This window comes from Carassius auratus, chromosome 40 (assembly GCF_003368295.1).
Source record: "Carassius auratus strain Wakin chromosome 40, ASM336829v1, whole genome shotgun sequence".
Classification (NCBI taxonomy): Eukaryota; Metazoa; Chordata; class Actinopteri; order Cypriniformes; family Cyprinidae; genus Carassius; species Carassius auratus.
In genome coordinates this window covers 9,798,347-9,916,968 of record NC_039282.1, presented here as the reverse complement: position 1 = coordinate 9,916,968, position 118,622 = coordinate 9,798,347, and the positions used below count along the sequence as shown (strand labels likewise).

At 37.7% G+C, this 118,622-nt stretch overlaps 2 protein-coding genes across 5 annotated transcripts; both read left to right on the top strand.

Moving 5' to 3' along the window:
* The first annotated feature begins 3,402 nt into the window (after positions 1-3,402).
* cryba1a (crystallin, beta A1a) lies at positions 3,403-5,675 on the top strand. 2 transcript variants are annotated; one of them, XM_026227239.1, is made up of 6 exons: positions 3,403-3,499; positions 4,252-4,318; positions 4,408-4,526; positions 4,684-4,825; positions 4,917-5,059; positions 5,215-5,675. In XM_026227239.1, the coding sequence occupies exons 2-6, from the start codon at positions 4,280-4,282 to the stop codon at positions 5,360-5,362; spliced, it is 591 nt and encodes a 196-aa protein (XP_026083024.1). In that variant the 5' UTR covers positions 3,403-3,499; positions 4,252-4,279; the 3' UTR covers positions 5,363-5,675. The 2 variants fall into 2 exon arrangements, with proteins under 2 accessions (XP_026083024.1, XP_026083022.1); XM_026227237.1 differs by having other exon boundaries at positions 3,420-3,508.
* Positions 5,676-6,742: 1,067 nt separating this feature from the next.
* dhrs13a.3 (dehydrogenase/reductase (SDR family) member 13a, duplicate 3) lies at positions 6,743-73,814 on the top strand. Of its 3 annotated transcripts, none has more exons than XR_003278001.1 (7): positions 6,743-7,023; positions 7,263-7,381; positions 7,470-7,593; positions 8,239-8,565; positions 8,644-8,918; positions 72,338-72,561; positions 72,946-73,814. XR_003278001.1 is itself a non-coding variant. In XM_026226482.1 (5 exons), exons 1-5 carry the CDS (start codon positions 6,897-6,899, stop codon positions 8,898-8,900), a joined length of 954 nt encoding a protein of 317 aa, XP_026082267.1. In that variant the 5' UTR covers positions 6,744-6,896; the 3' UTR covers positions 8,901-10,029. The 3 variants fall into 3 exon arrangements, 1 of the variants encoding a protein (XP_026082267.1); XR_003278000.1 differs by lacking the exons at positions 72,338-72,561; positions 72,946-73,814 and adding exons at positions 19,540-19,634; positions 19,730-19,963; XM_026226482.1 differs by lacking the exons at positions 72,338-72,561; positions 72,946-73,814 and having other exon boundaries at positions 6,744-7,023; positions 8,644-10,029.
* The last annotated feature ends 44,808 nt before the right edge of the window (positions 73,815-118,622 follow it).

Sequence of the window (118,622 nt, the reverse complement as noted above, 5' to 3'; positions counted from 1 at the left end):
ATAAATTAGAAATTGATACTGATTAGCTCTATAGGTCATTTGTGGATGGTAGATTTTCAATTGCTCGCAAAATTCTAGGAGGTTTGGGTAAAGCAAGAAACATGCAATGATGCAAAACTATCAAACAAAACTGATGAAGGCTTCAACCAGCATTACAGTTGGGACATAAAATAGTTTTATTCATTTGCTATACTTTAAACTAGTTGGTTGGACGTACAATGCTGTACTACCAGTCATGACAGACAAGAACACAAGATAGTTCATCCCTATTAGTAATGTCTATTTACGTTCCTTATGCCATCTCGAAGCAGCCTCTGCATGCCCCTAACTCTCCGCACAGACTGGATCTGATTGGCACCCCATTCATTCCAGTGTTTGTAGGCAGTGTTTGTCTCCCATTTACGGGAATGCTGACAACTCTGTCCTGGAAGCCATAGCACCACAAACTTGGGATGTCCTCATTAGAAACCTCCATCTTACGACCATCACAGTTCATGCACTCATACAGACAGATTCTATGGTCATGTGGGTCCTACATGTAGAAAGACCACAGAGTTAAGATGGTTGCTATCTGCACTCTTTTCTAATTGGTTGTGGTTTGTGATAAAATGGGAAATGGAGTGATGCAATAGTTAGCCATCATTCTAACAGGCCGGACAGACATGAGACAATCACAACGGTGGTTGCTGGTAAGTGTCCCAGCGAGGGTATTCGCCCCTCTCAAGCATGAACATCTCACTGGTCATATCCTGCTGCTCAAAACCTACACATCTGAAAGACGGTAAAAGCACACGTACTGTAAATGCTCTGTTTACATTTACTGCATTTACAATATAGAAATTGTGTATTTAAAATTCAGATTTTATGATCAACAGTGCCAGGTAACAGTGGTTTTGTGTGATTGATTAGTTGTGAAAACAAAAAAAACCTCTTTATATATTTTTTACATTTAGATTTTTTGATCCACAAAAATATTAATTCAGGACGTGTATCTTTTTAAATGGACTTCTTCCTATTGAAATGGCCCATTTATCATATCCAGTAGTTTTACAGTTATATTACGTTATCATGCAAAAGTATGGGGTCGTATGGTTTTTTAAAAATGTATTTCTCTTATGCTTAGTGAGGATGCATTTATTTGAAAGATAGAAAGAAGGGAAATAAGGACGTATATAAATAAATAAACAAATAAAGCAGTAACAAAAGCAATATTGTGAAATATATTAAAATTTGCTTTCTATTTTAATATATTTTAAAATGACAAGATAACTGATCAGATTAAAAATGAATAGCCATTACTATTATAACAGTTCAAAATTGTATATATATATATATAAATAATTTATTTGTCATTATTTTCTTTGTTATATGATCCTTCAGAAATCATTCTAATATGAAAGTGAAAGTCATGACATTTGCCAAATATGATAACCCATACTCTGAATTGGTGCTTTGCATTTAACCCATCCAAGTGCACACACACACACAGCAGGGAGAGGTGAACGCACACCAAGAGCAGCAGACAGCTATAGATCCAGCTGCCCAGGGAGCAACTGGGGGTTCAGTACCTTGCTCAAGGGCACTTCAGCCATGGGCAATGAGAGTGGAAGAGAGCACTGTTCATTCACTCCCTCTCACCCTACCAGCACCAACACTCAAACCTGCAACCTTTAGGTTATAAATCCAACTCTCTAACCAATAGGCCACAGCTACATTTTGAATTTGATTCCTCTGGAACACACGATAGGTAAAAATTGATAGCCTGAATGCACTGTAAGTCGCTTTGGATAAAAGCATCTGCTAAATGCATAAAATACATTTTTAATTTAATTTACATTTACATGATCCTTGATAAATTATTATAATATATAATAATCTTTGTGCTCAAATCAGTCATATCAATCAAAAACATCCAAATCTCTATACATCCTTCAATCACAACAAGTTTATATAAAGGGCAGCTACTCTGAAATGACCATCTCCACAATCTCACCAAAATTCTGCAGTCAGGCACAGAGCAATGGAATGTAATAGGAGTGCTGGCGAAGAAAGGATGCCAAGGCCTGAATACAAGGGCTTCAGGCTTTGAGTGGGTTCTGTATACATACATACATACATACATACATACATATGCCAGCAGTACTTCTAGAGCAGAATGAGACCAGGTTATTGGATAAAAGTGAGGGGCGTTTGGAGGGGTTTGGAGTGCAGGCTTATCTCTGTGACCCTGCTGACTCTGCTCATTGCTTTGTTCCAGGCCTCGGCTGGATGTCTGATGTCTACCTCAATCAGCAGAAAGCATGGCCCTCCACGGCCTCTATCTCTTCAACTCTCTCTCTCTCTCTCTCTCTCTCTCTCTCTCATGCACTCATTCACTCTACAGCACAGCTACTGTAGCAATGTGCTGACCTGAGTAGACTGGCCACACACCTCTCCATTGAGAGAACGAGAACTTGTTGCTGTGGTGTGAAGCTTCAGCAGTTTTATTTGGTGATAACACTTAAATTTTAAGTTGTCAAGGATTTGGAGCTTAAGTTAAGAGTGAAAGACAGATGCACAACATTTATATTCTACATTGCCAGACTATTAAATATTTAACAAACACAAAAAGTGATGCATTTAATTATTCACACAGTCATTCGCATTTAATTATCAACAGATTAAAATGTCTAATTGAAGAACCGTATTGATATTTACCTAAATACCTGAAAAATTGTTAATCTTCTTCATATTTGCTTGAATGCCATCATTCACACGCTTCATTTTACTTAGTCATGCACCTCCTAGTGCAACACTGGGCCCCATCCATGCAGACTGCTTTGCATAAAGTCAAAGGAGTGGGCAGGACATGGATGTTGAATGGATTTGCTTGTAAGGGCCTATTGTGTATGTATGCATATGTGTGCGAGTATGTAAAGGCAGGTGGAAGTTGGTCACTGAAACACTCTGTGGCTGTAACTGTGGGGAGAGGAGAGCAGACAGTCTCAGTTCAGGATAAAAATAAGATAAATAATGATATATAAAACTTAAAAATCACATTTTTTTAATATTTAAGGATACATTTAAGGTTTTTGGTTGCAATGCAATGCTTAACCAACCATTTTTTTGTTGGGAAGAAACCTGGAAGTGAACCTGGAAGTGTTGTCTTTGCTGGAATGATCTCAGGTTGAAACACCTTACTTGTGTTTATGCAAGCATGCTCGTTTTGCCGTACACTCAGGTCATATGTAAACACGTGCATGGAATCACTTTGCCTGGCATCCACTCCTGTAGCAGATGCCAGTAGGCATGATGCCTCCCTGGCTACGGCAGATGGCATTGTGAGCTAGGTAAAGCCAAAGGCTCAGTACTAAACAATGAGGCTTCGGGCAAAGTGCTGACTGCTGCCTGCCCTGTTGCCAATCTCCCCTTTCTGTCATGCTACATATAAATAGAGCCCTTAGTCGGTGGTCTGGAGACCGTTGTGTGGAACTCCTGAGCGCTTGCAGCTATTTGTTGGGTAGGTCAGGTAAGCCCTTCGTGGAAGCCCTTTCAGCCACTGTGGTCAACTTTTAGCATGATTTGCAAACTCTAGGGGAGGGGGTGCACTATGATTTATACACAATTAAAAACTGAAAACAATTATAGCAAGCAAATATGTGGGTGTTTTAAAAAAATTATTAAATTAATATGGATATAAATGAATTTTGATTAAAAAAAATCGAATGTAAAACACAAGACTAAATAAGAATAAAAATGATTTTAATTGGCATTTCAGAAATGTTTTAATGATTTTAATTGGCATTTCATATGAGTAAATGTAAAACAAAAGACTATTTTAAATTTAAATACATATTTATATTAAAATGTATTTAAAATAAAAAAGATTAGGCATTCTATGCTTTGCATAACAAAACATTCTTGACATCATTATTATTATTATTATTACTAATGCTTCTGGCCAAGTCTGATATAATCTGTGCAATTTGTATATTTTTATATACTTTTTGATTAAGTCCTCATGTTTTGGTCATAACCCTGTCTCTTCTATTTCAGTAAGCTGTGGTTTTATTCTGTTGTGATTGAATTTTATTGTCTAAATCAACAGATTGAATAAGTGTGATTGTATTGTCAGGTCTAACTTGTTGGAGCAAAAAAAGCTGCCATATCTTTCTTGTTCTTTATCCACAGACTATTAGCACACTTTTCATAAATGATATAAAACCCATACAATATTTCTTTTTTTCTTTTTTGCATATCTCTGTTCTTCAGGTCTATCAGCACTGAGATATCTTCGAGGATGGCTTTGACTAATCCCATGCCACTGGGGCCATGGAAGGCAAGTAAACGCTTGATGGCTATGAAATATGCAAAATACATATAATGCTTTGAATCTCATCTCTGTTGTGTCTGTGTATATGTATATAGCTCACAGTGTATGACCAAGAGAGCTTCCAAGGCAAGCGCGTGGAGTTCACTTCAGCCTGTCAGAACATCATGGAATGCGGCATGGACAATGTCCGTTCTCTGAAGGTGGAGTGTGGCGCGTAAGTCATTGAGTATTATATTCAAATTAATGTAATATTATTATATTCAAATTAATGTAGTCTAAAAGATTTAGCTCAATTCTTGGGACAAATTTGCCCCCCCAAAAAGTCCACCTTTTGCAGTTATCAACAATATTTTTTGTGTCCATTTGAACAGCTGGGTGGGCTACGAACACTCCAGCTTCTGTGGGCAGCAGTTCATCCTGGAAAGAGGCGACTACCCTCGCTGGGAGTCTTGGAGCGGCAGCAATGCCTACCACATTGAGAGGCTAATGTCCTTCCGGCCAATCTGCTCTGCTGTGAGTCTGAAAGTCTGTCAGCGGATCAGTGGTGAAATGATTTACCAGTCTTTCTAAATAACAATCTCTCCCAATGTTATGATCTGCGTAGAACCACAAGGAGTCAAAGATTACCATCTTTGAGCGGGAGAACTTTATTGGACACCAGTGGGAGATAACCGATGACTACCCCTCTCTCCAGGCCATGGGTTGGCCCTCCAATGAGATCGGATCAATGCAGGTGCAAAGTGGGGCGTGAGTACCATACCTGTCTCTACTCTCTACACCAGGGGTGTCCAAACTGCAGAATTAAGCCCCAACCCTAATTAAACACAAAATAACCAGATAATCAGGTAATTCAATTAGGGATCTCAGTTTGCATTTGTCATGTGTTTTCTCACTGCATGTAGCTGGGTCTGTTACCAGTACCCCGGGTACCGTGGTTATCAGTACATCATGGAGTGTGACAACCATGGAGGCGAGTACAAACACTACAGGGAGTGGGGCTCCCACGCTCAGACCTTCCAGGTGCAGTCCCTCCGCCGGGTTCAGCAGTGAGGGCAGCTCGCCCAGCTCGCCCATCTCTCTTCCTCCCTCCCCCACCTCCTCTTCCTCCACCTCTTCCAAACCCCCACCCCTTCATTCCGATACCGGCAAGCCCAGCACAGGCTGAATATCCGGAGCATTCGGCAAATGTTCGTGCTTTCATCTTTCTGCATGCCATCGATTTGAAAGAATAAAGTGAAAGGAAGAATTCAAGCTAACTGATTCTGTAAGCGGCACAGTGGTGTTACTAAAGCTTTGCTCCTCATCGCTGTCATGATGCAGCCTGTGCAAAAGAGTTCAATAAAGGGTACACTTATGAAAACGACCTATTGTGAGAGTTTGTTTGATGCATGTAGTGTAGTTTCAAGTTTTGTGAAATGGCCCAAATTGTAATCTCACAAAAGTGGACCATTATTAACACCAAAATATCATATAAATGTTGTTATAAAGACTTAATGGCCAATGGTTTTTGAGTACTGGAACAAAATAAGTTGGAAATGAATAAATAAAAGTTTATGTATCAAGGAATTATTGATTTCCCTGCTTGGTTGCAAATGCAATGTCGAGTTTCCTTACTTGATTACACGGAAAAGGTGCCAAATATTACAATTACAAATCTAGCATCAACTAAGAAATTAATATATTTAAACTCCAGGTTGAATTCAAATATTTTTTAGATCCAGCTACTGAAACATCACAATCAGAATCATATATATATCTTTTTTTTTTTTTTTTTTTTTAACAAAACAATTATATTCTGTATAACATGTATTAAAAGCCAGTTTGTTTTTCTGTTTTTGCTACAAATAAGTTTACAAAATAAAAAAATGGTCAAAATCATTTTTTATAAAATATGGAAATAATATATGTACCTCTATATTAAAAGTATAATTTTCAATCAAATATATATATATATATATATATATATATATATATATATATATATATATATATATATATATATATATATATATATATATATATATATATATATATATATATTTATTTATTTGTATATTTTGAATTTACATGTTAATTGTTTTATTTATATTTGTTCAATTGTAACTATATATTTAAGTATACATATTTCTATACGCTACATATATGTATATTTTTTATAATATATATTTATAAAGGCATAAGGTGTTGAATTCTGGTCATAGGAACTGAAGTGCACCAGCAGTATTCGTGGTGTAGCGAGGGGAAATATAATGTCATAGTTTTGGTAAAAAAATGAAATGTTTGATTTTTGTTAAGAGGTTTACAGTTTTGTTTTACAGTAGAAATGGTGCTTTTTAATAAAACAGATGGTATGTAATGCTATGGGATATTTTTTGTGATATTATCTGACGTAGAGAAATCGCGCCACCTTGCGTTTGTCAGAAGTTAAAGCCCGGAAGCTACTGCTGGCAGTTACGAAAAAATAAACACGAGAAAGGAGAAAGTGGCGGAGCAAAGCACCCGATAAGTCTGCCATCCGCCGTAAAATAAGAAGAAGGAGAGAAAGGAAGCAAAGATCCCTTAATTGACGCGCTCTAAGGAACTAATGTCTGTGTTGTTGTCAGTGCTGGTCGGTGTGCTCGCTGCATACCTTCTGATTTATTACTGCCTGTTTAAAGGAGCTAGATTTAAGAGCAACGTGACCTTAAAAGGGAAAACAGCAATTGTTACAGGTTAGTATCATTTAAACGCTTTACATATTAAACAACCCAGTCTAACTTAATACCATTCAAGTAACTTTAAATAAAAACTGAAATTCTTACTAAGACTGTCATTTAATAGTAGTTATACTAGTTGTTATACAGTTGTATTTGAGTACCACTGTCCTCAATACACTTATTCGATTTGTTGTAATTTTTAGTTAGTCTGCTGTACATCAGAAAACACTTAACTGTTGAAAATTTGAATGCAGGGAGTAATACAGGCATTGGCAAAACCACAGCCTTGGATCTGGCCAAGAGAGGGGCCCGAGTGATCCTCGCCTGCAGAAACAAAGAGAAAGCTGAAGCTGCTGTTTTTGACATAAGAAAGGTGAACTCCTCTACTTACCTCAATTCCTCCTGGTTCTTATCATTTTATGACTCGGGTCTCAAAGACTTTTTGTTGTATATTCCTTTAGGAAAGTGGGAACCCAGAGGTACTGTACATGCATCTGGACCTGGCCAGTTTGAAGTCTGTGCGTGCTTTTGCAGAGACTTTTCTGAAGAGTGAACCGAGACTCGACTTGCTCATTAACAATGCAGGTAAACTGAAGGGAATGTGACCGTATGCAAACTCTACAAATGTTGTTTCAGGATAGTTTGGTTCTCTTTGGTTCTCGGGACCACAAAATAATTATATAATTATTAATTATAATCACACACGTGTACATTTTTTATTATTGATCAATATGTGAATCCGTTCGTCGGACTACGCATGACACGAGTTGGCACCAATTAAAAACATTTTTAAACCATCCTCTGCTCTGCGATGTTTTGTTAGATTTGGTGGAGAAACTAAGTCTGACCACCAGATGTCGCTAATGCGCACTGTGTTAAAAGCTTTGAGTAATGAACCGTTTATCGCGATGCAGTCTGTTTTTTTTTTTTGCACAATTTCATGAAAGCCTCAAATGTTCAGAAAGCCTCGGTTTCCCATCCCAAGTTATCCGCATTATATTTCATCTGCAGCAGCATTGTGAACTTTTATAAAGATACGTTTGGTCATTAACTTAGAAATGCATCGTTATGCAAACACATGAGCAGAGTTGGGACGCAAATCAAGGATGGCAGTGTTCACACTTATTTAAATTAACTGCACTAACAAAGCAATCGCACCCGAGTTTCTTGTAATCTAACTTAACCAGCCAACTGTAAACACACCCTAAGTGTTTGTGGCTTTCTCTCTAGGTCTTATCGCGTCAGGCAGAACTGAAGATGGCTTTGGCATGGCGTTCGGTGTCAACCACCTCGGCCACTTTTTGCTGACGCTGTTGCTGTTGGATCGTCTAAAGCAGGCAGAGCACAGCCGCGTCGTCAATGTGTCCGCCCTGCTGCATCGACTGGGGTCTGTGGATTTCAACCTCCTCAACACTCACAAGGATCTGGTCACAGGTCAGTCATCCTGGCACGCATTCAGAGCCTACTGCCACAGCAAACTGTGTAATGTGCTCTTTACCCGAGAGCTCGCAAACCGACTGGAGGGGACGAGTGTCACTTGCTATTGTCTGCATCCAGGTTAGTGGGGCATTTTTTTGTCTGCTATTATGCATTACTTTTTTCCCTATTTTTTTTTTTAAACTGTCTCGTCTTTAGGTGTAATAACCACTGAGATCGGTCGGAATATGGGTGTGCTGCATAAGCTGCTTTTCCTGCCCATGTCCAAGCTGTTTTTTCTGGACCCAGAGGGAGGTGCGCAGACCACGCTCTACTGTGCTTTGCAGGAGGGGCTTGAGCCTCTGAGTGGACGGTATTTCTCTTCCTGTGCCTTGCAGAATGTTAGTGCTCAAGGACGGGATGATGCCTTGGCCAGGAAGCTTTGGGAAGTGAGCGAGAGGCTGTGTGGCCTGTGAGTGAGTGAGCTCACACAGGTTTGTAGAACAATAGAACTCTAACACAGAAAAAGAGATATTACTAACAGCGTTATGAGCATCAGCTTCTGAAGGTTTTTGGGTGTTACAGGTTTGCATTTTCAACAGGTGTATACTTTTGTATTTGGTATGTAATACTTTATAATATTTTGTTGCTTTAAATGAACACAACTTAATAAAATTAGGGGTGGATTGATAAATAATTTTTTTTGATACAATGAGCTGTTAATTATTTTTGTTGTAATGGCCCTATAAATGGAATGAATTAAAAATTCTATGCTATTTTATCTTAAAAAACAAAAAACAAAAAACAAACACTAAACCTACAATCAGTTGTTCCAAATGCTACAAGTTAATAATGCACAGTTTATATCTACCTAATTATTATTATTCTTAAATGTAGTAATGTTTTTTTTTTTTAAATGAACTTAGACTGTTAAATTATGGCAAAAGTCAAATAAATTTAAAAATAAGATAAATAATAAAATTAGATTAATAAAATCAGAATAATTGAAATATTGGTAAATAACTAATATGGTGCTTATATATTGTGCCTCTCTATGTTAAATAAAGCAACCACATATGCAAATCTTGGGGAACAGTAGCCATAATAAATAACCTGAGTAATGCCTATTTTTTCATGTATTTTTGTAGAAAATATGAAGAAGTGAAGTTGCAAATTTGTATTCACTCACTGGACACAATGGAGTTAGCATTCCTTTGTATTAAGGTTTAATGTGGTGTATTTTTTCATCTATCTATCTATCTATCTATCTATCTATCTATCTATCTATCTATCTATCTATCTATCTATCATATATTTAATATATTTCATATCTTTTTATTTCATGTTTCATATCTTTCTTTTCCTCTTTCTTTCAAATATATTATTCTTTATCGATCTATATCGCATTGCTACACAAAATGCATAAATGCTACACATAATGCATAAATGGTACTATTTTATTTTTATATAATCGGTGCTTTTAACCTGAACGCATCCACTTTCTTCTTTAAACTTGTGACCAATTCAAATACCTAGTGTATTTGAAAACCAAAATCATTTGAAGAAATAATCAAATAAAAAATAAAACTGTTTATGAACATTTAATTTCTTTCAAGCATTTGGTCTCTTTTTGCCCTGCATGATAGGGTGTTGTACTTTTTTGGTTCACTGGGTGGCAGTAGCGTGTCACATTTGTCAGCCTCCAACCCAGGGCGACACAACCTGAAGAGTCTACAGAGACCTCTGTCAAGATGACAATCATTAGAATAAAGTAGGTTAGATTACACTGAGAATTTCAGAAGTAATTTCATGTAATATTAGAGTTTGCTTTTCTACTGAATGAAAGTGGGCATCAGGGGCTACAGCCATTCAGTGTGATGATGGGATAACCAAAATGAGGACTTGCTATAGACCCTTACCCATATCCATGCATCTTCAACAGACCCCCTGTTGCTAATAGATCTTTTACCTTGAACTGGGATTGTCACATTTTTGACACTGCGTAGACTAAAAATCCTGTATATATACATATATGCTGGCACCTCGAGAGTGTACACTGTCCAGGTGGATGAATCAGTCTCTTCTGTGCACTATTGTTTTCTAGCCTGAAGTATCATATCCATTGAATGTCACTCAAGCCATATTTATCTGATCATGCCAGTCATATCACAGCGCCCTCCGTGTGTTGGTTCTCATGCACGGTAAGTGTATAACTACACCGTCTCCTTCGATTCGTTTTGTAGAAGCAAAACACATTGATGAGTGACGGCAGGTGTTTACTTTGGATGCACTCCAGAGCTCTTTGGCACAGTACTTAACGACTGGATTAGTGCATCAATTAGCAATCACTGCATGGGAGGAGCCTGATTGATCGAGACTACTGCTGTTGCTACTGCTAAGGCTGGGCGTGGGGCATGCTGGGGCATGCGAGTGTGTGTATGTGTGTGAGACTGTGTAGTGACCAGCTGCTTGAGAATTAGTTCAAAGGACTAATTTCACTGCATGATTGGCAGAATAAAACCGTATGACCCTCTGTGACCTTGTAAGGATATCACATGCAAACCTGGAGCTGCCACATGATTGTGATTTGCTAAATTAATGTGTAATGTGTCAATGCAGAATTGACTATAACATACCATATTTGTTGTTTATTATTTTATATTACAGTATATTATAATACAAAGAATATTGTATTATTAATCGTAGTAAGACACCTATTGTTATAATAGTTGTCTCATATTTGTCTTGTTTATATATAAAAATACAATGCAAGATAACATTTGATAATAATTGTTATTATAACACAATTATGTTTAATTGTCATCATAATAGAGTGTGATAGAATAATTATGAGACAACATTTATATTATAATAGTGTATTATGTATCATCACGAGACATTGAGATAGTTTCATGTTATTGTTATAATAAAATAATAATAGTTATAATATTTGTTGTCATATATATAAATCACAAGATAAAATTATTGTAGTATTGAGAATTATTAAATTATTTTGGCTCAAAATATAATACAGTTCTATTTAATGAACTGTCTACATTTTTTAAAGTCCAATACACTAGTAGTTTTCTCATTATAATTACTAATATAATGCAGTCTTTTTGATCTCCTTACATAATAATTTATATGTAATGTAATTTATATTTACATAATAGCTTCATGAACTGAGAAATCAAAATTTCCTTGATCTTTTGACATACAGTATAGGAGGTCTTTGTACTATAAAAATGTTCAGTTTCAAAACTCAAAACTTTCTTGTTAGTCTAAAAATAGCTTATATTGAAGCCAGTCTGCCAAAAGACAAGTTGTGGAATATGCCACTTCATGAAGTAATAGTGTGGCTAAGCACCACCTCCACAGCTTTGACATCACTGCCTGTTTAGCCCCACCGATTCACGCACATAGTGAATAACGAGAGGCAAATGCAGGTCTACGCTTAAATCAAACAATAAAAAGGGCTCTGAAGACAGTGCCAAGTTGAGGATAAAACAATCTATGCTTTGTCTTCCTTCTGATCCTAACATTAGGAAAGAGTGGATGAACTTTATTTTTAATGAAGATCCAGACTGTATCAGTAAGAACTTGGCCCTTTGATCACTTAATTTTACCGTGGATCCCTTAATAAACAAGACACAATTCAACGCGTTTTCAGAAAGACTGAAAAGAAATACAGAGCTGTGCTGACTTTATTGAATCTGACAGGAATGTCGCAAAAAAACAAGTGGGAATAACTGCTTTTATTATGTGGTCACTATTGCTTCGTTATAATACATAATAATAATAATAATGAATAACAATACATAAATATTCAACAATGACAAACTTTACAGTTTTCAGAGATACAGACCGAAAATATTGATGACTCATCCTGCACTACACAGGCTCACATCCAATCAGATACTTTGTATGGCAATATCCCACCCCTAATACCACCTGCAATTGATGATAAGTAGCCATTTGCATCGAAGATATCTGGTTGGCCATTTATAAAAGGCAAAAGCTCTTCGTATTTCCCACTCTTTTCCCACTTTTTTTTTTTTGTAAATAGGCAATGTCAAGCAGTTTCATGAGGTTTTAAGTTGTAATTTTAATAGCACATCTCTAATTGGCTGTGGCCAGTGAGCTCATTTCATTGGCTCAGTCTGTGCAGTGGCTGGTTTTCAGTGCAGCGGGTAGCAGGTGGTCAGGGGAACAGCACTGTCCTATCTCAGTCTGAGGGGAGGGAGAACGGCAAAGTGATGCTGGGTCTCACTTTAGAGTAACACGTGAGGTGTGAGAACGGGTTCGATTGTGAGACTGGGTGACAACATTTTGAGAGTCATTCAAATACAGGCTGCCTGTGTCACAAGCAAAGCCTTTCTATTTTTCCTTACACCCGGCCCGTAAGGAAATGCCATCTGAAGGCGGTAAATAGAAAGCATCCTTTGGGTCATGTTATTTCCACAGGTGCAATTAACACTCCCATCTGCTAATCTGTGATTAACGATGTTTACAAATATGCTGCACATGCCGGAGAGTGTCTGAATAGCAGGTCACACCTTCCCCTTACTCCTTCCCTCTCTCGTCTGTCTTCTTCCCTGTTATTGTGTGCTGGATTAGTAATTAGGGTTTGGGTGGGAGGTGGCAGAAGGAAACCAGATCATTAAAGCAGTAGGCATCACAACATGGCATATTTGCAAAAAATAAATGCAAATAAATAAATAAAATACATTTTAATTTTATTTACATTTAGTTCTGTAGGGTCCAGAGGGCTAAGATCACAATTGACTTTTGTTTTTCTAATTTAATAAAAATGTAAATAAATTACAGTATTTGCATATGAACGTTGCTAATAATTGTAATTAATATTTTTTCAGAATTTCAGAATGTTCGATTTTTCCTTTTTTTGGCATGTTTTATCATGTTATCCATTTTAATCATGGAACTTCAATGGCCTCATCTGACCTTTTGTAAATAGGAATTCAAATAAGTATTTTTTTTAATATATATAATTAGAGATTTAGACATAGAATATTTATGTAGAGGAGTCTTTAAAGTATAATTATAAATATATTGTATGTATGTTTTCATAAAAGTTTTATAATTTAAATAGATGTATATTAATTATACTTGTGACAAATTATAGCCGTGCAGTAAAAACTCATTTATAACAGTGCTTGCAATGAATCTTTGCATTTTCAACAGTATTAATCTCAAACCACTTAATGTACACTTCAAATTCAGATTTTATACAGAAAGTATCAATCTCTATTTTAAAAAAAAAATATTTATCTATTTTTTAAGTTAAAGTATACATAATACATTTTTACAGTGCTTCCCATTAAAAATTATTATAATCACCATCATAACATTTTAAAGGTGCATTCAATATTTTTGCAGGAACCAAAGCTTCAAACCTTAATTTACCTGAAACTTTTAAACAGCGAAATAATGTTCCCCTTTTTAAGTTTGTTCTCTGCATCTTATAGCCATTTTTAAGGTTAATTGGAACTGAAATTGAAATTTGATGCGATGTGCTGGTTTAAATTAGCTTGTTGCTCTTTGACTGTACCTGGAGACAGGAGCGGATTAAAAAGTAGACAAGCAAGTTATTGCTGGTTTCGTAAAAGCTTCATAAACATGCATTCATTTACACCATTTAGGTAAATTAGCCAATTTCCTTGTTTTAGCAATTTGCTGTAATCTAATGAAGAAATGTAGCTTGCTGTGCACAGTTCTGAAAGCATGCTGCTGGGGAAGCCAGCTTTATAAACGCTATCAATTAGGCTGATGCTACAATGCTCCACAATTGTTTTAGTAATTGCCAATTAGCTACCTTGGGATAAAGCAGCGTTTTTTGTATTATTTTAGAGATTTACTAAGCAATCACTCATTTTCAAACGAGTAGTAAAGGATATTTGCAAAAAAAAACATTAACGCTGTCCCAAAGGAGGAAGGTGATATCTTGTGGTGTTTTCAACTCAGAGGGAAGAAAATTGTGCAACATCAATCCATCTCCGTTTTCATGCGTTTCTGTTTGTATGGAGGAGGAGGAAGGACAGAATCACTGTTAATCACAATTTACTGTTGAGACACACGACACGTGCAGTATTTACTCTCATTTTTATTCTGTCATACTCATGAGAATACATAATGTATTACCAAACTGCAGGCTGTTTAATAATTAGTCAGGGAGTCTTTGGTTAAACAAAGAGAACGAAAACTCTAGATCTTTAATAGCGGGGTTCAGTCAAGTTGTGACAGTCATTCATTAAGACGTGTTTTCTAAAAAAGCACAGCTTGTGCAACAGTCATGCTCCCGTGTTTTTGGAAGAGTGTTTTACAGTGAAGATGTGAGTCTCTTAATGGATAACAGCTTCTCTGGGGCTGCTTTTGTTGTGATGCATCACATGAACAACCGTTACATTTTTCTCGTCAAACGCCCAGTCAGGTGCAGATCGCCCGGTTACTCCGAGACAATGAAAGAATTCCAATTATGTGCAAACAACTTCGGTTGGAGAGTTTGGCGAAAATGTTAACGTTGTTGCGAAGGTAAACAAGAAGCTTTTATTGACAGTTCAAGGCTTCCTCTTTGTCTGAAATCCACTGAAAATTGCTAGAGAAATTTAGAGGAAGCATGATTATTGATTGGATACTAATTGCACACCTGAGAAAATAAACAGGCTTCTTTTGCTGGCCTCTCAAGGAAGGCCGGATCAAACGTACCTATCAGCTGCGCTATTAGCATCCCATTTACTGTGAGAAAGAGTAAGCAATGTTCACGACTTATTTTAGAGCATTTTAGAAGGAACGTTTACCCAAAAATGAAAATTGTTATTGTTCACTCACCCTCATGTTGTTCTAAAACTGTATGCACTTTCTCTGTTCTGTGGAATACAAAAAGAACATATAGAACATTATTAAAAAAAAAAAAAAAAAAATTGTCCCAGTGTTTTTTTGTCTCTATAAAGTCAATGGGACACAACGTCCAGAGGTTATTTTTTTCAACCCCTTTGATTTCCATTACATATGGACAAAAACAGTCAATACAGGTCTGGAATAATATGAGGGTGAGTAAAGGAGGACAGGAAAGTGTTTTCAAAGTACTAAGGAGAAATTAATTAAAGTAGAAATTAATACTTTTATTCAGCACTGATACATTAAATTGATCAAAAGTCACAGTAAATTAGATTTTTATTTCAAATAAGTGCTATTCTTCTCAATTTTGTACCAATGTATCCTGAAAAAAATATATCACGCTCTCCAGAAAATAAGCGCAAGTGTTTTCAACATTGGTAATTATAAGAAATGTTTCTTCAGCAGCAAATTAGCACATTAGAATGATTTCTGAACACAAGAATACATTACATTACATTTTAAATTATATTGAATATAACTGTATATATAATATATATAAAATAATTGCAGCCTTGTTTAGCATAAACAAAAACATTTAAAGCATCTTACTGCCCCCAAACTTTTGTAAGGTAGCGTACATTTGCTTATTCCTGTTTTTGATTGCTCTGCTAGCATGTGGTATTTAAATGGTCGAATATTATGATGGCTCATTCGCGAGGGTACTGGTGCTTTGACAGTGGTGCCTTTGAGCCATTTTCTCAGGGGGGCTAAATCTGTTAATTAATGAGCATGGTGAACTAACTCCTCTTGGCTCTGGCAACAGCGGGACCATGCCAAAGCAACAAACACAAACAGATGTGCGAGGCAATGGGACGGAAGAAGCAAAATCCACATCACCTCGCAACAGCGTGCAGCAAGTTATGTTGCACGTACTTCTCTAAATCTTATTTTTCCTTTTCTGTTAATGACGTCTAATTGCTGCAGCTGCTGTGGTCTCTGGGTCAGTGTGTCTTGGCAGGCCCGCGTAGCCAAGAGGGCTTTTTATTTATGGGTAGAAATGTAAACCGAGAGGACTACTTTTGATCGCTTGCATTTCATCTAATAAGGTGGAAAATCCTTAACCACATGTGGCCGAGGGTTTGGGGCACATGGCATAGAGGGGGCGGCATAGCTGTGCCACATGGGGAGCTTGTGATCCCTGTTCTGAATCAAGAGTGGAACTCAGGTAGAGTTTTAATTATGGTTCCCTACTTCCCCAGACTCTTCAGACACACAGACCTCACAGCTGGGACTCTCTCGGTCTCTAAACCCCCTACCTGATGCCATTGAACCTGAGAGGTGCTCTTGTATCCTTTTAGTACAGTATCACAAGCTCAATGGTGATCAGGTGGGGTGTGCTGATTGGATTCATGGGGTCTCATTGATCTTCCCTTTGCTGATGCACATGCATTTTTGCACCACCAGAACTGGGCAGATAAATCAACCCTGACTTTTGTGAAATGTGCCATTTCATGTCCAAAATGGGTACTGTGCTTAGGCCACAGAAACAAAAAATATAATAAGTAAATACATAAGAAATATATAAAATTATTAAAATATATAATAAACAATTGTACTAACACTACGTCTTTACAGCATTTATTAATCTTAATGTTTATTTGTATGTTCAGTAATAGTAATAAAAATAAATGTATTATGAAAGAACATGAACATATTTATAATATATTTTGCATATTATATATTAAACTAATGTAAAAAAATTCTAATTGTTAGAAAAATTATTTTATTTATTTTCATAGATTGAAAAAAAACAATGCAATTTTGTATGAGTAATCATTTAGTATAATTATATATAAATGCAATTATAATAATTTATAATAATGAACAGCAGAAAATGTATACATTCATTTTTAATCTAGATTTTTTTTTATTGCTTTTAAATATTTTACTGATGTTAAGTTGAACCCTTTAGCAAAGTGTTACCAACATTATTTAAATTATTTAAATTTATTGATTGGTTGATTGATTTGAAAATAAAAGCAATGCATTATTTATTAATATTAATTATTACTTAAATGCTAACATTTTGCAGTCACACATTTAATGCTTGTGCCATCATTGGCATAATTTTGTAAAAAAAAAATATTTACATTTGATTGACCGTGATGCTTTGAGGTTGGCGGTAGGGAATTTCAGCTCCACTCTTTCCACAGATTTTGTCCGGAGAACAGCATTATTTAGTCATCAGTTCCAACAATGGATGACAGTGATCAACAAGTGTAGGGACACAGAGGCCCACTGGCCTCTTGGCAAGTTTCTGTGGAGCAAGCAGCAGACGGGACATAGTCATCAATATCGGCCGCTGGCCATTGATCGGCTGTATTGATCAGGATGGGCAGTGGGGCCAGGGGAACGAAAGGCCTGCTGGATCTCATCTGAGCAATTGTTTAGGGTCACTGACAAATTCAATTGCCTATCAGGCAGCGATCATGGAAACAAACGGCTGCTGTCGATGCAAGGGCTGTACCCTTTGGTAGTTGTCACTCAGTATTATTCCCGGTTTGGGAGAGTGTCAGGGGTTGTTTGCACGCATACACAGGTCAGCTGGGTTACTGGGGCACTGGAAGCCAAACTCGTGCCCCTGACTGCCCACTGTGTCCTGTTTGTGGCCAACAAACTCTCAAATTCTCTGCACTGTACTGCTGTCCTGTTCATAGTCTGAATTAAAGATGTATTGCCTCGGACAGCTTCCTAAAACCACAAACCTGCCCTTTTGTGACATTTGCTGAGTGTGTTCAAGTTGGCTGCCATTATTGACAGATAATGTCATTCATAGATTGCCCACAGTGACAAGCATTTTATCTTTGTAGGGTACTTTCAAGTTGATATTGGGCTTTCTTATTAGTTTGATATCTTTTTCTTTGAGTTACTAGGTTGAGTGTAGGAAGGCATACAGTATATTCTGTGTGAAATTAATTTTTCTGTGTAAATAATTTTTAATTAACTGTTAATATCAATATACCACTCTTGCTTTTTGTTTGTTTACAAGACAAAATGACCTAACATAAATATTTATTACTGGTCGTGATTTTGTGGTGTTATTATTTTTTGAAATCAGACTTTATTCATATTTTTTAAAAAGGACATAATAAAGACACCTAATGTAAAGTGGGACCCAAAAATAGTATTGCATTAATAAGAAATGTTTATTATTGCTTGCATATTTTTATGACTTTTTTGTTGTTGTTGTAATTTTTTTTTAAATATTTTAAAAATAATGCAAAATACAATTTCAAGCAGTGCAGGCTGTTTTTCACTCACAGCACCATATGCAAAATTACCTTCCTCTCTCAGTTAAACTTATGTTACTTTTTTAAATTTTTTTTATTGGAATTGGTGAGTGTTCTTTTGCATATATTGCAACAAAAATCCAATTTTCTCTTATATTCAACAGTAAAATACCTCAAAAGCTGAAAGCAATTCATTCAGTGTTCTGTTTACCCTGTATAACCGGAGTGGGGCTTCTGCACGGTCATGTGATCTACTATTAAGGCTGACTGCTTCTTCTGTTTAGGGTGTTAGACGAAACTCCTAACTGGCTTGAGGGGCCCTCAATCGAAAGAGTGGCTCGGGGCTCTTCGTTAACTAATTACGGAAAACAAGGGCGCCCTTCCTCATCCCCCTTTTACACTGCAAGGTTTTTTTTAAGGGGGGTGTTTTTGATAAGGTTTGCACTCTTGTCAACAAGCTCGTATTTAATTAGTGTTGATCGTTGTTAGCGTGTTCAATAGTTATTAATTAGAGCTGGGAGGGGCCCGCCACTTGATTGCATGCCCAGAGCAGTGACATCTTGTGTTGTTTCACACACAGTCATGACATAGTGTAGAAATGAGGGGGGGAAAAAAAGAGAAAGATGCGAGAATGGTTATTTCCAAGAATGAACAGAAATGTGAACTCAAATGTTTTGAACATGTGTATTTGTGGTTGCATTAGTAATTAGGCCAGCAACGGATGGAAAACACCCTAAAGATGCTTTGCTGTAATAATAAGTACAAGTCTAATATTTCAATGAATTAATATACATTTGCATAAAACTTTTTAATGGAAGCACTATTTTTTATAACAAAAATTACTTAAGAACCTTAATTACACCCTTTCAGTTTCAGTTCGCCAAATATTATTTTATTTATTTATTTTTGTAGCTAATCAAGATATTGGCGCTCTAGAACTGAATGTTTCTGCCTTTTTTTTCCTGCACAGCATATTAGATCCAAGTTCAGCTCGCAACAAAATCCATTGAAAGCTGCTGCTTAAATGCAGAAAATGTTGCATAAACCTGGAGACATTCGGATGAGGTCTGGTAGAAAACGATTTCTATATGTATGCATATTTCACTATATACGTGACAGAGATGGGCTAAAATATATCATTTTCTGTCTTTGTGCACCAGGAATTGTCTTGAGGTTCATTCTAAACTTCTGCTGTGGGGTGCATTTCCCGCTGTTCAGCTGAGCATATACCCTCATTCGAAGTCGACGCGAGCAGCTCTGCCTATTAAAATGTAAATTCCCTCTCGGTGCAGCAGGCCCAGACTGTGGAACTCAGCGGGTGAAGAGGGTGTGTGTGTGTGTGTGTGTGTGTGTGTGTGTGTGGTGAGCCTATTTTCCCAGCTTGGTCTGCTCTCTGGATTGGCAAGATTTGACAGTACAAAAAAATTAGATGTTCGTTTTCTGTTCATAAATGCATAAATACTGTTCACATACTTTTTCATTAAAGTTCAATTAAACTACTGTGCATAGCGCAGCTGTATATGCGCAAAATGAAAAGATAGCAAGAAAACAAATGCATCGCTAATTAAGTAAATTCTGAATGTCGATACAATGAAAACTTGAATTAATATGAACCAAAATAATGGACTGAAACATAATAATGTATAAGTACATTTATCTGCCATTTTGTTTATTTATTTTTTAGCCTTCAGTGTTGATTTGTATATCAAATGCAAAGATTTTGGTAGAGAATGTGATATACGTACTTTTTTCAGTAGTGCCTTGGTTTCCTTTCTTATTTGTCTATTTAATCCACAGATAGTTGTAGATAGATGTGTGTTTGTACTTTCTTGCAGTGGATGTTTGGTTTATTTTAAGTCCTCTAGAGAAAGTTCGGAATGTAATAGAGATCATTTTCACTAAACTGATTGTTTAGATATTTAAAAAAGATACTTTTGAAGGTTATAGAATAACTTTTAATGGAAATTTAATGTAAAGCATGTTGCAGAGATCATACTTGTGCTAGTTCAATTCGCTGCCATTTGTTTCTTGTAGATTGCACTAGGTGGAGCTGTGATCTTTTGGTAGAGGCCACTAAACCCTGCTTGTGAGAAGGAAGAGAGGGGGACTGAGTGGACAGGAGGGCTAGAATGGCTCTTTTTTTCTCCTTTTTTATATACCTGGTAGGCACTGTGCAATTGCAGAGGCATACTTCCGTGACCCATTGGGTAATTAGAAATAATAGAGCGTACTGTGAAAGACCCAACATTCAGAATTAATCGATTACTCTTGTAGTATTAATGTATGACTGTGATTTGTGGTGTGTCCAAACCGAGAGTTGCTGAAATGCATTGGAGACCCCAATGCAAAAGTACCCACCCAAGTTCAGAAATAAATGAATTTATAGTATTTAGGAACTAACTAAGTTATACAGCTGACAGAGCTTCCAAAGTGTTTGAGGCATATACAGTATATGCTTCATTTCTTGAATGCATGCTGTAGATGTTTTCAAAATCATGTATTCAAAGACAGCATGACTGGTTTACCTGGAGTGACTGATTGTGTAACCAGATGTGCTGTGTTTGGTTAATTGTATTTTTTGTGCACTCCATGCAGTGAAAATAAGTGTGAACACATACTTGATACATCCTGTTCCTTTAAATCATAGACAGGTCAATACAATTCACCAAAAACAAACATTTCAATGTTTTATATTTTCTTCTAGTCCTTGTTAAAGAGTGACAGAAATAATGTAAAGGCTCATTTCAGATGCATCGCTGTCAATTGTCTAACAATAATTGGCATTGATTTAGCATTTAGAACCTGATTTAGTAAAAGCTCTCCTCCGTAATGTTTCTTGGGCTTTAGGTGCCAGAGCTTTTTCTTAGACTTTTGTGGTAATAAATCCGAGAAAACGTACATAACGGAGAGACTGTGGGTGTCTTGTGTCTTAATATCGCAGTTTGAATATGAAATGATGTGTTGATGGTTTAGAAGATGGTATAGTGCAACAGTTCCACCACATCAGGGCGTTTTTTGTTTTTGTTTGAGAAAAGGAAATAAAGTTTGTAACCTACATAACCCAGTCTATCTCAGGAAGACATAACAGTGTGCTCAGCATGTTAATGCGAAACAGTGGATATCAGAATTAACGGAGCAACACTCTGCACCAATTGCAGAGCAACTTGGAAAGCCATTTCGGGTAGACTAAAGAGAACTCAAATTGTTCGCCAATTTTCTTTAGCCCCAAAAAAAAATCTTTAGTGGAGGCAAATGGCGAAGGCCTCATAATTTGAAAAGACTCAAAATATCTTTAATGTAATTAGAGGTCATTTTAAGGAATAGCCTTGCAGCCCATTTTGAAGAAGCCACCATTCAGTCTCAATTGTTGAATTCATTCAAAAGTGAAAAAGTGAGCCTGAATGATATTTTTCCAGGCCTTCTGAACCCAGAGTTCAAACATTATTGTTTGCAGCTCTTGCTGAATAGTGGGCGCCGAATACTGTTGTTATTGCTGATTGAAAAAGCGCAAGAGCCCTCATAAAAGCACTGAAGTACCCTGGGGAAAAAATGATATAAAATACTCCCTGTCTGTCTTGTCAAAATATCACCAAATGTTTGCCGTCCGACTTACAACACAATGGCTTAATGCACAGAAAAAGCAGAAGATTTTATTGGCGTAAGCATTTGATTTACTGAGCTGAGGTCATTTAGAATGGGCTATTGATTCGTTCTTTCCTGCTTACTATGAGGTGGTCATGATAACTAATAACGCCGGACCTCTGAAGGTGTCTGAACACAAGTATAGGTATGTAATTACTCTGTTTAATTACAGATCTTTTGAAGATCAGCGACTGGGATGTATGCGGCGAGTAAATGTTGTGATTGTACACATGATATCAAACTGATTGCATTGGCCTTTCACACCCCATTGTATGAACTGTGTCATTTGTTTTGCTGTCTTGTTTTCTTTATAGATCTGTTCAGGCAGGAGTTATCTGTAACCAACACTTCCATCAGACTGAGAATGTGTTACCGAAGTGTACTTGTTGGGTATGTTTCTTAGTTAACATTTCAGCATAATTTTTTTTTTTACTTGACAAGGTGAAAAAAATAAATGTCCAGACGGAAAATCCATTCTTTGGCTTAAGCGACACACACAATGAGCCGAATTTGCCCGACAACAATACAAGTGACAAAACCTCATTGTTTACCCAGAACCATTCACTATTATGATTTTATTTTCTCTGTAAGCCATTACACTTCTTTGGCACGCTTTATTTTCAAGAGAGCGTTAAAAGCAGTGTGAGGTGAATTGTCGAATGTGCCTCCTGATAATGACCTAAGATTTCACCAGACCTATTTTTCCGCCGCAACACACAGAGCTCGAGGCACTTCGGCTCCTTGAAACGCAAAACACACAGACGAGCACACACATAAAGTGATGAGACTCCGGCGGGCTTGGCGCAGCTAAACACATTGTGATTTATTGTGCTTTAATTTGGATGCTGCCTATTGTTTGTGGCTTGCGGAGGGTTGCCCGCTGACAGTAATTTCTACGGTTTGTGTGGATTCTGCCCGAGCTAATAGCACTTTCTTTAACTCTGTATTTGGCCCCAGTACGACAGAAGGAAGCAGGAAATAAACAGCGGTTCCTATTTACCCTGCCAATTTCACTTGACGGTGAGTTGCGTATTGAAATGAACTGGGCAGCCTTCTAATACTAAGGAAAGTATGGAGCCGGCAGTGGCAGAGATAGATTGTAGCAGGCAATTACTGCGGTCCGGCCTCTGATTAGAGAGCTGCCTGCTAGCCACTCAGCCTCACGGCTGCCTCTTATCATGATGAGGCCGGTATTGGTCCGGACATTGTTTGATTGCTTTCAGACACATTTACTAAGTCCAACGCACACAATGTTTCCTGTTTCTTCATGCGCTGCTGTGCTTGCAAACTGCTCAAATTGTTTAACGTTTAACAGTTTGCCTCTCACTTCTTCCGTTAAGCACGTTTTTCTTTTCCAGATCTGTTGGTCTGATTTATTTTGGGCTGTATACCATCCACCATTTTGTATGTGGAAGCTTCCTGTGATTCGAACCAGAAGCCTGTTGTTGTTTCACATTTCACATCACATTGCACATTGTCTCTGTTCTTTTCTTCCTAGATACTGAGCAATCAGTTAGTTAGTTATGCTGTGGAATAAAAATCTGCCCTTGGCCTGACAATGTTTATTAGCTGAAAGTTGTCTCTCATCAACAGGATGCGTTCGTATGGCTGCACATCAAATGCAAAGCTCATTTGAACATAATCTCTCCAAATGGGTTTAATGCAGTGTGCTTTCATGTTATTGCAGTGATAGTTCGCTGTGGAAGCATGACTGCCTAAGGGAGAACTAGTAGCTGACTGCTTAAGTATCCTTTTACAGCATAAATGGCCCTCTGGTTGAAAACGGTGCTAGATTTGGATTTCTTTGTGAAAATAGCTTTGAAATGTTTTATTTTCTTTCTTTCTTCCATTCATTCTCTTCCTAAGTCACATATTTCATTTACTTGGAGGAGTTCTGTTTTTGGACGTCATTATGGTGTGCATTGAACATACAAACTACATTCATGATGAGTTTGCTGGCGAGTCTATTATTAAGCTTTATTTTGGGTTGTAATGATTTTGTGCACATTATTGGTTATAAAGTTTTTAAAAGACATTAAGATGTTTTAATGATTAATTGTTTTAATCAGATTTCAACTTAAGGAGTATCATTTGTCCTTGTTCAGTTAGTGAAAACGGTGTGGGGAATTAAAAAAATATTTTCAGCTCGGAGATACTATGTGAAAAAGGTCATTCATTCATTCATTCATTCATTCATTCATTCATTCATTCATTCATTCATTCATTCATTCATTCTCCAAACAGTATAAACAATCACCAATTACTGTTTTATTTAATCACAAACCCAATCTTAATGTTATTTGTTTATTTGACTTTAATTTAATTACAAGAAGATCAACAGGGCCCCTAAAATAAATAAAATGCCTTACCAGAGGGGCATTAGGACCTGGGGGAGGCTGCTGCTGTGACTGCTGACTCACTGGCTGCGCATGCTGCCTTAGAAAGCAGCATAGATGTATTCTTCACTGCCTTTAATATCCCACAATCCTGTGCATTCCATTCCATGATGGTTGAGCTAAAATGTAAAGATGGCATCTGAAAGTTGTGTTTGAATTCATGCAAAAACACTGCCTGCAAAGTTGTTGCCTCATACGGCAGCAAGTCAGTCGCTTAAGTTTTCAGATGCACCCGATGGCACGAAGTACTTTGTCATCCTGTAGTTGCAATTCTCAGATTAAATGCATTGATCTAAAACAGGGAATCTAATCACCATTCAGGAAAAATCACTGCTGACATGATCTTATTGAGTTTTATTCGTATTATTGGCAAGACACGTCGGCATATTTTTTTTTCATATTTGGCTGATGCCGATATGTACAATTTCAGCAATTATCGGCCGATTCCAATACAATTCTAATAATATCATTTATCCCTAAATCAAATTATTAAATAAACATGCCTGCATGTAAAATAACCATATTAAATAAGTAAATAATATACTTTATTTTACTGTTTGGTTAAGAAAAATCAATTATATATCGCCCAGCCAGTCACAGTCTCCACTTAAAGTAACTGTGGATTTCACTAAAGGGAGACTACATTATGAGAAGCTACAGCTGATTTTATGATGCCGTTTCCTCCACAGTGGGCCCACCATCATTAGCTTTGAGATATGTATTAAATGTACGAACAGCCAACTGCAAACATTGCTCAAAGCCCACTGTCCACTCCTGCTGTAAAAGTGCCACAGTCAGGCCGAATGAAATGCAGCCATGCCTCAGAGTGCTGGTCCATTAACTACAGTACCCATCTACACCCCGCAGAAACAGTTTGGTATGACCGAGAAATAAAACATCCACAACATAGCATGCATTTACATTCACATCCCCAATAGGGTTGTATCATGGACCGGATGCTTGGATTCTTCACACACGGTCGTAATATGCTTGTTCCTTATTTACACACATGAAAACATGATCCTGCATGTTTTGAGATGATACAGCCAAGCTCTGCATTGGACATGGATAAAGAAGAGAGGAAACTGGCTGTTCTTAGGTGTGGCTACAAAGATGAGAGGGCCCAAAAAGGGTTAATTTCCTTATCGTATTGTACATGTATGTATTATTGGCTAAATGCCTTTTAAAGTTGCACCACTGACTCCAGCCCCCTAGTCTCAGCCCCTCAATGGGAGCAGAGTCACCGTTAATAAACAGACCATGCAACCCCAGCATATCGCGAGCATGGGTGGAGAAACTGCACACGCTGATCCCAGCTGTGTGTTCGCTGCCACCCAAATTAATCCCAAGCAATTCTTTCTGCACCACTTGTGCTCCTGATAAAAAAGCCCCTGCATTCAAATAGCAGGGTCCCTTGTGGCATTAAGTTCTTACAATATTGGGCTATAGATAGACCTGCAGTGCAAAAAAAAAAAGAGAGAATACCTCTTGCCTTAGACCTCTCAGCCTTTCGGGTTTCATTTCAATTCCAAATCAGTAGCATTTCTTCTTGCAGTTGTATGTGGATCTGTTTGGTGAAATAATCTCATTCAATTTAATTTATAATGTTTTATTTAAAGACATATGCAGTTCATTAGCTCAGGGTTTTCACTTACAGAACGAGGTTTTGACCATTTACCATTGAAGATTTATTCTAAGAGGTTGGGGGCAGAGTGAAAGGAGATAATAACAGTTGTATAAAACGAAATTAAACAGGTAAGCATATACAGATTTGTTGCATTGCCGTCACAAGATGAGAGTGTTTGCGAAGCATTGAGAGGCTTTTGTGCCATTGGCTGCGAGTAGAATGGTCAAGGCGAGGTGCCTTCTTATAATGAATATCACAGCTTCTTTAGATATAATGATTGGTGCTTGGATGGGAAGCTGCAATGTGCTGTATTAAGACAGAGCAAGTATAAAACCCACTTGAGTAAACCCCAGCACTATTATAGCCACTCTGCTGAAGGAAATATTCTAATGATGCCTCTCTTCCCCATTTCAAAGCTATGAAAGTCACCAATGAATGCCAAGACCACATGACTGCAACAACTGTTTGATAATTAATGAAAATTAATTTTAATAAATATTCGGTGCTGCGCACAGAAAGCCAATAAGTCACTTTACAGTAGCAAATAATGCATTTCTATAGATGGATGCACCTAAAAAAAGGTGAAGGAAACCGAGTGAGCTGTTGCATTACCCTAGTTGACTTAAAATTAGAATGCTTTATAAAAAGTGTTTCAACTGTTTTCCCATTGTATAACTTCCATTTTATGATTCTATCCTTATCTGTAAATATTAAATGAGAATTTCCATTTTGCCTGATCACTCATCGTAAAAGCAAGTCTTTGGTAAAGTTGCAATGAGTAGTGACATCTTTTTTTCTGTATTTTGACACACATCAGTGTAACAGATTATTGAAAAATTAAAATGTAGGCTGGGGAATTGGTTCTAGGCATTGGTGGTTGATTGAACTTTAAGATGTGAATGCAATTATTCACTAATATATTTTGGTTAAAAAAAATTAATTTTGATTCTGAAGTTATTTATGTAAAATCTAGATATGCAAAATAGGTAATAGGTTTTTACATTGTTCTCATGAGATTTTTTGAGCACTGCTTGTTTTCTTGGATTCACCTTTAAATCTACCTGGGCATTGCATTTCATATTTTTGTGGCATTCCTTGCTTCAATGATTTGCCTTGAATAATGCCCGAGTTTGATATTTGTTTACTAAATAGTGATTGAGATTATATAAATACTATTGCTTACTGATCTGTAGTGGAGACCATCAATTATTGAGGTTATAGGATCTGCTAAACAAGGATCCTCATGTAGGTAATGAACCACATCACCAAACATCACTTCATGCTTCGTTCCTCAATAAAACCTTAAGGGAAATGCTTCTGAAAGCATTCCAATTGCTTGTCCATTGTGTAACCGTCCACTCTGTGCAATGTCTCAGTCCTTGATGCTTTGACTCTATCCTAAAAAACCTTGGCATCATAGGTGGAAAGTGTTTGTCTCGAGCACATAGTGTCCTAGAGAAACCAGCAAGCTCTCGCAAGCAAGGCTGTAACAAGCTACGGCCTTGAAATGAATTCAGAGAGGGATGAAATGGAAACTTCGGCCAGGCCTTGAAATGTATGGGTTGGAGGCAACACTGATAGCCCACTTGAGGGAAAATGTGGCGACTCTTTTAAAGGATAATAGCGATAGTGCATCGATTGAGTCTGGAATGCTCTCTTGTGATTATTCAGATTGGAGGAACACATTCTGAAGCCAGGTTCTGGTAATCTCACAGGCACCCAATCATGTAGCCAGTGTCTGATCTTGTATCATTTCTGTCTAAACTGGCTACTGAAGCCAAATACTTACAATAGGCTATACGATTACACAGCACTACGTGGTTTTCCATAGCAATGCTTTTTTTTCAAACAGCAATTCTATTGGATGAAATATCTATATTACAGACGATACTATCACTGCTGAATTGAAACCTCATGAAACTGAATCTTTATTGTTTTTTTTTTTTCACGTTGATTAAAACCCGGTAGCTTAATATCATTGAAGATTTAAGAGCGGGCATGACATGTTTTTTTATTTTATTTATGTTTGAATTTTTAGGACATACAAGATTAATTTTCAGTAGTATAATTCATCTGGTTATTATTATTAATAATAATGATAATAAAAATTATTATACATTTAATTATAATTAAAAGTAAAACATAAAATGATTCCAAATGTATTATGATATTTAGAATTAATAAATAATAATAATACAAAATAAAATGTATACACTCTTTAAAATTTTGATAGTAGTCTTTTTTATTTATTATTTGTAGTCTTATTTATTTTATAATAATGGGAATGGGAATGAGTGTTTTACTTTACAGCAATGACAGTTGAGGGTGAAATGATTCTGTAGTAAATATTTAAAAATGCTAAGAATCTTAAGGTCCCTAGTAGTTGGCCATATTTTCTCTTTTAATTTTTTGAATTTAATGTTATTTGGAAAATTAAGAGACATTAATTAACCCCCCCCCAAAAAAAAACGTATGTAACATGGTTGTCAGTGTTTTTCATGAATGCAGTGAATGTTTTTTCAAACACATATTTTTGCTGATTACACCAGCAGTACTATACTACTATATAATACTGCCAAGGAGGTCAGCAGAATTAAGCAGCATTGGCAGCTCTGGTTCTAGAAATCTGCATGAGAAAGCCTGCTGCGGATACCGGGCTTTGACAGAGGAGCCCACCTGAATGACATTTACAAATTACCCCGCTGAAAGTGCTCTGTCCCCTGACCCCTGCTCCTGTGTTCGGCACCCTGTGAGATTTGCAGCATTTTGTCATATAATTATGGTAACTCCCCTGAAAATACAACCCCCTTCCAACACCTCCTCTCTCTTTCTCTCTCTCACACACACAAAGCTGTAGTGAATTGTAATGCGTGATGCAGTGCTGTCCGCACAGCCAGTCCTCTTGACAAGCTGGAGGGATTCAAAACCACAGCAGGGGCAGAAAATAAGTGCAGAAGGAGAGAAAGTGGGAGATGTTAGAATGAGAGATGGGCTGTGTGTGTGGGGGTGAATCAAAGAGCCAGGCTGGAAGAATAGGTACTTCTCCCCTCTCACCCCTTACAAAATGTACAGTGGTTGCACCAGGTACTCCAAGGTACAGTACCATAATATTACTAATGGTTCAAATAGAAGTGGTATTTTATTGGTACAATGTCCAAAAAACAAGGTAATACCATAGCAATTCTTTTTTGTAAGGGGCACCATGATGAAGCCTTTGCAACTCATTTCACGTCCATAACGTAACATGTTTCCGTGTGAGACAGGATATTTAATGAGAAAAAAATGTTTGACAGCTCCTGATGTTATGGAATATATTGGATCATTAATAGTGGCCCAACATGTCAGACTAAAATCAGGCAGTTGGAGAAAGGGGAAAATAAAATGGATTGCTGATGTCAGTCAAAAAGGAAAATTATTAGTAAAAAAAAAAAAAGAAAAAAAAGTAATTTATATAATTTGTTGCACAAGATCTTAACCTCTTCAGTATCAGTTTGTTTACTGCTTTTTACATTTAAAATTCTGTTTTCCACATTCACAGAACCAGTTTCTTAGCAATTATCCTACCTAGTGTTATAGCCTGTCTTTCATACACATCAGTCATCGACAAATTGCTAGACATGTCAAGAATAAGTTCACTTTGATGAAAGATGATGAAGACAACATTTTTTTCTTTGGAATATGAATCATGCATAACGAGATGTAATGGATTGAGAAAGTAAAACAGTAACTGTGTAAAGTAGGTGGCCTTAGTCTTCCTTTCCAGGTTGAATTTGCTTTAAGTCTTAGAATCAGGGCTGCAGATCACGTTCACGATGCTTAATTGTCAGTCTTATTTCTTTCTCACTCACTTCCTCTTACTCTTTTGCCCCATCTCTTCCTTTTCTGTCCAACTCTGTTATGAGTGTATGTGTGTGTTCCTTCACATGTGTATGTGAGGTTGTGTGTAAATTTTTTTTTTGCTTTATGTCTGCGTCTTGAATGCGATCAAGAAGAAAGAAATGAAAAGGATAATCTAATTGAATGACTTTAAAGCGCCGTGGCCGTTTCATGTAGTCCTTTGGAATGGGCGTAATTTGAACGTGGTTACCCACCCGAGCATGTCTGCAGTGAAGGTCAGCTGTCTGCCACCAGGAGCATGCAGAAAATGTAAAATTAGTCTTTCTCTCTTCTCCTCCTCTTCTTTCCGGTTTCCCCGCTCTGTCAGGAGATAAGCCAGAGCTACTCACACAAATAAACATTTACAGCTAAAGTAACCCTTAGATAGACGACTTCTACTTCTAGTAATGGAACATCCAGATTGTTCTAACTGTTTTTCTATAATCCACAAAAATGTGAGGATATGTTGGCTCCTGTCAGCTCATAAGACCTTTAGATAACTGATAGTTATGTGTAGAAAGATTGTGATAATTTCATACAAAAAAAGTATTGTGAAAAATGTTCTTGCAGCTCATTTACATACAACAACAGCCATACTATATAGCTGTGTTAGAAACAGACAGATTTATTAAGATACTTTTTTTGTTGTTGATTCTATTAAATATCAATAATTAATAAAACCATAAAGAAAATTATTTATTAATAATGAATTAAAACAGTTTCAAGTAATAAAAAATAATCTTATGAAAATATTCTGTGAAAATTGAATTATAATTGTTAATTGTTACTATAAACAGCAACTACATAAAAAATAGTAATAATGTTAATAATATTAATGATGTTTCCATTATTATTATTATTAATAATAATAATAATAGTAATAATTTTCACATAATATTTTCATAGGATTATTTTTTTATTATTTAAAAGAAATTACACCATTATTAACTAAATAACTAAATCTTTTGATTTTATTTAGAATATTACCTTTTATTATAATAATAATTATTTTTTTCTATTTCCTAGAAAAGATTGGCATTCTTTTGTTTTGTTCTATAGAAGAAAGTATGTTTGAAATGACATGAAGGTGAGTAATTAATGATAGAATTTTCATTTTTAAGTGAACCATCCTTTTAAGACCCTCCAGACAAAAATTGCATGCTAAATTAAGTAGCTAAGAAAAGCATTGATTTAACTCCACATGCTTTTATTAGCCTCTTGACGGCTAGTTCATCACGTGTATTAGTTCGGCTGACCCATTTGGCCACTGTCAGCCTGTGACACGTTGGTGACTCCTTTCTGTTGTTAGACTGGTTTAGATTTTCTGTCTGCTTGTCGAAGGCCAAGGAAAGTGATGAGAATGCATAGGTGTGTGGCTCCCTGCATGCCTTTAATATGCAGGCCAAGTCATTGGTGTTTATGTGTGCAATGCATCACTGTACTACTGTGGCCCTTTAAGTCCATTGAGTGCCACTTTGAATGAGGCCACTGCACTCACACAACAAACAAGATCTGCCTGAGAGACAGAAGCTTTAAAAGCTGCAATAGAATAATACAACTATCCCTTCTGTATTAAATCCCAGTCAAATTCAGAGATGGGTCCTGCATGGGGGTCCTGCTAAGGTCACCTCAGACTGAAGCTCTATGGTTCTCGTGGCTTACACATGTTGGCAATTTTTATGAGAAACATGGTTTCTGCTTCAAAAGTTTATTGTTCTTTTTAGAGTGTCAGCGCTTCTGAGTTTGATTTTCAAGCGAGAACATCTAATCATGTCTCGTCTGCTCTGAATGGTATCTCTGATTCACAGCCCAAAACCACAGAAGAACAAGAACTCTTGAGGAGTGAGCGTAAATCTCCTTTTATCTAGCAGTCGTTTAATTTTTTTCCACGATATTGTTTGAATGCTTTTCGTATTTCTCGCATGGATTTATTAGTAACTCTTTGATCTATTTCTGTCGTGCTAAAACAGTCATCTTTTTCTCTTTAGAGAAATACTTGAAAGCCATTCCGCAGACAAACTCCATTATTTGTTTTCACATCAAAAGTTTCATTAGTTATTCCATTAATCATAAGGGCTGGAGAGTGACGGAGCGGCGGGCTTTAGACAGCACAGCCCTGCTCTGGGGAGATCTGGGAAGGATAGGTGTGTGGATGGGCTAGTTAAAGCCCAGGAGGAGGAAAGGAGGAAAAATCAAATATGAAAATGAAAATGTAAATGCGGGGAAGCAGCGAGCGGTTTCTCCAGCTGGCCTAATCTCGCGTCCGCGGGGCTCAGATAGTGATCGCTAACAGGAGGGCTGGCGCTGGGCTTCTTTGAAATGCAGAACGGCTCCGTGTGTAAATTGGAGCCACCACGATGGTGCCACAAGATGACACATGGAGCCGCGACCCTCTCGCCTGAGCAGGGCCAATGCGGCAAAGGTAAATCTAGCACATCAGACAATTTCATTTTCAGCGCAGAGGGGATGAGCAAGTACAATGACTGGATCTTTTCAAATGACTGTACCCCCCTTAGAGACATATCATCATTTAGGATTTTTTTCTCTACTCAGGTAAACTCCCTCTGGTTGGAATGAAAGATATTAGTTAGTCTTTTCTCAGAATTGCATCTCTTGGCTGTTCATTTTGCCGTTAAATCAAATATTGCATCTGCCTCCCAGAGTTCTTTGCATTTCTGATCATGTTACAAGCTTGTGCGTCTCCTTAAGTTTCCCGCTTCTCGACTAGTCCATGAACACTCTCTGTAATCCATTTATCCAGTTTGTGTTGTGGCTTGTGTGATGTTTTTTTGCATATGCCACTTTGTAGCAGATCCCCTCTGAGCGACTCTATTTCATGGCTGCTCTAGCCATAACGTGTAGCCTGTGAGCATGGCACACATTGTATTTCACACCGGCTTACATACATCCACACACGTTGGCACATCTTTTAGCAATAGTGGTGGACCCCCCCGACTTGTCTACTAAGACAAACATAATCGACTGCTTCAGCATTTCAGAATGCAATGATGAAGTCTCTAAGCTTTTAGGTGCTACTGGACATTTTTAAAACCAGGGTCATGAATTGTCAAACTGTAGTGTGACCTCTTAGATGAGAGGATCATTTTGTTCTTGTCAAAAAGAAAGGATAACAATGCTGCACAATTTTAAATATATTATATATGTATATATCCCATAACCATTCAGTGTTAATAAACTTGTTTGAGACCATTTTGTTTATGTGTAATCCAGCAAACATTGTTTCATGTTACCTTTGATGTTTGCCTCACTCACAACCAAGTCTATTAGCACTTGACACACAAAGTGTAAGAATCATACCATGTCATCGCATTTTGATGTCAAGCCCGTGGTCCAGCCTGCGTTAATGATTCTTTTCTCATTGGCCACTCCGCCATGGCTTTAATAAGAGCCAGTGTGGAGAGAGATGGCCGTGGCATCCCGGCTAACCCCTCCTCTCCTCTCAGCCCACTCGGTGCTGTGATGGAAAGTGACACTGTGATTGTGTGTGGGTCTCTACCATGCTCAGATGAGGGTGTCACTTCTGCCTAGTCTGATTGCCACATTCGCAGTGCTACACGGAGGAGTTAAATTGAGGCAGAAAAGGTCAGAAGCCAGTGGTCATCTGCTCTCTTCTCTCCCAAATTACTTGTCCTCTTGGAGAGGAATGAAAACAGACAGGGCCGGCTTGGTTGCCAAGTGGAGATGATCCAGAAACGGGCAGAGAGGAATGCAAACGAGTGGAGAGGGGGGTTGAGAGAGGAGTGTTTGGGGGAGAGGTGCAAACTGAGAGAGATAGAATGACAGGATCAGAAAGAGAGAGAGAGTGAATGGAAGTAAAGGGGAGAGAGAGAGAAAGTAGGTAGCTGTACTGCGACGGAGCAGGAAAGGGCACCTGTGAAGGTCAGGCTGAACTGAGGTGTGGATGATTGTGACTGAAAAAGTGAAGAGAATCTGTCATAACCGCTTCTTGAAATGTCTGAATGCAGCATGATTGTGGCTTTTTTCAGCACCCTGGACAGCAGCGCATAAACACAAGCACATCAATTCTGCTGCTAATTAATTCTCAACTGTATAAATTTTACATGTGAACTCGTTTTAAGTTATATTGGTTGGGTATTTTCCTATTTGCCTTTCTGTCTATTGTTTTCAGTGTAAATGAACGCTTTTATCACATATCTTCCTCTGCATGCTGTACAGGCCTTGAAACACCAGTCCTAAAAAGTAAAAACATAAGTTCACAAGAACAGCATTTAAGAACAGAAATTTTAATTGAATTGAATTTATTGTTGCATTATACAGTAGAAGCATTAATTTATTGCCTAAAAAAATCTTGTTTTTTGTGGAAATTTAAATAATAAATATTGTACATCTTTTTTATTTTTTTTTATTAAGTTAAATCCGTCTTTGTAAAACTAAATAATTTTAAGTCATTTTGCCACCTCCTTGGACATTTATTAAGGCCCCCTAGTGGGCCCTGGCCACTGCTCAAGAGGCCCTCCATTCTTTGAGGTTACCCAGCAGCACGGTGCACAATTAGACTGGAGGTGACCCTCCTGTGATCCAACACATGCCAATTAACCTGCTAATGCACTGCACAGCCTCTCCACAGCCAGCCCTGGGACAGGGAAAAGCCAATGGATTTGACAAAAAGACAGTTTCACATATTGCGTCAACTCAGTGGCTGATAGAGAAAATAAGTGGATTTGTGTTTGTTTCCCAGAAAATGACCCAAATAACCTTTTTTGGAATATTTTATGAAACCCACAAAATCAATTACAATAAACCTTAAGCAACTCAGTTCTGGTGCCTGAGTTGTGATCAAGATAGCAGATAGACCAGCATGCCTCTGTGGTCTCTGCAGACCAGCCTGAATCTTCTGAAATCTCTAGGAGAAATAAAACACAGCGCAGAGTGAATTTGCTCCAAATCTCTCAGGACAATCTGTGACGTGTCTTTAGATCTTTAAATCATAGCATTAAATTGCATTCCTGGAAAACAAAAACATGTCATGCCCGTAAAATCACCACTTTGCACTTTGAAACAGACTAAATGCAGTCTCTAGCAGTAAATGGTCAAAATTTAATTCCGGTCACCATATATTTTATTAGACAGAACTGATTTTTCACGCTGACCTTGGATTCTTCACATAGAAATAAAAAAGGCACGGATCTGTTTGTGAATGTATGATCATGTTGTGTGTGTTTATGTGACAGACGAACAGGCCAAGCAAATGAGCACTACCACATTTGTGTGTGCGTGTTTCTGTATGCCCGTCTGTGTGTTAGTGTGGTCTCTAAAGCGACGAAATGGAGAATAAATATTTACCATCTGTGTCACTCCCCCCTCCTCCGCAGATTCCAGCGTGTTTTATCGGCTCTGGAGTTCAGCCATGGGCTTTTTTAATTTTCTGCTTTTGTGTTTTTAGCTGAGATTGACAGGCCGCTCGCTCCCCGGAGCATTGTTCTATTAATCTGTTTAATATGCTACAGAAACACTTGAGCGCTGGAACAGGCAGCCTGGTAATGGAATCGCAGCAGGTAAAGCAGACTTGCCCATCCGATGGTGGCGTAGAGCACCGTCCGTATTACGGCGCAGCTCTGTGCAGGCGTGGCACCGTTCCGGGCTTCGAAGTGGGTGTGCCACCCATCCCCCGCAGTGACCCTCTGCAGAGACAGACAGACGGACAGATGGAGGAACTGAGGGGGCCCTTCCCGGAAAACCACCACCTTCTGTGTGCTCTTGGGTTCTGAAAAGACCCCTTTTAATGCACCAGGTCTTGCCGCCTTTCGGCTCTGGGTCGAAGGGACTTTTTCTCTTTGTTCAGCAGTACCTAATGACCCACTTTTAGCTATGAGGAATACTGTGCATGTGGAATAGCATGGGCTTCTTTCCGGGACTGTTTAGCTTGTGTTGTATTGCAAATTAACCAAACTGCAAATTGGATTTGGGGTTATGTTTCTTGATTGCTGGATTGTACAAAATTTTCCCTAAAATTCACAGTTATCTATTATATAAAGTGGCCCTGGGGAAATAACTTACTGTCTGGAATGAAGATTTTGACAAGAAATAGGTGGTTTTATTGAAATTTACAAAGTTCTACACAACCCACAAACTTTGTTAAAAATGTTGGCTCATTTTAATGGTTTCTTTTAGTTACCAATAATGATAATAATGATGATGATGATGATGATGATGATGATGATGATGATTATTATTATTATTATTATTTTATTTATATAGCACCTTTCTAGAACCAAACATTTAATGATATAATAATAATAATTATTATTATTTTTTAAAATTTCGTTTAGATTTATTTTATTTTATTTTATTGTTTCTAGAACCCAAGGTCTGTGTTACAGAAAGAAAGAAAAACTTAAAACTTATCTTATTTGAATTTATTTATTTTGCAAATTTATGCATACAGTATTTATGCTTTGAACTGAAGTTTTATACTTTTCTTTTGGATGCTTTTTAACAATTGCAGTGCTTATTTATATAGAAATTTGTGTTTAGTTCTAACATATTTTACCATCTAAAAAACTCCCATCATAAAATGAGTGCTGAAAATGTCTGCTGATTCCATCTTGGCCTTCCTACTTCCTAGCACCATAACAAGCTAGGCTAGTCAGGTCTATCAGGGGCCAAGTATTGTAATGAGCTTTGTATTTTCATGTCACATTATATCGTAACAACGAAACCCTGACATCAAAAGCTATTACAGGACTTGATACGTCCCTCAAATCATTAACAGGAGGCCGCTGATATCAGAAAACCTCCTTTCAGTGCCAAACTCAGATTAATACCACTCATACCCAGTACTGCCTCTGCGAGCCCAGGCACTATGATTGATAAGAAGCTGATGAAATTAATTTTAATACTGCAGTCTTTAACCCAGCCTCCAAATTTTAATCAGGTAATCAGAACTCGGACTCATCTTTAATCCCGTCTTCCATCTCCTTAAATGCAGCAGACTTTGTTTTGAGCCCCGTCTCCGGGGAGCAGCCAGAAGTGCCGCTGTGTATTTTGACAGTATTTGTCAGTGCGCTCAGTTAATATGTCAAGCCGTATCTCTCCTCCTAACTGAATGTGTATCAGTGGAATAAGAAGTGAGCCAAGACGAAATGAACCTCTAATGACATGAGATCCCGGGGAAGCCGGAGCAGTGTGAAGTGCGGGTCTCAGATCAAAGAGAGCCACTGGTAATTAGAATACATGCTGAAGAGGAAGCCGGTGAGGAAAATCAGCATTTTGCTGGAAAATTACCTGTTGAGCTGTTAAATAAATTAGAACTGTCTGGGGAGTGCCGGCCTCGGCTTTACTAAGCCAGACATTGGGAGCCACTCTCATTTCCTTGAGGCCATGCTTTATTCGCAAATAACTATTGCTCTTCCTGGATCTAATCTGAAGTTTTGTCATTTCTGCCTGAAGCTGAAGTGTTATACTTTTCTTCTTGAAGCTTTTTAATAGTTGCAGTGCTTATTACTGCAGTAATGTTGAATAAGAATTTCAATTACACATCTGGCCCTTGAATCTGATTGGCTGAACGGCCTTTCAAGAGTGCTGATAAACAGTCCAGTTCAAATGCTGATTCATTCAGGAACAAGATGAGGCATTGTTATCATGAACGAGTCATTGAATCATTAATTCTTACTGATTAGTTCAAAAACACAGATTCATTCGGAAATGAACCCTTTAAATGAACAGTAAATTTTACTGTGGCTCAGCTGGTTCTAGATAAAGTAGTAACTAGATAAAGTAACTGGCAACTTATAAGCTTCTAAGTGTTAAATGTGTGTTCAAACAAACAAATGTTTTAATTAAAAATTACAATAAGTAAATTAATTTTTCTAAATGTCCTGCTTGTAACATTTTGCAACCTGGATATATTAGAAAAATGTATTTACATAGACAAATCTCGAAGATTTAACTTCTTGTTCACTAAATAGTTGTTTAAAAGCAGTGTCAAAAGCAATATTCATATTGTGCTCTTGTCATCCAGTTTAATTATTTGCCCACAAAGACAGTCATGACTGCAAGTGTGATATTGATTGTTTAATATACAGTATGCAAACACACACACACACACACACACACACACACACACACACACACAAAACACACACAGTGTGTGTATATATATATATATATATATATATATATATATATATATATATATATAAAGCATATATATATATAAAGAATCTAATGCATTAAAATCGAAATAATCATACATTTATACAAAAAATTCTTGTCTATAAAATCCTATGTTTTCCCAAGAGTATGATGTTGTGGTATTGGAGGAAAATGGCTGCTAGCGTGAATTGACTTGTGCTTGCCTCCTGGGCTCTGTGCTGTCTGCTGTAGTGGGCTGGGCGACACGGTAAATGTCACTGATCGTCAAGCGCTTGTGCAATGGCTGCCCTTGCCAGAGAAAGTGCCGAGGTGGCAGATCCCGCCTTTGATTTAGACACTAAAGGCAGCAGAACAGCAAAAGCACTGAAGCATGAAGGTAAATTCTCATAATTCACTGCTGAAAGGTTAGCCAGTGGCTGCCTCCTTCTTGGTGTCACCTAACAAATGTCACCTGATTGAAATAAGTACACCTGCCTATAGGGCTTTGGTGCCTTTACTTTGAAACTGATATTTATTTACAGCTTTTTTTTTGGTGAGGTGGATTAAATTTTGAATTAAGCCAGAGGGATGCTTGCTGTGAGACTTGAGCTGGAGTCCTTTATCTTTTTAGCGCACAAGCTAAGGGGTTTTGTCATTAGATACACTAAGGCGATGTTAATACAGTGCTTTGGCTATTACACACTGTTTTATTTATCACAGTTACTGGTTGACGAGTTCTTATGATGCATTTTTATATTGCCCTGTAGTAGGTGGGTAGTCAAGTAAATTCAGTTAACTTGATGTGCACACAGTTTGAAAGTTCGCATGAAACAGAAGTTGCGAACATCTTTTATATCTAAGTGAAGTGGCTTTTAATGGAAAAAAAGCTTGATTTTTTTTTCTTTTGGGAATTGATTGGATCTTATATTATGTAACATTTTCTAATTATTATTTTGATTATGTCATCTCATCTTAAAAATTGTATCTGGTTGACATAAAAAAAATAAAAAAATAAAAATAAAAAAATAAACTTTAGTCCTGGCTAGATCATGTATAGAAGGTCCTGCTGTAAGTAAAAATTTAATGTAGTCAATTTATATGACATTATGAATTACAATCTTTTTTTTATTATTATTATTATCAAATGCATGATAATTTAAACAGTATTACTGAAGTGTTGTTTTAATTTTTTTTTTTTTTTAGAAACTATGTCGCATCGCAGGAAATGTCAAAATGTTAGAAGTATTTAATGTCGACAAGCCATATGCCATTACTTCTTCTATCCAGCATCTAATTCGCTCCCTGCTGATAAATGATAGACCACCTAAAAACTGCCTTCATTTTACATAGAAGAGCTGTTCTCAGTATGGACCACGAGTTCATCTGATCATTTATTTAAATGTGCATATTTGAATGAACTGATGTGTCAATAACACCTAAGTGCTGGCTTTGTTTGATTCTGATGGAGGGGTCTGAGGCTAATTGCAGTTATTGAGGGAAAGACTGCTGTAGTTATACATCTATCATTGGTGCTCATTTTTCTTATTTGTGTTTGAGATTGTCTTATTTCCCAGGGCTGTATGACTTCTGATGATGTCCGTAGCGGTCTGACTGGGGCTTTGGAGAAGCCAGCTGTCAGTGGTGAGTGTTGGACTGCTGTTCTGACATGGCTGTTGGTATATTTACAGCAGTGCTGCTGGGGCCAAGGCTTCATCAATCTCAGAGCAGAGAGAAGGGGGCTCTTTTTTCCCACTACCTGCTCTCCAGCTTAGCTGCTGACCTGCAAACGCGCCTCTGAAAAGCAGCCTCCACAGACTCCAGGGCCCGCTAGCCAAACTGGATGAAAGGGGAGCATTTGAAGTATCAGACTGACCAGGTCTTTTCCAGACTGGCATGATGCTTTATGTTCTGTTTTGTGTTTCATTTCAAATTACGCACAATTGCTTGGCACTTGTTGTTAAGCAACTGTGTGCATGCTATGGTGCCTGTCTAGTAATGAATTTTCCATTGCATTTCCATTGCAACATAGTAGACACAACAATAATTTGCTCAGTACAAAACAGTTTGAAGTATACAGTACTACTTCTTTTGATACAAACAATAATGTTGTATTAGTTCAGGTTAGTTTTGAACTGTTACGTTTACTCGTGTGGAAGAAATCACTCATTGGCACTCAAAATTCCCAAAGTATATAAGCAATTTAACGCAATTTATCACATTTGAGAAATTTAAACTAAATATAGTATTATTATTATGTCTAATTATTGCTTGTATTATCATATGATAATTTATTCATGTATGTATAGGCCTATGTGATTATATTATTTATTTTTTCTGTTGTAAATAAATATATTTAACATTTAAATGATATTTTATGAATATATTGTGTAATACTATATATATATATATATATATATATATATATATATATATATATATATATATATATATATGTATGTGTATATATATATATATATATATATATATATGTATGTATGTGTATATATATATATACATATATATATATATATATATATATATATATATATGTATATGTATGTATGTATTATTATTAAATATTAATTACTTTTCTAACTATTAACTATTATTATTCTTATAATGCAGAAATATAAAAAAGTTTCCCCACACAGAATCTTTGCTAAATCTTTATAGCATTACACTGAGTTTCTATCAACTTTTTTGATCACTTGTTCCAATCTGATTTCAATCCCACAATCCACATCGAATTGGTCAGCTCCCATAGAGAATGAATTGGAAATAACTAAAACTACATAATTAACACTACATTAGTATAATACTATTGCCATTGGGCATGTACTATTAAGAATTTGTGAAATGTTAGTTTGTCAAAATGATGGATTAATTATTTGTAAGATGCACATAATATTTCTCATACATTGTCGTCACACACTTGCTCATGCCTACACTCCCAAACACACACGCATTAAGGATGAGAGGCAGTGTTGTGCACATGCAGGGCCAGTGAGGTGAGAGGTTCAATCCTTGATTGGTGGCATGCTCCACAGCCAGCCGCTGTTGCCCCAGGCGAGGTAAATCCTGCCAGGCTGACAGAAAATTACAGCAGGAACCTGGAACAACCCTGACTCCCCACAGGCCTCAGTGTGCTAGCCAGCTCTGCCTCTGCAGCCAGGGTGAACCAGTGCTCACACACACACACACACACATGCTCACTGCATAAATGTGTGTTACCCACAGCTTCATGCCTCATGGTATACAAACAAACAACGGCAGGTGAGAACAGTCTCCCACATCATGCAGTGAAACTACACGTTCAAACATCAGTGATACTGAAAGACTCTCGCTCTATCCTCTCAGGAGATGCCCACTGGAATAAAGATACTCAACACACTCTAATATTATTTTTTTATTTGAATTTTAGTCTTTAAAGTTACAGTGAATTGCCTCGATGAGAGCCATTTTCCTCAAATTATGTTGACCTACAGCATTTCCGGCACTGTGAAACGGCACTGTAAAAGATTTTCTTGTATTTTCTTCTATCAGCTACAGTTTTAATATATAATAAATTCTAATTATTAGATTTAAAATGAAACAATAACATCTGTAATAAATCCAGTTACTATGTAAAAAAAAAATAATGTGAAAAATCAATATGCAGATCAGACATATTGATGCCCCTGGTTTTCACATATAGTAACTAAATGTAATGATGAAAGTCACATTGATTTAGAATTCTTTAAATAATTAGTAAATAATTAATTTTCTTTTTACCTTAAAAATGACTTTAAAAAGCTTTCTGGCACTGTTTTCTTAGGGCTATTTTGGCACTTGTCAGATGTGGTCACTGTTATTTCTTGAAGAGTACCATTGGAATCTTCTTTAAATATATCTGCTGTCATTTTAAATGGAGAAAACTGCAGCCTTAGAGGTTGGAATGATGAGAGTCCGTTAAAATGGTGACCTACTCATTTTAACTTTTATTTAACCCAGAATATTCCTTTAATATTAATCTTATTTCTGATTTCTGGGGAAAAAATAAAAAAATAAAACCATATTATGAAAGTAAATGGGGTCCAGTTTTGTTTTGGACCTCACCGACCTTTACTGAATGGACAGAAACATTATTCAAATTATCTTGATTTTTGTGCTTCTTAGAAGAAAGTCAGTCATACGGGTTCGGAATGACATGAAGGTGAGTTAATAATAACAGAGTGGTTAACCGTCCCTTAAGCAAGCTAATAAAAGTAGAAGCAGCAGCATCCGAAAAAAGCCAATATAGATAAAGACCCTGGTCCTGTTAGCCTGTTCAATCCCCTTTTTATTTTTCCTCTCTCCACCCATTCCTCCCTCACTTGATTTTCCCTGTCCTCTGCTCTACATGCAGGGGACATTAATCCAGAAATCTGCATATGTGCTGCGCGCCTCGGGAGCCGGGGCTGTCCAGACACGCCAGCGTATGATTTCACATTGTTTTGAGCAAATTGCAGCTTCTGATGATGGGAATCTAATTCCCACCGAGCTCAAGAAAGAGAGGGGATGGAGGGGGGAAGCGTTACTGAGGCGGCAGCCGTCCTGTGGCATGGCAGCGTGGTGCCACTCATGCAGACACTTCCACACGCGCCCGCACACGTCCAGGGAGGGGGCATCCTAATACACCAAATTGCTGATGCACATGTAAGCAAATATCCTCTTAAATTACTTTTATCTCTCTTCAGGCCCAAGCTCACGATGAGGCTTGTTATTTAAGAAAGCAAGGGCGGTGATTTTGTTTTTCCTCCAAGAAGGGCTCTAATTTGCATTGCACGCTGAATTACATGAACAGGAGGCCCACCCCTGGCAGGGCTTGCACCGTCTCCATATGCCTGTATTTTTGTCACGTTTACATTTAGTTGATTTAAGGACAGATGTGGTGTGCAATCAGTGGCACACTCCATTTATTTCTCAAGAAATTGGACTTTGTACTAAGAATGTTTTAGTTTGCAGTAAATTACAGTGTTTATTGGGGTCTTGAGTGTGCCATCGTCTTCCATTTGCGATGGGCTTGTATACACGGGACCGGCATAAGAGATGCCTGATTTGCTTTAAACGACAGCTATCTTTAGAAAATGATGTCTGTTTGAGTGTATAGACACTGCACGGTATGCAGGCAATCCATCTAGACGATTAGCAGAGTGATTCAGACTGCGGCAGAACGGAAAAAGCCACCAGCTGTGTGCATCATACCAGTCATACGCAATACACATTGACGAAACAAGTTTGTCTCTCTTTATACACATCACTGCATGATATATATTACTTTACTAACAGTGTTCATGAACAACCTTTCAGTGCAAGTAGATTATTAGCAACATACTACAAATAAAATCATAGTTTTCCAGCTGCCTTTATGTTAATGTTATGGGTCGTAATTAGTGCCTTTGCTATATTTATTGGTAATATAAAGAAAGAAAGGGGTCGTTAAACTGCCGACTATATAGTCATTATTATTATGGCTTTTTATGTTGTGTTTTTTTGTGTGGTGTGCATGCAAATAAAGTATTAAGATATATTGTGTTTATTAAATTGTGTAGAAACAGTTTTCATATAGAAATGACTATAACATTTCTCAAAAAAATAAAAGTAACACACTGAATGAAATTTTGAATCAGGAAAACTGAAAAAGTATTTTCTTGTAAAATGTACTCCAGTTATCTTAGTTTTATTATGAGCTTCAAAAATTTAAATAAAAAATGAGTAGATTTTTTAAATGCAGTGTGTAGTGTCATGTGCTATAAGGCATTATTCACTTAAAGTGAAAAAGAAAGAAAGAAAGAAATGTGGTGTCTTTTACTTACTAACCTAACCTTAAAAAGAAGATATTTTGGGAAATCTCAATGGAAGTCAATGTGCTCCAATGTTGTCTGGTTCCCCAGATTAGCTCGAAAAAAAAAAAAAAAAAAATTCTGTAGATTTGTAATGACACAAGTAAATACTGACATCTCAGAATCTCTTTAAAATAAGACTGTAATGATTTTAGATGTTTTTTTTTCAAGAAACACAGGTTGAAACCAAGAGATATGATGCACTATGTGAAGATACTGTAGTAAACCTTTGACCATGGGCTGATAAAAGAAAGGGGAAAAATAGAGAAAATAGAGGTAGCCAGGAAGAAAGAAAGAAAGAGAGAGGGTGGGCGAAGTTGTCAGGCGGAGTGTGTGAGCTAGCCAGATGATAATGTGCCATGACACTTCTGAAATGAGACACTGGTTGCCATGGCAAAGAGGCAGGAGGGACAGTCTCTCAAGAGGCCCAAATAAAACAAGCTGTAAATGATGTTTGATTAGAATTTAGATCATGTAATCGTTCGGGACAGGCCTTTTGTCGGCGGCTTTAAAGCCCATGCTTTTGCAATTTTTCACAGAGCTGCTTCTGCCATGGAAACACTCTTCCCAATTCTTCCCATCTGTATCTCATCCTCTCATGCGTCTCTGCTTCTCATTATCTCACCTGTTTAACACATCGTAATCCTCCTCTTCAGTAAGACTTCAGCACGTGTTTAATTTCAGTGTGAATTGCAGGTAAAAATAATCTTGCAAGCAAATTGTCCAGCAGGTATATGGACAGTCTGACAGGATGAGGAATGTAAAAATGATTCTCTACATTATACCGCACCTGTCAAAGATCAAAATATTAAGTTTTTTGTTACTCTGAAATATTATAGTTTCAATAAATTGATTCTGTTTCTAGAAAAATATGTAAATACTTTCGGTTTAACCCTTTTCCAATGTGGTTGTTGTGTCTTGTAATTTTAATGAAAGAGAGATTTTATTAATTTTTTTGTTTTTGTTGTCATGATGAGAAATTTTGTTTCTTTCCACTGAAGTCATTTTGTATGGAATGGTTATTGAATATACTGTACAGTTTATTTGTTTCTTTTGATAAGTCTCAGCTTTTAATACTTGCTTAGACAAAACAAGCATATTCCTGTACTCCATGTTAGATAGCATTATGTTCAAAGACTGATGAATCATAATGAAAGCAAATATTTGTTCAATTCATTGCTGATGCTGTGTATGCAATAGCTGAACCTTTATATCAAGGCCACTCAGAATAGCATGACATGATGTGTAGTAGAATGAAACGCACAAATAAAATGTGCATAAAACACCGCTTAATATCATAGAAATCCTGCAAACTTGTGGACATGAGACGATGGTGTCAGTTGTCCTCACACTTTTTAGTCTTATTTCTTTATTATGCACTGAAAAACATATAAACAGCTAAATAGCACATAGCTTCTTTTCATGCAACTAAATAAATATTAAACTGAGCACTAAATAATAAAAAAAATATAAATAACTGTCATTTATTTTAAAGACAGTACAAGCACACTTTTCAAGTAAAATTATCCACCAAAATCAGATTTTACAGGTTAAAGCAATAGATATACTATTCAAAATTAAGATTAAAAATAATTACTATGTATGTGTTTGTGTGTATTTTAAATAATAGTATGATATTTCAAAATAATTTAGGGTGAACTGTCTCTTTAAGAGTTTAAATACTTGTGGCAGCAATAGTGGCAACTCTATGTACTACATACACTGTGCTTAGAGGTGGAAGGGTTAAACTTTTTCACAATTTCACAGTTTTAGAGTTCAGTATGGTTCGGTATGAGCTGTGTTTATGGAAATATGATACTTTAAAAAAAATTGAATAGTGTAATTAAATGTAAAACAACATTGTATATTGGACTGTATAAATGAAAGATGATTCTTTGTTAATGTTACAAAAGCTTTTCATCATGATGCACATAAGTTGTCCACATGTAAAAAAGAAAAATAAATAACATAAATAAATCAAATAAATAAACTGATTATACCTGAATCTGATGTAATCCTTAAAAGTATATAACAAACAAAAATAGGAGCCAGTCCATGAAATTTCCCCTGTTCATTGGAGGGTTCAACTACGTTGCCGCCCCACCCCCCAGTTCTCTGTGCCAGCCCGGGGAGTAATGAACTGCTTACCAAGCCTGAACTAATCAAGTCTGACTGCTCTCTGTCATTGTCAATTACACAGCAGCCTTCGTCTGCGTGAGGGCTAACGGAGACTTATACTATAGCTACAAATTGAAAAGTAATGTGTGGAATGGATGTGATCGGATACAAACTCCCAGTGCAAGGCTGCCTTTTGTTCTGCACTGTTTAAAACCTGTCCTCACATTTACCAACCTTACACACTTAGGATGCTTCTTGGAGGACTATGTTCCCTTTGTTTCATAAAGTTGTCTGAGTGGTTGCGATGCTGAGGCACTAGTAAATGTGACAGTATGTCCTGGAGAACTGAATGGTCTGTAGTGGACTCTGATGTGTAAATATATATACTCATGGAGTCCCATGTTGGTCCCAGCTGTGTGTCTACCTTTCCCACTGTGTTTGGCTAATCAATGGCAGACATCATCTGTAATCAGAGCTGCACAGCTCCGTGAAACTGCTGGCCAGGCTCTTGACACACACAGAAACACACCGTTTTCTGTGTTGGGGTCTGACCTTTGTGACTTGTGCAAGCAGAGAGTATATATTACTAGGCTTTCAAAACATTTAGCAGAGCACTAATCAGAATCAATTTAAGATTAGCAAGATTGGATAGCAGGCTAGGTTTATGACTGATCGAAGTGTGTTAACCCTGATATCATGTTGTTAAATGAAACAGATGATCAGAATACATTATTTATTAACCCTATTGTTGTTTCATACCTGTATGACTATTTTTCTTCAGTGTAAGTTTTGAATAATTTAATGTAACTTAAATTTGGAAATTTGGACCAATACTTGTGGATGCTTGTGTAAACTTGAAGGGGAACTGACACTTTACATCTACTGAAAATTGTTGTGAGGCAAATTGGGTAAAAGTCATTTTAAAATAGTAAAAAAATGTTCTGGGAGTTGTGAGAAAAGGCTTAGGCAATTTTATTCTTACAGTTCACAAAAGGGATCTAATCGATTTGTCCATAATCTGATTCTCGACTTGAATCGATTACAGCAGTTCACTTGAGAGGAAGATTATCAGAAAATATGATCTCAAAATTAGTCATGTTTCTCACACAAGGAAGTGACTTATTTCACTAAAATGATCTATCATAAATGTTTGTATTTAAAAATGGTATAATTATTTTTTTTTATATATTTTTTAATATTGAAAGTACACTCTTAAAATCAGGCAGTCAAGCATTACAATATGATAATCAAGTATTAATTAATAATTAAAATTAAAACTTGATAACCATGTTTGAATGCATATTAGTAATTTTAATTGAACATTTTAACTGGACTAGTAGTGGTGCTTTTTTGATCATTCAGTGCTTCTTTAAATAAATAAAAAATTGGCAAAAAAAAAAAAAACCTTACAAAAATATTGATACGATAATAATGATACAAATTCTACTAATAAGAACTATAAAATGCACTAAAGATTAATAAGCTGCTTGATTTATGAATATTAAGTTCACTCGAACTGATTTGCTGAAATAAAAACAATGATAATAGGTAAGCTCCAGTCAATGAGATTTCAGTTTGTGCATTAGTTCCGCCCACTTCCGGAAAACCCGACAGTTCTTAAAAGCTGAAGAATACCAAAGGAACGCTGTTATTTTGACAGGAAAATACATCAAATAATATTGTTTACATATAGTGCGTCAATTCTCTCTCTCTCTCTCTCTCTCTCTGCATGTGTGTGAGCCAAAGTGACGGCGATTCGTGTGCCTTCACACTAGAGTTTACGATGTGTCAAGGTGCGTTGCACGTCCATTGAGATGAACTGAAAAAATAGCACAGATCGCTTGATGGAGAGTGAAACTCTGAAGCGCTCAGTCAGTGTTCGTCGAGTGAAAATATATATGTGCTAAACTTATTCTTAGCCTCCAACTCACACACTGGTGAGTAAAATCGGAAAATTTATTAGACCGTAATATTAGACATTATTTAGTCGCCCAGAGTGAAGATTTAGTCGCATATGCGAGTGATGTACTCACAATGTAGAGGGATGACTTACTATTAAAATAACAATTATGCATAATTACATACAAGTAACCCTAAGCCAAACCCAAATCCTAACCCTAACTGTATAATAAGTACATGTAGTTCATTAATAATACACAATACTTATATGTATAATTACAATGTAACAAGGACAATAAAGTGTAACCAATATTTCTCCACGCAGATTTCACAACCGTTCAAGTTGGCCACATGGATTCACTGCATTGACCAATAGAGGGCTGCTTGGTTTAGAAATTAATTCTGTATGAGCTGCGCTTAATACATCACTATATTATCGAAAATTGACTTTTTATGCATTAAAAATCTTGCTAATGTGACCAACATAACACCTCAAAATTTGGACAGTTTTATTATGATTTTATTGTACTTTTGCATCCTTTTGGTACCGTGAAAGTGACAGCTTTCCAACACAACTCCATGGATTATGGTTAGCAATACAGTTCTTCAGGATTTTTTGTTGTGTTTTTCTACAGATCATGTTTGGTCATGTTTGGAACAACATAAGGGTGAGTAAACGAAGACAGAGTTAATTAGCCGGGTGCACTCTCCTTTTAAAATGAGCATGGACACATCACAATGCTGCATTGCTGCACTCAGATCTCCAGAAGAGCGAGGTTATTGTGGCCTCCTCCTTTATCTTGTTCTAGCCAATGGTGCTGTCACTCACCCATGTGTTCTGGGATTACTGAACAGGAGGTCAATGATCAGACACCTCGGCTAATAAAACGTGCTGCTGTATTGTTTGCAGTGGAGCTCATAGCTCCATATTCATTTACAGTGTGTGTGTATGTATGTGTCCTTGGCATAAGTAAGAGTGATTTCATGCATATCTAGTGGGTGCCCGTCTATGAAATCCGGCGAATACCTGTGCTATCCATTACAACTGTCCTGAGAATAAAGCACACTCTTTTCAGTCCGCTTCCAGCCACGCTATTTAAAGTAATTAACCTTAATTTGCCGAAAAGACAGAAATCCTTATTAGACCGTTGCCACTTAACCAGACCCCAAGCCCACCGAAGTCCATCTCCCTCAGCTCCAAATGGGGTCTGCATTTAATCAAAATTCATCCATCAGATTTCAGTGTTGAATCATCTTTTAATTGGAAGTTACAGTTCTGGTTAATAGTCTTATAATTCGCAGGCTCTAATAGCGGCACCGCTGGGAGCCGCTCTATTTCCACTGACTCTACACCTTCATGTGGAGCCCGGGAGAACTTTTTTTCCTGCCACTGTCTGCACACCTCCATCCTCCTGCCCATCTACCTGCTCAAGAGGTAGATAAAACATCACTATAATGGCTTGACAAAGTGGGCCATTTTTGAGCTGCTTACTTTCATATTAGATGGTAACTCAAACACAGAATGAGGAGACCATACCTGGCCATGCTGATTTAGCTGTCCGCTTGCATAGAGGAGATTGACACTTTCTTGGATTTTTAAATAATTGTCATCAAGGCTTTGATATAACGAAAATGTAAATATGGGAATTGAGCAGTGACCAAAATTGTTTAACAAAAATAAATTTAAATGTTTATAATGTCAAAGGGATTATAATAATTTAATTATTGTAAATTAAAAAATATGTATATTTGTATATTCTCAAAGTAATAACCATTCAGCATGAGTGTTTTTCAAATGTTTAGGTGATTTTGTAAAGAAATTCGAATTTCACACTGGTCTGCTACATATTTTTTCTTTGTATGGACAAAAAAAATGGGTTAACCATCCTTTTAAGGGAGCATTTGTTATTTATTTGTCCCTGTGAGTCAAAGGTTGTTCTGATTCCCAACACCTACTCTATTTCCTTTCAGAGTTATTGCAGTGTGCGGTTTTTGCTACAACACAAAATGTTTCAGCTATTAGGGAAGTTTGACAGTAGAAATGACAACCAAGTCCATACGTTCCATACATGTAAATTGACCTTAGACCTTTTGAGAGGTCCTGTGTGATAAGTTGAATTGTCACGCAGTACAAGCCGGATGTAAGAATGCAGCTACTCCACAAAGGACCATGGAGGTCAGAACAAGCTGTTTCTGCACTCACAGAAGAAGTCATGGGGTCTGTGCAGAGACTTTCATGGTGAAAGGTTGAAGAGAGGGCTCTTTCACAGGCCAGCAAAAAAGACTGCAAGCACAACATGTTAGCCGAGTGACAACATCCTGCTTTTATCTCTTTCTTGCCTCTTCTTTTGCTTCTTGTGTCTTGCTGATTCAATATCGATTGGTTGGGATTCGGTCGAAAAAGATGTGGCATTTTAGAGGCCAAGCGTTCAAGGATGGCACTAGCATTTTGTATATTTGTAATTTCATTCCTCGGCTGTTATTTACATTGTTGTGTAGTATTTGAAGGCCAGAGACTGAGGAGGCAGGTGACAATTCATCCTCTGCATTGTTCTCGGCTGTGGCTGGAGAAAAAGCCCTGCCAATACTGTTTTCTTTTGTGTTCTCTGCTAAAAAATCGATTTATGCAAAGGGTTTATAAGCTAAGGTAACCTGTAGGGGAAAAACTGATCAGAATTTTGTCTGTTTTGTGTTTCAGACTCCAAAATTTAGGCCAGTGCTTATTGACTTATTTTGCTTCAGTACTGTACTTAGAGTTTATGTTGGACAGTTTCAAACCTGTTACCTGTATTTAATGTAGACTGTATGTAAATTTTTTTTCTGAACATTTGATGAACACCTTTTTATGTGAATGATTTGCTGATGGTTGCACTTTATTTTACAGTATGTTTACTTACATGTACTTATAGTCTACTTACAGTGTATTTATCTAAGAAAGTTCTGGTAATACAAGGTAACTAAATGGGGTGGGGTTAGGTTTAGGGGTAGGTTCAGGGTTACCTAGTTATTACATAGTTATTGTTATAGTTAATTACTATAATAAGTACATAGTATGTACATGGGGAACAGGACTGTAAAATAAAGTGCCACCATATTTATTTTGTTATAGCTGATAACCAATAGATTTACATTACTAGGTTGGTTAGTTTTTCATTTAGAGTTTTTTATTATTGCAGTATTTATCAATATTTGGAATAACCTTTTATTTTCATGTTTTAAGTTTTCTTTTAATGTTAGTTTGTTTTAGTAATTTTGTTGCAGTATGAATATTTTATATATGTGTGTGTGTGTGTGTATATGTGTATATATTAGTGGTGGGCTGTTATCGGCGTTAATGTGCTGCGTTAATGGGAGACTCTTATCGGGCGATAAAAAAAATATCGCAGTTAATCTATTCTCAAAGTTCGGTTGAGAGCTGGGTCTATACTGTGTGAGCTATAATGACTTTCACCTTGATATTGTAGTGCGGATGTATGCCTAACCGAATTGCACTGTAGGGGGCGAGAATGAGTCTTCGAACCTGTGTGTATGCCTACTGTGAAATTACCACATCAAATGTGACGTGCTAACATGCATGCAGCTGAAGCCACCGGTTTTGCTTCAGGGAAATTATTATTGTTTTTTAAAGAAGCTTCCTAATGGAAACCTCAACAAGATGCACGCCTGTTTCACACATAATCCGTCTGCAGTGCGTATGCAGTCCATGTACGTTACGTATGTGGTGCAGAAGCAGCACGGACTCATACTCATTGTGCTTTCAAACAGGTCGCATTTGAAGTCCGCTACTCGGTACGTAAACGATCGCTGCACTGCTGCAGACGCACCGCTCCTGAAACTCACTGATGGACTGCAACCGTGTGAGCGCTAGAATCCATTAAAATGGGTGCGTAAAAAAAATATGCAATGCATACGAACTGCAGACAGAGTATGTGTGAGACAGGCATAAGGTTGTTTGCACCTTGTGCAAAGTGGAATTTGTTTACAGCTACAATTTGGAAACAGGAGATGAGTCCCTGGTCTAATGCACTACCTGGCTTGAGAAACCCGTTCTCAAAGATTTAACGTTACTTTTAGTCATTATTTTATTTGGGTAGCACACATATTCTGAATGCCTTTGGCAGAATTCAAATGAGCCATTTTAATCTAGATTAAAGGGGGGGGGGGGGGTGAAATGCTCGTTTTCACTCAATATCCTGTTAATCTTGAGTACCTATAGAGTAGTACTGCATCCTTCATAACTCCAAAAAGTCTTTAGTTTTATTATATTTATAAGAGAAAGATAGTCTGTACCCGAGCGACTGGAGGCATGACGTGTGGGCGGAGCTAAAGAATCACGAGCGCCAGTAGGCTTTTGCGTTGAGAGCATGTGGAAACTGTGACATTACCGTGAGGAAAAAAACATCATCCAAAACAAACCATGGCTAACAGTCAGATTCAGTCGTATATTTATGATCCAGAATCAGAATCCAGAGGCTGAAATTTAACAAGAGCAGCAGCATCAACAACTAAAGCAGGACGTCTCTAAGTAGTATGTATTGAAACTGTATATATTTGCTTAGCGGTTTTGGAAAATTATTAAGTTCCACTTTATGTCGTCTTTTTTTTTTAAGGTGTATATGCGGAAAGTGCAGTTTGATGACAACATCGCATGTTGTTTACTTGATGTGCTTACGCGCCGATAGCTAAGTTAACAACACAGAGATATTTGAAGCAGTTTTACTTACCGCCTTACGTTCCAGCACACGATCGTGACCCTTTTTCGTTGGGACTGCATTATCCTTAAGAAATAAACGATATGCAAATCCAGCGTCAAACTGGGCCTTGTTTGTAAAACAAGCATCTTCGAAATGCAGGGAATAAACAAAAACACTTGCACAACTCCGTTGATTCTCTGTAAAAACAAACTCCGTCCACTGGTCCCTTAATGCTGTTTTTTTTGCGGAAGTGCAGAAGTGCCCTAGGACCCATATAAGGAAATTCCGCTCCATCTAACGTCACACAGAGCCATACTCGAAAAAAACTTTCTGAAACTTGTGACAAACCGGAAGAGGTATTTTTGGAACAAAAATACTTCTTCAAACGTACAACTTAATTTTTGAAACTTTGTCCATGTTTAGCATGGGAATCCAACTCTTTAACAGTATAAAAAACTCAGTAAACATAAAATAGCATTTCACCCCCCCTTTAATCTAGATTAATTCCAAGATTACAGTGAGATTAATCTAGATTAAAAATAGGATAAAGGATACAGCTTTAATATTTTTTTATTTTGTACTTATTCAAGTTTTTTTTCTTCAGGTTTACACTTCCCATCTAATATTAATATTTTATTTGAGCTTTATTTCAGTTGCCAATTTTAAGGTTAATGAAGTAAATAAAAAGTGATTTTAATAGTTTTAGTTTTAGTTAACAATAACAAATCTCTCTCTCGCTCGCCCTCTCTCTCTACACTCTAGATAAATTGTAGTAAAATATATTTATTTTTATGAAATTATTTGTGTATATCCCTTCTACTCTAACTACACATGATTACTGCATTTGTTTTTATGGTTGTTTGTTTGTATTTAGTGATATTTTTTTGTGCTATCCCTACCAGAACAGACCCACCGGTTGAAAACAGATTTCTTCTTGCATTCTGACACATTGACTGCAGTAGGTCCCATGATGCTTGGATGTCTTAACAAAAGTGTTTGCAGGCAAATGCGTGAGTGTGAGCATATAGAAAGCAATGACAGAGTTTCACCGCAAGCTTGTCAGAATGTGTATGTGCACACATGTGTGGTAGTGTGTTTTCCTCCGCATCTGTGTCCCCCTCCTCAGTGTGTAGCTCTCCTCTATACTCTGCTGCTGTAGGGTAATCTTTTACACTAGGCAGAAGAAGGCAGTGGAGGGTGGAAATGAGCTTTTCAGTTTCACTCCCTCCTGTATTCCCCCCTCAGCCTCTCTTTTGTACTCAGTGCCCTCCTTGCCTTCCACATCTATTCTTTCAGCTCTCCCACCTCTGTTGTTTTGCTTCCTCTTTCCTTAGTCTACGTTCAGGGAACTACCTGTGACTGTGAAATCAGACCGTGTGGTGTCACATTCCACACAGCGCTCTTTATAGCAAATAACTTCTTGATCATCTGCTTGCTCGGTTTTCCTCTCATTTGTCTGTACTTTGGTAAAAAAAGTTTTTCTTTCTCTTTTCTTTTTCGGGTCTCCTTTCTCCCGTGACCTAGGCTTGCCCTCTAGGGGCTGAGGGAAATCACTGCAGCGGCACCGTTGCCCTCGTCGAAAGTGTGCTGAGGCGTTGGCTCCGGGAGCGGGGGCACAATGGGGCTGCCTCTTACTCCCTCCTCAGAAGCCTCATTCAGCTCTCCACATATTAGAATAGTTCACAGGGTGCCCCTGCTTTCCAGGTGATAATGAAAGGCGTTCCAAAGAATGCTTTCAACACAACGGTTCCTCTTCAGTGCCCCTCACAAAGTAGCGCACATTCGGAGTATGAATATACCTCAGTGTGAGCAGTACCTCTTGTTGAAATTCAATTTCCCTGGTATATTTCTTTAAGTGGACCGAAGGTCTACCAGGAAAACTATCAATGCTTTTACATCTCTCTGTTCCGCAAGTGTCACTGTTTTTGTGCTCTCAAAATAGGGGACTATTCAGTTATTCAAACAGGGTCTAATGAAAGAGAAACAGATGAATTGATGAATCTCAGATATGATGGAGAAAGTCATACAGCACTTAATCGGAGTTACTTTTTTGTCTTAGTTCAGGTGCTTTAGTTGTTTGGATTCATTGTCAAAATTGACATCAACGTCTGTATCGATAGTTAACATCATGGTATATAAACTAGAGATTGCATTGTTTATATAATTATTTAATATATAGTTTTTTTGGCAGATGATTTATCCGAAACAATGTACATTGTATTTACCGGGAACATTTTATAAATTCCCTGAGAACTGAACCACTGACCTTGGTATAATAACATTATTCTACACTGTTTAATATTTTATTTTATTTTACAGCATTGCTGTTCATTCGCTCTCAGTTGCTCTTAATTAGTAATATTCTTATTACTGATACTTAGTACAAGCAATGTTTACTTTGGGGACCATTCACTCAGAAAATGAAAATGTTATTATTAAATAATAACAGTATTGTTATTATTTGGAAGTTTTGTTATTGTGTAGAAGACCTTATTGTTAAGAAATGTCTCTGTGTTTGTCCATACAATGGAAATCAAATAACAAATTGGTGCCATTTCATTAAATTTCACTGGTATTGGAATCAATGACTAAAATTTGGTATTGTGAAACCCTAGTATAAAGTATTAAAGTATAGTTCAACATGTATTTTTAAGATACATAGCATCTCTACTCTCAGAAAACAACATCTTGACTGCTCAAAACCATGGTTTTACTTATGACACTGTGGGCAGCTTGTACTCTGAGCAGCTTCATTTCTCTTTCTGTCTTCTGTCAACAGGCCCTCTTCCATCTTTTCATTTGCTTTTATCAGTCGCTCTCTTGCTCTGTCCATCTCTCTCTCGGTCCATCCCTCTCGCACTCCGTCTCCAGTCTTAAAGCACTGACAGGGCTGGCAAAGACAGAGTGCGGACGTCCAGCTTAAAAAGTGACCGCCCTGTCCTGAAGCTGCACAGCTGGGGAGCTGCAAATCTATCATGCTCAACTGCAGCCTGCAAGCCAAATGCCCTTTCTGTTATGTGAGGAAGAAAGAAAGAGAGATGCATAAGGAGACAAAGAAATAGATGCAGAATATGGTGAAATCAAAAGCATGGCTGCTGGTGGAGGATGCCTGGTTTTAAGGGGCATGCAAAAGCCAAAAGCTAGAAGAACAGAGCTGGGTGAGGGAAAGGGGGGATGGGGGGCATTAATCATTATTGGCGCACACCTCCGTCCGTGCTGCACCCTGACGGCCCTTCCACCCCTGACATAAATCATAATTCCTCCACAATAGATCCCCTCTCCAGCATGCTGCGGAAAAGTCTGCCGCTCTTATTGATTTTTGCTTTTCTCCCTCTGCCTTCCCCATAAGCACCTGCACCCCTCCCCCCGTCCACCGTCACCTCTGCCAAGTCATTAGGAAACATAACTGATATGATATTCATAGAATACTAAATAAACTTTATGAGGACGCGACGTTGTACGTTCCAGTGCCCCCCGTCCCACCTTATTGATGCATGAGAAGCAAGTGTGGAAAAAAAAGCTAAACTAATGATATAAAAATTACAAAGCGTGCTCTGTGCTATTACACCTCTATTGATTTGTTTTTGAGGTGCACCTAGGCTTATAAAAGTTGCTGGAGGAGATTAAAGAGAGAGAGGGCCCACAAAGAGAGGCAGATAAAAAAAAGAAAGAATATGGAGTTGAATAGGCTTTGTTCGCAGACCTTGGGTCAGCATGACTGTAAGTGTGTTTTTGTGTGCTTTGAGTGATGCTAGAATAGCTTGTAGTGATTTCACTCAGAAAATAGCGCATTGATTTGTGAACCTTGACCTCAAAGTGACCCTTGTAGTGCATTGCATCATTGTAAAGATTTTACAAGTATTTGTACATCTCAAATACAGTATAACTTTTGGTAACACTTTAGTATGGGGACCCATTCTTCATATTTTATTAATGTGAAGTAGAATATATATACACAGTGGGTATGGAAAGTATTCAGACCCCCTTAAAATGTTCACTCTTTGTTATTTTGCAGTCATTTGCTAAAAACATTTAAGTTCATTTTTTTCCTTATTAATGTACACAAACCACCTCATATTGACAGAAAAACACAGAATTGTTTACTTTTTTGCACATTTATTAAAAAAGAAAAACTGAAATATCACATGGTCCTAAGTATTCAGACCATTTGCTCTATATTTAGTAGAAGCACCCCTTTTATCTAATACAGCCATGAATCTTTTTGGGAAAGATGCAAAACGTTTTTCACAGCTGGATTTGGGGATCCTCTGCAATTCCTCCTTGCAGATCCTCTCCAGTTCTGTCAGGTTGGATGGTAAACAATGGTGGATGCTCAATTGGGTTTAAGTTAGGGCTCTGGCTGGGAGTTGTTGTGAAGCCACTCCTTTGTTATTTTAACTGTGTGCTTAAGGTCATTGTCTTGCTGGAAGGTGAACCTTCGGCCCAGTCTGAGGTCCTGAGCACTCTGGAGAAGGTTTTCATCCAGGATATCCCTGTACTTAGCCACATTCATCTTTCCCTCGATTGCAACCAGTCGTCCTGTCCCTGCAGCTGAAGAACACTCCCACAGCATGATGCTGCCACCCCCATGCTTCACTGTTGGGACTGTATTGGACAAGTGATGGGCAGTGCCTGGTTTTCTCCACACATACCACAAAAATGTCTATCTTGGTCTCATCAGAACAGAGAATCCTACAGGTGTTTTTTTTTTTTTTTTTTTTCAAACTCCATGGGGGCTTTTGTGAGTCTTGTACTTAGGAGAGGCTTCCGTCGGACCACTCTGCCATAAAGCCTCGACTGGTGGAGGACTGCAGTGATGGTTGACTTTCTTCAACTTTCTCCCATCTCCCGACTGTATCTCTGGAGCTCAGCCACAGTGACCTTTGGGTTCTTCTTTACCTCTCTCACCAAGGCTCTTCTCCCCCGATAGCTCAGTTTGGCCAGACGGTCGGCTCTAGGAAGGGTTCTGGTCATCCCAAACGTCTTCCATTTAAGGATTATGGAGGCCACTGTGCTCTTAGGAATCTTAAGTGCAGCAGAATTATTTTGTAACCTTGGCCAGATCGGTGCTTTGCCACAATTCTGGCACATGAGATCAGATTCGAACCTGCATCTCGTATTTGAGCACCACATTTAAAAAATGCAGACCCCAGACTTCTATAATATCTAGAGAACTCTATCCTCGCATTTATCTTTGTTGCTTATCTTCAGTCCAGGCCTCCCATAATTAGGTAAACGATTGGTAAAACGTATTAAAATACAATTTAATACTTGAGACTCATATGTTTTTTTTTAATGGAAATATATATTTAGTACGAATACACTGTTATTTTTGAATAGCTCAAGGGGAGAAATATTTTTTTTGGCCCACATCATCATGCAGGTATGGTATCTACCAACAAGTGCTTACTGGCTAACCAGCTAAACCCTGACTCCTTGCTTTCGCTCTCCTTCTTAGGTTTGAACTTAAAGCACTAAACTCCCACTGCTGTAGAGCAGAAAGCATGTTCCAAATCAAAAGAAAACTTCAACATGTGACACTTTAAGATAAATCAATGGATACTGTATGTTCAGCACATCTCAATCATGGGTCCTTCTGCATCCCTCAGTACCTCCTTTCCTTGGTATTTTCCTTTTTGCGACCCTGATCTGTGTGGATGTTGCATGCATTTGACATGGGAGCAATTCAGGCAGTGTTAGCTGAGGCCTGGCCGGGATTAAAGCTTGGGTAGAGGGTTATTAATGTGAAGCGGAGGGGACAAGGGCGCTCCTGTCCAATTACTCTGTACCTAGTCACCGCCATCCGGCCGAAAAACAACAGAGGAGGAAAGGATTAATTGCCTTGGACTCTGCCCCCACTACAGGCCCAATTATGGAAACATATTGGCTCCCAGCGTTGCCACAGACACTGCTGTGCTGGGATATTGTGTGAAATTTCTAACCGTTTCCAGAGGTCAGGACGAGTGGACTGAAGCAGAGGCTGAGAAAAGAGTGGTTATGGGTACATGTGTGTGAGCGCTGCTGTTATCTCGGTTAGCACGTTGCTGATGTGAGCTGTTATGGGTGTCGAGGATGAGACTTCGTAGTAGGAAGCAAAACAAACAAACAAAACCACAAAACCACTTGACTGGTTAGGATTTATATTCAGTACATTATTATTTGAATAGAGATTTATTAGTCTATCTATCTATCTATCTATCTATCTATCTATCTATCTATCTATCTATCTATCTATCTATCTATCTATCTATCTATCTATTGGTCGGTCAGTGTGTCTATCTGTCTTTCATTTTTTCTCTCCGTTCGTCTATCTAACTGATTAAAAAATTGAATTCAATTTTTGTTTGCTCCAGTGATCTTTTATTTTTTCGTTTTATTGGCTACACATTAGCATCAATACAAGTTGCATAAAACAGTTGATACATTTTTACTTCTTCTTTGGCAGATCCTAATTACTTCCTTTTAGATTTTCTTTTTATCGCACTGTTGGAAGAAGAAGAGATTTCTTATTTCTACTTTAAATCGAAGTAAATGAAACCATAATAGTATTTTCTAATCATGGAATGCTGTACTGTCTCAACTGTCCACAATTGTGCTCCATTCCACAAATTGAGACTGCATTGAGCGCAATTTAACTGGCATGTTGACTGATGCAGACTCCATGAATCCTGAATTAAACTGGCTCTCGATGAATCTCAAATGTCCTTTCCTGTTCAGAAAAAAAAAAAAAAAAATCCAATGAAACCTAGTCACAGCTCAAATAAAGCCATACATTCCACACGGAACCACTGGATGGGGAGCTGGGTGAGGAAAAAAATGACTGCAGCATGAGAAAGTGGTAACCGTGGTGCAGGAGGCCTGAAGATGAAGGAGAGAAAGCATTGACCAGGCTGTGCTGTATTAGTCCTTTAGCGTGCAGAAGGAAATATTAAAGGGATGAGATCCTTGTGTTGCCTCTATGCCTTCAGCTCCTCGAGTAGACAGGTCAAGCCAAGAGTAAATCAGCCTGTGCTCCCCAGGCCCAATTTCCCCCAAGAGCTCAATCCTAGACCCACTCAAATCAAGTAGGCTGCCCAACTTCCAAACAGAAAATCAAGGAGACTCCGCAACCATGGAAAGCAGTGCCTCTCAGCAAAATTAATGGATTTTAGTGAACTTTTCTGTTGATCTGCCACACAAAATGCACTTTGTTTTTTCTCAACCCCTCACTTTTTTCTAAGAGCTCAGTCCAATTGAGTCCCCTCACAACGGAAGGGACCGAAAACTTTAACATTGTGGTCTGGGGAATTGATATTTGTGCTATGCGTTGTGTGGATGATGGCGGGTGTTCAGACACGCTCCCGGCTTTCCACAGCTGCAGTGACTAAGCACCCTCTCCTCGCACCCTCGCCCTCCTCCATGCATATCCTAATGTGAATAATGTTTCTCCTCAAACTCCTCTGTTATAAATGGAGTGCCACTCTGCACAATGGCAAAGTCAGGGCTCGTATTGATTAACTCTCGTCATCGACTCCCACTTCCATGATTTATGAATGTCTGTTATTTTTGCATTAGCAATCAAATTCATCTTGTCTTTCCTGACTAGGGTCTGGCTAAGCAAACAGTAAACATATTTAGCTTGCATGGCACTGCTCCCAGCGCTGGCCCATTGAACATGTTGCTCTTAATAAAAGTGCTCCCAGGGGCCCCTCAAGGGCCAAAGCAGTACAGCTAGGTGTGTTCTTATTTTCTCTGAGGTCCTAATGCTTCATACTTTATACAAATACTGTTATTGTTCCATCATGACTTTATTTGAATTACAATAGCATACTCTAAAAGCAAACTTTTAGAATGATGATGAGATGGAAAATAATTATCTTGCTGGTGTTGTGTAATTGTAATGCATTGTTTGAAATTTATGGTTGTTTTTACACGAGCTGTACTGTGTGTTATTTATTGTAAATAAAGCTGAACGCATGAGCCGTCCTTTCTATTCATTTATTTAAATTTATACAGTTGTCATTTATTTATTTATTTTATGTTTGTTTATTTTGAATTTTCTTTTTCTTTTTCTTTAATATTTATCTACAAATAAAACTGCTTACAGACTACTCATGTACATTAATAATTACTACAATAGTTTTAAATCACTGTTAAGTTTGCCTATATGTGATTTTTGGTTTGGTCTCACAAATGTATTATCTGAATTTATTTTTTTTTGACAAGAGATTAAACAACACCTATAAAGTACAAGCTCCATCACAACTGAGCACGATATTGGACATTTGTAAAATGTCCATAATTTGCTTGAGTTGTATTATATCAACAAATGTGTTTGAAAAGAAAGTAGGATTGTTTCTCCGAAGATGAAAAATGTGACAGTCCGGGAGACGCCTTGAGTCCAGATATCTATGGTTTGTCTGTCTATTTATGATTCAGGCTTTGGAAATAAAATAGGAGATGACTACAAGGCTGCTATCAGCTATCAGTTTAAACACAGTGTCCACTGCTGTCAATTTGGAAGACTGCCTATTTCCCTCCAAACCAGATCTAGAAAATGTCAAGGTACACAGCGATAAGTAATAGTAACCTCTTTTCTTCTGTGCTTTTTTCTTCCTAGCCACCTGGCTCTTTAGCCTGTGGCTTGAAGCGATAATAACAGCTGTGAGTGAGAGGTGTCCGGGTGAAGGAGGGTCCCTTCTCGTAATGGCGAGTGCTGTCTGCTCCTGTGGACCCTCGGCTCTGGCTTCATTGAGATTCCATTAAGAACGTGGGAGTGCACTCCCCCTCCCTGTTCGACTGACACTTGGATCGTGACAAATTGGCTCTGTCATAGCGGACAGTTTTGAGATGAGAAGTAAATTAAACATGTAATCACGCAAGGAGGTTCTTGGTGAAGTTCGGGGCCATCCGTGTCACAGCCTTACATCGCAAAACTCTCTGATTCTCTTCAAACTCTTCGCAGGAGCCGGTGTCAGCCAGAGGCAGATGGACTAGTGCACTTGAACCCTAGTAATGGCTTTGGATTGTATTTGAAACACTCCAGGAATCTCCTCTTTGCTGACATTTGATTTCTTTTTGGAGAGCTGGATAAAGGTGGTCAAACTTGGCGATTGAACAGATACAATATCCCGCAAAAAAACTCCATATAAAACATTACTGCAGCATTACACTGTGCTTACAAGGTATCCGTCATTGTAACGCAGAAGCTACTTGGTTGCAGTATAGTTCTTGTGTTTTGTCCCTGTGATCTCAAGGCCAGATCCCATAATCAATGCCTGAGCGGTGGCTTTGCGCCGAGTGTGTTTGCGGTGAGTAGAGGAAGCAGCAGGAAGTGTTAGGGGCTGCTGAAAAATTAAGTCCCGTCGGTGCAATTCAACACTACACTGATAGTATCAGGTTTCAGTTGGCTCTATCAAGCAGGTATTACCACCCACCAACTGTAATCATTAATGAAGCCGGCAGCAAGTTTATAACGCGCTAAATGATGCGGTCCACTCCAGATAAACATGTCCTAAATAAACGATTTGGGTGGTAATTGCACTCTGCCAGGGCCCCGTTAATAGAGTCAACTCTGCTGATGAGAGGGTTAACTTCTTTTCCGAAGGAGCCTCTCACTGGCTCATTGCACTCTCATTTCTACGGAGATCTTGGCATTCCCTTGGTTATCAGTGTGCTTAAAAAGAAAACCTAATTAGACCAAAAAAGGCCCTCTTTTTTCATTTTCTCTAATTAGGTCCTTAACATAATTAGCAGGTAATGTTAATAACCCTCTTTTAAACTCTATTAAAAGGCTGTTTGAGAGTAAGTGGATGAGGAGGATGTCCTGTGTGGAGCCATGGGTCCCTCGGTGGGTGAAAGTGGGAGACCAAAGAGTCATGCTGGGACGTCAGTTCATCAGGGTTGGAGTGCCACTGCATTATAGCTCAGGCCCCACAGGAGTCCCCTCATCATCAGACTGTATGCCCAGTACATTAATATCAGCACCCACCCCTCCTTTCCCTCGCTTCATCTCCTGGGCAACACCAGGTCTTCATCGGGCGGTCTGCAAAATAATGGCTGATTTAATGGGGAGCCAGCGTTTGAGCGACATTAACCATGAGGCTGCTGCTGAAATACGGCTAGAATTAGAATCCACCAGGGGGCATTGTGTCTTCAGTAATGTTAGCGCAAATTACCATGAGAGGACAGGGACCATTGTTGTTAATGTGACTCCAGTGAAATATTTATATGGGTTTTGGGAAGTGCTCTAGGTTCCGGTGAGTGGTCTGTTGGCTTCACTGAGGAGGAGGAGGAGGAGGAGGAGGAAGAAGCCGCCGTCGATCAGAAGAGCCCAGTCCTCGTCTTTAATTAAGTATCTGAAACATCAATTTAAATGTAAATATCGGTGGTGCAGCTCCACTCATGCGTAAATTAGAGCGTTGGCCTGGCACATTGCTCTCTCTCACAAGTCCCTGCTCACTTACTCGGACATCTGCTCACATCTGCTGGGCCCCGGGCTTTCCCCAACACACACACACACGCGCGCATACACACACACACACACACACACACACACACACACACACACACACACACACACACACACACACACACACACACACACACAATTAAAATGGAACTCATTCTTGAGCAAGCAGATTTTCATTTACAAATATATATATATATATATATATATATATATATATATATATATATATATACGTTATATATCACATGCATTATTAGGCATTGCAAAGTTTTGGGAGTGACAGCATGTGAATCCAGTTATCATTCTCTTATTAGAGAAGTCGCTGCAACTGTACTTCACCAAACTCACAATTAGTGTAAATCGTTGTATTATCTTGCAGCTTGGGCATGGATTATGACAGTTATACATGTTTGATATTAGCTTTTTTGGCTAAACTAGCCTTATCCAGCTGAAATGGCTTACATTTATAATTCTGGCTTTTATCCAAAGCAACTTACATTGCATTTGATAAATTCCTGTGTTTTCTGGGTATTGAACCCAGGACCTTGCCATGCTCTATTTTTGCTAGTCAGAAATAGATGGTATTAGAGAAAATAAGTGTGCGCCATATTAGTTAAAATGAGTTAATAGTGAGAATAGGTTCTCAGTTTTACGAGTTTATTTAATGTTGATGTTTAGGAGTATGCTAGCATGAAGATGATCTCAGACGTGAAATTAATTCAAATGTTTATTTTTATTGTACCGCTAATCAAACTTTAGAATAAATTACAAAATACAATGCATTTTTTTTTATAATATATATTTAATGTGTAAAATAAAGAGTACTTTTGATTTGTCTATAGTTTTGTGAATTTTCATGGATTAAATTCAGATGTAGAATTCAGTTGTCACTCCCCTAAATAACTAAACTTGGACTCTACACACCAGTGACAAGCGTATTGAGTTGCAGTGTTGTGTACGTGGCCTTAAAGAGATGACTTGTTATGATGATGATGATGACACTAGTGGTGCACCGTGGAGCTGTCTCATAACCTGTCTCAGTGAGTAAGTGTGTGCTCTCCCTGGGTCCTTTTATAGTCCAGTTCATTACCAGAATAGTCAAAGCACAGTCTTTTTATCTGACTGTTGGGTGTTATTTTCCGAGCTGCTGCAAGTTTTATTTTCTGACTGATGAATGGTTCTTTTTTCTTTCTGGCACATGGACATGGTCGTATTCCTCAAGACCCTGTTCTCTGACATGCATTGTAGCCTATCAGTGTATTTGCACTGGCATATAGTCCTGTTTCTCGCCTGAATGTTTGTCTAACATATTTTGTGAGATGATGTAATTCTGGCCTTGCAGATCTAATGAAAAGCCCCCATGTAGGATGAGAATCTAAAAGTCGGTAAAGGGTTTGTCCATCTAGCTCTCCTAGCCAGCTTGCCAGAGCCTCTTAGAACCAGTGCCATGACATTTTGGCTTGAGGCGTGAAGGCTGCAACAGTGAGACAGAAACAAATCCCCCCACACAGCAGAATCCCCTGAACCATGGTGCGAACCTGGCATGAGGCGGAAAGGCACCTGTGCTGGCTTGCTCTGCTAGGCCGTTGAGGTTGCAGGGCACCTCGCCCTGTCTGTTAGGCCATTAGGACACAGCCCATAAAGGCTGGGCAGGAAAGGAAAGTAATGATTTAATGGGGCTACAGGGGACGGGTGCTTCTGCTTACTATCCCCGCGGACCTCCTTCTTCTGCCCACGTCCGAATAGTGGAACAGCGGCCGAATGGATGCAGGGGGGGCTGTTCCACCACTTAGTTCCCCTAACCTGCAGCTGAGCTGATTAAACGGCTAATATTCAATCGTCTGAAAGGAGCCCGCAGTGGAGAAAAATGGAAACTTTGAGTAAAAGTGGGGAGGGGGTTCATAATGATATCTTTTGTGCTCCTTCTCGATCGCCATAATCTCCGTCATCTCATTAACTGGTGACACTCTCGTAATGACTTAAGAAAATCTTTACAGGGCTCACAGAGGCTTGACATTAAGTCAGTGCAGCACTATACTGTATTGAAAGGGTCTGTGTATGACACTGAGCTGCTAGTCTAGTCTAGAGTTAAGGGTATTAGAGTGACACATACACTCTGAGGAACAATGTGAAGCTGTCTCTCAGAGTGGGAATGTCATATCAGCTACAGCTTTCCCATAATGTTGTGCTAATTTTGTGATTGAGGTTCAACAGCTTCTCCGGCCTTTTCATTATTGTGCTTTGGTAGCACCTGACAGTGAATGAGAAAGGCAAAAGCACACACTGGCACTGAACTGCTTCTGCAGGTTGCCAAAATAGCTAGCCAGAAATGGCCAGTAATGCCCTTTGTGGCCTCGTCATAAAAGGTTAGGGAGGTTTGTGAAGCCAGCAGAGAGATAAAATAAACAAACAAAAAAAGTGCACGGAGTCAATTTACAAATCTATCTTAATGCAGTAATTTGAGAAAATCCCTCAATTCCAAGTCCTAGCTGGAAAATTGGCCTTGGCGGGCACTGGGTGATCAGGGGGGAGGAAAGAGAGGTTGTCGATGTTGGTGTGCCAGCCTAACACTGGTGCCCGTTGGCAGCAGAAGATGCTCAATGAGGACCACCCTGGCATGGTGAGTAATTCCCTTGTGTAGTCGGCAGACTGAGCTCTTTGCATCCTGGCATGGCTCCCTGTGCCCATTCTTAGTCAACAGGATTAGGTCTGCTTATTGCTGGCTCTCCAGGATCACCTATACTCTGCATTGTACATGCACAATGTTAGCTCACCAGTTTGGATACGACACAAATTTGGCTGTTTGTTCGCCTTTTATTTTATTTTATTTTTCCCCCTCCTCTATGTCAGGGTGCTGATGAGGCTGGAATGGTGATGGAGCGAATCCGTCCCTGCCTGAAATGACATTAGCCTTGAGTACATTAGCTATGCCATTTAAAGCATAAATAGAAACAAATAAATATTCCCCTTTAGTTCTGATTAAAAGCCCATTTTAATTATAGGGTTATTATGTGCCGCTAGCCAAGCACATATAGGTTGAGTTTGCCATTTGTTTTTCATTACTGTTACACTCTCAGCAGGTGATGGAAGAGGCAGCCAAATATTTTGTAGCGCTGATATACTATCTTCACATTTTGATTGGTATGTTGAAATTTGTTGGTTTTGTTCTTGAAAAATATTAATATTATATATTGAAAAAGATAAATAATGTTGTTATTATGTTTTAGGTAATCGTGTCATGAATTAATTATAAATATTTTAATAGTAATATAGCTTTTTATGTTTTTAAAAGAGGTGCCCTGTACTCATAAAGGCTGTTAATATGATCAAAAATACAGAAAAAAAGATCATATTATAAAATATTTAAAAAATCAAATGAATCAAATGACGGAGCTCTTTAAAACAGTGAATGAATTATTTTGCGACTCAATGGTTTAACTGATTCAGAGTTTCAGAAAGCTCTGTTGATACTGTGTTCTTTGCTTGTTTTCTCTATATCATTTATTTGTAGCTTGAATAATCATGGAAATTAAATCATTACAATTAATAGGGCTAACTTACAATGTTTTAAAGATTGTGATCATGTTAAATGCAGTTTCCTTTGTATTAAAAACATTTCAGGAATTGACACCCATTATATACTTGCCTAAAAAGATGGGCTTATGATGTGCGTTATTAACAGATTACACTAATATTAAGTTGCTAAGGGTACAGCCTTACCTTTACCTTCCACCTATGGAGAGAGAAAAACGTTTTCAAAAACTTTTTTTTTTTTCACAAATCGCAACCAATATATATATATATATATATATATATATATATATATATATATATATATATATATATATATATATATATATATATATATAGATACACACACACACACACACAAACACTGATCAGGTATAACATTATGACCACCTTCCTAATATTATGTTGTTCCCCCTTTTACTGCCAAAACAGCCCTGACTCATTGATGGATGGGCTCCACTAGACCCCTAAAGGTGTGCTGTGGTATCTGGCACCAAGATGTTAGCAGCGGAAAATCTTACATGTCCTATAAGTTGTGAGGTGGGGCCTCTATGGATTGGACTTGTTTGTTCAGCACATCCCACAGATGCTCGACTGGATTGCGATCTGGGGGATTCGAAGGCAAAGTCAACACCTCAAACTTGTTATTGCGCTCCTACACCATTCCTGAACCATTTTTGATTTGTGGCAGGGTGCATTATCCTGCTGAAAGATGCCACAGCCACCAGAGATTGCCGTTTCCATTAAAGGGTGTACATGGTATGCAACAATGCTTAGCTAGGTGGTAGCTGTCAAAGTAACATCCACATGGATGGCATGACCCTAGGTTGTGCATAAACAAATGGCCACAAACCTCAGTAAACCCGAGCAATGTTGAAAAGAAGAGAGGGACAAAATTCCTCCAGAACAATGTGAGAGACTGATAACGTCACACAGAAAATGATTACTTCAAGTTTTTGTTGCTAAAAGTGAATCTACAGTACAGGCAACTGAAAAATAGAGTGTCCTAACTTTGTCACACATGGCTTTTTTCATTTGATGTTGTTTTTCTGAGGTTTAATTTTTTCACATGACTTTATATATATATATATATATATATATATATATATATATATATATATATATATATATATATATATGTATGTACATTTTTTATTTTAATTACTTGTATACATTTATGTATTCATTTAAGTGTGTGTATAGATGTATATTAGATGTATACTAAAAAGCAAGTCCTAAGATTTAATGTTCTTGAAATAATTACTTTCTGGAAATGAATTTGTTTGAATGTTTTAGCAGGTGAATCACATTCATGAAGATTGACAGCCTTGGGAATGTGCACAGGCCAGCCATGGCACAGGACTGACCTTTGTTTTCGTGAGCACTCCACATAGAGCCACATCTCAACTGCACGCCTGGTTAAATTGTGTTTAGTGCCGTTTGTGTCACATTTAAAATGTTAACGGTACAGAATGTCATTTGCAAAATCGGGGCGTTTGCTCTAGAAAATTAATTCAGCTTACCCCCGGATCTGGGCTCCTGTCTTCAGGCCAGTATTATGCTACCCTTTTCACAAAGAGTAATATTTAATGAATAAGACTATTAATAACGGCAGGGTCTCGGGGGGATGTTTCTTGGTAACGGATAGGCGCAGACAAGATTACATATGGAAGAGAGCATTGTTAAGGTTTGGAACCTTTAATGCATCCTCAGAGGGAGGATGTGCTGTTTTTATTTATTTTTGGGTGGTACAATGCGGTCATGCTGCTCATTTTTATATTCTCCCATATATATATTTTTTGCTCCGATATTGTTGCTCTCAGTGTTTTTTTAAATCACTGTGTTATGGCAGGTGCTCTGCAAAATGTCATACCATCTCTCATCTTAGTGCGTAGTCGTTTGTCTTACAGATTTGTGGGTTCGAAGGAGAGAGTGACTCTAAGAGAGGGAATAATAGAGAGAGAGAGAGAGAGAGGAGAAAGAGAGCGAGAGAAAGATTATGAGAGTCTATGTATTGTACACCCTAGTCTTTTATTATGTCTATGAGCACATGTCTGCCAGCATGCATTTCCATGTGTTTGTTCATCTGTGTCTGGATGACGATAATAATGATCACGTGACTCAACTTAATGTCCCATGAAAATAGCAGAGAGCAGTTTAATTATAGACTACAAGAATAATGAAGCCAGTAAACTTGTTTTTATTTTCTCCTCGTCTATTATTATTTATTTTCCCTCCACTTTATTTATTTATTTATTTGCAGGGAGAGAATCTGTATCATATTTAGTCAAAATCAGATGCCTCAAATTGCATCCTGGTTGGTCAAGCAATCCAGTTATTGTTAAATAATCAATAATTTGAAAACATGTACCATAAGTAAACTAAACCTAACACAACTTAAATGTCAATCGAAACAAACAAATACATAATCAAATGAAGCAAATTAAACAACAGTCTAACAAATAATTATGTAATAAAATAAAATATAAGCAAACAACTATCTAACAAACATAAAATCAACTGAAGTGAAACAAAAATAAAACAATCCACAATCTTACAAACAAATATATAATAAAATTAAGCCAAAAACAAAACACAACAATCTAAAGAACAAATACATAATCAAATGAAACAAAACAAACAAGTATATAACAAACAAATAAATAAATGAATAGAAACAAAAAACGAAACAAAGTCTAAATACATACACTGTAAAAAATAAGTGTAATTTTAACTGTAAAATTTTGTACAAACGCTACGGAAAAAAACTGATAATAGGTTAACAGTAAGTTCCCGTACTATATACAGGGAAAAACTGTAAAAGATCTAACAAAGCATTTAATGTAAATTTACAGTAAAATTCTGTTAATTATACAGCTTTTAGAAGTAAAAAAAGAACAAATCAATTTATAATTTACAGTCTAAAACTGTAAACTGATATTCCCAGAATTCCCTGCGTGACACTCCACGTTTGAAAGTATTTTGTTTAAATAATCATGTTTTTAAATAGTTCCTGTTATCAGTTATGTACATTTGAGCTTTATGTTACATCTTCTGTTGCTTAATGAAAGTTTTTTGCATTATTTAAGTATCACGTGTGTTACCATGATGGTGTTTTGTGTTTCCATAAATGTGCACCTTCTATATGTTAATATTTACTTCTGCTTGTGGTGAAGCTACTTGTGATGAGCTTTGATACTTCATGTGGCTTTCTCTTATACAGTACCATCTTTATTATTATGGTGGTTGTCAGTATTTTCAAGGTACAAAACAGATTACATTTTGTGTGTTGTTGAATTTACTGGTTTATATTCACATTTTCTTGTTTGTAAATTACAGCTTTATATTGTAAAATTAACAGTTTTTGACGTAAATGTGTTTACAGTTTTCTGTATTTTTACAAAATTATTCTGGCAACCACAGCTGCCAAAAAGTTTTTGTAAAAACAACAAGAAATTTTTTACAGTGTAAGCATAACAAAACAAAAGAAAAAACAATCTAACAAACAAATACAATCAAATGAAGCAAAACAAAAATACAAAAAACAAATACATAATAAGTTAAAACATTATACACCACAGTCTAAAAAACAAAATGCCATACAGTACATCAAACAAACCAAAAATGCAAATGGCAAAACATGTAAAATTGACTCATTCTCTATAGACTCATCTGATTAATGTTTTATAAAAATAATTTCTAATATTGAATTACATATTTAGCTCAGAAGATGAAGCACAGATGCAGTGTGATTGTTTTATGCTAAAGTTGTGTGCTAAATAAATTTCATGGTGGCGAATTTCAGCAGGTACTCTAAGCAGGTACAAATCCCAGTAAACAACTATCCTCTCTTAATCATAGACTTCCCTCTCTTTCTCAAGAGGGTTGAGATCATTTTCTCCATTCTAATTTTGTGCTCCACCACTGATTTTGATAACATCTGATTGTAAGCAGCGACAGCAACATTAGAACATCCTAAACCAGAAAACTCTTATTTGGCCATCGGGAGCATAAGAAAAAACATCGACTGTCTAGACATACATGAAACAGCAGCGTGCTGTTGCCTCAGTATTTTTAGCCCAGATTGAGTTGGAGTGTCCTGTTTAGTTACGGTGCCGCCTGCTGACCCCTGCGTGTCCTTCACACAAAAGTGAAGACCACTTTATAATTGCAGCGGGCGGTAGCTTAAAACTGCCAAATCATAAAAGCCAGAAGAGATCCAGTGAATTACGAGGAAATATGGCCTTCCTTTACAGCGAGGGCTGTGAATGAAGCCATTAAATTATGAGCAGTTTTTATGATGGGCCATTCAAGGGGGATGCTTGTATATTGATGGTTCACAGGCTGTATCCCTCTTCCCCTTGTGCTAGGGAAGAGCTGACTAGATGCCCCTGTGTAACTATTTTTCATGCATTTAATATATTAATTATCCTGTAAATGTTCCCCAGGCAGTGCTTGGAATACTGGAGAGTGACAGCTTTTCGATGACGCTCCCCCACCAGCCCATCATGCAGCAGTGTATTACGTGGGAAAGGTCGGCTTGGGGTTAATGTAACTTTTTATTTGCTGATTTTTCATAGGCTGGGAAGGAAGTGTGGAGCAAGGCTAGTTTAGTAAAAGGAGAAAGTGAGGGAAGTGTCCTGTAATGTTGTGGTCCGAGACATCAGCTTTGTATCCTGTTGTGTTTGGACAGTTTTTCCAGAATAATGCACCCCGAATAGGGGAAAATGAAAATTATTCATAGTAGTAGGTAGTTCACCCAAAAATGAAAATTCTGTAATTTGTTCATCCTCATGTTGTTCCAAACCTCCGTGACTTTCTTTCTTCTGAATGAAAGAAACAAGATATTTTGAAGAATATTGTTTTAGACCGCACTGACTTTCATTTTATTGGCAAATAAAAATGCATTTTTAAAAAATCATTGCAAAGCAACAGAAAATTGCAATATTTAGTAGTATGTAGCTTATCAGTGGTGACTGTCAGTTTATGTGCATATGACAGGAAATTTTCAGAAAAATTAATACAAGATACGTGGTCAGCCAGAATAATAATAAAAAAAAAGTATTAGTAAAGACGAAGTATGACCGTTTATAATAACTGAAAGTAAGTACATTAATGACACTTTCTTTATTTTGGGGTTAACAGTCCTTTTGAAGTGTATATTATTATTGTTATTATTTTCTCTCCACTTTATTTATTTATTTATTTGTTTATTTATGTAAGCAGACAATGTGTCAGACATGCTTGGTTAAACTGTTTGGTCAAACTATTTGTTAAATATCTAATTGAAGGGGTTTAAAACACACTGTAGCATAACTAAATATAATGAAATAATGAAATCTTCAAACAAATAAATCATCAAATTAAATTACACAAAACAAACAACAATCTAACAAACCAATACATCAACAAACAAAAAAGTGACAAATATAAATTGGCAAATAGGACATTTGTCTCCAATCTGCCAAAAAAAGGCTCTTAATTTTTATAGACTAAAATGCTTTTATTAGAATAAAAGACTTGCTGTATTGTAACCATAGTACTGTTTTTTTGTTTCAGAACCATCTGAATATCCACTAAACCACCCCAGTGATGCAGCATATAATATAATCATTAGTGCAGACCTCTTCCATTTTCTGACAATTAGGATGCTGTGTTTTTTGATGGGAGAAACAGCTTTTTAATCACCATATGTAGCTCTGCTAATTCAGCTGCTCTGAAGTGCTGTCAAGAAACAATTGAGTGAAGAGGGTCTGAAGTGATCAATTGTCTGCACTCTCTAGGTGAACTTCTCATTTTCTGCACATTCCAGCGTCTGTCTGAGTTAATTAGGCTGCCCTACATTCTACTGATTGGATGTAAACATTAATATGCCAGAAAATTACTTGGTCGATGTTTACTGTTATGTTCGAAGGTATGCTAAATTGATCAGCTATAGAGAGGCAGTTGCTTGTGATTTGATTCCGGTCTGAGATAGTGAGCGAGAGCGTAGTTTTTGGAAAATTACAGTTTTTTTTTTTACTGTTTACTATTTAGATTGATATTATTTTCATATTAAGTTGTGGATTTGATTTGCTGTAGTTGTTGAATGCATTTTAATTTGAGCATTAAAAGTGGGCCAGTTCCTCAAAAAATATTTTGATGATTTTTTTTCCTCTGTCTGTCAGTGAAATACGGGCCGGTGGATCTGGTGGTCTCAGCAAGAACACCCTATAAATCAACGTGCGATGGACTGCGTGGTTCAATATCTCATCGTTGCGCTGTGAACTCCGGGGTTCATGCATCGAGGCGACTCTGAAAATGGGCAAAAATACAGCACATCTCTGAGCAAAACACAGAAGTCCATCTTATTTACATCAGCCTGCAGTAAGGGGCGAATTTCACCCCCTTGACTGATGGAAAATGTGGTGATGTTATTTTGGCTGTAGTAGCATATTTATGTTTGTAGTGGTTTTGAAAGCCTGTGGGTGGGGGTCTCAGCTGGGTTGTACAGTGCTTTATGGCTCCGTCCTGTTTTAAACCCTATGCCCTCCCTCCCCTTGCCCCTTCTCTGGCACCCCAGTACAGACAAGCCCCATTAACCCCTGGATGCCTCTCACTGGGGCCAGTGTGTGCTTAAGCATCGACGTTAGCATAAACGATGTCCTCAAGCCTGGAATGAGCTTTGCACAGTTTAATAGAGGTCTGCAGGTCCACATTAATACAGTGGTGCTGGAGAGGTCAGAGGGCTGCTCTCTGTGATGGGCTTCTGTCATATCTCTGTGCCGGCGACACATTCAGGCCGGTGCTGAATTTGAAAGGCTTGGAGCTCTGACACTGTGACTTCTCTGCTAAGCCACACGGCTTTGTGCTGTCTGTAAAGGCTGAATCAGAACCAAACACAAGTCTGCGGTTTTAGAAAATATCAGATTTTTACTTGCACAAGTAGTCTGTGGAGGTTTTGTATATACACTTTATAAGATGAAATCTGCATTATTTTTTACTCATTCTCATGGTCTTCCAAGCCCTAATGCTGTGTTTTCTTTTTCTTTTTTTCTTTATTTTTGAAAACATGAAAATGAAGAAAAAAAAGATTGTTTGACCAAACCGTTTAACCAAGCATCTGGCACAGATTTTCTGCTTGCATAAATAAATAAATATTTACAATTTAATCAAAACAATTTATTTGTTTATTAAATGTATTTATTTATTAAAACATACATAAAAATAAGAATATAGAATAGAATATATATAAGTAGAATATTTATTATACAAATTATATATAGTTTTGTTTTCATAGACTCTTATTATGTTTGTCTTGGATCCTGTTTGCACATCACTCATCAGTTGTCATGGTTCAGATGTCATCTCATTTCATATAGAACAAAACAATTTTGTCATTGTCAGTGTATAAATGGATACTGTTTATTTATGGTTATCATGTTATTTTTCAGCTGCAGGGCAACAGTTTAATTCTCTCTCCTCCAGACCCTTCTGTTTTTATGTTTGAATTTCTTTACTCTCATCTCAATTTACCTAAGTGTTTACATCCCAAGTGTCTGTGCTTCCCCCTATTGTCTGTGTAGTTTTTCTGCAGCTTCTAAACTTCCACAGCTTATCTTCTCCTCAGACGCCTTTTCACTGTTCCTCTTTGTCCATCCTAGGCTCCCCATCTCTCTCTATCCCCCTCTCTCTCTCTCTCTCTCTCTCTCTCTCTCTGCTTCCTGTTTCTGGGCCTGCACAGCCGTCACTCTGAATTATTTTCAATGAGCTCCTTTATAGCATGCGCCAGGTCTCAGCTCCAACCCATCACTGAGCGCCATGCCACAGACGCGGTCTGCATTTCTATCGGCCCTGAGCCTTCTGTGTGTTATCAACCTCTCTCGCTTTCTCTCTCTCTCTCTCTCTCTCTCTCTCTCTCTTTCCCTCACACTCTACACTCTCTCCTTCTTTTTTTCCAGCACCTCTATTTCTTTTTCTCAACCCCCCCCCCACCCCATTTCGTCTCTCCCTTCCCCCCGTTTTCCTTTCCATTCAATCACGCCCTCCTTTCACCCTACATGCTTTCTCCTGACCCTTTCCCCCCTCGCTCTCCTTTCCTTCAGTCCTGCTGCACCTGTGCTGACTGTCGCTCTTCATTACAGAGCATTATTTTAGTGATATTCATTTACAGGTTATTTATTTATATATTTTCTCGGAATAATAAATTGTTTCAGTTAGATAAACTTTAAATTATCTAAAGCTTAAAATTCTCACACCAGTGCTTCTATGGGGAGAAAGGGGGTAGTTGTCACTTTTTCCCCCAGTGAATATTTCTCAGGGTTGCTTTATATAAGTTCATTTAACACACACATTGTCCATATCTGGATCGTTGTCAAACTATATAGGGTTAACTATATAGGCTATATAGGTTATCAAAATGATGCTTAGAATTTTCCCCGCAAAATTTTAACAGTAAAACAATCATGAAACAGAAAACTATTTTTGAAACAGTAAAACTGTAAAAATATAATATACAACAATATCAAATCATTGTTTTGTGGTTGCATTGTGTTCACTCGTTTACTCGAGATACGGTATGTTTACAAATTATATTTAAGTTTTATTTTGGAAGACAAAATATTCTAGTCTAAGAAGGTTTTGAGCTAGAATAAAAATGAATTTATCTAAAACCTTATTGTTTTTGTTATTTAAGTGTATAATATTCCTGTGTGACAACTAGCCCACGTTCTCTTCAAGTTCTAAATATAAGCCACAACAAATTTGCATTGATCTTGTTAACAAAATGTCGCCTCACTAACACTTTACTTTTCCATCAAATAAATGCATTAAACTTAGTTTCACTCCTAAATTTTGATGACAGTCATGCAAACTGTGCAATTACTCCGGGGCAGGATTACACTTTGTAGGGTAAAGTTTGATTGTCAAAAACAAGCAAAAATGAGAAGTTCACTCTTCTTTATTGTCTGAAAGGCTCATGGGTTCATTGTCTTTCCTTATCAAAGCATTTTTAAATGAACAGAGACAGGGTGCCACACAACACAATTAGCCTCCATTACAGATGTACATTACTCTCCCCCTGTTGCAGGCATATTGTAGGTAATCTAGGACACATTGTTATCTGCTTGATGTGAAAATACATCTCCTTACGGAACATGTCATGCTGCCCCAGGACCATTCAATTTCATCTCATCAGCGTGCAAAGCGGTAATCCCATTCTGCATGCTATCCCTTTTCCACAGTGAAGAATTGAGATTTTACCTGATCTTAAGAAGTTAATTAGTTTGACAATATTTGATATTCCTGTCATCTCATATTTCCCCGATCACTGTGTCCCTCTAGGGGCCTCCACATCTGCCCACTGACTGCCGAGCACATGATTTCCAAGACAGGCTCAGCTGATTGTCCATGTGAGCTTTGTGTTGTTCTGCTAAGAGGGCTTTTAAATACAACTTAAATTATTTCTTTAATTATTGATATATGTGAGCAACTGTGGATTTATAGCTTTTAGCTTTTTTAAGCTTTTATAGAATTTTATTTTTGATAGCTTTAGATTTTTTTATAATCTTATCAGATGACATGTCATGGACCAAATAACATATACTAACATATTTTCATAGTTGTACACTATAAATGACATTTTATTTTATTTTATTATAAACAGATGATCAGAGAACATCCCATATGGAATATAATAAGCATTTTTTCATAGTTTCATAGTATAGTAAGTATAGTAAAGTAGTAATATATCAGTCAGATGAGCTACAATGACCAAATGTATTATTTTCACACACACACACACACACACACACACACACACACACACACACACACACACACACACACACACATATATAAATTATATTTAGTAGATTTGTTGTTGATATTCATCCTTCATATGTTGCATCAGATTTATTAAGATATTTGTATAGTTTTGCGCTACCACCACCCCCTCCAAAAAATCGTATTCTTTGTTTCTTACTTATCAACTAAAAATATGGTTGCACTTTATTTTACAGTACGTGTACTAACATGTACTTATAGTGTACTTACAGTGTATATCTAAGAAAGTTCTGGTAATACAAGGTAACTACATGGGGTAGGGTTAGGTTTAGGGGTAGGTTCAGGGTTAGTACCTAGTTATTACATAGTTATTGTAATTACTATAATAAGTACATAGTATGTACATGAGGAACAGGACTGTAAAATAAAGTGTTACCAAAAATATATTTTAAAAAAACTATCTAGGTGGTCTGTTTGTTACACAAACAGGCTTTTATGGCAGTTGTTGTGGAATTGTCTTAAATTTTTTTTTGCATTTTATTGCATTACATTGCATTGAATTGCAATGTCTTGCCTTTTCCCGTTCTGAATTGTCTTGATAAGGATGTTAGGGTTGAGTGGCCACAGAACATAATGTACACAATACATCCTCCTCTACATGGTTAAGTACTACTATTTGTCTTTTGTCTTAACCCAGTCTTTGTTCGCCACCGTATGTCTGAATCAGTTCATCTTTCTGAGAGATGGAAGAAGGGGATTGTCGTGCCATCATTTCCCAGTGAGTTATTATTTGTTTATCTGTTTGTAGCTTTGACACTGCCATTGTCATATATGAAGTCAAAGGCACATATTTATCTGTCTAAGCACCTGACAAGGGTTAGCACTTCAATACATTAAGGTCTGTCAGGCTCACAGAGCAATTTGTCTGTCGAAGACATATAAATGTAGTGGGAAAGGATCCTCTCTTTCGATCAGTTTTGTACAATAACAGTCAATAATACTCAGAAACATAGCATCAAATGTGCAGAGTTGAGGTTAACAACTACCTCCTATTACGTTATATCCATAAACAACAACAAAAACGAGCAATCTGTGTTGCGAGATGGGCTGAGGTGCAGGAAATTATAGAGTACACAAAAGATGAGAGTGAAGTCGCAGTCAATAAAGCCAGTGATGATTATAGCAGATAGTGGTAACTATTGCATGTAACACTCCTCCTACTGAATCCCAGCATTAAAAAAGTCTGTAATAGCAGTTTACAGAGAAATAGCGCACTGATACATAATAGCTGTGTTATAATTTGCTCTAACAACTCCAATTATGCCTCTTATTGATTCAGCTGCACATTTTATAGAAATAGCCACACCTTTTGCATTATGAGTCATTAAAGGTGTTCAACAGTGAAAATTTTAAATTGCGTCCTCCTCATACGAGCTGGATGTGTCCCTGACAGCATAATTTTGACTGCTATTTGGCCACCATAAACATCGCACAACAATCATTTCTCTCTAACCTTTTCTTTTCTCACAAAAGCAAGACAGGCTGTGCGGGAGAAAGCAAAACAACACAAAGGTAGCGAAGCTAGTTTTTGTAGACTGTATTTAAGTGGGTCAATTTCTGTGCGTTTTTTTTCTTTCCCCCCATTCCTTTCGGATCATTGGTTGGTTATAATTGCGCAACAGTCTGGGCTGTTCAGCCAGTTTTACCTTCTGAATCTCCCCCGCTTATTGCACCTCTTTAAAATCTTGCTTTGCACCTTTCTTTCACACTCACATTTTGGTAATAAATATGTGGTTGGAAGAAATTTAACTGCTTGTAATTATTTTGTTTTGTCTGCTCTTAGCTGTCAACAGTTTTTAGTGGTTTGTGTGGCCATTTAGATGTTGCAATCTGTGAGATGGTAGTGGGTTTTGTTGTAGCTGGTCATGATGTTGTGTTGAGGAGAGAGTGCGAAATTTGATCAAATGCTCAAACATTTTAAATATGAATTTAAACATATCAACACTTAACAATGTGCAAATGCATTATAGTATAGTCAGTGGCCATGCTTTAGATGTGTTTTAGTGCAGTGTAATAGCAAGAGTGTATTTTAAGCATGAATTACACATTCTGACTAGTTCACTTGTGCATTTGTGTCATTTTGTGCAGATACAAATTACATTTGGACTGGATTATTTGAAACAATCACGTATTTCTAGATTTTTCTTCTTCAGAAACCTCAATACAATATTAATATCATGCAATGTTGTTTTTCAAAGGGTTTGACTGATTCATTCAAATTGTTCAGTTATCTTCAGGATGTATTCTTTTTCATACAGTTTCATTGTTAAGATTAACACTGATTTGGCTGTATGAATTGTAAACATAGCAATCCTTTTAATATATCTGCAAGTGTTCAGTAAACAGTAGTTGTGAGGCTCATGGAACAGAACTGCGCCTCCAGAATATGCTTCTTCCTTTGAACTGTCCATTCAAGTGATCAAATCCGTCCGTCGCCCTTAGAAGCTCCAGAAACAAACACCTAAGCTACTCTCCAGGATAAACCTATGTTTTATGTTTTTCTATTTACTGTGGCACAGATGTTGTTTATACTCCTTTTCCTTTGATATTGTGAGGTTCTTCTCAATAAACAGAATGGAACAATGGTGTGAAGTGTGTCTTGAAGCCTGGCGAGCTGTAATCATCTCCCCTCACAAATGTGCCTCCCGTTGTCTGTTTACCCCAACAGCCACTTGCTATGAACAAACATTATGTTGGCACATTCTTGCCACATTGGTGGGATTTTCATTGTCCAACTGAGAGGTCCCTGTAAGTTGTCAATGGTGGTGAGGTTCTGTGAAGCTCTGGGTTGCTGGGACAGTCGTGTGTCTGGACAGGAGGCCGTCTGAGCAGGTGTGTGAGGACAGGATAGCTGGCCTGCGTCTGGTCCAGCTGGTGGTATGACGATTGGGTGAGAGAAGGCTGTTTGCACACAAAGGCACACAGAGACCTCACAGACAGACCGATCTCAGATGGGAAGGGAGGCTCGGTTTAATTTTCAGCCAAGCCGTGAAGTTAAACAGCATTGCCAGGGGTCAGTGACACTGAGGTATCACTAGTGAACAAGCACTAGCACAGACCACATGCAAAGGGTGACAGGATCAAAGACATGAGAGCTCATGTTAATGGAATATTCCAGGGTTCAGAATATTCCAACACCATTTGTGGCAAAATGTTGATCACCACAAAAAATAATTTCCAATTTCATTTTCTTTAAAACAACCAAAAATCTGGGTTACAGTGGAACAGTGACACAATGGAAGTGAATGGGGAAGTAAATTAGTAAATGTTAAAAGACTTTAAAAAATGTATCCGCAAGATGTAAACATATCATGGTCTTAGTGTGGAGCAGGGTTCTTATCATTAACTTAAACTATTATAAACATTTTTGTTAATTTTTTTTTCAAAAAAAAATAAAAAAAAAATACAATTAATAAAAAATTAATAAAAAGACACCTAAACAGTAATATAAAAAAAAATACAAAGACACATAACAAAATTAATAATAATTAAACTAAAATTTAAATGAAAACTTAAAATATAAAAATCAAAGTACTATATATATATATATATATATATATATATATATATATATATATATATATATATATATACATACACATTCACCATACAAATAATGCTTAAATAACACTAGTGTGGTAATCACTTACCTATTTTGCCTAAAATTATATGCAGTTTTACAAATTTGTTGCAACTCAATGCCATAGACCCTAAAACCCTAAAATGACTGTAAAAATTATGAATTGGTCTCATTCACTCCCACTGTAAAAGCCTTACTGTAACTGTGATTTGTGCTTTTTTTTTTAAACCAACATGATATAATTATGCCAACATTAGGCCATTATGCCTCAATCTTAGTTTTTGACTCAGAATATTCTTTAAATCCCGAAGGTTCTGAAAGCGCTGCAGTTGTTGAGTGGGACTAACAGCAGGACAGCAAAATGGGTTAGAAATCAAAGACGCATATGAGCGTGAAAGAGGCCTATAACCATCAAAACTTTTATACAGTCAGACAGAGAACCCTTTATGATAGCCACTGGGCTGTGGAATCCCAGTAGCGGCCCAGCCCAAGGTCAGTGGGCCAGACAGTGCAGTAAGAGTCCTGGGCTCGCTGTGGATAAATGTCTTCCCCATGCCACTGCACCCAACAACCCTCTATCTTTAATCCCTGCTGCTCCGAGTCAACTATATAAACTATTAACTGCACATCCAGTAAATCCTGCCGCAGAAAGGGCTGTAAAATTGCACCCCCCAAGCAAACAGCACAGTAAACTGCCCTCGCTGTATAACATGATGGGGGCCAAAAACAGTCATTTCCCTCTACAGGCTTCTCAAATTGAGTCTTATCCACTGTGGCGATGAGGTTCCCCCTACCTCACCCGCCACCCTAGGTCTCTCTTTTCCTTAAATCTTGCTTTCATCAGCAACCAGTGAGATTGGGTGGAAAGGGCTGACCTTGGAGATGGGATCTTAGCAAGTCAGTCAGCCTGGTTGACCAGCTTCATTATCCCAGTGATGAGCCGCCAGTCTGCTACCATGGTTAACCTCTCACATCCAGAGCACCAGGGCGGACACGAGAAGGCCTCCCCTGACTTGGCCTCATTTTATAACACACTTTGACTCCTCTCAAGGCTTTTGACTTGAAATACCCACATATACCAGAGTCGAGACATTTGTGGGTGAGCTTGAAATGATCTGTCACTGATTGTTAAAAGTATAGATCACTCAAATTAAAATTCATCATTTATTAACTCTCATGTAGTTCCAGACCTGTATGACCCTCTTTATAGAAGGTCACAAAAGAAGATATTTTGAAAGACAATGGCTTTCATTGACCTTAACTGTATGCAAAAAAATGCTGAAACTTTTTTTCAAAATTTCCCGTTTTGTGTTCCATAGAAAATCAGTCTGGACCAGCATTAGGGAGAATAAATGATGACATAACTTACATTTTGGGCGAACTATGCTTTTGATGTCAATGCATGCCAGTAAGCAAATATGAGGACCGTACTGTAAAATTACATATTTAATAATTAAAATACTTTTATCCTTTTCTAATTTAATGTTAAAGCAACTATAAATAAGCCATTTGCTATTTTTCTCCATCTTTCACAAACCAATTAAAAGATGAAGGGAACTGAAATCCTGTTTGAAAAAATATAATTTTTCTGTCTTAAACCCCTAAATGACAAAAAAGAATGTAAGTGCTTTTATAAAATTATAAAAGTTTCTCATTTTAAATCTTCCAAATGTACTAAAGGCATCTTCCATCTAGCCATTTTTTTGATTCTGTGGTGCTATTAAAACTCTTGAGGAAAATCAGTCCAGACTGACAAAGCAACACTGGCTCTATCAAAGACAGGATTTTGGGGGTGGGGCTATTTGTTTGTGTAACCAATGAAAGATAAGGGAAAGATTGTGTAACCAAATAATACACATTTTTTTAAAGAATAATTATTGTGCCTTTATTAAATAAGCTTCTAATTTATGCTTTTTAATTTTCCAAATGTGCTGAGGTGATTATAATTAAGCCATTTGTTTCTGTGGCTCAAACAAAACTGTGTAACCAATCAAAAAAAAAAAAAAAAAAACTGTTCAACCAATCAAAGATGAGGAGATCTGGAAATCTGTTTGAAAAACATTCTTTTTGAGTTTCTGTTTGGTGACATTAGTGGTTCGCCTATTATGTTCTCCAACTTGATGATAAATGTGCTTGTTTCACATTAAAGCTCATTAAAACTCTTTGTTTTTTTTTTTCTGCTCCCCATCATTCCCACACCAGCCTATTGCCCCTCCCAGATTGTCATCCACTACATGTCCAGCCAGCAGGGGAGGTAAAATCGCATTCTTTGCGGTTTCCATCACTGACCTGAATACGCCTGCTCTCTCCAATAACAGATTTGGGAGTGCACAAATAGAGACGAGAAGGAAAAATAAAGCACGAAAACAGACAAGGAAGAGAACACAACTGATTTGCCTTGGGGGCAAGAGGTGTTGTGATTGTGGAACGAAATGAGATGGCATCAAGAGGACAGTGGCGTGAAAGCTCTGCCAGCTTCAGTTATTTATTATTAAGTTGGTGTTGTACTGAGAGTAGGACACTGATTTCCACGATTTCATTAAAATTATGTTGCAAGGTTATAGGATAAAGATATAGAGAAGTGATTTTTAAGATTTTTCTCACAAGCATATTTCATACTTTTGAGCTTCTATGATATTTAAATTCCACAATAAAGTGAGAGCAAATGAATTTATATTTGTTAAACGTATCATCTGCATCACATTTACAAATAATCATTCTCTGAGAAAGTGAGTTTATTTATTCATTTATTTTAATAAATAAAATATTTATTTGTATAATTTTATTTTAATTTAATTGTAATTAATTGTAATTAATTTTAATTCATTTATTTGTATTATTTATTTTAATTTTGACTGTTTGTCAAAAATGGCTGGGAAACACTGTCAGACTTTATGGATGAGTATGTCTAATTTTTGTAAGCTTTCACAGGTTTTTTGTTCAACCCCAAGTGCGCATTGCTACCACATATCCCGCCTCGTACATTACAGCTTTAAAGTGAGAAAATGACACCACCAGGTGACCTGAATGGACTACAGAAGTTTGGTGTTTCATAGATGGTTATTACAGTTCAAGATATATAGGAGTCTGTGCTCTCATTGCAACGAAACTTGTGCTGAGGGAGCCGCAGAACAGCCTGTCTGTGAATGGCTCCTGGTATATGATAGGCTATGAATTACATTACATCTCTAAAATGGGCCCCAGAGTTGAAAACAGCACTACATCTTAAATTTCAGGACACTGGGTGAGAACGAGAGAGGGAGGGAGAGCCAGAGAGAAGAAGATGACGTCCGGAAAAAAAAGAAAAGAAATAAGATTCAATCTTCAAGAGCCTTACAAATGTTTGCGTCAGTTTTCTTGTTTAAAGCAGAAGCCACTGAGAGGACGAGGTAACAGAGAGAAGCAGAGAGCGGAGAAGTAATGTCCACGTCTCGTTTTTTTCTTCTTCTCCACGTTCTCCTTTTTCCCCCCAAACTGTAGTGAAAAGATTAAATTGTTTACGAGCTCAGAGCCAGGCTGGCTAGAGAGGATGAGCCAAGAGCGACAGAGATAGACATTCTAATTCGTGGCTGTACTTAGCGCCCCGGCCCCTCTGTGCAACCACTAATTCTTTTATCTAGCTTCAACACTCCAGGCTGCAGCCACATTCATGAAAAAAGTAAGTGAAAGAAGCAAAAATGACTATTCTATATGGCATAAAACTGATAAAAAAATCTCTACTTGAATACTTGATTTCTTCGTCCCCCTTTCTTCCGCCCCTTCTTTCTTTTTTACGTTCCCCTCATCTCACAAAGCGGCATGCCGACTGTAGTCTTTAACCCTTTATCTAGACTGAGCAGAAAGACGTTTGCAGCATCCCGCACTCTGCTGGTGTGTGAGTGCCTGGATGTGACGGGGTTTGGTTGAGGAGCGAGACTGGTGTAAGTTGATTGTGGCGACGTTGGGTACTGGGGGGCATCGGGAGTGCAGGGGCTGGGATTGGGGGGCCGGAGGGTTGAAAATACAGCATAGAGAATTACTGTTATCTACGAGGCAGAAGAGGAAGAGGGAGATAAGAAACTGCAGCAGCTGGGAGAGAATCAGGTGTGCGAGAAGCCGTGTTTCAAGGGGGCTGGGGTTGTAAATTCACTGGATATTCAGTGCAAGCCGGCCCTGCTTGTCTGTCACATGGGGTTCAGGGTTTTTTCTGTCTCTCTCTTTGCTCTACCCTCTCCCCTTCCCTTTTTTCCTGAGGTCTGCTCCTTGGATAGAGGTATTGTGCGGCTCTGCTGTATAGAAAGCTCATCAGCGGCGTTTGCCTCTTGGGTGTTATCGGCCAGTAAGGTAACTGCGCGCTTATAGACTGCATGCAGATAATAGTGGCAGAATAAAGAAGATAAAGGGGGACCTCTTCTCATTAACAGCTATCTCAGCCACTGCAGACACTGCCAGTATTGAGTGCTTAGTATGCTGAGCATAAATAATAAAAAAAGACAATGAATAAAAATGGGTGGAGAACTGAAATGAATGAGGGAGAGGGGTGGATGTTGTAATAGGGCGAGCAGGAGGGACCAAGTATGTAGGATGAGATGCACTGAATATGAGATGTGGATGCACACAGAGATGCGAACACACTCAAACAAAAGCTTATGTTTTCTTGGCTTTCTGAGGAGATGCCACTAAGGCCGTTTTCTACATGCAGACTTCATCTGACATGAGAATAGAAGTTTATGAGCCTTATTATGCATGTTCTTGTTTGCTCGTGTTGGCTGTTTACTATCTGCATATCCCTCAGGAAGTCTGAGAGAAGTATAAAGGACACAAGAGCATCATTCATCATAGCATCCCATGAATCTTTATTTTTATTTTTTATCTTTATGTAGGAGGCAATGGTGGTAGTTCTGGCTCATATAGTGACCATCCTGAAGTTATAATCTCAGTGACCAAACAAAAAAATATGGACTGATATGATCATGATATGGTCATATGACGTTTCTAAAAATATATTTTTTGTTGTTTATTTGGTGTAATGCAATGTGTTTATTCGGATTAAGGTAAAGAAAACACATTATTTTCCACATACTGTACATTATTGTTGCTCATCTATGCCCCACCTTTCTGTTGATTTTTACAAAGCTCATCGTTCTGAAAAGTGAGGTGTGCTTTGATTGGCCAGCTATATAGTGTGTTGTTACAGTCTTTTTACACATTGAGTTGCATATTGCTCCGCATAAACATAAAACCATGTATGCATTTGTGATCTTAGAAAGGACAAACAACAAGCACTACTCTACACTTCTCAAAACTTGTGTTTGAATCATCAGTGGCAATTTTTTTAAATATGAAAACATACTTACAGGCTGTGAGTCAGAAGCACCAGACTGTCCTTGCAAAGTTACATAGAAACAGCCTTTGTGCCTTATCTGGCATTGTTAGCTACTCTCCCAGAAAACAATCCTCCATAAAATGTGCTGCACACACTCGAATATTTGGACTGTTCTGAAACAGTATTGTAAATACAACTTAACCACTGATTTCTAGTTGTGTCCTCTTTTGAAAGGCCAAACAAACTACTGAAAGTCGCAGCAGCAGCAGCAACAATACTACAGCAGGAATAAAAGTTACACCTTCTTTCTTTGTGGAAACATTTTTATTGAATGGAATAGAGCAGTTTTTTCATTATTTAGGTATATCATATTAGATACTAGTTTGGAATCTATGAAATATGGAATTAATGCAATTTTTTAATTCACAGTGCTTTTTATACAATAATTATTTTTTAAAGATTAAAAATGGTTTTGTAATACTTCAGTGTCCAGATACAAACCAAAGGGCTTTATTATTTTTCAGAGAGCAACACTGCACCTGACACAGACCATTTCCCTTCGAGCACTGGTAGTGGAGGGGAGAAGGTTAAGTCTGGTGGAGCTCTTCTGTACAACACACACACAGACACACAATCTCTGTCGACAGTGCTGGCGGATTAGAGCCATTTCTGAAATGCATGGAGCTGTCTCTTTTTGAAAAGCCTTTCAACAGTTACACCAGAGTTTAAAAAAAAAAGAACCATGAAAGGAGCAAAACAAAACAGTGAATATGTCCCCCCACCTTACCACAGAAACCACAGCATAGTAACAATGAAAGAAAATGACCAAATTGGACAGCAGAAGTATGCATTATCTTGGAGCCTCTGCATGTGTGCGTTTCATGTATGTGTGTTTTTCTTGAGCTCTAAGGATGACCATTGAGCTGTAAATAAAGCAGAAGCCCCCCAACCTGCCAGTAAGATGAGACAATCCTGCGCTGCTCAGACAGACATGTTCCTGATAAACCATTGCTCTCTCGCAGGCTGTACAATAGGACCCAGATTCATTTGCATGACACAATTGGCTTGCCGGGCTGATGTGTTGCGGCTTGACAAGTGTAGCATTACGAAGAACAAGTTACCATGGGGAAGGTTAATGCAGACAATAAGAGAAGCAGATAATGGGAATTGGGCTCCTGTTTTTCTAACCTCTTATCTGGGAACCAAGTAAAATCGGCCTGCTTTAAATACGGGAGACTGCTATAAAGGGCCAGTTCCCCATGTTCACACAAGCATTAGTAATTATAATTTATTCACTTGATGGTGTTTATTTACATATCCAAACATAGATCGAATTAACAATGTTATAAGGTTACCAGGTATGTGATGTGTTTTTGGATTTGACATTGTCTTCATGTTAGATCTTGTTCTGTATCATCAGTGTTAACAATTAACAATTTCTCATCATATCAGCATATCTGTAATGGGTCATTAGCTAACATATGTCACTTCAAACACGTGATATTGCTGTGATTGCATGTGATTACCATTTCTTTGGATCCAGAGAATTTGAAATTATTTGTGAAAAAAAAGAAAAAATAATAAAATAAAATCAATATAATTACTATGTGCTTCATTAAATTATTTATGATTTGTTATACTGACAGCTTTGGTTGAAAAAAGAGGTGTTTTGAGATGTTATTTTATACATTAGGTTATTAGCCATTTTTATTTATTTCAAGATATGAATTCCCTTTATTGAGGCAGGTATACTTATATATAATAGTTAGTATTTTTTTATGATGGTAATCTAAATATGAAGCCCCTAAAGGGTCATTGTGATGAGAAATACAATTAATTAATTGATTAATGAATTAAATGTGAGGATTTTTTTCAATTTCAATGAACGCAAAATCATTGAAATATACGTAATTGTTCAAAAAAATATATAATAATAATAAAATAATAATATTTTTCCAGATATTTCAGTATTTTCAGCACATTGACAATCTAAAAATCTGTTTTATAATTTAGCATATTGCAAATTGCCTAAAGTTGTTTTAACAATGTCATACTTATATTTTTTAAAACTGTTACTGTTATTTTTAGCTGCCTCTTTACTTTATGACAACCACCCTCAAAAGGTGTATCATAATAGTTTTTTTTTTAAACTATAAAATTTTGAAACCCCTTTTTTAACCAATTGCTCTGTGTGAACATGAAATGGTCGGTAGGGGTGGTCTCCAAAAGGCCTGCCCCTCTGTTCAGCATGCGCCTGGATCCACCCAGCAGGTAAAGGCTCAATTACCATCCTTCAGCAGACCCCTAACAAGGCGACAAAAGGCCCTAATTTTTAATTTAATATTTGGGCTGCTGAGGAGTAGGGGGGAGGGTGTCCGTCTGGGTGGAGCCTCCCACCGTGGCATCCAGATGGGCCAGGCTGGCAGAGAGGTTGTTAAGAGCGAGGATTGAGTACCTTACATAGTGAATTAAGTTTGAACCCTGGGGTGCCTGGGCTCTGCGGAGAGAAAGACAGTCCCATTTCAGTGATGCTGTGCTTTAGCTCTATTCCCTTGTCAAGTTCCCTTCAACCCCCGATATCATGACATTTAAGCTATTCATTAATTAGAGACCTGCATGATGAGTTTTTTTTTCTCTAGTATGGAAACAAATAAAAAAGTGATGTGACCCCTCCTCATCTTTGTTCATTATGAAGAAGAATTGTGAGATGTTTTACACTGCAGTGCTCTGAAAAACTAGGATGTCACTACCTGTTTCCTTTCTGTCTGTCTGTCTGACTGTCTATTATTCTGTTTATCTATATTTCTCATTCCTTCTCTCTTTCTCTGATGTTCTATCTCTCTATCGTTCTGTCATTCTGTCTGTCTACCCAAAGTTCACTTTATTTGAGAGATTGAATTATTACACTGTTTCAGGTGTTTTAAAATACATACATCTACACAAATCTTTTGAACATAGCTTTTTTGTTGTTGTTCTTAAAAATGTTTTAACTTAAAATGTCTACCTACATTTTGTGTTTATGTAAAGTGTTATGGAAAATTAGTAATGTCACAATGTATAAAATCTAGGTCTTTAGATCTTAATTTCCTTGTTCTGTTATATATTTTTTTATATTTAATTTTTTTTTATTAGGACAAACACACATAATTTACACATTTATCTATTCAAATTATAAGTATATGAATTCAGACTACTGTGACTGACTTGCAGTAATGTTGCACTTTATCAAAATGTTCTATATTTACTGGCACCAACACCTAAGAATGACCCATAAAAATATGGACATGAAAGTGACTTTCTTTGTATATGTACAGTACGCATGTGTGTGTGTGTGCATGTTTGTGTGTTTCTGAAGGAATGGATTACTAAAAATAGAAAAGGGATATATTTCCTCGTGGGGATGACACCCCATTTGTTTTCATTTTGTAGATGGTCGTCTGTGCCAGATTACGTGGTTTTCCCTCCCGCAGGGCTTCTCTCTGGTCCTCTTACCCCCCCCCCCCCCACCTCCTAATAATGCACCTCCTATTATTCCCTAATGTATCGAGGACAAAAACAGTGACCTACTAAAGACCAGACAGAGAATTCACCTGTGATTTATCTATTTGCTCTCACACTCCCTGCCATAGTCAGGGGCACAAATCATCTGTTTTGCTCCTACTGTGGTCTCTTCAGTCCAAGTCTATTTCTTCAACACTTAAACTAGGCCTTGTGTGCTTCATGAAAGTATATATATATATATATATATATATATATATATATATATATATTATTATATATTATTATTATTATTATAGAGTATAATTAATTTTATGTTTTTACTTTCTTAGTAACTTTTACACTGTGTAAGGGTGTTTTATTTATTTATTTTTTTGTTCTTTTCATTTTTTTATTTTTTACTTTTAAATACCCTTTATATTATACAAATCCACATTCAATGAAGTTACTTTGTGTGATCCTCAGGGTATCAAGAAGAGGAGAAGACCACCAGCAAATGCACAAAGGAGCCTCCAAGTGAACTTAATTTTTTTATTTTTGGAGAAAGTCAGATGGTACCCATGTTTGACAGTATTTTAAGAAAATGCTGATGTCTTTTTGGGATAAGATTGGAAGACTTTTCATTTAAAGGGAATTTAATTAAAAAGCTGGAAAGCACCAAAAAGAGCTGGAATAAGTAGGACGATATGAAACCGCCAGCAAATGGATTCCTCAAACCCACTCGAGGGAAACCACACAAGCCACTTAGCAAACGAATAACTTTGGTTCTATTTTCACTTTCATATCACAACCGAATGCATTATTTAATGCACATACTTTGATGTATTTTTTTTTCTCTCCGCTTGTTTTGCGTCAACCATTGTGGTGCTGGCAGAGATTGCCTTGTTAAAGATTAATAAGACCGGTGGCGTGTGATTGTTTTGAGGTTAGAAGCGGCACTGATTCGCTCTGCTAATGCCGTATGGGTGTGTGTGGGTGCGTGTGAGCCGTTATATTGATCGCCTGTGTGTCAGCTCATAGAGCGTTTGCTCAGTCAAGCAGTAAGGGCAGAAAAAAGTGAGGTAGAGGAGAGAAAACACAACTGGTTTGGCTGACCTCGGCCAACAATCCAACACCCCAGATGTATTTTGGCTACGTCAGCCTCATCTTCCATGAGCAGGAAGTGTTACACCTTGGCATGCTTAATGTGCATGTGGTTTACCTAATGCTAATCACAATCTGGTGTTGACAGTTGACAGAGACATAGTGCTAACTATTTCAGAATCTTGGACACGCAGACTCACATGGACATATTTCTCTCTCTTTTTTTATAGTGCTTCCCTGGGGAACTTGGCATTCTGGCCTTGACCCATATTGACACCTTTGAGCCATTGTGAGAAGCGTTGTTTTATGGGACATGTACGCATGCCGTGACCTCAATTCTCCTCACACCAGCACTGCTCGACCTCCTTTTTTGTTGACAGTGATTCATTTTAAAAGCCATTCCCAAATGTACAATTAGCATACTAGCTCTTACGGAGGTTATACCCTATCGCTGGTTATTGACCATTAAGCTGTCCGTTAACCCATTGCTGCTTCTTCCGCAGACAGGTTCCTTCTCTCTTCATCAGCCTGAATTGTGAATGAACTGATTTATGTCACAATCTCATTTTGGCATGTTTTTATATGTGTGTTGTAAACCTTTAACAGCTAATGCATTATCAATATCCCAGATCAAAACTCTGGGTGCCACACACATCAGCATTGCACTGGGATTAATTGAGTCTCTTTGGAAAAACCTAGCGCACTTGGGAATAGCCGTCTCTCCAATTGCTGCAGTAGTTAACGATAGAGGTTTAGGGCTGTTTTATCTCAAATTTATCAGGAGGGAATTGGGCTGAGGTCATTGTCGGCCGGCCATAACCCTTTGTGCTGCCTCTATTGTGGTTTGAAGATAAAGTGCTGAAAGACAGGCGGCCGTCATCCCCCTCTCCAGACTCTAATGCCTGCAAAGATGAAGCGTGCATTAGCCTTGAGTGCACGACGCGGGAACATGGTTTCAAAAAACACTTGACGAAGACCAGTTCCATCATCACGCTCCAGGATAAAAGAGGTTTTCATTGCCCGTTTAACTATCCTTGTTCCCACTCTTTAATATCGCCTCTAAATTACCATCTCAAATCTACACACAATTGCCACACTAGAGACGTCTGCCCTGGAGACAGCCATCCACCCACCACCCCTCAGGCTCCCTGGCATTTTACAAACCCCGACCACGTTTGCCTGTGAATTTTCCTCGGATTAGATTTGTAAATCAAAAACCAATACATAACATGCAAGAATTAATCTGTTTTATATACCTTGGTTACATTCTTCCTGCTGCACATTTGGAAGATTTAGAATGTATTTGCACCTGCTGGTTTCAGCCATTATATGCTTCAGTTCATACATCTATTTGTGAGGCTATAAAACAGGCATTGACTACCCATGTAAATTGTGTTCCTCACAATAAATTATATCCATATTTGCAAAAAAAAAAAAAAAGTACATGACTGCTGTCGGTCCTCCCCCGTGTATCTGGAATATTAATAACAGCTGGGTGAGACACATTTGCTTCTTTTTCTATCTCAGTGTGATTTGGATTGAAGTTTTGGTTTTTTGCATTTCTTTCCTCTGTCTCGCCATCTGCAGCGTCTATTTATTTGAAGCGAGTGATGTTCTTACTGTAGCAGGGTGGTTGAAAATGCCATTGACCCGCACGCACCTACGGTTCAGCAGCTGATTTCTGTAGGGCTGACACGCTCTCTCTCTCTCTCTATGTGGCTCCCTTTGAGATGCCTCTGCTAGTAGATGTGTACATTAATCCAAGATCTAGTTGAGTATAACCAAGTATTAAACACATTCAGCCTGGGGAGATGAGTGTTAGTGAAGCTAGCCAACATTCAACACTGAAGTCAGAGCAGGACACTTGAAATGAATACTTATTTTTTAAAGATCTGTCTTTTTAAAATGACTTTTGGAAAACGGTTGACTGAAATAAGGGGTGTCGTATGGTTCTTGGGTTTCACCCTGAGTGTGCAATATACATCTGCAGAAGTTGACTTTTCTGTAACCCTGCTGATAAATAAGATTAGAGCTGACTGACTCCATTCAAGAAATAGATCCCATCTTCATATTTCTCCAGATGACCTTAGCTATCTGGTTTGTATTATCTTTCAAGCCATGATGTCACCAGAATTACCAGTGTCAGATTTTGGGCTACTTAGCAAAACCACACATAGGCTTTTTGGATAATTCCTTTCTTTTGGTGCTGGGCTGCTGTAATGACTGTATAAACAGAATAATGAGCTTTGCTGGCTGATGACTGACTAAGATGTAGAAATGCTTTCATATGTGATCCAGAGTGCTGTTTCACACAGAAGAAGTCTGTGTTTTTAGGCTGGTTTAATTTAACTTCATTTTAAAGTCTTACAAGGTACCACACCATTTTTTTTTTATATGTAATGTTTATTATATTATATTATATTATATTATATTATATTATATTATATTATATTATATTATATTATATTATATTATATTATATTACATAAATATTTAAAAGTCTTACATATTTAAACATGCCATTTAAAGATATCAAATATTTGTATATCTCTCTTTATATGTAATATTAAATATATTTTAATATACTTTATATATATATATATATATATATATATATATATATATATATATATATATATATATATATATATATATATATATATATATTAAATGTTTGTTTGTATGTGATACATTAATAATATTAAAAAATTACATTACATTATTTGCTATCATTTGTCATTAATCACAGTTTAGTGTTTTTTTATGAGTACGATGTTAAATTTAGTATATAATATAATATAGTATATAGTATATAATATACACATTCTCTGCATAATCATGAATCATTTATTTTTTTCTGCCTATAGCTTATTTTCCTGAACATCCTGTAATGACTGTATAAAGCAGTATATATTATATACTATATACTGCTTTACTTACAGCAGCTGACAGCACACATATAGTGTGAATGGAAGCCTGTTAGTCTGTGCCAGAGAATCTCTGTGCTTACATTCTTGGACAGTTCTGCTGGTAGAGTACTTTGGGATATCCAGCGTGATTGTAGTTGAGCTTAGCCAAATATCAGTGCACCTTCATGTCTCATGCCCTACTGAGGATCTGTACCGAGATCAGAGGTCACCGTCCCACTCCGTTGCCCTTCCTTCTTCCCCCCACCCATGGTGATGTGTGTAAAAGCCAATAAAATTGCAAATTTCCCCATATTTTCACAATATCCTAAATAAACAGGAGACAAGCACACATTCTCTCGCTCCGTATCAAATATTAATCTCGGTGTGGTTACAGCACCGGCTGCCCCTCTCTGTGTAAACATTAGGGAGATTGCTATTCAGCGGCTCTCATCCGCGTGCCTTGCCGAGGAGCATGACAAATTCTCTTCCTAATTACAAGGCGCTCTGTGCTCTTCAGCGTTGTAAATCCACCCCATGCTCTCTCCTCTCCAATTCTGGATTAGGCCTTCACATTCCCTCCTCATTAAAGCTTCAGCTCCGGTCAGATGTATTCAAATGTGTGTTTCGAAGAGTTCATCACGTGTCATACTGTATGTCATGGGGCGTTTAGTAGACCCCTTATTTTCAGTTGGTATGTACCCAGAGATGGCACATAGATTTTTTTTTGATGGGGGTTAGTCTATGTATTTCATTTTTTTTTTTTTACGTTTTAATCATTTATTTTTGTTTAAATGGCATCTTTTTTATGACTGAAGGCGAGTTACACTGATACCAATATTACTGTTGTCTCTAGGAACATTCAGCTGACGAGTTGAATCGGGTGTCATAGAGGGAGACTCATGGAGACTTGAAGGGTGCTCAAGGACACTTTTGAAAACCACTGCATTTCAGATGCACGTTCTTAAATTTGACTCATATATATATATATACAAATACTTACATACAAGCACAGTTTTAAAGCAGCTTTAATCACCATTTTGTAACTCATGACTTAACTGATGAGTTAACTATGGCATTGCATGCTCATACTTTAATTTGCGGTTTAATATGGAGTTATATACAGCGCACCAATGCATTTATGTGTGTAACTCAAGAGCACGTACTATGAGCACAATATAATGGCTGACAGGATAGGTAAAATTAGTTCTTACTTACATATGGCCTGACATCATCTCATCTGATGACAATTCACTGTTGTTCACCTGAAGCTCGTTTGTGACCTGTACCTTTTCCTTGCTCAGCCTGACACTGAGGTGAATTTGGAGTGTGAAAAAAGTAAAAAAAAAAAAGTCTAAATGCAATTCTTGTCAAAAAAAAAAAAAAAAGCAGTTGTGAGTTGGGCGGCCCTAGCTCCGCCCCTTCAATAATTGTGTTAAATATTATATTATAAATGTGTTAAAAAACTTGGTTGCCTGCGTTAATGGGCTAATTTTGACAGCACTAATATTCAGTTCAGTTCAAGTTTATTTGTATAGTAGTTTTCACGATAAAAATCATTAGATATCAAAAATACATAAAATATATATTCCTTTATTATTATTATTTTTCATGGAACAGGTCACCATAATGAGATCACATGACCAGCCAAATGCTTTTTTGCTGTACTTCTGTAATTATTAGAAACTTTTGTTCAGTGAATATATTAATCATGGCTTATTGCTAGTCATGCATTTCTACAATGGCATCTGAATGAAAATCTTTTTCATTTTTTGAATGATTTTTATACACATTCCTTGTCAAAGGTGACCATTTGGGCCAGCAACAAAAACAACAACAAAAATTCACCTTTATGCCATTTTGTTTTTATACAGTGTAGTTTATGAAACTTAGAAAAATATTGGCGCATATCAAAATAGGAAACTCAAATTCTCAATTCTATCATTCTCTAAACTTTCCCCTCTCTCCTCACTTCCTCCCCTACTGCACTTGAGCATGCCCTTTACCGCTGTCAATTTTCACCCCCTCCTCCTCGCCAGCAACACTGTGTCCTTTCCATGCCATTGTCTCGCTGTTTCGCAAATGAATGTAATTATCGGGAAAGTAATAAGAGGCCCCTGCTCTGGATGAACCCGGCAGAAAAAGTCTAAATGCTCTCCTGGAAAAACCTTGACAGCAGCCCTGAACAGGTTGTCAAAAAGACTGACGTGCCATCTTTAACCACAAGGGGCAGCAAAGTACACGGCATCCCAAAATCTCTTGCCCTTCTGTCCAGTCTCACCTCTGATGATTAAGACATCCTCCATACACCAGAGATCAGGCTTATTTGAATGCTAGAAGGCGGGCTTGGGTGACGGGTTTGAGCCCGAATTCATAAAGGTAGGCCAGGAGATTCGAGTGGAATCTGGACCGGTCTGTCATTCAGCCAGAAACCTGACTTCTTCCAGTAATTCCCTTCAGACTCTCATGCAGATTAACAGGTACATTTCTTTAGTATACAATCACTGTCTGTTCTTTATTAAACACCACCTGCTGTTATCCGCCACGCTGCTCCTGTTTCTCTCTCCAAACCCTGGGCAGAAATGAGAGCGAGAGGAAGTCGCTTACACAGTTCTCCCAGTCTTTTCTTAATCTCACACATCCTACTTCCTCTCACCATGTTCCAGCAGCACATGCAGTCATTTAGTGCTCCTGCAAGTAATTGGGTCTCCTGATACTCCCTGTGAATCTGGGGTGTTTATTGAAACTGCTGGATCAGATATCGCACCCTGTGGCTCCTGCTTCCTCATGTACCTGGTGTCCAGGTGTCTTTTTGGATTGTCTCAAAAGAACTCTTCATCTAATCGGCTCAGCTGTGCTTTTTTTTTTTTTTTTTTGCATATGTAAGAGGTCAGCTACAGATATCAGAAACTGTAGAATATACTCATAATTGGGTGTTTAGCTACACATAATTGACGACATCGTTGCATTTAAACAACTCTGACTCTTCCATGGTTAAAACATTGTCACATCTGTCACATCTTCTATACATCTGGGAGATGATGGCATGTAGATATGGTAGCCATGAGCTCCATCTATCAGACATCAGAGATTTTCATTAGGTCACCTATTTAAACTATTTAAAGTTAAGCTATTTAAATATTAACTGTTAAATATTTTATTTATTTGATCTACTTTCTCTCTCTTTCTCTCTCTCTATATATATTTCTGCTGTCAATAAATACTGTAATTTAATTTATACTCATCATTATCAGTGTATGTGTGTTTAGAGGCAAATTTGGCATGTATTTCCCTTTCCTCCTTAATTTCCTTTGCCAGTGATCAAAGGCCTCCTCCCGGTCCACTCTCAAGCACGGCTCTGCCCCCTCCCGATCGACACGATTGTCTAACAGGCACGCTGAGGACACCCTACAAGGGGCCTTCTTCACCCCCTCCTGCTGCTGACTTGCTGTGATTGGTTATCTCTGTCACAGTGTGTGATTGCAACCTCTGGGTGACCCCTACGCAATATATATCGTCACAGGTTATCTACATAATGCAGGGGGAGAGGGTGAGAAAGCTATCAGAGAGATAGCGTGGAGCAATCAGACCTTTCCTGTTGACAATGACGGCCGTTGTATGTCTGGAAATGTCGCTGAGGTGACAGTAAATGATTCAGAGTGCGTACGACGCAGGTGACCCGGTTGCGTGACTCTACATCTTCAGATTGACAAGCACACGAGCGTGTTTGTTCACGGACATACCAAGGGTATAACCGCGCTGTAGTCACCTGCTAGCTTTTTTGAGGTAGCGCTTCTCTGGTGAATGAAGCCATGATGGCAGATTAAAGCAAGCCATTGATCATCTCCCACAGCAAATGATGCATAATCTCTCTCGTAATGTGTCTTTCACAATCATCATGACAGGTCCCAGGAATGCATGCAAATAAAAAGTGAGACAGGGAAGGAATAAACCGAGTTTTTAAGAAGCAGGCTATTACGAGACATTTGTCTTCTTTTTATGATATCAAACGATCAATTATCCAGATGGCTGGAAGAGGGAGCGTCACGACACAACTGCTTTGCATTGTTTTTTAACTCTGTTTCTACCATAGCTGTGTTCCGCTCATGACAATAAACAGATGTTAGCTTTGTATTGCTTTCAAAGGCAGGTATTCACCACACCACAGTTCCCTGACCAGCTACTGAGCAGCTGAGACTAGCATCTGCTGCTGTGTTTGAGCAGGAGGGACTCTGTTGCTGTTAACTTGGCAATAAAGGAAAGTCCGGGAATATGAAGAACTATGATGCGCTTGATATGTTTAGATCATTCTGTCTCATCAGGACGTTTGCTTTTATGGTTATGATGTTGGAACGTCGCTCAGTTGTGAGACTAGCAGCATGTCTGGCGTGAATGTGGCTGCGGGTGAGAAAACCACCATCACCTTTATGCTCAATCTTGGCATTTTATTTTCCAAACAGTCTTTTGGTAGTTTGATTGTGCTGATCATATTGAAGGTAATATGAACTTTGTAAGAATGTTTAGTTGAACGCGTGTGACGCATGGGTAGCTCTGCGCATGAAATGAGACTTGTTGAAATCCGAGTGTTTTGGAAATGTAGGTGCTTATTAACAAAGGTCACACTTTAGAGTAAGGTCTTATTACTCATAAGTAACATTTGCGAACAATGAGCAATTTATTTGTTACAGTATTTAAAAATATTTATTAATATAACAATGCGCTGTTACCTTAATTCAGCGCATGCAGTGCAACAAAAATAGACTTAGGTCTATTAGACTAATAGAAATAGGTGTGGAAACGATCTCACTACTCCTACACGCACTGCCAGAACTGTGTGTGCAGTGTGAACGCTTAAATCCGTTAACGTGAGTTCAGAATATCAAAAATATGCACCACATATGCACTGCTAATGCAGTAGGCTAATGTGAAACTAGCATTACTAGCATTATGTGTGTGTGCTGTGAGTGTACATGAGTGCACGGTCTCTAGGAGAGCGCACTGGAGAGTTTATAAACTTAAGTGATTATGTGACACTGCCTTGACAGTGCAAGAGACAATTCATGTGTCAACTGTGCAGCGTGCAGCTCACTTACAGAGCAGAGCAATGTGATTTTTAAGCCATTTGCATTTTGAGAGAGAAAGAGAGCGCGCGAGGATTCACTCATGCTGTTTGTGAAATTATGTCTCACAGAAACTTTTTCAAATTACTTTAGAAGTTATTTAATGACGAAATATGAATTGTACTCCTCTTAAAGCGTTATAATCATTTCACCCGCACCAGACAGAGACTGAAATGGTGGCACTGCATACTGAGCCAAACCTTTCACGGCAGGCGCGTCATCAGCTTGAGATCGTTTTTATGAGATAGGCCTTTTTGGAGACCGTCGATCAATCATCCCAAAGCAATTATCGGCCAATTCTGATTGGTAGATAAACCCAAACTTCTCAAGGAATCCTCTTCTGTGTAGGTGAGGCCTTTATCAACAGGGTGCCAGCACTTTGGAAAATTCCCTCACTTTATGGGTTATATCGTGCGGAAGGGAAACAATTCTTGTATATCGTGATGGTTTTTGTGTTTTATTGTCTGTTTTTTGCCTTTTGAGTCCCAGCGGAGGGTGCGAGCTGCGTTTTCAGAGCATAATGTGTGTGTCATTTTGGGGGAAAATGGTGCATCTGTAGAAGCAGGTCGTGAAAATGGCACCTGATACGACCTCCATTTTAGAGAATGGTGAGGAATAATGAAAAACCCCGGGAGGTAAAGAGTGCTGCCTTCTCCCCTGCCCTGCGACGAGACCCTGGGCCAGGCATTTAGAGAGGATGAATGACAATACTGAGATCCCAACCGCCACACTGCTTGTTTATGGATGTGTGCACGTCTGTGAAGTGTGCGATAGATTAAAGTTGTGTCTGCAAATGTTGCTTTTTTGTGTGAAATCGATGATTGATGTTTCCCTATCATGCAGTGCTGTAATTTTTCTCTTGTAATTAACTATGACACCAAAAATCTACTCTCGTCTGTCAGAGCATAAACAGTATGCGTAATCTATGTTTCAAAAATGACATTTTTTTTTGGCATAGTCGCGATTTAATCATTCACTGTGCGCCTGTAGCTCTTATACACTATGCCATGATCTCTGGGAGTCAGACACATGGATTCATTTCCAAACTGGCTTTCAAGAGTCGCCACTGCCAGACCCCCTGCTGAGCTAAGCCATCAGCTTTATTTGTTGATCTGTATTTCTCTCCCTCTCTCTTGGATCATCGACGCAAAGAACCTTACTCGTGGGTTACCATTAGAGGCAGATAATCTGCAGTGATTAGATTAGGTCTTTATGTGGCAGTTCAGGCCTGGTCCCGGAGAGGCAAGAGAAGAGAGTCTTTTAGCAGAGAAGAATAGGGCGTAGCGCTCCTCCAGCCACTCAGCTTTGCCTCTTCCTCTCAGAGCTCAGCGGCCAGGGCAGCTGTCTATTCACACAACCCTGCCAATTAAGCACATTCAGCCGGGCACTGGAGAGACACCCAGCCAGAGGTAATCAGAGCCTTGATCATCTCTTTTTCTCCCCTCTCATCTCATATCCTCTCATAATTTCTCTTTTCTCCTCTACCCTCAATTTTTGACTCTCTTCTGCTACCTTTTTCCTCTTTACCTGCTCTTGGTGTGAAAATGACTGAGAAGGAGTTTACGGTGCTGTGCCCGTGCTTGTCGGATAAGTTTCTCCTCTCTACACGAGTAGTGTAATATTCATGGTTGCACGTCATGATGTAATCTCATGTTCAGTGCATATGGTGGACGTGTCAGGTGGGCCTGATCCCTCCTCCTCATTATTGTTAAGGAGTTACTAACTGAAAATGAGTGATACTAATTTAAATATTTTTGTATGCATGGATGTAGCTCAGTTATTTTCAGAATTTTCAGATACACTGTATTCTTTTGTAAATGGCCTTCTTTGATGTAGCAGAAAGTCAGATTCATTCCAGTGAATCAGTTTGTTCTAATAGTTTGTGTACTAAATGAACAGATTAGAAAAAAAAAGATTTACTGATTTCAATCCCTTCTTTTTTAATAGCGAAATATTTACTTATATTTACTTATTGTGGAATTGCTATATTATTAGCTGAATTCCATAAATTCTTTTGAAGATGTATTTAGTAAATTATATTAAATTTTATAATATATATATTATTATTATTATTTGAGTTAAATGAGAAAACCTGGACAAAAACTCTTCCCTCTGCTAAGAAGTGCTCTGATTAAATTATAATCTGATGTTAAACTGTATTATAATATTAATCTAATTCTAGATATTGGCCCCTCAGTGGCATAGTTTACCCCCAAATTAATTTATTTGGTAACACTTAATTTTAAGGACCAATTCTTGCTATTAATTAGTTGCTTATTAGCATGCATATTACTAGAATATTGCCCATGTATTAGTACTTATAAAGCACATATTAATACCTTATTCTGCATGAGCAAATTTGATATTCCTTAATCTAACCCCACACATAAACTTAACAACAACCTACTAACTATTAATAATCAGCAAATTGGGAGTTTGTTCGAGGAAAACTGTTAATTAATTGTTAATAGGTGTTCCCTAATCTAAAGTGTTACCATTCATCCCCCCTCATATCAATCCAAACTTGAATATCATGCTTTCTTTTGCATAGAAGAAGATATTTGAGAAATGTCTCTGTGTTTTTCGTGAAAGTCGGTGGTGCTTGTTGTCTTGTCTTTCTTCATTTTTTAAAATATCTTCTTCTTTGTTAAACAGAAGAAAGACATATGGGTTTGAAATGACATAGGGATATAATGAAGACAGCATTTTTATTGTTAGGTGAATTAATCATTTAATTATCTAAGTCAATCAGGCAATTGAGACAAATGTTTATTAAAATATAAAAGGAGTTCATATTTACTTAAAGTAGACGCAATCTCTGAGGTATTAAGAGGACATGTAGGCCACATTCAGGACGTGCACATACACACACACTTGCAGGTTCTAATAATGGCACTCAGAACAGTCATTAATACTCTGTGTGGCATGAGCACCGTGGGCTGGGCAGTAGTAATGGATGCTGTGACCAGTAATTAGGGTACAGGCTGGTGTTAAAGAGTCAAGACTTTGGGAAACCGATTTGTGGAATAATTAGTCTCTAACAGTTTATTGATGGCTCCTTCATACTTTTCCAATGTGTTCCTTTTGGCCCTTCAGCCCACATTAACGACCCTCTGGGTCTCCCCAAACAGTCGTCCCGTCTAATTAATTGAAATTAGGGCAGATCAAATGCATTTCAAGTTTCTCATATTAAAATTACCTGGGGGAATGAATTTCCAATTTAGAACTTGGGATTTCTGTCTTGTTAAATGGTGCTAAACGATGGTCTTAATATGCACAAGGCAGTAATGCAGTAGACTAATGGCTGCTAATCTAAGGCCATTCTTCTTGTTGCCTTGTTGATACCTCTCAATTTATAGGACCTCATTGCTCAGACCTGTCTCCTGCTTAGTATGACGTGATTTAGCAGTTAAAGGTTTTTTTTGTTTTGTTTCTTAGTTGTTTTTTCTTAACGAAATGTGTTAGTACATATAAACTGTAATGTTCCGCAATGCTTATTAGGCTTTTTACATTCTAAATTCGAAATCTAAACTTTAGATTGCATTTTATTCTGCAGCTGTTATTGACACATATTGTGTAACCCATTAGGACTTGCCTGTGTTTATTTCACCTGTAGTTTTTCAGAGTCTTGTGGAATCAAGTCAGAGAACTAGACTTGCATTTATGTTTGGTATAGACAAGCTGTTCCACTGAACTCTTGGGGGACTTGCTCTTTGGGGCCAACGGTCCCGTATGTCTCCCAACAAAAAGTCAATCTTCCCCTCTTGTGTCTTGATTACGAGGCCTTATTGGCATTTACATCTGTATTAACAGCACCACACATGACCCCGCATGTGTCCAGCCTGGCAGATTGATTAACAAAGGACGCCGCTTCACGCTTTTTACCATTTGCTTCAGCAAGGAGGACTCTGTGGGTCCCAGCCTGCCCAGGACCCTGAGGGACTGCAGGCCTTTGGTGAGGCACCGGACCCCAACACGGCCCGCTGCTTCAGGGGCCAGATTAACCCTGCATAGACACAATAGATGCACATGTTCCCTTGGCCAGGGTCAGCCCATTCAGACCTGCGTTACTTGCACCCTAATAAGGATTAGGCTTAATGAACTGGAAGAAGTTAACAATAAATGAAGCAGCCCTTTAAGCAGACTAATTCCATTTTGTGTCACCTTTCTCTTGCCCATTCAGTCCAGCCTCCATTTGAACGCAAGGTGTAATCCTCTTGAATATCAAAGATAGTTAGGGGTATGAATGAACACTTTCTCTGCTGGTTCCGGACTGATTAAACATCCCTAGTAAATGTTGCTGGGAGTGATGCAACAGACAGATCCCATCTTTTGTTATGATGCACAAGCTCTTTTTGTTTGTTGAATGGTGCCAAATCACACATTCTCATTCTGGTTTTGATCTAGTAATGACGGAAGAAGAGCACAATCCATTGATATATATATATTCTAATTTTACAGTTAAAACAGTAATATTGTGAAATATTATTACAATAAAAAAACGTTCTGTTTTTTTATATATTTTAAAATGTAAAATATTTCTGTAATAAGTTGCATTTTCAGTAGCCACTACACTAGTCTTCAATGTCACTTGATCCTTCAGAAATTATTCTAATGTGCTGATTTGGTGATTGAGAAACATTTCTCATTATCATCAATGTTGAATACAGTTGTGCTTAATGTTTTTAGTGCAAACTGTGATACTTGTTTTCAGGATTCTTTGATTAGTAGAATATTCAAAATAACAGCATTTATCTGAATATGAATTCTTTGTAACAACTTAAAAGTCATGTTTTGGTCAATTTAAAATGTCCTTGTTGAATAAAAGTAATAATTATAAAAAAAATGCACTACACTTTGAGTAGTGGTGCATATATCATATTATATTTTTAGTTATATATTTGGTGTTATTTATATGATAATTCATTAATAATAATATCCATGTTAAAATGCTATTTGACAATATTTTATAATAAAAATGTTAAACATTTAACTATAATATAATTAAATATAGATCTCAGCAACATCTCAGTCACGTACACTGGATAACATAAATCTGAGCCATGATTCAAAACCCACGTTTAAGTATAGAGGCTATTTCATTGTGAGGTGTGATTTGTTTTATTGACTTTTCTCTCAAAGGTGTATCCTTTCATTCTCAGCAGTGACGTTAAACTGAAGAGTCATGGCCAGTCCATGAGTCAATGAGGAGGGCTGTTGGAAGGCCAGGATTTTTTTTTCCGTCAGATTTTTTTTTTTTGGTGGTATAGATCATACTCAGATCTCCAAATGCAATTTCACAAAGCCCTGTACCCCAAACCATATTCTTGACATGAAAACGGCCATTAACAGATGGCTCAGGGATTAAGTGCTTGTACGACTTCTCTCAGAGTACAGAAGCAACACAGCAGAAAAAGAGAGGCACTAGTAGACTGAATGGGAGAAAGAAGGCAATCCACTCCAGCGATCCCTTTTGCTTCCTCATCCCACTGAGGTTCATGACTGGTCTGTGTCTTAGTGGTGACAATAGTTAGTTTGTACATATCAGCAGTTTGAGGCATTTGCACAATTAACATTGGTGGGCTTTCAGTCTATGCCCAAAATAAATAAATAAATAAATAAAAATCTCAGAAATAAGAAAAAAATCATGCAGATTTGGAACAAAATTAGGTTGAGTAAATGTTGTAAAATTTCCAGTAAAGCGACAGTTCTTCTAAAAAATTAGCATTATGTATGTCATATGGTAAAATTGTTTTGCTATCATCATGAGTAGCTTTAGCTTAGCAAACTACAGTTTTCAAAGGACCTGGTGTTTGAAAGGCCTGGTCAGAGGTTGCCCATCTCTGTCTGGCGAGATGTCAGAAGTCTTCATCAGGGCTGATGTTGCTGTCTTGCTCATGGCATGATTTAGGTCAGGGTCCAGTGAGCCTCACATTGCTCCCTCAGCCATTCAGCTCAGGGACACTTTTCATGGCTGTGGTTGTGTCACTTCATAAGAGCCTGCAATTCCAAAGCAATTACGTATAAACTAGCATGAGGGTCTCTGCTGGTGGCAGATTGGGCCAAACTAAGTCAACCCAATCATCGCTGGCACACGCGCTGACCTGTAGACACTGAGGTCAGGATAATCGGCCATTGTCTGTCTAAACCGTCAAACTTCAAGGCTTTTTAAATAACCCTAGTTAAAGATTACAGTCTATTTGAGTTCATTTTAACTCTATTCCCATGCAGTTGAATTCATATTGCATGTTTGTCAGATTTAAACTTTTATGCACTCAGTTCTGACGTGCATTTAATTCTGAATGGCCTACAACCCTGATCTACATACATTTCCACGAATCGACACCAATGTGAATTTTATCAAACATTGTTTCCGTTTTAGACTATTACTGAACTATATCACATCTGCACATGATTAAACAAAATCTTTAGTTCGGTACTTTACACCATTCATCTTTAGACCATAAAGGAATAGAAAATATGGAAGAGGAAAATTGCCAACTGACGTCGATTTTTCTTGTTATTTCTGGACTAGGAGTGAAAGCTGACGTCACCTGGTGAAGCTCTCGACCGGTGGTTGGTTCAGTAGGTGGAGGTGTCAGAGGTTTAGAAGGATCTGTTTGAGATCACACTGAAGGTGCTGGTTGAAGGTCGTCATCACCAGGAGCTCAGCAGAGCAGGAGCCAGCATCACTTCTTCACTGGCTTCCAGGCCAATCACAACATGGCAAGTGTGACATACGCCCAACCACAGAGAGAATAGCAAAACTATAGGGCGCCCTGGCAGGCCCAAACTTCAAAAGGGGCTCAGCGAATGCTATTGTGAAGGGATTAGGAAAGATATATACAGTCTTTCTTCCAGACCTCAGGGTGCTTTGCTGTCCCTCACAAACAAAAACATCAATTACTGATTTGTCGATGTAGAGCATGTTCACAGAATGGCTGTCACTTCATTTCTAAATCAATCATTTGGAGGGGCTTGAAGTATTGGCAGGAGACTGTTTTTCCTTTGGACGGTGCTGTTATTCAAATTGTCAAAGAGCATGGCTGAATCAAGCATTTTAATGACCACTTGTCTGAAGAGAAGCAAAACTAGTAAATAGCAATGACTGAGTCAATCATTCTCTGTTAGGAAATACCAAAATGTACGAATATCAAAGTTTACTTTGTCATCATCTGCTGCCAAGTTCAGAAAGTCAGTCCCGGTGTCAGAGGTGACCATTACACTAATTTCTCAGATGTCTCGTAGGGGGACGGCCCCGAATCAATCCCAGCTGTCAGTGCTGTCGAACCAGGTGCGTGTAAGCAGACGGACACATTTACATTTATATGTATATGTAGATGTCTACGACGTGTGCGGTGGTGACATGTAAAGACGTTGACACAGTAATCACAGGGCTGGTGGATGCCACCTGTCCGGCACTGTGATGAGCACAGACGAGCCGGACGAGAGGGAAACAAGTGGCCCGCAGATAACTGCCTTAGTCGGCCGTCACTCTGATGACAACACACAATATTATGCAAATGGTTGTCTGCATGATGGCAGCCTGTACCTCAGTGTCACTGCAACATCCTTGCTGCTTACTGATCAACTTGTCTTTACTCTCTCCTCCCTTAATATTGTCTCACTCTCTTTCACTTTTTTATTACTTTGCTTTGTTTATGTGCTTACCATTCTTAAAATAGCACAGATTGGTCAATCTGTGTTATTTTATAACACATGGCATTGTTTGAGGTTGGTTTCCTGCTAAAACAAAATGTAACTTTTAGTCTTCTACTTTTAAAACATGCGACATGTCGCTTTATGTTAATCATCAGGGAGCTCCTGTGATGTTCTGTGCTAAGACATGACAAAAGGTAAAGTTTTTAATTAACATGAGTTCAGTTAATTAATGAATTAAGTAATTATAATAAATTATATATTAAATAATTAAATTGGTACACACACGTACACAAACACACACACACATCTATATATATTTGACCCTGGACCACAAAACCATTCTTAAGTTGCTAGGGGTATATTTGTTGCAATAGCCAAAAAAAAAAAAAAAAAAAAAAAAAGGTTTAAAATCAAAATTATTGATTTTTATTTTATGCCAAATATCATCACGATAGTAAGTCAAGATCATTGTTCCATGAAGATATTTTGTAAATTTCCTAATGTAAATATATAACAACTTTTAAAAAAAATTTATTAGTAATATTTAGATTTTTTTGCATCCTCAGATTCCAGATTTTCAAATATTTGTATCTCGGCCAAATAATGTCCTATCATAACAAAACATATATCGATGGAAATCTTATTTATTCAGCTCTCAGATGATGTATAAATCTCGGTTTTGAGAAATTGACCATTATAACTGGTTTTGTGGTCCAGGGTGTATACACACACACACGCACACACACACGCACACACACACACACACACACACACACACACACACACACACACACACACACACACACACACACACACACACACACACACACACACACACAAATAAACAATATACAATATATAAACATAATTCTACATACAGTATACAATATACACACCTACATACACATTATTATAATGACTAATTATATGCATTATTATTATTATTATAATAACTATGTAATTTATCTATATAATTGAATACATATATGTATTGTATTTAATTATACTCAATTGTATCAAATCTGTCTGTCTGTCTGTTTGTATCTTGCCTCAAAAATCTGATTGGGCACATAGGCATGACGCTTGTTTGTGTAATTTTCTGTTGTGTAAGCCAGGGCAGATGAGGTTTTATGACACCTGACCGCTGTGGGCTCTCAAAGGTGCTGACTTGAAAGAAACACCCGGAATCTCACCTTTGACTCTGAGAGGACAGCTGACAGTAAACACTCAAACTAGCTAAAGCTAACATAACACTTTTGCCCCCTCCTCCTACACTCGGGGCCTGCTATTGTTACACAAATATCAGTCAATATCAAATAGATGAATGAACAGGTGTGAAAAAGCTCTTTTGTGTGCACTAGTATCTTTGAGAGACACTAGTGACATGTAGTAGTTGCTATGCAGAACTAACTCTCTCTGCTTGTCCCACATTGAACTGAACTGATGTAGTCTGCGATTACGTCTGTCTGAAAAACAGCCAGAAACGTCTATTTCTTATTTTTATTATCACATTTGCCCTTCCTCATCCTCCCTGACCACACTAAAGACCATTTAAAGCACACTTATTAAACATAATCTAGTGAAGTTATTAAAACAAGCCATCTCACAGAGATCCCTGCCACAATTCAATTACCTGTGTTGCTGGAGGGAGAGCCGTGCAGAGAAAATGACAAGACTTCCGCTTTTATAGAGCAAGTGAGGAGCATCGTTTCTGTGGCTTCAATTAACACAATGGGGACAGGGCAGTAATGAGCTCGGGGAGGGTTTGACAAAGTAAAGTTGATGTTCGTGGCTGTCTGCCTGCGAGCGTTAAGGGCATTTTTAGGGGCAGACTGATTTTTCACTTTCTCAGTCATCATAGCTCTGTAGATGACTTACATTCAAGCTGCCAGACATTTGTATTACTTACTCAAGGCTTTAATCTCCTTCTGGGCTTTTTATAATTGAGGAAATGAGAAAAATAATGACGATATCCGTATAACTTCTCTACCAAAAATGCTCAGCACCTTTTAGAAATTTTTGTAAAGTTTATAGGATGCATTTTTTTTTTAATGTTTTTCATTTCTAACTCACAGTTTACTATATAATGAAAATAAAACCAGCTGCAGTAAATATTATCATAATCATAGAGACCAAATTTTTTATTTATTTATTATAATTATAATTATTATTATTATTATATGTAAAATTGGTAAGAAAATATTTATACCACAAATTATTATTATTGATCCCTCTCCATGAATTACATATAATTTTCACAATATTTATTTAATTAGCAACATTATTTCCTGTTTGTATTTTTGCAGTCAAATGATTAATCTCTACTTCAGCCCTTTTTTTTTCTTTTATTTTGCTAAAGTTAAATTGAATACAATGTTAACCAGTTAAATATTTTCATAATGATGGGTTCTAATTATTTATTTATTTTAAATAAAATTATAAGCAATAACTGCCATATAACTGCTACTTTGCATTACTAAAAATGTGCCCAATGGCGATTTCTCAAATATAATACATATATAAGCATATTATTTTAGATAGAAAAAAAAAACTTTTTGCATCATTTTCCCTCTCGATGTATTTAATCTGCACAATATCTATTTGATGTCTTTGTTTGTATGTTTAATTTAACATCAGTCAAATAATTAACATACTTTTAACCTACATGTTACATTTTCTGCAGCGTTGTACGAAAACCATAAAGCACATAAAACATAAAACCAGCTAAATATGATTATAATCAATGGTAATATTTAAATGATTTATTTATTGTTTGTTTGTTAATAGAAATACCTGCCATAAACAACCAAACAATGAAGCTCTACTTTAACCTACATGTAAAACTGTAAAATTCTCTGCAGTTCTATGGAGCTCATTTATACCTTCATGCCTGTCCCTCACTGGTCGTCCTCTCAGCTCAGTATCTTTTCCACCTCAGAGGGTCACTGGGCTATCACTGAAATTGGATCACTTCCCTGTCATGTTGTCGCTGTGTTTGTTGATAGCTTACTCTTTAATTTCTCCTTTGTCTTTAATCTGTGGTGGCTGGCCCTGGTGCAGTAATCCTCTCTGATAAGTGGCAGACAGATTGTATTTCCAAGAAGGGGCAGCCAAACACTGAGACCTGTTTATAAACCCCATGTAAATATGGGCATGCGGTTAATAGAGAAGGCAGCTGTGCAGTTGTGTCAGCCACCCTGGAGAATGCTCTCTCTATCCCAATGGAAGGAGAACTTTTTTTTTTTTTTTCAAGGTCAGTATTAAAAACGAGAAAGTGTCACAACTCTCATTCCTGCAGCTATGGCTGGACTTAGCAATTGTTGCTGCTTAATATGTTTTATTTAAAAAACATTTAATTAACATAATTTTTTTAACCATCTCAAGTAATTTTATTTTATCCCTTTTAGTATTTTTTTTTCTTATACAGTATTAAATATAAAAACAATTGCTTCAAGTAACATTCATTCTCTACATACAGCATTTTTGTTTTGATAAACTGTTTACTAACAGGCTTCATCCTATTTGGACAGATGGATAACTAGAAGACCTTTAGGACAAAGGATTATCCATGTTCTTTCTCCATAGCCCGGCCACTTGGTGCTGTCTGTCCAGAAAGCCAAAGACATGACATCATGAAAATGATGCAGCAGACCCCTTTTTATTGTTTCTGATTGGCTGAGAGCTGCTCTCTCATTATTGTGATGTCATGGGATCCTGGCTGACCCTCCTCACATCAGATGTTTATCAGGGTACTTGCATGCAGAGACGATGGGGTTTAGGCAAAGGATTTTGCCTTGACACCTCGGGCACGTAGCCTCACTACTCTAAAAAAATAAAAAATAAATATTCACATCGGGCCCAGCTTTTGCTGGGAAAGCTCATAATTCAATTAGGGGAGAATGAGGCCATCGAGAGTGATTTCACATGCTCTGCAAATGCCTTGAGATCTGATACTTAATCTTGGCAGGATCCTCTGCTGTTTTAAGCCAAGACATTAAAACCATTCTGTGTCCAGACAAATGACAGCCATCAGCCGAGTTATGTCCTCTATGCTCGTTCACCAGTTCTGTTCTTCGTGTGCTTCCCTCGGAGGACAGACCTCAAGCATGTGGTTACTTACAAAAATCTAAATTATTTCCACGAATACAGTTGTTGCACTCTTAAGGCTTTCCTTAACATTCTCCAATTGTTTTCTTACAAGAACATCTTGCATAGATATTCCCCGAATCCTATGGGACAACTTTTCACAGGACAATGATTGACACTGTGTTGTTGAGACTCTCAGAAGAGAAATGTGTGAGATGTGGATTGCCCTTGTTTTCTTAAGGGCAAAGGGTAGGAGCACTCCCAAAGTTGTCCCCAGCATGGACACGGATATCGGATTCTTTGTTGTTCTTGTTTTTTTTTTTTTTTTTTTTTTTGGTCAATATTCAGTCATCAAAAGAACAGGTTTTATTCATATCATTTAATTATTTCAAGTTTAGTCAAAACTAAGTTTTTTTATTTATTTATTTATTATTATTTTATTTTTTGTGTACTCTATTTGGTTGTAGTAAACTAGGCAAAAAAAAACATATATATATATATATATATATATATATATATATATATATATATATATATATATTTATATATATATATATACATATATATATATATGTGTGTGTGTATATATATATATATATATATTAACAACAAGAAAAGACATTACCCTCATTGAGCTGGTAAGACACCACTGACAATTTGAGTTTGTAATCCTTAATTGTATTCTCATTATTTGTTCTATTTGATGAAAATACCATTAACCATTTAAAATTGATGTTATTTTTCTGTTTGTTGTAACCCTGTACACTTTACGTTTTTAACCAAAAGGTCATGTTCTGCTGTTGAACATGAGTTACATAAGTGCTTTGTGAAGTTGTTGATTTTGGTTTGATATTGAGAGGCTGTAGCATTGTTTCTGTCTCTGACTCAGCAGACTCGGTCTCAGTGTGTGAGTCAGATAACGGTGAGAGGTGCTGCTGTCGGTGTACTTCCTGCAGGGACGGCCTGTTTGCCCTTTCCTTTTCTGCCACCGGCAGCTCTCCGCTGTTCGGTTTAATCAGCGCTATGTTTGCCAAAGAGCTTCTTCTTTTTCTCTCCTAGAGGTGGCAGTTCTTGTGTTTTCCTCTGTGTTGCTGGTGGGACACGATAGGGACGAACCACAGGCCTAGCAGGCCTCCCTTTTATCTGATATTATTAATGAAAATATTATAATTATTATGGTATATACATTTAATTTCTCTTTCAGCAAACATTCATGTAAAGTACTGTATATCCCTTTTGTACCTATGTTGTTGTTGTTTTTTTCCCCGGTTTGTTTATTTTTCATTTTGTGGTGACTCCGATTACTGGCTGCTGTGTTTTCCTGCATTACCTCATCGTCTGGCAGTGAAGGAGCATCTGTGTGCCACTGTACCAAAAATCAAGGTGATTCTCACTGGAGAGCTTCGATCTCATCCAGCACCCTTTTGGTTAATGTCACCAAGTTTGCTTCTGTCTATCAGCTGTTGCCCTAATCCTTTCCACAAATGAGTGGGCCAAACCTGAAGTGAGCCAACCCAGCATCCTCCACCTTGCATCCATCTGGTTGTTCCACAGTTTGATGTTATACGTGGGCCTGTATAATCCTTATCTTCCTTTTTTAAAGAAACCTTTTAGCCACATTTTAGCACACAAAGCCTTTGCTCCTGCTTTTGTAGCCTGAGCCTCTGTTTAGAAAAAGGTACGGGGGGGGGGAAAAATCAATAATGTTTTTGGGCTCTCAATCTTTCTGGCCAGAAGAGAAGGTGTTTTTTTTTTTGGATGGGTGGAGGATGTTTTTGTCATTCATAAGCTTCACTGACAAATCCCTGACATCATTTGTGGATTGTATCGATAACTTCTTCCTTTGCTGCAGAGGACAAATAGAAATCATTTATCTGCCTTTGCAAGAGGTGAGGGCCGTGGAAACAAAGGCCCCTCTGCCAGGCAGCCATGACATTGGCAGCTGAGGGTATTAGCACAGTGTTCAAGGTCAAAGATCACCAGAGGACAAGCAGGTTGTCCTTGGATTGTCCCTGTGTTTGTAGAGAAGACAGCTGCAGATTCCCACGAGACAGAAGAGGATACAGGTGTTGTTTGATATGCTATTGGTGGCGCATAAAATAATTAACTCTGAAAACCATCTTTTCATGTATTTTTACCATGGCAAAAGGGAGTTTTAGATATCTATCTATCTATCTATCTATCTATCTATCTATCTATCTATCTATCTATCTATCTATCTATCTATCTATCTATCTATCTATCTATCTATCTATCTATCTATCTATCTATCTATCTCTGTCTGTCTGTCTGTCTGTCTGTCTGTCTGTCTGTCTGCTGTCTGTCTGTCTTTCTGCTGTCTGTCTGTCTGTCTGTCTGTCTCATTCATTCTCTCTTTCTATGATGTTTTATCTTTCTATCGTTATCTATCTTTCTCTGGTGTTCTATATATTTATAACATTTATGAAAAAAGTTCCAATATGAAGTTGAAATAAATACGCAATTACAAGAAATAAAATTGTTACTTTTTTTTTTTTTTTTTTTTTTTTGTGAAAACAGCCCACATAATGTTCTATGTGATTACTGACATTGTAATGCCACATCGGCATAGATATGTAAACATATTTAAATGCTGTATTGGAGAATCTGTGCTTTTTGTAAAATACAAACATTTCAGAGACATTTTACCCAATGTAAAATGTATTTGAATGTTCAACAATACCCTGATACTCATCTCCCTAATGTATTCTGGTCTTGTTTGGTCTCTTGACACTAAAAGCACTGTGGAGGTCTAAAATATGCCTTGCCACAACTCCTTATTCATGATCTGAGGGGGCTGGGTCTCTGTCTACAGCTAGGGAGAGAGGGGGAGGATAGGGGGACATGTGTTTCCCCCGGCCTGTTTTTACAGTTGTAGGAGTCAGGGGGAAATTTTAGTCTCTTAATCCATTATTATTAATAGAAAATCAAGTGTGCATAAAAATGTCACACACTTAATGTCCACTTCTGCTCTGCATCACCTGTAAATTAATTAAGACTGCATTCAGGGTGACTCTGATTAAGCATATAATGTATCTATATATTTTATGCAAGTAGTTTGTATTATTATTTTAAATATTATTTTTTATATATTCTTTTTATATTTTATATATAATGTTTTTAAATTCATATTGTAATTATTGTTGCAAAAAAAAAAAAAAAAAAAACATTCAAAGTGATCAAAATATAGTTTTATGGGATACCCGGGTAAGCAGGTTAATCAGAAGATCAAACAGTAATGATTAGCATAGATAGACAGATGGGTGCTAATTACTTCAATCTCAATGACCAGCAGCCAGTACCATTTTAAGTGCTGGAGACAAGCGTGTTGCTGTATATAGAGGGGAAGCTGGAAAGTTAATTGTGACCAGTGTCTGGGGCAAAGGTTTATTTTAAAAAGTCTATTTGAGGATCCAAATTGACAGATTAATTGGTGTTATCCATAGTGGACCAAACAAAGGTCATGGCTGCCTTTTCTAACTAAACCTTCCTTGATCAATCGTCAGCCTGTTAACTTGCCCTCTTACATCTCTTGTGTGCTCTTTTTTTTTTCACTGAAAAGTTATGTACAGACATCAGGCATTTTGACAGCTCCTCTGCTGTTCTCTTGCAAATGTCATTAACACAGAGGAAAGTGGTGTCTTGCTCAAAAGCCCCTGAAATGTTCTTCAAAACACCTACTCCCTCTTTGTGTTCGTCTTTGTGTTGGCTGCACGGCAGAATCCAAATTCAAGTGTTTAATTTTCTGCTATTCCCTCTACGATTTGGTGGTAGCATTCCCTGTTAATGCCGCTCAGGAAAGAGAGAGATATTAAGCTTCCTGCAAGCAGCCGTTGAACCACCACCTGCCTGTTTTGTGTAAAGCCCGAAAACGTACCTGGTGGCAGCTGCTGGTGCCTTCGTGATAACACATACACTAGCATCTCATTAACTCTGAGCACATGCAGGAAAAGGCAGAGGAGGAGCTCAGAAAATATCTGCTGCTGCTTTCCAGTTCACAAAGAAGGGATGGAAACAAAACAGAGGAGAGACAACCTCAAAATGAGGACAAATCTGTTGCTTAATTGATATCATTAGCAGGGAGAGGCAGGTCTAATTCCTCTCATGTCGTGGATTTGCTGCTAAGTCATTTAATTTACTCATCAGTCAAACAAACTCATGCACCTGTCCTGACTTTTTTGTATCCACTTAAGAGTATGTAAGCCGTAGGTTGTTGTCATTTCTTTTTTTATATTTGTTCATGTTTTACATACTGTAGTCTGTCCTGGCTGCTGATTCCAAATTCATGCCTTGTAATTCTTTACTCCAACTCCAATTACACAAGTGTTCATTTGTTGTTTTCATTTATTTTCATTGCCCATTAAACCTCAAAAGGGAAATTACTTTCATTTGTACACTTAGTGTTTTACAAATTGGGTAACGTTGCAAACTCCCCAAAATTTTGTGCTCAAAGCAATTTGAATGGTACAATTATTATTCTTTTTTTTCCAGTTTGCAGGCTGGTTGTGAGGGTAGCAGCACAATATTATAATGAAGCTTCACTCTGCCCAAAGAATTTTCCTTTATAATGGCATTTGTGGCATAATCCTGATTACCCCCAAAAAAACAAAAACAAAAAAATTTTAGTGTTAAGGCCCTTTACATTGGAAGTGACCTGCGTCATTTCGCTTAATTTTATAAAACATTTACATAAACCTTGTGTACTGTGCTGTAAAGCATCATAAGGAATCATAATTCTTATAATTGTTTTATTATTTGTGCCTATAAGTTGTTGATATATATATATATATATATATATATATATATATATATATATATATATATATTTAAGAGTAATATTAAGAGTAACACACACACACACACACACATAAAAGTTTAGTAAGTATTTATTATTTATTATTTTCACACTAAAATCATGTAATCATGTATATAGTTGTATTTAATTCCACGACTGTGGTGCCCTTGAGCAATGCACCATACCCCCAACTGCACCCCAGACGCTGCAGCAAACATGACTGCCCTCTGGTCTGCGTGTGTGTTCACAGTGTGTGTGCGCAAAGGTTTATTCACTGTATAGTATAGTATAGGACACCAGAATTGGCCCCACGTCATGCCACTTTCAATTTCAATGTCACTTTCAATTTCACAATTGAAAAATTTATTTTTTAAAAGAAGGAACAAGTCAGTATTATTTTTTGTTTTGTTATAAACATCATTCTATCAGGACAACTCTCGCATGTTAATGGATATGCCCATGTTATTACATTTGGTCTGGGTGGAATAGATCTGCTACGCTGCTGTTGTTGTAGATTATTGCTGCTGCTGTTGCTTCAAAGTAACAACAGGAACTTGCTACTGTCAATACATATGCCAATATGGTGCTGAGTATTTAAGACATACTGCTGCTGCACAATTATCATATAAAATAACCTGTAGCAGATTTATACAGGTAGAGCTGGGGTTTCAGAGGAACCCTGAAAGCACACTGTAAAATGCTCTAATGAATGCTAACCAACCATTTCAGTGAAAAGCATCAAGCTCATTGGTTGTGCATGCAGCATCAACCAATAAGCTTGTGCCAAGTAGTTTAACGCTGTGAATAGTTTCAGCCTGTGCCATCTAGAGTTTCATGACAGAACTTGGTATTTATGGCACAAGTGCTGTTGATTGAAATGAACTGGAATTTCCTACAAGACAAATAATGCTTTTATATTAATGCTTTTGGTCTTAATTTACATAGAAATGAATTACATTGCAGCATTTTTTCTGTACATTTTGATTACTGGTGGTTAGTGAATAAAACACAGGCTTTACGTTAAAATACTGCATGCACACGTGCTGCAAATGTTTGGTGAATTTACCCAGGTCTTTTCAAAGTACTCAAAGTGAGAGTAAGTGAGAAAGTAAGAACCAGAAAGACTCAAGTAAAACTTGGTGAGTAGAAGCCTGGGTCTGAGCCGAAAGGCCGTATGGATCTGGTGTGACAGTCAGGCACATAAGGCAAAGTTGTGAGTGGCAAGGACAGAGACAAGGTCAGGGGTGTCTTCTCAACGAGAGAAAGTGCATCAGGAATACAAGCCTATTTCTCCACACTATTGCTGTGCCTATCCTCTTGTGCATCCAACTTCATTTCCACTTCAATTTTTAGCAACCTTCTGCTCGTCTCTCAAGGAGATACGATACAAGCTCTGACACGAATTAGCCCTCAGATTGACTGATACTGAAACGCCCAGGGGACACTGTTGTAAAAAAGCTTGCCTATACCCTCCCCCCTTCATGTCCCCCTCTTTTCTCTCTAACTCTTTTCTTTTTGTGCTTCCTCTTCGTCTTGTTTTTCCCTGGTGCCTGCTTGTCAGTCACCTGTCTTGGCGACATCACCCTCGCCTTCTGAGTTGACAGACAGGTGCTGCTGGGTTCTGACGGAGTAATTTGCTCTGAATTTAGAAAACGCCTGGCGTTAAAGATGGCAGCATGGTTGTAGGGAAGTGATTTCATTAAAAGTGGAGTTGAGTGGTCTATTTCCTCTGACAGTCAGGGCCGAATGACATTCTGTATTTTTTTGTTTTTAGCAGGCAGCAACGGTTGGAGATACGGATACACCTCTGTCATTGAACTGACTACCAAACTCCAAATATCCCACCTTACACACAGTCAGACACTCATAACTGTTCAAAAAGCAACTGATGATTATTGTTGGAGGTCCACAAGACAGCTAAATGCTGATCTAGACCCTGAATCTGGAAGGAACCGAGGGATTCGCAATCAGGTATTGATGGACTAGAGCAGACTCATCTTTCGCTGCCCCATGACGGGGCGATTCCTCACCGATAATATTGATTCCTGGCAGGGAGCTCATCTATTACAGGCTGACTATGGTCAGATCAACTGGGCTTTATTGCTGAGCAGAGGCATTCTTTACTTGTAGTGCCACTCTAGGTCAATTTCAGACCCTCTGCATCTTTAAAAGGCCCTCTGTGTCTGCCTCATCACCATTATGTAATACAGATTTCTTGTGTGGCTTTAAATGAATGTTTGGCAGTTTTCAAAAGGCCTGATTGAGTCTGTATTGATGAGTTTAGCCAGGGTAAGAGTTTTTTTTTTTTTTTTTTGGAAAGAATTAACAGGATTGCAGGCATTCTCATATTTAAATACTATATATATATATATATATATATATATATATATATATATATATATATATATATATATATATATATATATATATATATATATATATATATATTTATATATATATATAGCTTAGTGTTAATACTATGACTGACTGTAATGAATTCATGTCTAGGAGCATTTCTTTTTGTTTTGACTGGTTTTGAGTCAGGTCATCATCACCCTGTCATGCATTTCTCATGGTGCAGGTGTAGCAATATCGTCTCCTTGACCCCCAACCTCCCTGACCCTCCCTTCTGATGGACCCAGGTGTACTTCCCCTGGGATGATAGAAATCATAGCACGTGTAACTATTTTCTGCATCGCATCACACGATTCAACTGCCCCAAACATACACACACGGCTATCCATGCAGCAGATTTTAAAACTGAAGAACTGGCACACTTATAATACATGTGTATTTTACTGGATTGTATGTATCTGTTTTGTCATTTGCCAAACCTCCTGAAAAACCTTCAAACAAGTTTTCTTGGCAGACTTTGCTTCGTAGTAAATGCGGATTTCTTAAAAAAAATGACATTCAAATCCACCTTGCAAATCAGCATCCTGTTTGCTGCTATTATCCTAGAGCAATATTCTAATTGTTAATTGATAAATTTGCATTTCATTGTTGGACAACAGCAGATTTGGACTTCATGCGCTTAATTCTCTCCTTTTATTTTTTTCCACTGCTCTCCTTGCAAGGCACATTGAAAGAATGACTCCTGCTTAATGATAAAATAATGAATGTCATTTTAAGGCAGGAGTGGGGTGTGGTGCGGGGGTCTGGTTTTTAGTGCATTACTTGTGGCGCTGAATTTGCCCCATGCCAAGGAGTAAATCTGAGTGAAGCTGTGCGATCTGACATCATTTACTAATTTGTCAGCATTAATATTTCAACCCTACCATTGCCTGTCAGTGAATGCCAGAGATGACTGATCAATCTATAAAACGGCTGCAGCTAATTTATTGAATATTTATGTGCAATGTCATGTGTGAGGCGCGAGCGGAATTTATTTCGCTCGCTTGCCTCTCTGCTTGAGAACTTTTCTAACTAATCACACTTTTTTTAAGAAGGGGAAAGATGCATAATGATAATGGGATACAGGGACGTGCTTTGGCTTTCCTCTCAGCGTAGAAAGCTGCTCTCAAACACATTCACGTGTCTCTCGCTGTGTCACCATTCCAGTCAATGAATTACAGTGCGGTGCCAGCATATGATTGGGTCGAGATGATTCACAGTCCTGCACGGGGTGTTCCGAACGGTTGCAGTCCATTATAGCCGTCGCCTTCTCCATAATTCCATTTTCATTGTCTGCTTTCTACGGCGCTCCTGACTTACGCCATCCTAGAGGATAATACGTCTGTGTTGGTACATCGTGTGTTGTTATTTACCACTGTGCTTTGAGAAATCGGTTTGTTTGGTATTTCAGACCGCTGTGCTGTGAAGTACAGAAGGAGGGTTGGGCTCCAGTTATGGTTTTGTGGCAGACCACTGGGTTTGTGCTCCATTTTTAGGGTGAATTAGTGACGACAGGTTTGGATTGGTGGTTGTCTGCAGATGCTGGGCAGGAATGGGAGTGTTATTTTGCTCAGC

Coding starts and splice junctions, on each gene's coding strand:
- cryba1a (XM_026227239.1), top strand. CDS start 4,280: ATGGCTTTGACTAATCCCATGCCACTGGGGCCATGGAAG. Junction 4,319..4,407: donor TGCCACTGGGGCCATGGAAG/GCAAGTAAACGC, acceptor ATATGTATATAG/CTCACAGTGTATGACCAAGA. Junction 5,060..5,214: donor ATGCAGGTGCAAAGTGGGGC/GTGAGTACCATA, acceptor CACTGCATGTAG/CTGGGTCTGTTACCAGTACC.
- dhrs13a.3 (XM_026226482.1), top strand. CDS start 6,897: ATGTCTGTGTTGTTGTCAGTGCTGGTCGGTGTGCTCGCTGCATACCTT. Junction 7,024..7,262: donor GAAAACAGCAATTGTTACAG/GTTAGTATCATT, acceptor ATTTGAATGCAG/GGAGTAATACAGGCATTGGC. Junction 7,382..7,469: donor CTGTTTTTGACATAAGAAAG/GTGAACTCCTCT, acceptor ATATTCCTTTAG/GAAAGTGGGAACCCAGAGGT.